A 144,179-nucleotide genomic window follows, 5' to 3' on the forward strand; every position below is an offset into this window, starting at 1 on the left:
CAGTCACGACTACCTAAAGGTACTGCTGCTCAATGCCTGGAGTTCAAATAAAAAAATGCAGTCCTGGAAGCACTCCTCACACTGGAGAATGCAGATGTATGTGTAGTCACAGAAACATGGTTCAGAACAATGGAGAGCACCCCAGATATCAAAGGCTACAATGCCAGTCATACATTTTGATCCCCTTTAGCTCAGGCTAAAATAAAGGAAGGAGGTTTTTCAGTGTTCATAAAGGACAAGTACACTGCTAGACTGGTCCAACAACATGACTCACTTGAGCTGCTACATGCTCATTTAATCATAGGTATGAGCCCCATATCATATCCTTGCTAACTACAGATTTCCTGAGTCTGGAAAATCACACCTCCTACTAAACTGACTGGAATCTCTTAATATTCAGCCTAACATTATATTTATGGATGACTTCAACTATTCCCTTCTTAAACTGGGAGACTTCTACAACCCATAATTCACTTGCTCACAGGATTTTGAACGTCATCAATGCAAACACCCTAGAGAAATTAGTTAGCTTTCTAACCAGAGGTACAAATATCCTAAAAAACAGCTTTTAACTAAGGAATCAGTATATATTTTGAAATTTAATACTCTGTACCCACATGGGTTAAATGAAGAATTAAACTGGAGAATGCTCATTTAATTATTTAATTGTTTAATTGTTAATTGGTTATAGTATTTTAGGCTAGTTTTGTATGATGCTCTTTACTCCTTGAAGGTTATTTTTGGGCTGAGATGTCAGAGACAAAGATTCTACAATAAACCTGTGTTGGATTCACTGGCTGGTTGTATTTTGTACAAATATCATAGACCTGGTACTTATGAACATGGGGGGATGCTGCTTCCTTCCCATGCATTAACACATCCCTGGTAAGATCTGACCACAAAATTATCTCCTTTAGTATTAAATGAACTTAGAACCCCCTTCAAACTCCAAACCTGTTAAAAACTTTGCTAAGGCCAATTACCTGAAACTAAGTGACAACTTATTAAACTTCAAAGCCCCTCTGAACCTGAATGACACTGAGGACTACTCTGGGCTGTACACAAAAGCAAGCACTGTAGAACCACATTCATATCTGTATAGAGGAGGCAGTACCTGTCCAAGTCAAACCTATGATTACTGGCAAAAATAAACCACCATGGTGGACTCCTAGCATAAGTAGGCTATTCAACAAAAGGAAAAAATCCTCTCCAAAGCCAAGAAGGAACAGAGAAAACAGTGCAAAAAGATGCTCACCTATCTAAACAAACAAATTAGAGAGATGGTCAAATCTGCCAAAGCAAACTATGAGTCAAAGATAGCCTTCAAGGTGAAAGATAACCATAAGGCTTTTTTATTATGTTCGTAACCTCAGGGAAAACCCACAGCAATGTGTTGAATTAATCATGAATGGCAATACTTACACCCAGCCAGAAACTATAGCAAACCTGTTGGCTGACAAGTTCAGTTCAAACTTTTCTCCACATCACCTCCTAGCACACCCAAATAAATTCCCACAACCATCCCTGTAATGGTAATTATGAGGGATCATGTCCTTACTGTGCACACTAAAACCAAAAACACAGCTTCCATGGGTCCCTACAACATTCCAGGATGCTTTTTAAATAGCTTAAAACAGAATCTGTCAGGGTCACTAGAAACTCTCTTTAACTACAACCACTGGATGGGCTTTGTCCCAGCAGAATGGTGGACTGAAACAGTTGTCCCTCTGCATAAAGGGGGCCCATCAACTGACCCAAGAACTACACACTCATAAGCTTGACAAGTCATTTTGGAAAGGCCATGGAGAGCATTATCATTTTTGTAATAATTTGGAGCATTTCTCCCTGGTCCTCCACTGAAAATGGGCTTCTACCTAGTCGGACTTTCCATTTATCAAATGTCAATGTATAATTAAATAAAATAATAACTAAATAAATAAATAAAGCATGGACCTGATCAATAATGATATAAGAAATCTCCAAACATTGGGCCAGACCCAATGTGGCTTTGTCAAAGAGAGGTCTTGCCTGCTCAGTCTAGTGGACTTTAAGAAAGTCACCACAGCCATGGATGAGGTAAAATGGTACATACTGCTTATTTAGACATGGCCAGAGATTTCAACACAATTTCCCCACTCAGGGATCATAGATGAACTTCCTGAGTTAGGCATAAACTCCTACATTGCCAGATAATTAGCAAACTGGCTCACTGACAGGACACATGTTTTCTGGATAGGCAAATCCACTTCTGCTAAGAAATCTGTTCCTAGGGGTGTCCCACAGGGCTCATTGTTGGGACCCTTCTGTTTGGTATATACATCTCTGAAGTGAAGGCCAGAGTTGAGAGCCACTGGCTCACCAAGTTCATCGATGACTGTAAGCTAAGAGCAATCACTGAATTCTCAAACAATGTTGACATCCTACAAACAGGCCTAAAATGAGAAACAATTGGCGCTAAAACCATAGTCTGAAATTAAATGCTAAAAAATGTGCAATCATACCCTTTGGTAAATCAGCAAATTATAATATTGATAGCACATGCCTAAAAGTAGACACAGTGGTGAGATACCTAGGAACACAGATAGATAGTAACATAAACTTTCACTACCAGGTAGCTATAGTAGCAAGGAAATCCTTCTGTGTGGCTCAATGTAAAAGTAAAGGCATGGCATCAATAACAAAGGAAGTCATTGTGCCACTGCATTTGGCGCTCATCAGGCCCATAACTGAGTGCAATGCTCCCATCTGCATGTACCTAACCCGACACTTACACCAATTGGAATGGTCCCAGAGGTTTCAAATAAAAGGCATAAGACATATGTCTTGTGTGGACTGACTAAAGGCCCTCTCCATTTACTCCATCTCAAATAATTTATTGAGAGATGACTTATGCCTGACCTAGAAGGCATTCTCTGATCCAGTCCTGATGAGAATGTTATATATTCACAAGAAGAATTATACAAGGATTACACATTTCAAGGACCTAGCCTTATTTTTTAGTCTAACAGAACTTGATGGAGAGGCAGATTCATATCTAATCTCAATATCAAGTAAACCATCCACTAAATGTCCCATCCCTCCAGAATCTACTCCAACCATATCGCACCACCAGACCACTAAGATCCAGCAACAAAAATCACTTGCAGATCACTAAAGCCAATAACTCTGCTGGTGAAGCACTATTCTCTTGCACCATAGCCAAATTATGGAACTCCCTTCCACCCACAATTACCTCCGTACCATCATGCACCCACTTCAAAACTTTACTAAGAGCACACCTAAAAACATACTGGCTATGCCCTTGCAACTCCCACTCTAATATCACCCACCCCATCCAACCACTACCTTTCTTTCCACTCCACTAACTACCTTGATTATAGCAAGCTCAGATGCTCATAAGCCTAGTACTTATTATGCAGCAGGAACTTCTTATTGTAACATTTGTTAATGTCTGTTATGTACTTCACAGATAAAGATTCTAGTTGTCTACTGATGTACTATGTTCTTCATCTGTAAATATGTTGTAAGTAATTGCTATGTTAAATTGTTAATCGCTATGTAATCCAGTGTAACTACTGTCTGTTTATTTTAACTGTGGAGTTTTTCTCCCCGGGCCTTCGCTGAAAATGGATCTACGTCCAGTCAGACACTCCCGGTCAACAAATGTAAATAAATAAATAAATATCCCAAAGGCTACCTCATCTGTGGAATAACCTTTCCAGCTTCACAAAATGTCCCTCATTCTCTTAAAAAAGAATTTGGATAAATGGATGGGGAACCGTAAATTCACTGTCAGGGTACTGCTTGTATCCAGTATAGGCAGATGCAGTCTGTAAAATAACTCAGGTCTCCATATCCCAAAACCCTCTACCCTGGTACTATCCCATCCTATATCTGGGAAATGAAGATATATTATTGTCATATCCTGTGCATTTTTGGCTAGGCTTGTAAAGGATCTTGTGCCATTAGCTTAGTAAACAGCTATGAATCTATGGTTTGGGAGTAAGCTCCACATTCTAGAGCAACATACAGTACATTTCCTATAATGTGTGCACACGTTTTATAGTCTTAGATTTTGTGAATATCTTGCAAAACTCAGTGATCTTCATACATAAAGCTTTCAGTGGCTGTTATTATGATGACGCACACAACGCTTAGCAAACTGACATTGTCTACCTGATGTGAATTTATGTTGCCTTAGAATTTCTGCCCCAATAGCCATGTTGTATTCAATTTTTCTTATCACTGTAAGTCATGCCAGCAATCATTTATCCGCTAACATTAAATTAATTGGTTTCCAGTTCAGTGCATTTGCTTTTCTCCTTTTTCTTTCGGCTTTTTCCCGGTTAGGGGTCGCCACAGCGGATCATCTGTCCGCTCATGATTGGCAGTGGAGTTTTACGGTGTCGAGTTGCCAGCTCAGCGCCCAACCTTCCACAGAAGGCACACACACGCACACACTCATGCTTAGGGCCAATTTAGAGTGTCCAATCCACCTACTGCATGTCTTTGGGATGCAGGAGGAAACCGGAGCATCCGGAGGAAACCCACACAACCACAGGGAGGACATGCAGACTCCGCACAGAAGGCACCCCAGCTGAGGATCAAACCAAAGAACCTCTTGCTGTGAGGCATTTGCTTTTCTCCTACCTTACTGAAATAAAATCATGCCTGTTATCTTCCAGTTTCATGTAGTACCTCATTTTTCCATGATATGTTAAATGGCATGCTTTGATATGTGAGTAGTTCAACAAACATTTTTTTTCATAATTTATTACCATTGAATCTCGTTGTATTGTGTATTTTCAATTTTTATGAGTTCATTCATAATCCTCTCTACTTTTAATGGTGTTAAATCATTCCTATGGAATCCCACGTTTAGAATGATTCTCAGATTCACTTTTGTACCTCCTCCTTCCTTTAAAAAAGTAACATAAATATATTAACTCTACATTCTCTCTGATTACTGTGCAACCCTGCTTTTATAAATTCTTGTATGCTTTCCTTAGATTTTTTAGCTCAGAAATATATTTATAGAAAAGCTTTGATTACCTTTATTAGCAATATTTTCTAAACTTTTGGCTTCTGCTGCCCTGTTTTCTTTGCTTTAATATACATTTTCTGATTCTGTTTTTATTTTCACACACTTCCTGAATAATGCAATTTTCTTCTTAACTGTCACTTTTTTTTTTACTGTTTTGTTTGGCTGCCTTAGCCTTTTATAACTGAACTTATCAGTCTTTAGTACATTGTTAAAGCATATCTGCATCCACTTCTCAAGTGCTTTTTTTCCCTAATTTTAAAATACCTTTGCTTACTTTTAATCTAACCCCAATATTATCACATACAAAGGAAACATTAAGTAGTAAGTGATTCACAAGTAAAATACCTAGGTAGGTCACTGATTCTAGCAATATTCTAGCTATTATGTAGTTACAAACCATGGTATTGTATGCAGTCAGTCTTTTTATATATAGGCTATCACTCAGAAATGTTTTGCTTCACACATTGGACAGAAACCTTGGCTTGGAACTACACTTCTGATTCTGAAAGAACACATTAAATAATTTATTTTTCAAGCTTACCATCCAAATGTGAATTAAGTTGCAAAATAAGCATTCACTAACAATACATTTTAAAGAATATCACTCACATTTTTTGCCAGTTAGGCAGAGAAATAGGAAGTCATACTTGTTTATTGCAACTGGTAGAGAGATAATGCCGTAGTAAAAGTTCTTCTCACCCCCATTGCATTTTTGTGCAGACTAAATTATACAAGGGAGATGAAACTATTCACTGTAAATGAAATCACAAGGCATGGTAACCTCTATAAGGTAATTTTATGGAAGAACAGTTGTTTAATTCCCACAACAGACTTAGATTCATTTTCCAGTGCTGATATTGGAGTACTGCATAGGGCAGGGGTGTTGCACTCCTGGGTATTTTAAACTTCAGATGAGATGTTAAACCAAGGCCCCATCTGCCTGAGGTGGTGGAAGCTGAGGTGGATGTAAAAGATCCCACAGCATCAAAAAGAGTAGAAGTTCCACAATGCCCAGGCCAAATTTGCTTTCATCAGTATGAATACCACCTCAGATCTCCCCCAGAAGGAGGCTGTTGACCTAGTGGTACTAACCTGGTCAGCAATGTGTAAATAGATAGCTAGATAAATAAACTAACAAATAAATAAATAATAAATGATGGATGTAGAGGCATTACTGTCAAAAAAAGATTAAGATATTGTGCAAAAGCATATGTCATCTGATTTTTTTAATCAGGTATCCTTTCAATCATAAATGAGTTTATAAATTGTTTAATGGTTTCACTGACAACTGAGATGAACATGGTAGCTACAAATTTCCAATTTAATAGCATGGTCCATTTCACATGTTTCAGGTTGCAGCAAGAATTTAGCTGATAAGGATAGATTTTAATAACTATAGTTAGTCACTCTATCTTTATTTATGTTAAGTATATACAGTGGATATAAAAAGTGTACATACCCCTGTTAAAATGCCCGTTTTTCGTGATATTAAAAAAAATGAGACCACAATAAATAATTTCAAAACTTTTCTCATCTTTAATGTGACTTATAACATGTATAATTCAATTGAAAAACAAACAAATCTGTTAGGGGAAAAATATAAAAAATAAAAAACGTAAAATAAGCTGGTTGCATAAGTGTGCACACCCTTAAACCAATACTTTGTTAAAGCACCTTTTGATTTAATTACAGCATTCAGTCTTCTTGGGTACACACCTGCCATCAATTAAAGAGACTGATTAACCCTAAACAAAGTTCAGCTGTCCTAGTAGGATGTTCCGGTCATTTGCTCAGTTGCCTGCTACAGCAAAAGCCATGGTTTGCAGAGAGCTTACAAAGCATCAAAGGGATCTCATTGATGAATGGTATCAGTCAGGAGAAGGGTGCATAAAATATCCACAGCACTGGATATACCATGGAACACAGTGAAGGCAGTCATCAAAAGTGGAGAAAATATGGGACAACAGTGATGTTGCAAAGAACTGGATGTTCCTCCAAAATCGATGAAAAGACAAGACAGAAATTGGTCAGGGAGGCCACCAAGAGACCTACAGCAATACTGAAGGAGCTGCAGGAAATTCTGGCAAGTACTGGTTGCGTACTACATGTGACAACAATCTCCCGTAATCTCCATATGTCTGGACTATTGGGTAGGGCTGCAAGACAGAAGCCTTTAATTACACAGAAAAACATCCAGACCCAGCTAAAATTTGCAAAGCAATACATTGTCTCCCAAATGCATGTGGGAAAATGTGTTATGGTCTGATGAGACCAAGGTTGAACTTTTTGACCACGATTCCAAAAGGTACGTTTGGCACAAAAACAACGCTTTGCATTACCAAAAGAAAACCATCCCCACGGTGAAGCATGGGGGTTGCTTTTCTTCAGCTGGAACTGGAGCTTTAGTCAAGGTGGAGGGAATTATGAAGAGTTTCAAATACCAGTCACTTTTGGCCCAAAACCTTCAGGCATCTGCTCGAGAGATGAAGATGATGAAGAATTTCACCTTTTAACATGACAATGACCCCAAACATATATCCAAATCAACAAAAGAATAGCTTCACCAGAAGAAAATGAAAGTTTTGGAATGGCCCAGCCAGAGCCCAGACCTGAATCCAAGAGAAAATTTGTGGGGTGACCTGAAGAGGGCTGTGCACAAGAGATGCCCTAGCAATCTGACAGATTTGGAGTGCTTTTGCAAGGAAGAGTGGGCAAATATTGCCAAGTCAAGATGTGCCATGCTGATAGACTCCTACCCAAGAAGGTGCTTCAACAAAATATTACATTGTGTGTGCACACTTATGTAATCAGCTTATTGTATGTTTTTTATTTTTTATATTTTTTCCCCTAACAGATTTGTTTGTTTTTCAGTTGAATTGTACATACTATAGGTCACATTAAAGGTGGGAAAAGTTTTGAAATGATTTATTGTGGTCTCATTTTTTATATCACAAAAATATGGCATTTGAACAGGGGTGTGTACACTTTTTATATCCACTGCATGTATGTATGCATGTATATATGCATTTCTGTATATATGTATTTGTCTTTTTTATCAATAAGTTTATTGGAAAATGAAGAAAGATAGACACGGAAAGGCACTGGAAAGAAAGGATGTGGGAAAGAAATGGGCAATATTCAAGCTTTGTATGATTCATATAGCAACATTATACATAACCCATATCACTTCTCTAGCTTATCAGTGTGCAATATAATGCACCATTATAGGAGGAGGAGAAGCCATTTAAAATGAAGACATCCAGTTAACACCTAATGTAATTCTGCTTCATCAGGTTGTGTTCCTCTGGAGGTCCAGGGTGGGGAGTGGGGTCTCATTGTTTATACCACCTTGTAATGCATTTTTTCCCAAATGTGAGCACGTACCTGAACATGCATACCAGAGACATAGGGATTTCAAGGGGGAGTGGCATTACAGATAATCTAACTACCACTATCAAAAAAGTATGCCTCCCTGGACAATTGTATACACCTTTTGTTTCACAATACAAAATGGAGGTAATTTAGGACAGGTGGCAAAAATGTGAGGCCAGCTGGACAGCATTAGCATTGATCAGAGCTACTTGGATAAAAATGAGCCATTCTTTGACTGGTCAGGAAGAAGCCATAGAATGTTTTTTATGTAAAGTACCTTAAAAGAGATCTGCTTCCAGACAGTGTTTGTATGTATGAGAGTGTGTTTGTGTGAGAATGTGTGTGTGTGTGCATGTGTGGGCACGCGCACATGTTGGGGAGCACAGAGTAACCAGTTGCTTTCAGACAATAAGCAATCTGTGGGCCTGTAAGACTGATCCATTTCTGCAGGACCCGAAGGACCAGAAAACTTTAAACAGTGTGACAGACTTACCATAACATCCACAATCATTTTATTTAACATTTGTTTACCAGGAAAGTCCAACTGGGACAGATCCCATTTTCAGGAGAGGTCCAGGGAGAAACACTCTAGACACATGTCTTTGGAATGTGGGAAGAAACTGGAGCATCCAGAGGAAATCCACACCAATGCAGGGAGGGCATACAGACACAACACAGAAGGCACCCCAGCTGAGAATTGAACCAGAAAACCTCTTGTTTTGAAGCGACAATGCTAACCACTGCACCACTGCGCTGCTGCTATGGGCCAAAATATGAAACAATGGGATATGTAAGGTGCCATCCAAAGCCTTATGATCATTACAACATTTTCTTAAATAAGTATATACTCTGTTATATAAAAGTCAGGTATTTGTCCTCAAAACTATTTTTGTCCAGGAATCCTGAAAAGGAACATCCTGTCCTCATCAAAAAGTTATGCCCATAGCATGAGGACTTTTAATTTTCAGACATGAACCCAACATACTCTATCTGCTCCAAGAGCACCATTATTCAAGAAGGGCTTACAACACTTAGCCCTTTTCAGGGGGGTATTATGGACTAAATTCATTGAGAGTAGTCCCTTTAATGGTTCTGTCTTGTGCACCTTAGAGTCAAGGACCCAGCTCACAGGGAGTTTCTGTTCATCTATAAGCATCTTATTCAACTCTCAGAGTGCAGATAAGGTAGATATGATACTGTGTTTCCAAATGGCATTCTTATCCCTTGCCATCCAGTGAATTTGACCTGCAGTTTAAAAGCTACCAGATGCGGTCTGAAGTCTGGAAACTGAATCCATCTTCCTGCTTGAACCACATTGCTGTGGAAAATGTTACTGTAGCTCTGATGAGGAGTCAACAATAATAAAACAGTGCTTGCTTGCCTTCATTTCATCAACACATAAGCAAGGGAATACACAGTGGAAGAAACTCGAGGATGAATCCACTTAAGCATCGATGCCCTTTTCACTACAGAGAGCCTCTGGTCCATAGGTTGTCTTCTAGCTAATTTATTGGTGGAGTAATCATTGCTGATCTTCTGTTGTCCATCCTAGTCTATCCCTACATTGGGACATCTTGTAACAAGATCTGTCTTAATGTAACAAATGCTGTCCACTAACCAAGCAACCTAAAGGACAGTCTGACCACCAGGAAGAGGGAGACACCTAATACAAAGAGCATCTGACTCTGCACCATTTATCTTGAAGAAAGTCTCAAATTTCACAAAGAATTTCTGTTGCAGGGTGATGAAGAAAGATTGCAATATCACTGGCAAGTAATCTCAAACCAGGATACCAAGAATATTCCACCCTCCTACCAAAATCCACCACCAAAAAGCCAGGGATTCCATACTTATGGCAAACAGGAAGTGTACATGCGGCAGCCCTGTTGAATGCCATAAAACAATGTTACTTTTGTAAGGTCCAGTACTATAGATGGGGACATCAGCTATACCTCTGCAACTCCATTGGCTGAAGAGAGGTGTATCATATTCTAATAAGACAAGCAGTTCTCACCAAACCTATAGTTCACACAAAATATTTCCATTTTGAACTAGTTCTTAGTATCACAGGAAAATGAGATAAAGCCACTACAGAAAATCTAGAAGGAGAGTCCACATCAGTCATGCCAAGACATTATTTCAGGCATGTACCATAGGTGCCAAACCTTAACGTAAGCCTCTTATAATACCTAGTATATACATGAAACCATTAAATTCACTTGCCCAGATTAGGAAATCCTTTGCTTTATCATGATCATCTCTATAACAAACCCAATTTTTTTCAACCAGAAACCATGAATACAGTTAACATATGACTACTATTAAAGAAATGCTTCAAGTGCGAAGGAGGATCCCATAAGAACCTCTTTCAGAATGAATCTTCTAAATGATTCAACCCTAAGATTCACTGTCTAAATATGTCTACACTCCTTTTCTTTTCACCCATGAAGGAATAGTGGTCTCAGAACTCAAAACCAGATCTGGACATCTTGGCATGTTCTGTGACTTCTAGATTTGCCTTCCACAGTCGAACCTCATCTGAAACATGCTGATAATGAAAGAACATTTATTGAAGCAACAACCATATTACATGGCAACTGGGCTAAAAAAACATTTCCCACACTGGTGTGCATAAGACAGGTATATAAGTCAAAACCTAAAAAGAAAATAATAAATAACACCCCAAAGAGCATGTAGAAATTGGTGACCTCTTGTGGGCCATTGAAAATTTTTGCAAATATGCTGAAAGCCTGACAAGGAGGGGGAATATACATTAACAGTAAAAACAAAAGCTCGCACCTAGTAGCATAAACTGTCATCATTCCATTAGCACTCTTACAGTATCTGACCACATCCTCAGGACACTGCATTAGATACCTTTGAACCACCATCAGAGACCTTAGATCTGTATTATTCCATCCTCATATGCACTAAGTGAATGTTAAGCTTGCACTAGCCAGAGAATTGACCTGTCTGCATTCAGATGTAAAACTGTTGCCAACAATTAAATTCATTTGTGTATCAACCTGCAGAGTAGCCACTGCCCATGCATCCCCTTAAAGTATCCATATAGCCCACCACAAACACAGAAAACAGGCATTACCTATATTTCTGAAACATCCTAGATCTAAAGATTGTCATCAGCTAACCAGCTGCATACAGAAGGAAAGTATCGCTTGCCCCAAAAAATATCCCTCAGTGCTCCAAAATTCCAGACTGACTATTTAAAGAATAAGAAGGAACCTCTTCAATCCCTAAACTATGAATCCCTGTGACAACTATGCTCCTACCCTGCTAGAAAGGCTATTCCAGTTTCAGACTGGAAGAAGGGACGTCACCCAAAACCAATACTGTGCAAAACATTAACAACTTTTTCATCATAAACTGTACCTGTCCATTGAAATGGAGGAACAAAATACATTTGAGAGATGTATGTATGTCAAGAATACTGAGGATGAATTCTCACCTGCACCTTCATCCATTTGCACATGTACACCCCTCACAAAACAACCGTATTGAAGAACAGAAATGTTCAACATTCAATTTTCTCCTGTATTTGAGTATTTGTTTTTTGTAATTCCTGGGCTCACACTTACAAATCTTGGAATAATAATTACAGGGAGCTGACAAAAATAAACACACACACACACACACACACACACACACACACACACACACACACACACACACACACACACACACACACACACACACACACACACACACACACACACACACACACACACACACACACACACACACACACACACACACACACACACACACACACACACACACACACACACATACCCCTATCACTACAAATGTAGAAGTTCTGAAGACTGCATTGACAAAACCATTACCTGTACCTCAAGAAGCCATAAGCTCAGTTAAACAGTAACATCATAAATGTAACATATTACCCTGGTATTCTAAAGATTACAACAAACCACACACACACACACACACACACACACACACACACACACACACACACACACACACACACACACACACACACACACACTCATTCATGCACGAACACACACACACACACACACACACACACACACACACACACACACACACACACACACACACACGCAGACATAATCACCCTAGCGTCATAATAGGGATAGTCCATAACAAAGTGCTTGTGTTAAGTATGAAACAAGCCAGTCAGTAAGGCATACACTGCAATCAGGTAACACTGCCCCCCCCCCCAAAAAAAAAAAAAATCCTAGTGATAAGAACTCCATTTGGCAGAAAACAAATGCATGCCTCGTTACACTTTATATGGAATCTTTGACACAATAGTGTCCACATTTGTCATATCTCATCTAGGTTAAAACGGACTAAAGACAATTATATATGTTCATCACATTGAACACTGCAATAGTAACCTTAGCTATAAGGGATATATTTTGGAAAGGATGTAACAGCTGGCCAGCATCAGGGCACCTTCCATGCACTCAAACTGTCAGGCAGCTCAGGCTTTGCTGACTAAAAGAAAAGTTTGAGTGCCAAGTCATGTAACGTTTTACTGTCTTTGAGCAGTATGTTCCTCTAAGGCTTTTGAGTATCTTCATTCGGCTTGTGCTGTTCCTTTGCTGGGCAGATAAGTTCACTTTTGAGGAAACAGCTTTCATTCAATTATTTTGGTTGAGTATTAATACTTTATTCTTCATGAAAGTTATTTTAAAGTTAAGCCTTTGTGTTTAAATGGACTGTCACAAGACTGTAATGCTGTAATGTACGTTTAAAATAGAACACTTTGTTATTTCCTGTCAGTTTAAAAGTAATTTAGAGTATTAAAAAAAATTGTTCTGTGGAAGAATTTGCAGGTGTTCTAAAGTGTTTTTTAATGTGTTTTTGTGTACTTTACATTTTTACCAGCATTTACTGCTTGTTTTCTCAAGGGAAGAGGCTATATATTTGGCTTGACCTTAGAACAAACTGCTGGTCCCAAGGTCAGTCATTCTTCCAGCCACCAAAGAAAAAGTTAAGCAAATAGCCTTTGCCACCAGAGCAAGCTAGCAATGTGCCTCAGCCACAGGTGGGTGACTCTGCTGTGGCCATTTGTTGTATCTCAGAGCAGCCATCTTTTATCCTGGATCACACTAGTGGAGCACTTACATCCTCTGTGAACTGGAGGTTACCACATCTTCTTCAGCTGTTGTGCTTCCCTTGGCAAGCAAGGGAATGCCACTCTTGTTGATCCAGGAAGAGGCAACAGGGATGGCTTCCTGTTTTGTCATTATATTGTGCCCATCCCTAGTCTAGGGAAGGGGTTTCTGCCTGCTGGCCCCATTTTTTTTCAAGAAGAAGCAGAAAACTCTTCCCAGAGTCACATCTAGCAGTAGATGACTTGAGTAGTTGGATAAGGCTTGTTGGCTTGGGGGACCTGCTGGCCAAAGGGCTGCCACAACATTTAATTTAAACTAATAATAATAAAAAAATGCATTTCTTCTTTGAGGATGCACTCAACATGCTTCTTTACTAGTATCTGTGTCATCGTACTAAAGACACATGCACATTTAAATGTGGGAACTTTGAGTGTGAGTCAAACATGGAGAACCACAGCTGAATCAACAAGAAGAGAGTGTGAGAGAGTGTATGTGTGTGTGTGTGTGTGTGTGTGTGTGTGTGTGTGTGTGTGTGTGTCTGTGTGCTTCTGTGTGTGTGTGTGTGTGTGTGTGTGTGTGTGTGTGTGTGTGTGTGTGTGTGTGTGTGTGTGCGTCTGTGTGTGTGTGTGTGTGTGTGTGTGTGTGTGTGTGTGTGTGTGTGTGTGTGTGTGTGTGTGTGTGTGTGTGTGTGTGTGTGTGTGTGTGTGTGTGTGTGTGTGTGTGTGTGTGTGTGTGTGTGTGTGTGTTTCTGCCCATATTTCTGCCCATAGTAAGCCTGATTCCCCTAAAATGCAGATAGGATGTACAAAGTTCCTCAGTCTTTTTAAGTTTTTATGCACTCTTCCCAAACCTATCCCAGAAGCTATAGCATTATTTTTCCTACAGTTGCTAAACAGTTAGCTAATTCCTATCCCACTCTTTCTGACAAGGATGTGAAACTTACTGATGAGTATGGGAAATGGTGTATACTTCTGCAACTTTGATTTCCAGAATTTTGAATTGTCAGGCTCATATTTTTATGTTTATTTTTTCTAATTCTAAAAGTATGAGGAATGTTTATTCCTGTTTCTTCCTTTGAGGAAGCATCTGCTTTATTTAGGTTCTTCTAACGTACTAGTCACTGTTCTCTATTTACAGTGTGTCTATGATTTAGTTGATAATTCTTCCAGGGCTATGACCTCTGGTACTGGTTTCAGGAGTTCTGGCTAGCTGCATTCTCAGAACCTCTCAGGAAAATGTGAATAATAAGATTTCATTTTCTCTTTTGGATAGAGATTTTCTTTTCCGTTCCTTTGCTGCAGAGGTGATAAAAATAAAAGGGTTAAGTTAAATTAGGGAATTGTTAATATTTTCTCTCACCTTTTTCTAATTTCCTGAAGATTTTCTAACCCCTCATTCAAATGTGGAATAATGGCTAGGGTGTTCCAAAAAGAAGTCAAGACCCCACTAAACCAAGGCAGTCCAACTAGCTAGTTTGACTATTTAAGGGGCTTTGTTCAACACCCCCCCTCCACACATACCCTGGCAGTCTCTTTTCCTTTCCAGAAAGTCTTAATCCCCATTTGTCTCCTTGGCAGCAGATAGTGTCAGACAAATTGGGCTCTAAAGCCCATTCCTCAAAGTTACAGATGGCCGTGAGAGGGTATTCCACGTTGCCAAGAGGTTATTCTTCATCCACTAGACCAGACTTTTTTATTTCCACCTATCCTTTATTATATGCTGTTCCATGGAGTGATGGAACCAGTCCCTCTTTTCCAAGTTGTAGAAAGTTGTTTTGTTCAAGGATGTTTTTAGTGCCAAAGAAGATGCTTGGAAACCAGTTCTGGATCTTTCTTCTTAGACCAGCTTATTATAGTGTCTGACTTCAAAATGATGTGTTGGAGTTTTTCCTTGGCACAGTTAGTAGTACAACAGGTAACCTGCTTGCAATTGATGCAGAAGGATGTGGTTCTATTCCCACAAAAGGTATATCAGTTACTAATACTGCAGTGCATCATAAGGGGGTGCTGCACTCATGAGTGTGTCGTGCTTCAGCTATGATATTAAACTGAGTTCCCAATCTGCTTTAATTGGTAGTAGCTCAGATGGATGTAAAAGATCCCATGGCACCTATCAAAAATTGAGAGGGAAAATCCATAATGTCCTGACCAAGTTTCCCTTAACAGTATAAATATCACCTGTGGTCTCCGCTCAAAAAAAGTTACTAGCCTTGTGGGACTAACCTGGTCGACGAAGGATAAATAACATTTTCTCCCCAGGCCCCCACTAAAAATAGGCTCCTACCCAGTCACACTTTCATGGTAATCAAATGTCAAGAAATAAATAAATGTCATTTCATACTCCATTACGTCTTCTTCCTTATTCAAGTTTCCTGGTAACTCTACATTTAAAAGATGCTCATCATCTCATTCCTTTTCATCCTAACTTCAGGTGTTTCCTAAGGCTTGTGTATCTGGATCACTCCATGGGTTCTCTGCTTTACCCTTTGGACTATCTGCTGTACCAAGAGTTTTCACTAAGTAGTTCATTTATAGCTTGTTGCAAGCTATAGGGTATCCATTTTCTTTTTTCCATATTTAGATGACTTGTTTGTCTTTGCAGAGTCTTTTTCAAAGTGTCAGGAATCTCTCCCTTGGGTGAGATATTTTTTAACAAGCTAGTATTCCAAGAGAGAATTAAAAGTTTTTTTTTGACCCCATCTTACATGATTGTGTTCCTGAGGCATCAGGATGGACACCTCAGTTCAAAGAGCTTTTCTTACACAGGAAAATATAGATCTGTATCTAGATCTATGTCTAAGATTTTCCAGTCAGACTTTGGTCACTGCAAGGGAGTACCTCAAGATTTTGGGTCTTGTGACGTCTATAATTCCATGATAACCCTGGCAAGATTCTGCATGAGAAGAATACAATGGTATCTGAAGGCTCTTTGGTCCCAGAATCAATACCCCTTGTCTTTTCAAATCCCAGTGCTGGGGGTTGTCAATAGAAAAATTGCTTAGTGGAGACAGAAACTATCACTAAATTCAGGTTCCTCCTTATCCCTTCCTGGTTAAAAGCAGTCAGTCCTTTCAGACTTCTCAGACGTTGCTTGGGGAGCAGTTTGAGGAGAGATACTAGTGTAAGGAGTATAGGGCATCTAGGACAGATGTAAGCACATACATATGAAAGAGATGCTTACCTTGATCAAGGCAGTCAGCTTTCTCAATCATCTTTGATCCCCAGGGAAGTCTACAGCCATATGGTATATTAACAAGCAAGGGGTAACCAGGTTGTACCCCCTTTGCAGACTAGCCATTTTAGCTTGGGATATAGCTTCAAAGCACAGTTTCATTCTACAGGCATCCTACATTCTCTCAGAGCAATACTGTGTGGCAGACATGCTGAGCAGGACAAGACAGACCCTCACATATGCAAAAGAGATCAGAAGGTCTCCTAAGATTTGATCCATGTGAGGGGAGGTCCTCTCATCAACTCATTTACCTTCTGTCTAAATAATCAGCTGGAAATATTCTGTTTCAGGACTCCATACCAGAAAGCCTGGAAGACAGATACCTTTTTTCTTTTCCTTTGACAGGAATGTTGCTGTATGCTTTTCCATCCTTTCCACTAATATCCAGGGTACTTCTAAAGCTTCAGAAGGAATCCCTCAAGATTGTTGTGGTGACTCACTTCTGGCTAAAGCAGCAGTGGTTCTCCCTTGTTTTGGAAGTGGCTAGAGGAAATTACCACAAGATTCCTCCCAGAATGGATCTACTCATACAAAACGTCAGGGAGGTTTGATACACCTTGACTCAAATCAATGTCAGCTGACCGTCTGGATGATAGGGTCTTATTTTCCTTTAGGTACCTGTTTGCTGAGGACATGCAAGAGCTACTAACTGAGGCAGGTAAGTCTGCTACTAGAAAATCATATACTAGAAAATGGAAAATGTTTTCTCGTTGATTTCAACAACAACACAACCAGCACCCATTTAGTTCTAGTTATTCTTTTTTTTAGAATATTTCTGTAAGTTACTTTCATATAGCCTTTGTTACCATCAAGGTTCATTTATTGACCATTTCATCATGTCTGCCTATGGATTCTCTTATTTCAAGGCCTTCTCATGCCAAAATGTTTTTGCAAGGGGTTTTAGTTAAGAGGCTTCCAAGAAAACCAGTGGCCTCTTCATGAGATCTTAATTTTGTGTTAGAGAAGTTAATACTTCTTCCATCTGAACTACCTAATCTAACCGATTTGTGGTTCTTAACAAGGAAAGCAGTTTTACTATTTTTTCTGACCTCTGGAAGAAGAGTATCTGGGTTGCAAGCTCTTATTGTGAGTAAACTCTGCCTCATTTTCCACATAGACAGGGTTTCTTTGAGAGGTAATATTAATGCCTAAAGTGTTGTCTGAGTTTACTTTAAGCCAAGGTATCCATTCCCTAATTTTCACTACTGATCTTAAAATGACGGAGAAAGGATGTTCCATACCTTGGATGTCCACTGACAACTCAGGTACTTTCTTGACAAGAACTAAGTCTTTCTGACCTTCAGATCTGCTGCTTTTTCTTTTTTTTGTTTTGTGAAGGTAAGAAGGGACAACCTGTGTCATTACAGACTATTTCCAAATGTTTGTCTAAGGATATTACCTTTTTATATACTCATCACAACAAGATTTTTCCATGCAGGGTCAAGTTCCACTCTACCGGGGCCTTGACTTCACCTATGGCTTTTTGAAAAGGGTTGCATTCTAGAAGTATTCTAGATGCTGCAACTTGGTCCTCTGCATACTTTTACAAAATACTGTAAGCTTGATTCCATCTATAAGTCTAGATCAGGCTTTGCAAGGACCATTGTCCAGGGGTCCTCCACTCTTCTCCTTTCCCCTCCCAAATGCAGTAAGCTAGCATAATCTGCCAGTATAGCTAAGGCTACTGCCGTGGGGATCAATGTGATGAACATAGTATAGTTGTGTGAGCAAACGTAAAATAACAGTAGATGTTCAAATGACCACTGCTGCAATAGCCGCTCTCTCCCTCCACCCCTTATTTATTGGTGTGTTGTTTATACCAGATTGTGATTGTTATTTATTTATTTTTTTGTTCTTCCTAGTACTGTCCTTTTAGGGCTTGGCTTCAGTCTCTCTGGAAAGCCCTGATGTGCTTGGCAACCAACCTTGACTTTTAGTCAACTCAGCTGGAACTGCCTGGCAGTTTGGGCACATGTGATGGTGCCCTGAAGCTCTGGAAGCTGGACAGTTGTTATCCTTGGCAGCATATAACTCCATCATACCTTTCTACCTCTTAGGGTAAGAAATATGGAAAAAGCCTAAAATAATGGGGGACAGTAAGCTAAAAATAGGGACATATTTAAATATTGCTCTTATAAACATAGTAAATTGCTAGGATAAAAGGATTTGAGGTAGCATGCATTTTCTTATGGATATGAAGTCTGAAACTCAAATGTATGGCATTATTCAGTGACTTCAATCCTCAGTGGTTTGGCAGAAAATCCCAAATTTTATGAGGAGTAGACCAAAAATATGAGGCAAGAAATCTGGACAATCTGAGAAAATGTGGACAGTTGAGTGGTATGAACCCCATATAGCTAATGTAGAAAGAAGGGAATAATTAGCATCAGGAATAGATGGATCATTTATTTTATGTATGTATGTATGTATGTATGTATGTATGTGCTTATTTATTTATTTATTGACATTTGTTTACCAGGAAAGTTCGACTAGGTAGGAACCCATTTTCATCAGAGACCCAGGAGAAAAGCTTCAAAGTATTATAAAACATTTTAAGAACAATAATTTTATAGTCTTTAAAAATAATACAAAAATATAGTTTAAATAATTATACCAAATTAGAAATAATAGGAAAACATCAGCTAAGAATATATGCCAGTCATAGGACAACAATTTAATAGTTAGAGAAATTGTAGCCAGTTTATAGAGAAATTAAAGGAGAGTTCATATAATACAGACATGAACTGCAATATGAAGTTAGATATAAGCAGGCTTATGTTATATTTAGAGAAGGAGCCAGGAAGAGAAATTGAAGAAGGAAGAGTAAGATGTAAGGTATGAATAGATATTTATTCACATTTAGGGATATAGTTTATCCAGGCGTTGAGCAAGAACAGAGCCAGCTTTTGGCTAGAAGGTCTTTCCGAATGGTTTTGAAGGATGGGTGGGAGCATACTGACCTGATTAATACAGGTAAGGAGTTTCAGGCCTTAGCAACATGGTACAAGTACAGAAAATGCCCTGCAAATCTGACAGGTTTGTGGACAAATAGAAGATTTTGGTCATTGAATCATATTGACCGGCTAGGAAAATAGTCATGTAGAATGTTATTTAGTGCTGTATAAGCAAATTAATTCTGGATAACTTTATAGGTGGTAAAAAGCTGTGTATAGGTTAGTTGATGGAGTTGTTCTAATCAATTGAGTCATGTTAGTGTTATATAGTGGTGGATTCTGAAATGATTATTTGCTGCAAATTTAGCAGCTTTGTTACAGCATTGTTCAAATTTTAATTTTTGTGATGCCTGAAGGTCAGTAATGATGGGAGCACCATAAAATAGTCTGGGGAAGAGATAAGTAGTAATGAGTGTAGTTTTAGTGGCATCAGTGAGAATGTTTTTGGCTCTGTAAAGTAGCCCTAGTTTTTGATGAGTTTTTCTTATGCAATTTTATATACGGAGGTCAAAATTAAGATTATCATCCACTTTTATCTTGAATAATTTGCTATGAGAATTAACTTCACTGGTTGTATTATCAACAGAGAGAAATTTAAATTTTGTTTTTTTCATGAGAGAGGGAGTTGGGGGAAAAGTAGTAGTTTGTTTTGTTAGCACCGAGCATGAGTTGTGAGTAAAGTTTACCGAGTAACTTTTTGTTTGGATTCGGTTATAGATATTATAAAGAGATGAGTGAAAATGAGAAATTATATTCTATAAAATATTAAACATATGGCCAGAGAAAGGAATAATGGAAGAAAGGATTTGTAGTGGAATAATTAAGTTTATATGGAAAAAAGATGAAAGAAAAGATAAAGAATGGAGACATAACAGAGAAATATCAAAAAATAGCTATATGCGTGTAAAGCCACAATAAAGGCAATGTATAATTAGCGCTTTCATCCACTTTTATTAAACACGTGAACTTCTTCAGAAAAGACAAAAGCCCTCCCAAACTTTTGCCTTTTAAATGAATTATACAGGAAATGATGTCAAAAACATTTTCACTTCATCAATTGACAAATGAATGGTATCACACTTCATAACCTCAGAAATTAATTTCACATAAATAAACCTGCAGTGTAAATATGAATGTTCATGCTGTCGTTTTAAATTTGTTTTATATAAAACTATACCTTACATAAATTCTCTTGCTATATAAATATTTATAAAAAGCTTTTGCTTACTAAACTTAATCTATATAACAAAACATATTTACATAAAAATACATATATTCAATGACTAAATTGATACCTAAAAATATATAAAAACTGTAGATGAAAACATTCATTTAAAAATGTCTAGTATCTATTTAAAAATTATATATATATATGGATTCAATGAATACCATTTGCTGTAACCTATTTATCAAAACTGCTCTTCATCAAACAGCAAATTTTCACTAGGGCAAGCAAGCAGATGTCCAACCGAGCGACCACAAAAAAAAAAAAAAAAAAAACACAGAATTTAAAACTTACCAAGGTGGGGGATACACCCCCACACCCCTCCTAACTAAATATACCAACTCCAAGATCACACTACAGTGGGGAAGAGGGCAAAAGATGGTGGAAAACTGCTGGTTTGCCCTAGTGAAAATTCGCCATTTCTATAAAGAGCATTTTCAATAAATAGGTGTTCAACTAATGGGTATTTGCTGAATAGCCATTTGACAAACTGATATAGACCCCAAGCCCTGTAGTATCATTGGTGTAACTAGGGCACTTTATAGATTAACTCTGGTGCCATCCCTGTGCCCCTTGATACTACTCAACCAATCAAAACATATGCACTAGTAATCCAAAACTGTGCTGGATCTGAGTCAACAAACTGTTAAATCCAGGAAAAGCTACACAACCAATGCCAACTACACAGAAACAAAATGATGCCATAGCCAACCAATTCAATAATCACTTTATTCAGACAGTACATTCATTAACCAGTGAGGTGATTAATCAAGCTCTTGAGGTTCCTACTCATTCAGATAACCTCATTCAGAATTTCTCCTTCCAACCAATTTCCACAGATACCATAAAACCCCCCCTCAAAAAGTCTACTCAAGGCTTCTGAAAATCTATCTGATGAACATCTTAAACAGCAGCTGACACTATTACATATGCAGTTTCAATTTGGATAAATCAGTCCATATCTGAAAATAAAGCCCCCCCATTATGAAAACCAGTCAGTATTCCACTTTGTCGAATCAATACAGATCTTTCAAACAATAGGCCAAGTGCCATTTTATCTCCCCTATTAACAATATTATAAAAATGTATTCATGATCAGCTTAGAAACTATTTGTCTTCAATCCAACATGGCTACTGCCCTCATCAAATCACAACTACTGCTTTATTGAATTTTGTTAATACTGTCAACACCCACAGAAATCCCAGAAACTTAGCCTCTACCATCTTTCTAGATGTATCAAATGCTTTTAACAGTGTGTCCCTCCAGAAGCTTTTACACAAACACTTATCCTTGGGGTCACCAACTCTTCACTGCAGTGGTTGCATAATTACCTCTCAAACAGAGCACAAGAAGTGAAATAGAAATATGATTTCTACAAGGACCTATACTTGGCCCCATACTTTTCAGCATATTTATCGATGACCTACATACTGTTAGAAAAAACGCTGCCCAGTTAAATACTTTAATATGTTCATCGATATCTTTCCCTAAATTCCAAGACCTTACATGTTTCTTATTAATTGAAACATGGCTAAATGATTCACAACTGCTACTAAATTAAAAAGAGAAAAAACTAAATTACCACTCTTGAAAACACATCTCTACCAAAAACCACAGTTTTTGCAATGAGTTGATTTTGTTATGTTGGTAGATAGAACAAGTAAACTAAACAAAATGGGTGGACACCCCAGACACATGGTTGTACAGAGTTTCTGGGAGCAATTCAGCATAGGCTGCTATGTTTTCTAGGTTTGCACTGAATTTTGACAAACCGTGACTTAATAAAAGGTAATTTGCTTTAGAATAGTTTTTAACTGTTACTGGTTTTAATGGGATTACAGGGTTTACTTTAATTTCAAAGGAGACAGCTTTATTGTCGGACCTTACCAGGGAAATTGAGACACTGGGGGAAGGTGCAGCATTCTCCCATATTTTTGAGCATGAGGTCCAGCATGTTGGAAACTCTAGTGGGTTTACTCACTCTTTGGTCAAGGGGGGTTATATTTATGGAGTCCAGAAATATCTGTGCCTGTAAATTTGAGGATATGTAGGATTTCCTGTCTATGGAGAAGAAATTAAAGTATCTCATGAGTAAAGTGTTAGGTTGGATGTTAAATGTCTTTAGCAGGTCCAAGTATGCATTGAGAACTTCTAGGGGCATGGAGGGTGACCCATGGCTGGCCAAGATATGGTATGGGATTTTGTCTTTGGTAATTTGCACTTAAGAACTCCAACACATCATCCCGTTTGACCACCCTAGTGGTATGCTTGTTATTGATGTATATTGAGACACCCACATTTAGCCATTCTGCACAGCTACCAGTCTAAAAGTGTGGAAGGCACTATCATGTATGAATAGCTGCATAGATATCTATGTTCTTGGGTGTGAAGAGGGCTTGGAGGGAATGTATTTTTTTTTTTATTAAGGCTCCTGGCACTGAGCAGTAACACCTTGATGTTTAGTTGAGTTGATTTTGTTATGTTGGTAGAGTTGTCAATTTGGCATTGCCTAAAAAAGGCAATATGGAGGTGGATAAAGATTTAGCTAATATTCAAAAGCCTAGAGGGAAAGGTGCAGACCATCCCTGACAAAGCAGTGTGGTCTGTTATCCATGTCATTCCAAGTTGACAACTATTGGATTCCCTTAACATGACACCAGAAAGACAGGTAGTTGTTGAAATCAATACTTTTTTGTTCATATTGTGGGATCATTCTTGGTGATGGTAATATGCTGCTCAATGCATTGTGACATTATCCTCAGTGATAAACTGTATCATTGTATCATTGCTTCATTGTATCATTCTCAGTCATGGTAATATGCTGCTCATTGCTAGGCTCATACCAGCCTGAGACACATCATCTGAAATCTCCATAATGTCTCTCTTCATAGAGTCCAGGGAGGTGCATCTCAGGTTGTTTATACTTACATGGATTACAATGGCATAATACTTGTACCTGTGGTGTAATGACTTGAGATTCTGTGTGCTTTTGTGGATCCTGGCTCAAGATAAGCAACTGACAAGTTTTCTTCTCCTTGTTCAGGCTGGTTAGAGGGGCATCAGCATATCTTACAATGGAGTCCGCTATGACAAGACTCTTGCAAAGTATGTTTGCTTGCCTTAAGGTCTTAATGTTTGGGGCTACACTGAGAGTGACAGTATGTTTGTTGTTAGGAGTTGTTTTTTTCAGAGTGCCTTTGGGCTTACTGAGGCATAGCTTTGACAACAGGTGGTCTAGGCCATCTTTGTTGTTTAGGAAGTTTGCTTTTAACTACCTCGGCATGCATTAGTCTATTTGTGTGTTGTGTGCTGTGTGAGGTGGGTGTTGTGTGGGCAGTTTTGACAATCTAATGTATACTTCTATGCGAGAGTGTAGCCTCCGGTGTCATTGTTTACGTACACTTCTCACATACTGTGTCTGCTTCTTTATGGATTAAGTGCCTGTTAGTAAATATTGCTACATTGTCTCAAGATGACCATACCCACCAAGATGGCTATAGAGAAGTTAGGAAATTGCACATCCATGTTGTCCAGTCTTTGACTGGTGCACTAAAAGGGCTGGTGTACTGGAGTTAGAAGACTATTAAGGATGCTTTGTTGGTGCAGTCTAATAAGGGTGCTTTATTGGGGCAGATCATGATAAAAACTACTAACTTCTACTAACTTTAATATTTATGCAACACTGAATTCTACTAAATCTTTAGATATTGCCACTTGTTGTCCAATACACTGCTCTAAGCTTGTCAATGAATTGGCTTTATATTGCTGCTTTGCAGGTTATAGTTTTATGGACCATTCTACAAGAAAAATTTACTTTCTAGATGTTTGTTACTGTCCAGGGCACTGCTAACCCATGCAAATGAGCAAAATGTATATCAGCACACACAAAAAAAGATTAACTAATGAGTCCTCTGGTCAATAAACTGACTACACCATGAGTCTTTTTGTGTATTTCCCAACTCATATAGACCAGACAAACACCTTCTGCCACAAGATGAATTAACCCAGTCCTCCTAATGTAAAAACACAATAAAAGAGAACCACAAGTGCAATGCTACCACAAACCAATTAAACGGCTAGCTGGAAATCACTTGCTTAAGGCGATTTCAAGACAGTCTTACAGTATTATAAATGAGAGGAAGAGCAATTGTTTTAATAAAAAAATACAGTGAAATTCACACATAAAAACAGGAAACAGTAGCAATCACCCAAAATAACTTGAATAAGTACAATTTAGCAATTGAATGTACTTACCTTTGCCTGGGTGGCACTGGATACAAATAAAATACTTCTAAAACACAGGCTACAACTCCAAACTTTGCTGAGCTCTAACCAAATGAGCATGATATAACATGTAATAAAGGAGGTTTACTCAAGGTCGATATTGACTTGCTGAGTGGGCACTCAGCATCATGGATCTATGGAACATAATGAGTGGGAATGTTGAGAAATAGCTTATACAACAGAGAATAACAATGAAAGAGGGGAGAGAGGCACTTTGGAAATCAGATTACCATAAGGGGAATAGGCCACAGACACAACCTTAGATGACTACCACAGCAAAATGGTGGGAGGGCTAGGAAACCATTTCAAGGAACAAGCATTCTAGCTAGAGAGGCATCCAGTCAAACAAAGCCAATCCTGGAGCTCTTTCAGAAAATTTATATTCGTGTGTTAGCAGGGGATGGGGCAGATACAGAATGCAACTTTATGCAATGACATGATAGACTATAAAAGCACTAAATCACAAACTGGAGCAGAGAAAATTCTGTCACAATTGAACTTCTACTACAGTTTAAGCTACCAGACTGTACAGACATTTACCAGTAACACTTCTTATGGAAAAATGCAGTAATAAATGACTAAGGCACAAATCTGGCAGTAGTGCACAACACTGACGCAACTGTGAATTAAACTACAAGACTATGGCCCAGCAGGGCTTACAATACAAATGGATATCTTTTACAAGTAGTTCTGCTTGTAGAAATATAGGTTCAGAATAATGTAGCTACACAGTCTTCCTGCAACTGCAAATCTGCAAATTAAAACACAAGACTAAGGTCCCATAACAAACTAAAAATGCAATGAAATATCTTTTTTGGCTAAAACATAGGAAAAAAGCAGAAAAGTACAAAGTACAAACTAAGTATCCACATTTATAATCAAATACCAAAAACAAAGACCAAAATGTAACTGGTCACACTCTTCCCTCTGTAATATATCAATTCAAAAAATTAGCGGAGATATTTACCCAACCTAGATCACACTGTTCATAAAACCATCACTTCCATCCTTACAATAAATCAGTCACCTAATACATCTCAACAAAAAAATAGAACCCAAACTCACCTTACTAAATATGATCCTAAGAAGTATGTGCAATAAAATCCATGACATACATTCATATCTTGCCACATCCACACTCCTGATGTAATCATACCTACTGACACCTGGTTAAAAAAGAAATAAAGGATAATGAGACCCCCCCCCAACGCCACTACAATATACTCATGCATGACAGACAAAACAAGCACGCAGGTGGTGTAGCAATGTTGTTGTTGTGTCTTTCTGCTTTTCCTTGTTTAAGGGTCGCCACAGCAGAACTCCGGTCCGCTAATGATTGGTAGTTGATTTTTATGTGCCGAGTTATCAGCCGTGATGCACAACCTTCAATGAAGGTACGCCCATTCACGTATGTCTCCACGCAGAAGACGCTCTAGCTGAGAATCGAACCGGACAGCGTCTTACTGTGAGGCGACAACGCTAGTGGTGTAGCAATCATCTATCAAAATTCTCAAACCATCAAACCTTATTTCCAGAGGAAATTGCCAAATTTAACAATGCTGGACTTTTAATAACACTCTTGAAAATCAACAATAGTAAAACTATATGTTTAACAGCAATTTTTACCACCAGGGAATAATGCTGATACTGCTGAAGCATCTTGTATTGGATATCACAGCAAATTAACCATAAAACTATAATACTTGGAGACTTAAATATAGACTGACAACTCATATATTCCACTACCCCCACTGAATCTATGAACTTGTACAACTTCAGGCAATTTATAACCACACCTAGTAGAATCAATAAACCTTCTGGGAGACACTCAACATTTGATTGGATTCTTACAAACAAAGCAGACAAACTGACAAAAGTAGCCTGCCTCTTAGATAGCATAAGTGACCACATACCAGCATATGCCATTAGAGCTGGTCTACTTCAGAAACCTGAAAAGTCACTTCCCCAACTTCCAAAAATGCCGAGACAATAAGGCCAATTACCGCACAACACTGATGTCTCAGAACACCAACCTTCCACTCCAGGTAGGTAACCGCTTGGTCATCCTGACAAAAAAGTAAAACCAAAGGAAAGCAAACCCACCCATATGGGGGGTTGTGCCCCCCATACTCCCCATAACTAAATATACCAACTCCGAGATCGCACTAACATGGGGGTAAGGGGCAAAGTTCAACAGGATGGCCAAGTGCTTACTTACCTGGAGTGGAAAGTCAGTGCTCTAGGATGTCAGTGTTGTACGTTTGTCAGCCTTTTCATCTCAGTGTTTTGGAAGTCGGGTAAATGAGTGTTCAGGTTTCTGAAGGGCACCCATTAGAACCACCATAACCTAGATAAACGTTTTATCTTTAATCAAATATGAAATACAACCTATTTCAGCAAATATATTTTCAACAAAACACTAAAACAATATAACTGGAATGTTCTTAGAACAATTCCACTAGATACTGCTGTAGAACACTTCAATAACATACTCTTACATACTGGAGTGTTGTGATAAACTTCAGCAAATGCAATAAATAAAATTCTTGTATTCCACTTCCTTGAGGTTGTAACAGGTGTATCAGCAATACTGAAAGTCCTCACGACAAAATAATGAACAAAGTAGTAAAATGAAACTCTTTATTCCACAAAAACGAACTCCAACACAAGCGCTTTCACCCGTTTATAACGGGCTTTTTCAAGTGTAATTCATGTGTACCACAGCTATTCTTTATATATGCTGGGTTAATGAGTTGATTAGTTGTGTGATTGATTAATTAAATTAATCAACCGTCCTTTCTTGATTTAAAAATATATATACATTTAAAAACTCTTTGAACATGTGCTTTTTATCACAGTGGTAATAAATATTAACAAATAAAAATCGTTACATTACATTCTGTTATCCTTAATAGTATCCAACCAAAAAACTTAATAGTGTTACTTCCTTTTTGATGTTTGAGTGTGACAACTGCATCAAATATTTCTTTCATGTAAACACTAGCTTTTAAACAAAAAGTAATTGTGTTTACAGTTGTGCATAACACTTACTAAATAACTACTTTAATTTTGCTTCCTACTGTGGTGTGAAGCATGATTAATATTACACTAAATAAAAATAAAAATAAAAATAATTACATTGTCTGATGTTTACCCTGTGTAAATCGTTAAAGCACACGAATATTAAAAACAAGTTATAAAATTCATTTTATAATGAATTTCTTTGCAAATAAGCATTGTAATTTGAAAAATCACAACATACATACTTGCATACCGTGGTGCAAAACATGCAAAAAATGCACAAAATGTGAAAATATTTGTGTGTAGGAGTACATGAAAATTCAGTTGATACATAACTTATAATTTACTATGCCTATCCTTCAAAATACAAGCCAAACTAATTCCATCATTTAAACCAGGGCTTCTTGTAGCGTCAAGCCTCAACTGCCAAATTAACTCTTTAATATTTAGAGCGTTCTTCCAATCACCACCTCTCTTGTCGTGAACTACCCTGTCCACTACAAAAAAACGAATAGATACATTGGCACATTGTTCTGAGTGCTTAACAAAAGCACTAGTCTCCTTTTTTGTTTTAATATCATTCATGTGCTCGTATATCCTACGTCTAAGTTCCCGTTCTGTTTTGCCAATATAAAATGATAAACAAGTCTGACAAACTCCCACATACACTACTTTAGTTGAATAACAGGAGAAATGTTCTTTAGATGTTATAGTAGTACGTCTAGAGGGAATAGTAATTTTCTCAATATTTGCAATATACTTGCATTGATTGCACATGCCACATGCATAAGTACCCCTTTGTTTGGGTACCATGTTAATATGCAAGTTTTTGTTAAAGCTAATTTTGGTTTCAAAGATGCCCTTCAAATTAATACCTCTTTTTCTAATGAACGAAATTTTGTTAGAAAACATATTTTCAAATTCATCTTGCATATGAACAATAGGCCAAAAATTACTTGCTGTACTTTCAATAAAAAGTGCATCCTGTGAGTAAGTATATGTGAAATTACTGCCAAAGTTGTCTTCCGCCTTGTTCTGCCTCGTAGGAATAATGCATTTAACCCCTAAGAGCGGTGGAAAATGTGCATCCCTTTTTCTTATAACTTCACCAAGAATGTCCTGAAACAGTTCTTCAGGATATCCTCTGTCTAAAAAGGAGCTTCTAAGAAATTCTGTCTCTTCTAAAAATAAATCCTGTGTGCTACAAATTCTGGATGCACGCACCAGTTGTCCCTTAATAATACCCCTTTTGACATGTAAAGGGTGCCCACTACTAAAATGCAAGAAGGAATTACTGTGTGTCTTTTTTCTGTATATTTGAGAAACAAAGCCAACGTTGTCAGTTTTTTTAGTTAATTTGATGTCCAAATAATGCAAACTACTTCGATTAATTTCGTAAGTAAAACGTAAAAAACTGGTAGTTTGAGTTAAGTATTTTATAAAGTCCTGAAAGTCACTTTCAGAGCCCACCCAAAACATGCAAATGTCATCCAAGAATCTCCTGTAGAAGCTAATATGTTTGCTCCATTGGGTTGAATGAATAAATTCTGTTTCCCATTTACTCAAAACTATGTTCGCATACGAGGTGGCACATGGGGCCCCCATGGCCACCCCACTAATTTGCTTGAAGAACTCCCCATTAAAGAATATAAAGTTATTATTTAAAATTATTCTCATAAATTCCAATATGGTGTTAATCATACAGTTGCTAAGGCCAGATTCCTTACCAATTGCCTCCCCAAACCAATCTAAACCCTGTTCGTGAAGGATACTGGGGAATAGGTCAACAATGTCTATGGTGACCATATATAACCTGGAATTGTCCATATTTTGATCCAAACTACTTAAAAATTCCCAGGAGTCCTTGCAAAGATGTTTTAGTTTTGCTACATAGTTTTTAAGTTGAAAGTCAACAAATTTACTAAGTGGTTCTGTAATTCCACCTGCTCCAGAGACTATTGGACGAAATTTTAATGGGTTAAGCCCCTTATGGACTTTGGGGATGCCAAATAAAGTTGGAGTTTTGGGATTGGAAACAGTTAAAAAGTTGTATGTTTTTTCATCAATGAACCCTTGCATTAACAAATCATACAGGTAATCCTTGATTTGCACAAGTGCAATATTAAGTTCATTTAAAGAAATAGCCTGATATGTTTTCGTATCTTGTAATATGTTCCACATACAATCATCATATTCTAACTGTTTCATCAAAACAATGCCACCCCCTTTATCAGGCTTCATTACCCTGATGTTGTGATCCTTAATTTTGTCTACAATAACCTGCAAACTCGACGGAAAGTTAGTGGAATACCTGCTGTTTTTGTTTCTATCTCTAAAATAGTCCCTGAAACTTTTTTCAATGACTTCTTCAAACAGCTGCAGTTTAGGATGAGTAGGAGGGTTGAAAGTGCTGTTTCTACAAAGTGAACGCTCTCCTAAAGGTTGATTTTTAAAAAAGACCCTTAAATTGAGGTTTCTTATAAATAATTTTAATTCAATAAGTAATTTTGGCAAATAACTTGCCCTATGCGGAACAAATTGCAGCCCCTTGGTAAAAAGGTCAAAGAATGCTTCGGTAACCTGAATGTCCGTGTAATTATATACTTTGAAACCAATTAAACAGCAAGTGTTACAAGTTCCTTCCTCATGCGTTGTTAGTGAGTTTGCAGTGTAATTATGTTCAAAAGATTTGTTACACACTATCGTCTTTTCCCCCAGGCATTTTGTTGAAATTGGTTGGATTTCACCCGTGACCTGCCCTGGGGTATCTGAAAACCCTGTTGGTTGTAGTTGTTTCCCTTTTGAGCTAATCTTTCACTCCTTCTAGGCATGCCAGAATACTCCTGTCCCTCATTTGGCACCTGGTTAAACCTAGTGTTTGTTTCCTCTGAGTTCACATTTCTTTTAAACCCTGGTGCTGGGTAGGCCCTGTTTTCTCTATATTCAATCAAATCCCTTTCCATTTTCTTTGCTTTTCTATCCAACACCTTGAAACAATGTTCATCCACCTCTTTAAATGTGTCATTATATTTCTTTTTAAAGCTAATAAATTTGTCATCCTTGATAGTGTTGTCATGCAAGGTGTTAAGTTCATTTAAAATGACATTTCCTTTAAATGCATAATCATCAACCATGAGCTTTAATATTTCGACACCAGTTCTATTAAACAGTTCTGTTAGTTTTGAGTGCAGAACCGAACCTGCACAAGCGTTGTTCGGATATCTGTAACACCTTAGCCCTTTGGGCACACGTTCCACTTGAATACATTCATTTAGATAGTTAATTTCGAGCTGAGTATTTTTGTACGAATATAACTTATTTTTAAACAGCTCAAATTTACTTTCGGTAATGTAACGATTTTTATTTGTTAATATTTATTACCACTGTGACAAAAAGCACATGTCTAAAGAGTTTTTAAATGCATATATTTTTAAATTAAGAAAGGATGGTTGATTAATTTAATTAATCAATTATATAATTAATTAACTCATTAACCCAGCATATATATAGAATAGCTGTGGTACACATGAATTACACTTGAAAAAGCCCGTTATAAACGGGTGAAAGCGCTTGTGTTGGAGTCCGTTTTTGTGGAATAAAGAGTTTTATTTTACTACTTTGTTCATTATTTTGTCGTGAGGACTTTCAGAATTGCTGATACACCTGTTACAACCTTAAGGAAGTGGAATACAAGAATTTTATTCATTGCATTTGCTGAAGTTTTTATAACACTCCAGGGTGAGGATTTTTGGTCTACACGCTTTTTGCTGTTTCTTCGTTGTGGTTTGCTGCATTTCCTGAGTGATCGATACTCTTACATACCTTAAACAGTCTAGCACCAGTACATAATAAAAGAGTAAAATTCAACCCACACCATGGCTGAGAAAAGAAAGAACAAAATTGTAATAAAAAAAGGATGAAGCCTAGAAAAATTGTATAAAGATAGAACTCAAAATACCTTCCAGCAATTTATACATCTTAGAAACCTTGCAAAACTCCATGTCAAACAGGATAAGCAAACATACTATACTAACCTACAAGACAAATATTAAAACAGCCCAAAACATTTTTGGTCATGGCTAAGTAAACGGCTCCAAACTGGCAAGACCAGCATTCCCTTTCCAAAGACAGACAATACAACAGACTCTATTTCCACACAGTTTAATTCCTACTTTATACAATCAATTATCTCTCTTAGACAGTAACACATCTGCACCCTTCTCTCTACCCCTGTCCAACCAAAACCAGCCACAGCTCCTTAACTTTAGTCCAATACCCACCTCACTCATAATGACATTGCTCCTTAAACTGAAAACTACTTCCATAGCTGTAGACCAACTACCACTAGACTACCTACCAAATGGCTGCAGAAGTCTTAGCCTTCCTTGTTGCTGTTGTGTCTTTCGGCTTTTTCCCGGTTAGGGGTCACCACAGTGGAACTCCAGTCTGCTAATGATTGGCAGTAGATTTTTACATGCTGAGTTGCCAGCCCTGATGCACAACCTTCAATGAAGGTATGCCCATTCACGGATGTCTCTAGACAGAAGACGCTCTAGCTGAGAATCGAATGGGACAACGTCTTACTGTGAGGTGACAGCGCTACCGCAGCACCACCACCACAGTATATGTCCATAATAATTAATAGGTCCATAACAGAAAGGCATGCTCTATCACTGGAAAAATCCTACTTCATACCACTGCACAAAGGTGGCACATTTACAGAGTTTAATAACCACAGACTAATAGCAGTTCTCTCCCCCTTCTCCAAAATATTACAGAAATGCACCTGTGATGCCCCTGCACTGGTCAGTAATCAAGAAGCCTCAATCCTCACCACTGGCAACAGCTAGGGGACATATGCATTGGGAGGATGACAAGTACACACACAGTAAAGTGCAATTCCCCTTAAGAGCACACTTAGATCACAGTCAGTCTGGGGGTGGTTTCTCCCTCTTTCTCCAGATCCCCAATAAGAATCCCCACTGGCACAGCTATAAGGTTAAGATATCAGTTGAGGATCCAAGCAAAGAGCTCCAGCACCCTCTCTGTCCAACCAGTGCTTCGTGTCCATGCCTAAGTAGCTGACACATACACACTTTGAGATTTGATTTATATACGAACACACACACACACACACACACACACACACACACACACACACACACACACACACACACACCTGGGGAAGGCTGGCACAAGTTTACTACCTATGCCCCCTTCTGCCCAGACTATAAGGTAGTTTCCACTGCCGCCAACCCCCACTTATCAGCTACTATAAGGCCCTTACAAAGGGTGCCCAATCCTAGTATGTAATGTTACTATTAATTCAAATGGTAGTCTGGCCAAGACTTGCAAGGTTATTTAGGAGTGACCAGTACAGTCACCAACTACATATGCAAGTACTCTAACAGATTAAATATGTCTCACAAATATCAGCCACAAAGATAGGTTTAAATATATTTAATAATAAATAATAAAAGAACAAGACAATACTCAGTCAATCAACACACTAACTTCAGAGTTCAAAATCACAGGAAATATTTTAAAACAACATTGCAGGACAGTTTCAAATAAATACAGAAAACATTAACTAATCTTTACTATATTCCTATCTATGTCTTAGATAGGTACTATGCCCTGAATCTTACCTACAGACAGGCAAGTATAGATGATGATGATGATGATGATGATGAGTGGATGCTCTTGCTAGGTCCAAAATAAAATACAAAATGCACTGTCTCTCTCTCTCTCTCTCTCTCTGAGAGAGTTCTTAAATTAATATCAAATATTACTGCTGGGTTAGCTTGGCTGACATCACTCTTTGTCACCTGAATTCAGTTCTCAGGCTAAACAGAAACTTAATAGAATTTCACATCTCTGTGTTAAAAATGCATATCTTTCAGATGTTTGGCAGATCTTGGAAGTTGTAAAACAATAAAATACTTTACATTTTAAATCTAGTACTTTTCTTTCAAGACAATAAAAAACTTCTAGCTGTAGACATTTTGTCTGCTTCTGCATTGAAACTGAGAGATAACATCCGTTGTTTATGGCCCAGCTATAAAATAACTTAACCTCAACTATTCTTACATTTTCCACATTAATCGTGTATGTTCCAGCAGGGTATGCTGTGGTTACATTCTTGAAGCTCAGTACATAACGTACAGTTCTGTATAAATCATATCAATATTCACAAATGACATAGAATTATTTACAAAATTCCAGATAGCTGGGCTGGCAGTGTGACAGCAGCCATATGTAGATGATGCAATACCTAACCTCAAATAACCTGCTGTCAGAAACACAACATGGCTTTAGACACCAGCACAGCACCACTAGTGCTCTACTACATTTTGCCAATATAATAAACTGAAAAAGAAACAATGTTCTGCTTGTGTCCACCATGTTCTTAGACTTGCCAAAGGCATTTGATACTGTCTCACACCAGCAACTGCTTGTTTAACTCTCCTCAGTAGGACTTTCACAATAGTCCTTGTTATGGTCTCTTAATTACCTATCTGGAAGGCAACAAGCTGTTAAATAGGAAGAAACCTACTCATCCTTTCAATCAGTTATTACAGGTGTCCCTCAGGACTAAATCCTGGGTCTCTTCCTACTTAATATATTTATTAATGACCTCCACATTTCCACTCACCATGCTAGTTTAGCTCAGTATGCAGATGACTCAAAATGAATATGTACAGCCTCAACAATAAATACGATCCCAGACTCTACCCCCAAATTTTTCTGCTCTGTAGAAACCTGGCTCAAAGAATCAAACCTCCTACTCAACCCCAAGAAATCTGTTAATGCTTTTTACCTCAAAAAGTTGACAAAAGCAAAGGCAATCTTTTACCATAAAGTCAGCAAATAATACTGTCATTGAAACTGTAACTCACAGTAAACTCGTAGACATTATAATAGATGACAGTCTCAGCTATGACCAGCATATACTGCACATCATGAAATCTTCCTCCTCATGTTTCAGCTGCTCTCATTAGGGGTCACCAGAGAGGATCATCAGTCCACAGAATGACTGGCAGTGGAGCTTTTACGGTGTTCGAGTTTCCACCCTGGCACCCAACCTTCACAGAATGCATGCATTCACACCTAGGGCTAATTTAGAGTGTCAAATATACTTGCAACATGTCATTTGAATGTGGGAGGAAACTGGAGCACCTAGAAGAAACCTAAACCTAAAAAGCACTGGGGGTGCCTAATGTATGAGCATTGCAGGTACTTCACAAGGGGTGCAGGAGGTCAGTGTACAAATGTAATGTTTGTGGGACATTGTGTGTGTCATATTTAGCTATAGAGTTGGATAATAACATCACAGATTCATATGCCACAACTTAAGGACAAGGGCATCCATGAGGTAGATGTTAGTACAAATGTAGGATTGCCCATTTCACAATTCTTCAGCTGGCATTCAGTCGAAGTAAACTCATTACAAGAATGTACAGGGAGTAATAATGCTGCAGGTTGAAATGTTGCTGTAATGCACAGGTTATTGCTGCAGGGAGTAATAATGCTGCAGGTTCAGATGCTGCTGTAATGCACAGGTTATTGCTGCAGGGAGTAATAATGCTGCAGGTTCAGGTGTTGCTGTAATGCACAGGTTATTGCTACAGGGAGTAATAATGCTGCAGGTTCAGATGCTGCTGTAATGCACAGGTTATTGCTGCAGGGAGTAATAATACTGCAGGTTCAGATGCTGCTGTAATGCACAGGTTATTGCTGCAGGGAGTAATAATGCTGCAGGTTCAGATGATGCTGTAATGCACAGGTTATTGCTGCAGGGAGTAATAATGCTATGGGTTCAGATGCTGCTGTAATTCACAGGTTATTGCTACAGGGAGTAATAATGCTGCAGGTTCAGATGCTGCTGTAATGCACAGGTTATTGCTGCAGGGAGTAATAATGCTGCAGGTTCAGATGCTACTGTAATGCACAGGTTATTGCTGCAGGGAGTAATAATGCTGCAGGTTCAGATGCTGCTGTAATGCACAGGTTATTGCTGCAGGGAGTAATAATGCTGCAGGTTCAGATGATGCTGTAATGCACAGGTTATTGCTGCAGGGAGTAATAATGCTGCAGGTTCAGATGCTGCTGTAATTCACAGGTTATTGCTACAGGGAGTAATAATGCTGCAGGTTCAGATGCTGCTGTAATTCACAGGTTATTGCTGCAGGGAGTAATAATGCTGCAGGTTCAGATGCTACTGTAATGCACAGGTTATTGCTGCAGGGAGTAATAATGCTGCAGGTTCAGATGCTGCTGTAATACACAGGTTATTGCTGCAGGCATAAATGCAGCAGCTGCTGCCTATGCTGATTAGAAAACTGCATACAACACACCAAAGGCTTGATGCACTGACAATACCACACCGTTTTAAATAATAGCACTGTCCATGCAGATATTAGAAAATTACTAGTACATTTAAAAAAACATAGTCAATATACAATGGAGTTTGCGACAAATCTTGAAGAGAATACATTGGAGTACTGTCAAATGATAACAGCCATGTGGCTGTTGCTACGTTGGCTGTTTTGGACCAAATTCATTGTAGATATATTTGTAATAAGCAATGGTAAACCTAGTACTGCTGCTTGTACTGAGCTGACATATGAATATTAACTACTTCAAAGTTTTTTTACAACCTATGAAATGCCTTCCCAAAATTACCTTCAAATGCAATAACTAAATATATTGCATGACTAAGTCAATCAAATGAAGACACTTTTTATTACAATGGAATTAGGGGTTCTGCTATGAAACTTCAACTTTATAAAAACTGACATTCCAGAAAAATGAAAAAAGTGCCCAAAAACGAAAAGGGCAAAAAGTCCAGTTTTCTTTTTTTGTTTTTTGTTTTTTTGCATGTGTGTGTGTGTGTGTGTGTGTGTGTGTGTGTGTGTGTGTGTGTGTGTGTGTGTGTGTGTGTCTGTGTGTGTGAGGTGGGAGGGGGGCACATTCTTCAAATTTATATTTAGCAGCTGCATGACTGCACCAACTTGAAGAAGGAAGAATTGAATCATTGTCAGCACACAATTAGAAATCCCACAACTATGGAGAAAAGCATTCAGCCTTCAGCCATGCTCCCATTTTATTATTTGTTACTGATGCTTGAACAATTTCACCTTGAGCATGTGTAGGGAAGCCAAAGTCAGCATGTGAATTAAATGTCGCCATTACTGCTGCAGCTTTTACTGAACCACCGATAAACCATCAAAAATCAGCAATATTATCTCAAACGTAGAACCGCAAAACCACTCTGCAATATTTGGTAAAGATGAAGAGTGAAAGGAAGGTATTCAGTGATGAGAAGACAGTCGTCAATATATTTAAGCACACTGCTACATCTGAAATATATCACTCTGCCACAAAAGTCTGCATTTTTGTGATGCGGCCTATGACAAAAAATCATGGGTACCTTTATAGCTTGATCTGCTGCAAACATTTAAACTGTAGCATTACATCTACCACACATCTGTTTAGGAAATGTTGTCAATCCCTTCAGGAGATACACAGCGTAACACATTTATTACAAAAAAAACAAATGCTTAAAATCAATTCAGAGAAATGCATCAGACTATGTAAAAGGTAGATCAGATAGCAAGGAGCAGCAGTGGCAGATTTAGTGGGCTCAGATGGTGAGGCAGTTAAATGGAGTGTTGGAAAAATCATAATGCAATGATCTAAGAAAGGTAAGCATTTCACATATTTTACAGTCTGAATACACTATATAAACATAACACTAGAATACAACGTATATATACTGTGCAGACAGCAATTGCATACAACCTTGTCAGAAACAATTCTACCTGTATGAAAATGTTTCTACAATGCACAAAAGTAGGGATATATGGGCTTACTTTCACTCATTTATGTCAACATGGCAATAGTTAATTCTATTTGACTGTCATTTAAGATGAAAGATAGTTAATGTTCATGGAAAGATCACAACACTGTGTGATAAGGAAGTGTCCTTTACTCCAAGGTCGTGTAAACTGTGAGCTATTGCATTTGGACTTGAAGGGTTGTGGGAGCACAGCCTACTATGTGAGGGTATTGAGTGGGTTGTCTTTCATGCACAAATGCATCTATTGTACTTTTGTGAAAGCTGACATTATTTGTTGTTGAATTTATTTTTTTCATGACTTTAGAGAGCAATACAACTCCTTATATGGAAGTGCTATCAACTATCTAAAATGTATTATACTACATTGCTGATACTAACTTCATAATTCTTTGTAGAATGCAAAGCACACATGCTCTTCTTGTTTGTTGTCATATGGATTTCATAATTTCAACTTGTCTATAAGCATGTAACATACATAATATAATGTGTACTCAGTGGTATCCAAAATATTAAAGACATTACCGTGATGTAAGTTTTCGGACTGACTGCTGAATCACGGATCCTGTCAGTTTCAGTACCTATCCAGATTTCATGGAATACTTCAGCATGAAATAAGATTCATGGCACCTAAAATACTTCAAAAAGTTTCTTCAGCAAGACTCAAGCAATGTAAATTCCTTACTGATAGTCACCCTACAGACATTGATAGATCAGTGGTTCACTGAAAAGCAACTGCATGGTGCATTTACAATGAAAACTGCTTCCAGGGCTACACCATCATGGGCACACACACACACACACACACACACACACACACACACACACACACACACACACACACACACACACACACACACACGCGTGCACTTCAGAACTACACTGTCATCTGTTCATTAAAACTATTAATTCACAATTATAATACTGTGCCATTTTCTTAATTTGTTTCCCCTGGTCTCTGCTCATTAAAGGAAGGAAGCCAGTTTCTCAAAGTTCATTTTCATCCGGTTTCTTAATATAAAATATGAGAACTTGTGAAATTGTTACATGCTCAGAACTTACAGCAGGATAGTATGCTGTCAGTGAGCTTAATTAATCCATTTTGACAGAGCTCTCTGATCCCTGCAGTCAACACCAAATTCAACAAACACTAAGCCCAGGATTATTGTATGATGACTGCTCGGTTATTAGGACAAAATTGTTCTCAAGCTGCATGGTAACAGTTTCCTCTAAACTGGCAGCTCCAAGTCAGTCATTTGAAAATAATTTTGATAATGACTTTGTGACAAACTCTGGAAAATAGACAATTGTTTTTGCCTCTTTTAATGCTATTAAAGATCAAGAATTCAGGAATAAGATCTAGGCAGCCCCAGTATATCTAGTAAAGCTGCAAGTGATAGTACAGGATAAAGCTAAGCTTTTGGTATCAGTCTGGGAGGAAGCAAGGTATTTACAAGAAAAAAATAATGTTGCTAATAAAGCAGATGCTTCTGAGTTGAAAGGATCAAATGGTTCTAGCATGCCAATAGATTGCTGGCTCATAGTGCAATGACCAAGGGCAATAAAGGGGCATTCATCATGCATGTGGAATTTGCTTTTTGTCCACCAAGCCCATTCTCAGAAAAAAGAGACATAGGGAACTTCTGCATTTATGTGGAGTTTCATTGCAATAATATCAGAGAAGCTGACATACCTCTCTTCCAATGTTGTTGTTGTTGTTGTCTTTCGGTATACCTCTGTTCCAATATTTTATTAATTTCCACACAAAAAGTTTAACTAGATTGAGCATGATTGTACATTATTAAACTAGGAGATGACTTAATTAATTTTCATATAATATTGTCTTTTCAACCTCCCTTTCCCACCCTGTACACCTTCAGGGGGAAAGCTCATAACTGTAATTGTCTTCATAAACATAATCTGATTATGGGATAATCACAACTTTCTTAAAGCAAAATCTGTTACAAGATCAAAATGTTGGTTCCATACCACATAAATCAGTTTTTTGGTTACTTGACTTACAAGCTGTATCACTTTGTTTTTCTATAAATAAAAAAATAGTTTAAACACACACACATACACACTCACATAAAACAAATAACAGGTATGCAAGGGATTTTTGTATCTATTAATTTTTTAGTTAACTCACAGGGTAAATTCTAGGAGAGGAGCATCACACATGATACTAAGTTCCTAGTGGTTCAGCTATGCAGCATAATTCCATGAATATTTCCATCCCATAATGGAAGGCATTCTATTAAACTATTTTGCTGGATTGTTTAGTTTTGAAAAGTACAAATGAAAATATATGCTTTTCAGAGTTTACAAAACTAATGAAGTGAATAAAACAGTCAGTTATTTTCTCCATTCAGAAAAAAACTTTCATAACAGTTACATTATAATAATTTCTTTTTAATTTTAATAGCTTAGGTATTGCTTTTTCTCCTAAAAATGTGTGAGCATTCTTGCTGAATATGTGAAAAATAGGAAATATGCTTGTTAATTCTTTTTTTATAATGTTTAGTTTAAAAGGATTTGAGAAATTTGTAATTGAAATGAATTTATCTAAATTAAAAGGGGAATGGATAGGAGAAAGGAACTGATCTTGTGAAAAGTGCATATTGTCAATGGATAGCTTTCCTAGTCTACTAGATAACCAGGAAGACCATGTCATAGAATACCTAGGAAAATTTATCAGAAAAATGAAACTAGAAAATTTGTTAATAAGATATAAATAATTTGTAAATGAAAGTCAGTAGTTTTCCTCAGCATCAATATACCAAATATGTAGATGATCAAAGTCACCAAACTGCTTTAATAAATTTAAATTTATATGTAATGAAGTACTCATCCATCTTATTAGATTTATTAGCATCTTGAGAAAAGCAGAATGTTCAGGATATTTTTTATACTATAATTGTAAATTGATTTAGGTAAAATTACTCTCTCTCTCTTTCCCATGGAATTCCATGGATTCCACCCTCACTAAAATAATTTTAGACAAATTATTTTGTTGTAGTGATCTTTACAAGAAAGGAAAATTCAGTTCTCAAACAAAGAAAGTTCATTCGAAAACAAAATTAAAACAAAAAGATTAATCCTACTGGCAAATGAGAACTTATGGTTTTCCCATTTCTTAGCAAAGATTCCCATTTTTTTTTATGTAGCTTTTGTTGTATGATAATTGTTATTTGAGTAAATCCAGCCTAAAAAGTTTAATTATTAAACTACTGATATTGGGCAACAGACAATAAAAGGGGTTGGTAGAAATAGCAATTTTGGTTTATTAACGTTGATATTATATCTTGTGTGAATTTTTTATATACTGAAAAGTTTATAACATTATATAACAAGGGTATTAAATTAGCTAATATTAATGACAGATCATCAGACTATGCCATTATTCTATAGACTGTTTATTAATTATCAATGGGCTTATTCACATGTGTTTCTCCATTACTTTTTTGATATAGTTAAGAGCAAGTAAAATGAGGGTTGGCAATAATGAAAAAGCTTAATTTTTAAATTTTTAGGTTTACATGAGAAGTCTAAGTCATCAACAAGAAATAGGTGTTTTTCTCCAAGTTGTTGCAAAACATTATCAGGTATTGGCAGAAGTATTTTTTTCTGGATAAAATAAGTATAAATTGAACCAAGAGGAAAATAAAAATATCAAAACTTAATGTTAATAAACAAACTTCTATATTCTCATCGTGAAAGAAGTTTAAAACATCATAATCTTCAGACATAAATATAATAGCTACACATTCAGCATTGTTTTCCCATGAATTAGTAAGAACTGATTAAAGAGAAAACTAGTTGTACAGGAATGACTGCTCTCGATTATTGACATATGAATTAGTAAAATGGGCAATTGTTCCAATGTTTTATGTAAGATCTATGTCAAAGATCACTTTACATTCTTATCAAAAATGAGAAAAAAAGATTCAAGCTGGCATTGCTTCCTTAAACCATGGTTTATGAAATTAAAACAAGAGATGAATGCTTTTGATATTGGCAAACTTTCTTAAAGGGTTTTTCTTCATGTAACAAACTTTGTTTAGAAGGAACAAGATGTATTTCCTGTAAACAAATCAAATCACCTTTACAATGAAGAAGCATTTTTTAATTTAGATTGGTAGTTAATGCCCATAATATTCAATGAAATTATCTTCATATATGACATATTTGTTGGAAATATTCATGAAATCCAAAAGTGAAGGTGGAACCATCTTCTACCTCCAAAAAAACATAGTCCATGTGGCATTTGCTCACTGATCATTCCCATCTTCTATGGAGATCAAGACAAAATATTAAACATGTCAAGTTCTTTCTGGGCATCTTTAGGTGTTGCAAAAAAGTGATAAACTGTTATAACTAAGTATTAAAGTCTCTGGAAAATTAACTTTGTTGACAAGCGTTTTTTCCAAGTTGTTTCTTTAAACTTGAAAAAGCTCTTATTTTCTTAATGTTTTCCACAGGATAGTCTTTAAAGATATTAACTAGGAATTGATTAAACATAAAATTTCTGTATTTTAAGGCAGTAAAATAAATTGAGTTTCTCTCACAGAGAAATAAAATTTTGGTAAGTAGTACTCTATTACTACTGTGATTTGAGGGGCTACTTTTGTGAGTTACATCTGGTCTAATAGTTGCAAAATAATTTTGTTTATTCAAATCACCCAAACTTTAAAAAAATGCTTGCAAATTTGTAGAAAGTAAAGTGTTATTTAAATGTTCAGAGATACCAATTAAGTGAAGATTAAATTGGCATGTTCTCATTTGCATTTTGAAAAGTCGCTCCTGATCATTATGAAAAACACATTTTAGAGATGTGTGTGATCGATAGATAACTATTCATATTTGTTTGCTAACTCATCTAAATCATGTTCCAGACTTCCTTGTTTGTTAGCTATGTTTTAAACTCATCTCATTGAGAAGAAATTAAAGTCTTATTTAATTTTTTTTCTTTTAGGGATGAAAGTGAATGCACTCCTGTATTAAAGTAACCTATTTTAGTATGTAATGAATTAGTCCAAGAAAGAATGTTTCCACTTACTTCGGGTCGAGTTAATAAAGACATTGGCAGTTTCTGAGGTAAATTACATCCAAAAACATAGTCTTCATATTACTTACATTGGGTCCATATCAGAATCATGAAAGCTATCTTTCGCAAATACATGTTCATCGACACATAAATGTTGAAGAATGAGAAAAGCAAAATACCAAAAGAGCAAAATGGAGAAAGCCAAATGGATTTCCTTGGCCAGCAGGGTGATCATGGGGATGGGGAAATGAATAATTTTCCCCATTGTAGTGTGGTCTCAGAGTTGGTATATATAAGTAGGGGGGTGTGGGGTGCAGCCCCCCCCTGCAAAAATGTTTGAAAAAGTGTTTTAGGTAAGGTTTGTACAGTTAGGGTTACCTTACTTGTATGGCACTGTTACTTCTGGGAATGCATTCGACGTTCTCCATTTTGCTCTTTTGGTACTTTGCTGTTCTCGGTCTTCGATGTTTATGTGTCGATGAACATGTATTCGTGAAAGACAGCTTTCATGATTATACTGTAGACCCACTTAAATTATATTAGTCAAGTTCTGAAGCATATTTGTAAAGTTGCAAATGGTTTTGCAAAAAAAGAAAAGTAATGTATGTTCTATTTTTAGTTTCATCATTTACTCAGTTATTTTCAGTAGCCACACCTATAATAATGATGTCATGGTAGGTATTGGAAAGTTACTTACGTAGAACTGCAAGGTATTATGGGTAATATTAAAAACTTACGTTTTCAAAACAACAGTTTCTTTTTTACATCTTGACCTCTCAATTGTGCCTGTTTTGGGTGAACATTTCTATTTTCAGGCCTGATTTATCCCTACATATGATACATCTAGTTTGAGCTTGATTTACCCCTTCAGAAATATTTTGAATCCCCTTCATCACACATGACTTTTGAAGCTGTCTAGTACTCAGAAAACAACACTACATGACTAACATTACTAATGGTACAAATCAGTTAACTGAAAATATGTCAATATGGTTTATTTTCATTTATATAAATGTATGATTGCCTATATTATAAGTGACAATTCAAAAAATGTTTTTTGTTTAAAATATAATTTGAAGAAAGAGGTCACACATCTTTTTCCTCCCTTTTTCAGAAGCAAAATACATGCTTTTATATGACAAAGTTTTGAAATACAGTTCAATAAATTCTACTGATTTTACACAATCTGTTTGAAAATGTTCTTATATTTCTCCATCATTGTTGTCACTCTGTGTTTTTAAACATGTGACTGAGTTATCCCACATTCCTATTGGAAGTGGGAAGAGTTATGTGCTATTTGCTAGTTAAATATTATGCTAATTAGCAGTCCAGATATTTGGCTATATGCACTAGCTTTTCAAGGGCCTTTGTACCTGATTTCAATGTGTGCAGGTTTGGAGGTATGTGCTTCATTTCTATGAGAGTGACAGTGTGTCTGGCCAGGCAGAACCTTTTCTCTTTTTGTTAGGGCTGAAGATCTTCCATAGAAATGCATACAATCAGGGAATTTGGCTGTTATTTTGAGATGGATATTTAGTGTATTCAAATATCTTGATAGTTTAGAGTAACAGTGGATAAAGAAACTGTGTGAAAATCCATATATGTTTTAAGGGGTCTACTTTGATTCACTGAAAACTCACTTCACAGAATTTTAAAACACTCACACCAAATCGCTGAAAGCTCAAATCACTAAAAACTCATTTCAGTGAATCACATTTCACTGAATGCAAGTACTGTTGGGCAAATAAAACATATATGCCCTTCCCCACTGTAGTGTGATCCTGGAGTTAGTATATATAGTTAGGGTGGGTGTGGGGGCATAGCCCCTACCTAATTTTGTTTTTATATTGTTAGCTTTCAGTGAAATGAGATGCACAAATATACAAGCTAAGTAGGTGGGGGGTTAAGCCCACCCCACACACTTCCCTAACTATATATACTAACTCCAGGATAGCACTAGAGTTAGTATAATAAACCATAAATAAGTAATATAATATCAAATACAATATAATAGAATTATAAATAATGTGATGAATTCTTATGAAACACAAAACAAAATTAACTATGTACAATATTTACAAAGGCATGAAAACTTGAAAGTAAAGCTGCAACATTTTTCTATTTTTCATTATCAATTTCAGTCATTACTAACAGGATTCTTCAAGTACAAATGAATAAGAGAAATCACTTTAATCTAAGGATTGTTTATGAATAAATTAGGATGAATTCTTACTTCTTTGACTTTAGTTTCCCCTGAGTGCTGTTTCCTTTAAGAACAAAAGAAAGTTTAAAAATAATGGAGGAGTAGATATTTTCATTTCTTTGTAAAGCTTTTCCTAGCTACCACCAGGATGGACTAAAAAGATTATAGTTAACATTCATCAAATCATTTTTGTTATTTATATTAAATGATATTATAAACTTTCATTAAGAAAAATTATCAGAAAATAAAGCTTGTAGAAATTATTGTATCTTAGCCCAAAATAAAGGCAAGGAGGAACATTCATAAAATATATTAATCCAATCAGCTTTACATTCTTGTTAACATGGTACTGTTTCCATTTATTTTGAAAACTCTATTTGGGGCTAAAAAAGTTTGTGCAGAAATTTCCAGTTAAAATACGGCAGAACTGAGACCAAGAACTGTGCCTAATAGATGATAACAATTGAAATTTACTATGAGAAGTAAGCTGAGATACATTTTAGATTTAAATTTGTTTTGTATTCAATAAATATTTTATAAAGTTTTGAAATTAAATTATCAGTTTTCATTCTTATATATAGTTTCATATATTAAATAAAAAAAGTTTAGTTTTTTTTATAATGTGAATTGGAGATGGATATACATAATTTATTTGCATGAGTTTTCAGATTATGTAAAAATAACCAAGCTTTAGTGTTTAAATTAAATTCCAAAATAATAGTTTTAAAATCTCTAATACAATGGAACCAACATCAAAACCCCTTGGTTTCCCCAAATTCCAGTGTATGACTACTAATTGTATTGAAAAAAACATAATAATAAATGGAATACGATACTCTTACCAGATTTTCATGAGAGTATTAGAAAGAAATCATATTTTAAAAAGGTTTTAGTATAAGATTTAAGTATTCTGAATCCGTATGATCTAACGGATCCCATTTGTATTGCCAAAATTACATTAGTCTGAAACTCAGTTTGCTGAGACCAGTTCTCTGAAACTCCAGTAGTCTGAAATGGCACTTTGCCAAATGCCATTTCTGCAAAACATTTGCTGTCATGGTTTCTAGTGCACGATACCAGTTATGTAGGTAGGTGCAGTGCTATTTAAGTTGTGGAAAACAAAAAGTGTACAATACTTCTATATTTTAAATGGAGATCGCACTACAGTATGGATGGATAAATATACCCTTGTTATCACTGTAGTGCAATGTCAGTGTATGGGGGTGCAGGGGGCCTTGGCCCCTGTAAAAAAATTAGAGAAGAATTAGAGAATGTGTTTTACTGTGTGTTGCAGTTTTTAGTGAATGAGTTGTCAGTGTTTTGTGTTTCAGTAATGTGCTGTTTTGGACTACTGGAGTTTTGGAGAACTGGTCTCAGCAAAGTGAGTTTCGGACTAAATTAATTTTGGCAGTACAAGTGGGATCTGATCTAATACTTTGTATTGTGTTAGATTACAAAGATAATGCCAAAATAAATTATTTGAATTAGATGGAATATATTTGCAAAAAATGTTATTATTATCAAGAATAGTTAAATGTAAGGTTTTCCAATTTGAAATGTAATTAGGATCAATCCAATATAATATTAGGATCAATCCAATATAATATAATTTTAAATACTGAAGATCATGCCTTTTAAACTTGGTTGACTTTTTTGAAACAGTCACCAAAGCCATTGATGAAGGAAAGGCAGTCCATACAGCCTACCTCGATCTGGCGAAGGCCTTCGATACAATACCCCACTCGGGTATCATTGAAAAACTCATCAACTTAAATGTTAACCCATACATCACAAGATGGGTTGCAAACTGGCTGAGTGACAGAACCCAGAGGGTCAGAGTTGCTGGCGCCATGTCAGACTCAAAGCCTGTCACAAGTGGTGTCCCACAGGGCTCAGTCCTGGGCCCACTCTTGTTTGGCATCTACTTTTCCAAAGTACAAGCAAACACAGGAGGGTTATGGCTGACAAAGTTTGCAGATGACTGCAAACTGGCGCCATAGTAGAAAACACATCTGACACAGATATCCTTCAGAAGGGTCTCACAGAAACGGATAACTGGTGCCAGAGCCATGGCCTAAAGTTAAATGCCAAAACATGCATAGTCATACCCTTCGCGAAAAACAAGGTTACCCCTAGCTACCAAATAGGTGGCAATCCACTGAGCACAGAAGAAGTTATCAGGGACCTGGGGACCCAGGTTGATAGTAGTCTGTCATTCGATACCCATGTAGCTAAAGTAGTTAGGAAGACCTTCTACATTGCCCACCTTATCATGAAGGGATTCTCATCTAGATCAAGGGAGGTCATGGTCTCCCTTTACTCATCACTCATCAGACCAATGATTGAGTACAATGCCCCATTCCGAATGTATCTGACCCGACACTTGCAGCAGCTGGAGAGGCCACAAAAGTTCCTCACCAAAAGGATAAAGGGTCTGAAAAATCTGTCCTATGCTGCCCGACTGAAAGAACTCCAGCTCTATTCAGTCACTTACCGCTTGCTCAGAGGTGACCTTTGCCTAACATACAAGGCCATGTCAAACCCAGATTTGATGAATATGCTTCACCTCAAAAATCTAGATCCATCAGAGCCACAAGGGCGGAGACTTAAACCTCGACACGCTATAAATAGGACGTGCTGGAGGATAGATTCATCACCCAAAGACTCCCTATGCTGTGGAACAAAATCCCGGTATATGTGAGGCAGAGCACCTCGCTGGCTTTGTTCAAGAGAAATCTTGACCAATGGATGGGAGATCGCAGATATACCCCAGGGATTACCTCAGTGTCACTGCTCGACAGAGGCACAGCAAAATAATGGGTATAGTTCCCCATACTAAAGGGGTGGCGTAAGCCACAAAACGATGGGCTAGGCTTGTAAATGCCCTCGGGCAGATAGCCTAGTATGAACCTATGAACCTATGAACCTATAATCTATATCTGGAAAATTAATTTCCCCCAGATTCCAAGGTCTTATGTGATGTAAAAGAGCAATTCTAGATTTATGAGGGAACCAAAGGACATTTAAAAGGATATTATTTATTTTCCCTATTATGTTGTTTATTTGGAAAAAGAGACAAGGCTTGAATTATGCATAATACTTTAGGAAAAATAATATTTTTTATTAATTGAAGTCTATCCTTAAATGAAATGATAAATGTATTCTATTTATAAATAAGATGTTTTTATTATATTTATAATATTATCATAATTTACAGTTCTTTTTTCATCTATGGAAGATAGTAATTTGATGCCTAGATATTTAATTGAGGTAACCTGTGAACCAATAATATGATTTATATAAATAGATGAGTTCTTCTTTCTATTTATTATTATAAATTTGGACTGAATTTAGTTAAAATTAAATCCAGAAATTGATTGAAAGATTTCTATTGTAGACTCACATTCAAGAAGAGTTGTTTCTGAATTGGAAAGAGTTGATAAAATATCATCAGCATTCAGCATGATTTTAGAAAAATAAGTATTAGATATTGTTGTACCATTAATATTTTGATTTTACCAAATTACAATGGCAAGAACTTCAATTGCCAATACAAATAAATTTGGAGAAAGATGACAACCTTGTTTGGTGCCTTTAGTCAAAGAAATATATTCAGAAATAAAAGGACCTATTTTTACATATGCTAGATTTTTTTTATAAATATACTTTAATAGTGAAATAAAATTTAAAGGAAAATCAAATGATTCTAGAATTTTAAATAAGTAATCCCAATTTACAAAACCAAAAGCTTTTTCAGTATTCATACTAATTAATAAGGCTTCTTTATTTTTCATATTTAGAAAACCTATAAGAATTAAAATACATCTAATATTAACATGAGCTTGTCTTTGATATATAAAACCTGCTTGATCCAAATTCATTACTTGTGCTATGGATTCCTGTAGTCTATCAGTAATGATAGCATTGAAAATCTTATAATAGTTATTCAAAAGTGAAATGGGTCTATAAGATGAACAGGTTAGGGAATTTTTATCTGCTTATATTGGTTTTATTAAAGAATATTTCCATAAGGGAAGAATATTTTCATTTGATTGAATTTCAGTAAGTCTTTTGTGAAAAAAGGCTAGGATATGAGAAGGAAAAAGGTTATATATTTCTGAGATTATCCCATATATTCTTGGGAGCTTTACTAGATTGTAATTTTTTTAATCTTATCTACTATTTCCTTATAAGTGATGATTTTGTTTATATTGTCTTTTAATTTTGAAGATATTTTCTTAATATTAAATTTGTCAAAATTAAATGCAGAACTAGATGAATGAATGAATATCTGTAATAGTATTTAAATTAGTGCAATGAAATCTAAAAGCATCAAGGATTTCCACTATATCAGTGGTATGTTTTTATTTATTTCATTTTTGATCTCTAGAATATTATTGAATTTTGATTGAATCTTGGCTGTTCTAGGGATATTATGCTAATGTTTAGGAGATAATGAATAAGAGTTCAGTTTTAATCTTTCTAACACCAAGTTTGCTTTGTGAGTTAAAATGTCAAATTTTTTTTTATTTAAAATTTCTATTTCTTGTATATTAGTTTTATTATTTTTAATGTCCTTAGATTTGGCTACAAGAAGTCGATTTTAAATGTTTTGAAGTTCAGAGTCCTAATCTTTCATTTTATTTTTATACCAAGTCAACATTTTTCCAAAAATATATGCTTTTAATGAACCCACATCATAACAATATCTATGACTGAAGTATTATTGGCTTTCAGAAATGAATTCAGTTCTGAGATAATCCAAGATTGAAATTCCTAAAGTTTATATATATATATATATATATATATATATATATATGTGTGTGTGTGAATTCTGGTTATTAGTGACAGTCTTTTAGAATTAGTTTGAAAATTTAGATTGAGAGCTTCATGATCAGAAATAAGGCAGGTTATAGTGAAATATGATATACTGGAGGTTAAATCATGTGAGATTAGTATTCGATCTATTTTGGTCTGTGTGCCATACCTTTCGTCCTGATAGAGAATGGTGAACTAGAGTCTTTCATAATAAAAGTATATTTTAAATTAAGAGATTATATCCATTTTATTAATACTTTAGCTGTAGAGCTTAATTTTTATTTCCTTTTTTATGCAGTTAAAATCCCCACCTACAATTAAACTACCTTTATATTTATCAAGAATTATATCTAAATGTCTCTTAGCAAGATTTGGGCCTAAACCTGGAAACCAACAGAGATTATATATATAAGAGTGAATTCTGGTTATTAGTGACAGTCTTTTAGAATTAGTTTGAAAATTTAGATTGAGAGCTTCATGATCAGAAATAAGGCAGGTTATAGTGAAATATGATATACTGGAGGTTAAATCATGTGAGATTAGTATTCAATCTATTTTGGTCTGTGTGCCATACCTTTAGTCCTGATAGAGAATGGTGAACTAGAGTCTTTCATAATAAAAGTATATTTTAAATTAAGAGATTATATCCATTTTATTAATACTTTAGCTGTAGAGCTTAATTTGTATTTCCTTTTTTTTGTAGTTAAAATCCCCACTTACAATTAAACTATCTTTATATTTATCAAGAATTATATCTAAATGTCTCTTAGCAAGATTTGGGCCTAAACCTGGAAACCAACAGAGATTAACTAAAGTCCATAGTCTGTTATTAAAGTTAAAGATTATGAAAGCTAAAAGACCTTCCTGATCTTGATATTTATATGTAATTTGGGGAGATCCATAAAATCATGACACCTCTTTTTCTACTTGAAATTCAATTGAGCTATAATAGTGAATTTCCCTGAATTCCAAATGTCTTTTTCTGTATGTTTGATGTGAGTCTCTTGAAGTAAAACTATTTGATTTTTATTTATATTTAAATAGTGTACTAAGTTTGATCTTTTCCTTGGATTAATTATTTTGTTGATGTTTAAAGAAAATATAGATGTATCCATGTATGTGAATTGTACTTGTTTATGAGTTAGTGATAACAATAGAAGTAAAAAACAACAAGATGTTACATATGATTGTGATACTCTTATAATTTAGGAGCAAAAGATAAAAAAATCAGGCCATAAAGAAAAAAAAAAGAGATTAAAAATAAAATAAGTAATACAGTTGTAAATAATATGAATTAACAACAAAGATGGAATTATCACAATTCCTAGCCCAATAGCTAACCAAACCAACTATTAGACTATCCAACCCTATCCAACAAAACAATATATATCAATTAAAAGAGCTCTGCAATAATATAAAACTAATAGAGACATTATATGATTTAATAAAAATATTATATAATATGATATATGATGCTATTTGTTATAGTATAAATAGATTAACTACAGATGTGTTTGATGAAATTATTGTATACATAGTTAAATAATTCCATCTGTGTAATCATATAGTTGCATCCTATTTATGCATATCATTCATGTATAAAATAAGACTCCCTATTATTCGAATGTTTTAAAGTTCGAATGTCATATGGTTGACACCATATGATCGAACTTGAAAATATTTGAAGGTGAAATGCAAAGGCTCTGTATGGCAGAGAATGGGAAAATGTCCCTTTTCTTCACTGAAGTACAATCTTAGAGTTGGTATATTTAAGCAGAGGGGGTGTGGGGGGCAGAGGGAGGCTTGCCCCCTGCTCAGACCGTTGAGGTAAGTTTTTTTTAAATTTTTTATTATATTTTTTATGTTTCGAACTTTGCTCATATGTTGTCGAACATATGAGGTTCAAAGTTTTGAAACTTTATATAATATAGACCCTACAATAATAACATACTCATGAAGTTTCTTCCAATTTACTTATGCTTATTCCAAATTTATATAAGTGAAATCACAAGTGCATTCCTCTTAAGACCAACAATGTAAATAAAAAGTATCCAAAACAGAGTTACTTTCATGATCATTTCTTCTGTCCGTCACTAAACATATAAATATTCATATTTGTATACCTATACTTATAAACTCTTTAGTAAAGAGTGTATTATAAATAGTCAACTAATAAAAAAATGATTAAAGTAACAACAATAACATAAGATCAAAGACTTTCAGCGTCAGCACATTATCATGTATGCACTAAGAAACATCTTCTCCAAGTGGAAAACCAAAATAAAACAAATAATGTCCCCTTTCTTCAAGGCAGCAAGTCCATAACTAAATACTGACTCCAAAAATCTCACAAACATTGTCTGCAACACAGAATATAGTGCAAATAACAACAATAGTTTATCATTTTAGACTGCACCTGCCTTTTTTTTTTTTTTTTGCATGTGGGTTATTTCATGTAATGGTGAGTGTGGAAGATAGGTGAAGAAGAGAGTACACGCAGGAGGAGTGGGTGGAGAAGAGTGTCAGGAGTGATTTGTGACAGACGAGTACCAGCAAGAGTAAAAGGGAAGGTCTACAAGAGGGTAGAGAGACCAGCTATGTTATATGAGTTGGAGACAGTGGCATTGACAAAAAGGCAGGAGTCAGAGCTGGACGTGGCAGAGTTAAAGATGTTAAGATTTGCACTGGGTGTGACGAGGGTGGACAGGATTAGGAATAAGTATATTAGAGGGTCATCCCAGGTTGGAAGGTTTGGAGACAAAGCCAGAGAGGCAAGATTACATTGGTTTGGACATGTGCTGAGGAGGGATGCAGAGTATATTGGGGAAAAGATGCTAAGGATGAAGCTGCCAGGTAACAGGAAAAGAGGAAGGCCTAAGATAAGGTTTATGGATGTGGTGAGAGAAGACATGCAGGTGTTTGGTGTAACAGAGCAAGATGCAGAGGACAGGAAGAAATGGAAACAGATGATCCGCTGTGGCGACCCCTAACGGAAGCAGCCGAAAGAAGAATAAGTAGAAGTTATTTCATTGTATCTGATGTACTAGTCTCTTACCTCCAAACCCATGTCATGTCTTTGAAAGAAAAACTCTGAACCAGTATACTGTGTGTGTGTGTGTGGGGGGGTACCGCAAGTTCTTCTCTTTTGATTTGATTTCACTTAACACCCATAACTCCTTCTGGCATCACAATAATAGTTGGAACTGGCTACCTTAACCAACTTACCTAGTAAAGATGGAGAACAGTAGGGTTTATGAGATTTTGTAGCTAATATATTACTGAAAGGGGCACAATACACATGACAGCACAGGCTGAATAATTTGTTGTCTTAGACAGATGAGGTCTTTGTGAGGCATTCATTAGTTACCATGTGTAGTTGCCAGAAAGGAAACAATAATTTTTTATTTGACCATACTAGCTTAATTGCCCTGCTTGGCCTCCATGAGGCCTAGAAACATCCAGTAATATTGAGGTTGGTGACCTTCTACATTAAATTTTCAGTTTCAGGACTGGCTGGGCACCAAGTTACTGCACTTTTGGGATTTAAATGAGGTGCAGAATGCTTGCCCTTCTGGTAAATTAGATGCTTATAAGTGTTTTTTGCATGAAGAACTGAAGATCTAGGCTAAGCATCTATGCGATGGACAAATAACTGGCTGAATATACAGGTGTCATCAAGGTCATTTCTTGTCCTGGTCTTAGTGCAAGGATGGGGTAGGGAAAATTGACCTTTAAGTCAGCTGCAATGCTTGAATGCATGCAGGAAAGTTATTAAATGTTATAGCTATGCCACAAAATACTAACTGGCTGCCAATGAAGGTGAAGAGTCAGGAAACACCAATAGAATTTCAGCTCTTAGATGTTCCACTCAGAGAAAGTGGTTCAATTCTACAGAGAATTGTTGTGTGCTATCATATGCTTTTGGGTTTCTGAGGTGGCATGAACCTTGTCACTGGGAAAATGATGGCAGATTATCTGTTAAGAGACCTATAATCCTCCCATCAACTGCATAGATGGTGGGCTGAATTTAAAGAGCTTTTAGCAATGTAGAATTGGATGAAACATTTAAATCCCTTAAAACTCCGAAGGCCTGTGATAAGGATGGAATACCAGTGGAGCTATATAGGAGCATATGGGATAAGATATAGGTAAAATTACAGGAAGTATTGAGATTTCATAACGTAGGCCATAACGGCTTCTCTTTGAAGGTACTTGTTGATTGCTATGAGCATGAAACCTGATATGTATCAGATGCCAAGCTCAAATTATAGACTTGTATCATTGTTGAATGCTTCCTATATGATATATATGACAGTATGTTTTACGTACATCATGTGGATAATAGCTTCTCTGATCATTTGGAACAAGGCAAGTTTTACATTTGGGAAGTAAGTTAAGGACAAAATATGAAAGACTTGGATACATCTACCTTCTAAGGTCCTTTGATGCAACAACAAAAGGCACGAGTGATCATTGTCACAAAATGTGCAGCTACAGATGGACCTCTTGCCTTTATGGTTAGGCAGTAATGAGGTCCTGAAGTATAATGGCATGGAAGTAGATTCAATACACTTATATGCAGATGATACATCTCTATTTCCACTTATGGGGTGCACATTCCTATAGTACTGGTGCTGTTGTGAAATTTTGGGAAGGTGGCAAATGGAAAATCAACATTGACACTTTATGTGGGGGAAGGTGGCAGCTCATGTTAGAAAGATATTTTGAATACCTGAGTGTTACCACTGCTGGATTAATGGGGAAGGTGCTGACCTTCATGAAGCAGGAATAAGACATGTAATAGACAACTCTGTTGATCAATGGACAGGACCATAATAGATAGTATCAGCATCACTGTTTTCATCAACACCTTATTCCCATTTTTACATGGGGTTGGGTATCACATCAACTGCTGCCACCTCTCTCAATTCAAAGAAACTCTTCTACCTTCAACAGTCATGCCCGACTCTCACAGGTTCTTCAAACACATTATCCATCTGACTCAAGACTGGATGTGCTTGTTTTTCTCAAATCTGCTTTAACAAATTATCTTCTGCTTTCCTGCACATATGACTGAACCTCACCAATCTAGGCTCCTTTACTTTTTTGTTATTGCTGTGATGTCCTCATTTCTTTGCCTATATCACAGTGAGTATCCCACTACCTATCTCAGGCATTTCACCATCACCTCTTCAAGCTTCTCTGCTGGGGTTTGTATAACACAGAGAAGCACTGGTTACACTATTGTAACAGTATAATAACAGCTATAAAGGAAAATGTGTGCTGTGATGTAATTCATATATACTTAACTTCAGCATCTCACAGTCATGCACAAAACACCAAACAATAGATTAGAACAACCAGATATTGATGTAATCTTCATAAGATGGATAGATACATGGCTTACAAGTAGAACATGGCAAATATCATACAGTAATTGGACAGGTGAAATTCTAGGTTACAGTCAGGGTGTCCCACAGGGCTCTGTCCTAGGCCCATACTTGTTTAAGTTGTATCTTTCAGACCTGTCTTTTTTCATCTGAAATGTTCTACAGCATATATCCAGATGACCTGAAAATGGGTAAACTGATTACATGTGCTACAGACAGGGCATTTCTGCAAAAGAACTTGACTAAACTGAGCATTTGGGCACAAAAGAATAATATGCTGATAATACACCAAACTAAGCATATGAGATTTGAGATACATGGATTGAAAGTTGAGTATTTAATATAGAACACAATGATTGAAACTGTACATTCATTTAAGGACCTGGTTATATGGGTAGATCCAGCTCTGAATTTTTCTAATCATATCAGCAGTAGGATTTGGCATAATGGTTAAGATCTTTACCTCCCCTCTACAGGCTTGTAATAGTCAGCAGACTAACAGCCTGATATTTACTAATCAGAGAACTGGTTAATGATAGTTATAGAACTATAGGTTGCATAAGAATATATACATTCCAATCTACATTAGGCAGAGCCCTCATTAACAGTCTTCAAGAGAAACATTGACGGGTGGATGAGAAACAGAAAATTTACCCCAGGGATCACTGCAGTGGCTCTGTTGGACAGAGGCACAGGGAACTAATAGCTCTGCTGGACAGAAGCACAGGGAACTAATCTAAGGGGGCGGCAAAAGCCAACACATTCTGGTTAGTCTTATAGATGCCCTCAGACAGATAGCCTAGTACTTACCTATGAACCTATGAATCTATGGTTGTGGAAATTAGAAATGATGAAATCATTGTTTGTTAGTTACATTAAAACCAGGCTTGAGTATGGAATAACAATATGGACACCTTATAAGAAAACTAGCATGAATCAATTGGAAAAAGTGCAGCAGAACCAAGGCCATCCATGGATGTATTGTTCTGTATACCTTATATTTCAGCTTCCTTCACGTTCTTTATTCAAACACTACCCCTGACATTTTCTGCCATTTGAATGCAGTATCGCTGATTCTAGCTTGGACCTCCTTATTCATATTTCAATTCTCTTTGGCAACACCTTCAAGATACTTGAATCCTTTAATCTGTTCCACTATTTTTCTTCAATCTCAGTTTTCTCGTTCTTCTGATTTCCCCATTTGCTACCATGACCGCTGTCTTTTCTGCACTCTGTTTTATCCCATGTGTTTTCCAATTTGCATGTTGGTCCCCTGTCATTGGCTATATTCTTGTTCAGTCTGCTTGTAATGTCACATTATCTGCATACAGTATCTTTGTTGATCTATCTTCTCTGAATTGTTTGATAATACAGTCCGTCACCCATATGCATAGCAGTGGGATCAGAGCTGAACTCTGATACATACTCCCTCCACCTGGAAACCCTTCAGTGAGTCCAAATACCATTTGTACTTGTATCTTTGGGTCCTTGTACATAGCCTGCACTAATTCCAGTGTTTCTGGGATTTCATAGCATTGCAGGACTGCCCAAATTAGCTTTCTTGAGACCTTTTTGTATGCTTTCTCCAAGTTTAGGAATGCTCAAATAGACTTTTTTTTCAAATTTGGCTTCTTTTCCAGTGTTTCACTGCAAATATCAGGCCTATTGCGCTGCATCCTGATTTGAAACCAAACTGTTCCTCTCCCTTCTTTCTTTTAACTACACTATGTATTCATTTATTAATTACCATCTCTACCACTTTCTCATGGTATAACAGGAGTCAGATACTTCTCTACTGACCTCACATGTGAATCTTTCTATTATTCTTATATATTGGCACTAAAATGCTAATTTTCCAGTCATGTTGGATACACATTTCTTTCTATTCTGTGATAAATACTCTCAGGAGCTATTTCTTCCCAGCTCACTAGACACCTTGATCATATCTGCAATGATTTCATCTGAGTCTGTCACTTTACCTGACTCCAATTTCCTGAGTTGTTGTGTCTTTTGGCTTTTCCCAGTTAGGGGTCACCACAGCGGAACTCCGGTCCGCTAATGATTGGCAGTAAATTTTTACATGCCGAGTTGCCAGCCCTGATGCATAACCTTCAACGAAGGTACGCCCATTCACGCATGTCTCCACACAGAAGATGCTCTAGCTGAGAATCGAACAGGACAACATCTTACTGTGAGGCGATAATGCTACTGCAGCACCACCACCGCAGTACACAGAACCCTTTATATTTCTTGCAACACAGGTTCTCATTTCTCTTTCAAGGCACTGGTATTCTCAGGATCAAATATTTGGATATGCTAAAATAAGTGCTCTTCCCAACAGATTTCTGTTTGATGACTCTTTTTCAGGGCAAAGAAAGAACAAATGTTTTCTTTATAAATGGGCTGCACTGATGAGAGAGACACAGAAGCTTTTTGCTATTGGGAGCAGACATGAAGGGGAGGTCCATGACTGACAGCTATGATTTCACTCATATTACTTGTAAGTACTTAAAAATGCTTTGCCTTCTTAGATAATAACATCATTTTAAACTTTATAAAAAAATCTAAAACCTGTTTTTGAAAAATCCACTCAATCTGCCCTTAATTCAAGTCCATAGATGGAAATTGAAATTGATTCCAGGTAAGCTTCAAAATAATGTCTAATATTAACTTGGAGGATGTTTACATTTCCCAAACTGATAACTAAAAAACGTATACCACAAACGCAAATGAAGCAATCGAGAATGACCCATTGCAACTGCATACATTTCTCAAACCTTAACATTTACATCTTGGCTTCATATTTAGTTGACTTGGCACAGCATACTGATCCATCTTTTGAAGCACATTTGAAGAATTTAGAAACAGCACAATGGGAAGTGCAGAACAGCACTCACTGAGGACTACCTCAGCTCTTTTCAATGGCACTTCCACAAGATTTTACAAGTCATTTTGGAAGTGTATGAACCTATGAACCTTTGAACCTATGTACTTTAACCAGGCAAACAGCTGAATAAGTTAATGCCTGTTTGCTGAAGCAGTACATAAAGCAGTTTTGTCTACCTGCTTTTGTTGGGAACAAGGTCTGGTGTGAAACAATGAGCTAATTTATCAAGGTAATGCATTCACCCTTCTAGAGGCCGACTTACAATTTGTGATAGAACAAGAAGATTGAACAGGCTATGGAGGCCTACTTTTTATACTGAAACATTGATGGAAAGACGTAAAGATAACAGGTCTCAAGGAAAGTTTATATAGACTGGTCACTGTCTCAGATGTGGGTCTCATTACTTTCAGGATCAGCTTCTCAGAAAAACTTGTTTCTAGTATTATATAACTGAAGCAGGTATTTGCTCCAAAAATTCTCCATACATCAATTCACATCCTACAGAGATTAGCTAGGATTTTTCCTTGGGCATAATTATCAGTATTAGAGATGCACACATTTAGCCCATGAGGACAAAGTCCATATATTAGTGCTCTGCCCAGCTTTTATTTCCTTTTGGTCAGAAATTGAAAGGGTGGTGCACTGTATTGGGATAAGGTCATAAGTCTTATGTTTTTATTGAATCGTTGGGGTATCTCAATGCATAACCAAATTCTCTAGCTCCAGGTAAAGATTTTATGGGGAAAACTAAACTTAACATGTAAGTATATAATCAAAAACACAAAACAGACCGATATTTTGTTAAACCTGAGCAACAATCACTTCATGGAATTTTTTTTGATAGACTTGTAAACTTATGGGGCACACATAATGTAAAGATGATCATGTTATTATCCAATTTACTTGCATCTTGATAAAACTGGTGATGAATTTAATTCATGTAGCCTGGACATGATCATCCTTTTCTCACAGTAGGCAGAAGGTTCACTGTTTCATTAGGTATTATGAAAAAAAAAAATTATCGGAGATAAAAATGAATGAATGGGTTCTTTGAATTTATCTAAATATTTTCCTGTATAGAGTACTTGATTTATAACTAGATATGTAAGTGACATGCTTTTACTAATATTTTACTGTACTTTATTTATTACTAATATGTTTTTTACTTGATTTATGTAATATGTATGTGTAAGTACATGCCCACCTGCTGCACGTCTTTTCCTTTCTTTACTTGTGTAAACCCTTCCTTTGTCCATCTCAGTCCTCATGAACTTTTTGAAAAGATGTGATAAAATGTTCAAAACATGCACAGTTCTAAAGACTATTTTCTTGATTCAATGGAAAGAAATACTTTTGCTGTTTCAGTTTATGACATGCTGTAGAAAAAAAAAAATGTTTTTCCCTTGCAGACAATTAGTTTTAAATTAATGAACTCTGTTTTTAATTACTTTCAGTTTTGCATCTACAGTCCATGGCCATTACAACTTATGAAACTGTTACAGATTAACTAACTTTCTTTTAACATCCTTCTCAGATGCACTTGCAAAACTGAATAGAGTTGCATTGCAGCTGAATTTCTCAATTACACTTGCAAAACTGGCAAAACCTTCAGATGATCATATCTCCACCCCCTTAAAGGTACAACATTGATCTCACTCTTTATTTTCTGTTTTATTTTATTTTACTTTATGTTTCTTAACAGGGTGAATGGGCTCATAGATGGCCCTTTTCAGCCACTGCCAAAATCATGACACAAAGACATCAGCTGATAAATTTGCCATAATGGTTAAGGTATTTACTTCATAGACACAAGGTGCAGGGTTTGATTCTGACATCAAGTTATTGATTAGGCTTAAAATGGCCCTTCAGGGCAATTTACCTACTATTCACTTATTAAAGTGCAGAAAATTTAAATATTATTAGTCAAATAAAGCTGAATAGTGTACAGTAAGAATGAATACCAACTTGTCAAACAATGTTATGCTTTATATAAGTAAATTACACATTTTAATAGAAGTGAATGCATAGTTGTCTGTATTTAAAAGCACTTTGCAAGACTTCTTGTATCTCAAAAGAGAATATGCAGTGCATGCACAGTGCATAAGATCTAACCTAAAAGGAATGATTCAGAATCTGTTATTAATGGCAGTGTTACTAAGCATTACTAACTAGTGATACAAGAAACAGATTAGTTGTCAATGACAATATTTATTGAAAGTAGGGTGCTAAGAGCTTCAGGTAGACATCTGTCGAACCTGCCTTTCTTGAAAAAGTTACATTTAAATATTTTGTTTAGTTTGAGACTTGTGGAAGTGCAAAGATAGTAAATAGTGTTATAAATGTATGAAGTGTTTTTTAGAGGTGGACAAGATCTTTCACTAAGCAATTTAAACACAAGACTGTTATGTATGTACACGGCTCTAGCAGTAACCTGCAAGACACCTTAACTTTTGTGTGGACAGGGAGCAAAAGTCTGTAGATTTGGCAAAACCTTAAAATCTTGTTTAGTATTGACTGAAACAGGACTGGTCTGACAGGGGACTATGATGGGTAAATAATATTAATTTCAGGGAATTAAGATGGTGGCTATGGCCTTATGTGTTTTCGAGTGGGAGTATGTGGGTGATACTGTAGGCTGCCTCGAGCTGATATGAAAGTCTACAAGTAATCTGTCCAGTATGATTTTAAAGAGAGACAGAATTATGCTTAAAACAGCTTGGTATTTTTGCTGACTAGTACAGGGAATTAATATTCCTGCTTTATCAGAAATGCATGGAACTGAGATGCCCACTACAATTATTACTAAATTGTTCTGAACTTATAGACAGTTTCACACTGATGAAAGAAGCAACTTGCTTGTGCGAAAGTTAAAATCTTTCTGTAAGACATAGATGTAATACTTCAAAAAAAGCCACATGACTCCTGGAGAACATACTCAATACTCAATGTAGTCCACTCCCTCTGGGATATATTTTCAAATATACTAAGTGCACATATGAGACATATCGACCCACTTTGTTTTCATTTTGAGAAACTTCATGCCATTTCAAGATTTATACATTGTATTTGCTGATCTTGGCATGTTGCAACATATAAGGTTCCAAATTAATGAACATTTTATGATGTATTCAATGCAATAGTTACTTGAAGGATAAATTCTTACACATACCTTCTCTTAATTGCAAAACTTCTTTTATATCTGAAATCCTTGAGCACATAAAACAATCATCAGTAATGTAATATCAGTTATTCTCCATTTCAAACATGCTTGCTATCATTTTAATTAATACATTAATTTGAACATTAAGAGAAAAAATGAATTTTTTGGTTTGGTTTGGTTTGGTTCCATAATCTTGGCTGGTCTGCATACAGAAAGCGGGAAAATTACTTTATTTACTAATTTATGTATTTTACTTTGTTAACCAAGTAAATGGCTTTGTCCAGGGACATTTGCAACCACAGCCTGAACCTTTTTAGTAGTAATAAGGCGTATAAGCAGTATTCATAAGGTGAGCTTTTGGAACGTACATATTAAGGTATTGTTACAGCACATTATTAAAACATATTTATAGAAAAGATTTATGTTTATGTAAGTGAAGTGCACATTTTTACAGCGTACATATTAATAATGACATATATGTACTAGGTGTGTACAGTGTGTTTACGGAATGCATATTTGCGCAGTATAAACACACTGTGTATACATAGCTGATAAGTGCCTAACAGTGAGCAACATTCTACAGTGGTTGAACATGTTTTTTGCTGCTTATTGCTGTTGTCCAATGAGGTACAGTTATAGTCTTACCTTAGATGATCAAGTAGGTTTTCCTTGAAAACCAATTGCTAAAGGAATATCATTAGGGTCTAGAGAGGTAATCATTCCCCTTACTCAGCATTGAACAGACCAATTATTGAGTACTATGTCCCTTTGAGATGTACCTCACTAAACTTACCAAATGATAAGAAGAACTTCAAGGGTTCCTAACTAAAGAGATTTCTGGCTGAAAGTCCTTGAGCAACCGAGAGAGGTTGGAGGCATTATCCCTTTATACAGTGTTGTACACGTTTGAGGGGCGATCTCTCTTTTGCATACTGTGACATTAGAGACCCTATTGTCCTGGACTTCCTGTTTTACCACAAGTGCAATATTTTCACCAGTACTAGAATCAGGGAGCTAAATCATTGCCAGCAGATAAATAAAACACAGTGGAGAGACAGTTTTATAACCCAGCACCTCCCAAAGCTCTGGAATAAACTTCCCCTACCTGGTAAGCAATGCGTCTCTCTGGCTTCTTTTAAACATAAATAAGATGACTGTATGGGTACTAATGAGTACCTACAAATTTACTTTGGAATTGACTGGTATGGCCATCCTAGAGAAAGTATGCGTGCCCTGACTGAGGGTACTGGCAAGGTGTCATGAGACTCAGTGGCCTTGGAATATCTAACAATCTAGAACTCCTTTCATCTGAATGTTGTGTAATATCTGACTTATCTGATATCCTAAAGAAATGAGTTCCATACTGCAGATGCAGCCTTGGCAAAAAAGTTCTCACATGAGGCTTTGTTAAAATGTAGTTTCTATACAGTGGGGCCTACCACTGCTGCTGGAATGGGGCATTGCTGTGGTCTGCATGTAAGCCTAGAGCTAAGGAGAGAGCAGTAACAACAGTAAAACAACTTAAAGATTAGGGAATTCAAATGGAGGCAGGCATTTGCTGTAATGGGTCTTTTACAATGTTGCATACTGCTTGTCCATAAGAACATGAATTAGGAGAATTTGTTACTGCAGTGTGTAAGATATTTGTATTGTGGGCAGAGTTTATTGTTAAAATAAAAAGGTAGCATTGTAACTTGGGCATTGGCATCTGGATTCCAGTGGCAATTCATTTTCCTACTGTCAGGAGGTAGGTATAGCTGTAGGCAAATGTGAGTTAGTTTGTTCCGGTATGTGCTCTACTTGGAGGGTTAATATTAGCTTTTCGTAAAATAGCAGGCTCAGCTATCTTTGATGAGTTACTACAGGGATAACAGTGGATCTCTTATTTCAATACTATAATTATGTTAATGTCTTTGCTGTGTGCCATATAGCATCACTGTGGATATGTAAACTTTAATAACTAAGTCCCTGTCTTTCAGTCATTTCCAGATGTGACTGAAGTCATTGATCTGATGTTTGATAGGAGAGGAGTTTGACCTGAATATAATGATACCATCAGGAATGAGTGCAGGTTCAGCTGCTTAGAGAATGTAGGGGAGTTTATTTCTAAATGCTAACAATAATAAGAGCCTCAGAATTGAACCTGGAGAGACTTCTGCCTTAAATATACCATTATCAGAAGCTGTGTTTCAGTGAATTACTCTAAATGTCCTGCTAATTAGGAAAGATGAGAATGACAGTAATGCCGAGTCACTGATACTGTCAGGGCATTAATTGCATAAGGTTTTTAGTGGGTAAGTTTCAAAGGCAAATTAATAATTGACATTGATGTGTAGCGCTACTGTAAGCTTGCCTTTTTCCATTGATTCAAAAATATGATTTGTAACTGTGGAGATTACTGTTAGCTTGTTCTAGCCTAGTCTGAAGACATGTCATTTGTTTAAGAGTAGATCATGATTTGATATGTTTCCTATTATCTGGTTATTTAGCAGTTTTGTGTATGTTTTTTTTTTTTGAGTAGCTTAGCTAAAGTTCATATCATAGCTATTGCTCTTTAATCAGAGGCTGATTCTGGCCAGATGGGGTTTTAAATTGTTGCTATAGTGACATCAAATGATGTCATAGTAGGTAATTAAATGCTTCATAAGTATTCCATGGTCAGCCATGTAAAAACCTAGAGTGGTATCCAGAAAGACCAAAACTTAATAAACTTGTTAATCTTGTTTCATGAGAAGACCACCAAAGAGCATGGAAAGGGATGCATCAGTGCTCGAAACCAGAGCAGAAGGGATCATAGAATTAATAGTAATTAATCGACTCAGTACTACATATGCAAATTTATTAAACTACTTCTGATCACAGGTTTTATTAAAACTCCAAATAAAATATTACCTTCATGGGTTAAATCTGTACAGATGCAGGCTGACAGTGCTAAGCTTCATCCTTTATAGTGTCTTTTATTGTAGCATCATCTTTCTATTTCACTCAGCTACCTCCTGCCATCAAGCATCTAGTTATGGACTCTAGAGAACTTATTAGGGAATATGGTCTAGAAATGGATTTAACCTCTTCTACTGTTTCTTAATAATCCAGATACTGAAATTAACAACAAACCTTTTTTATATTTTAACTTTCCATTTCTGCATGACATTGAATTATTCGCTGGAGAATATATGAAAAATGAGTCCCCTAATTTCCCTTCCTTAACTTTAGTATATACACCTGTGGCTAAATTAATATGGTAAAGCTATACAAACCAAGAGGATCTGAACATTGTTTCATTCTTTGTTTTTTAAATGATGTGGTCTTAATACATTTCAAATATTTACAAGCAGATGTATTGAGGTATAAGAATGCTTTCCTGAAGGAGGAAATATAATAAGAGGCTAACAGTGCCTCAGAAAGGGGCTTTAGAGTTATTGGCTTTATCAGAATGTACTACTCAACAACTCATGACATTGCATAATGGAGGTATTTCACCATGTAAACAGCCAGCCTTTTTTAAAAATGCTCATTTTTCCAACATGTATTTGTTTAAACAAAACAGTGAACTCTTGTCATATATTTTGGTAATGTTCTACAATAAGACCTATCTAGGCCTTGCTGTACCTCAGCGTTAAGAATATAGGCTTTCTAACTCAAGATTGGACATGGTTTAATTATTTTCTTATTTTGTATTTTAATGTGCTTATACCCGTTTTTAAGTATGTGTGCACACACATATTCTGATCTATATTGTCTCAGCGTGGGACAGATTTCATATTGATAAACACTGGACTGAAAACAAGCAATGTTAGTTAACTTATTGAAGACCTATATCACTAAATCTTTGAATTCATGGAAATTCTAACATAAACATATAAAATATACCAATATGGTGAAAAAAATTGCCAAATTAAGTTGAAATATATGCTGTGCATGTGAATTGTCTTAACAACTTATTATTTTTTCTGTAATGAATCCTGTTAGCACCTTGTTATGTACATGACCCTGTATGTCAGGCTGTACATGCAGTCTTTTTGTGCATTTAGTAGTATAAGCTTCCATATTTTATTACTGCATACTATATTTATTCACAATTTCGTAAGCTGCATTCTGCATAAGGTTTGCTTATTTAATTTCCTCACCAAAGGTTTTAGAATGTTTTTGTATAGTTACATTGTATATATATTAGGCTTGCTGCACTGTTGTTCAAACTATAATAAAATGGTATTGACTAAATAAAAAATGATTCAGTTGGTCATTAAGTACTATCCAAAGAATGTAAGAATAAAAGGCATTGAGAATAGGACAGTAACTCTCAAGCACATCAAGGTCCAAAGAAGACTTGTTCAGAATTGAGATCAATAAGGCCTCCTTGAGATAGGATGAAAAAGCTCCCGACTCCACAAAAAACAGAGGATCTTGTAGAAGACAAGAACTGAGACCTTTGTTTGGTAAGTACTATAATGCTCATTCAGCCTATACTTATATGCTACCAGCTGGGAACAGTAATAGTAGCACTCTATTCTTCACCAAGCTATACAAAGTTGCAGTTCTAGTCAACCAAGCTTCAAAAGCTATTAAATGGATTTGATGAAAACAATATGGTGCAAAGACATCCAGAAAGACATTTAAGACCAGATTAGAAGCAGAAACCCCTAGCTTGTTAGGGTCTTGTGTACTGATCCCTACAAGGAACTGAGGCAATGTAAGACAAACCACCTCAAAGGCAGCATAGTTTTAATTTCTTCTTTGCAGAAGTCCAGGACCTGCATGAGCCATGCAGGAGAGTTTAACAAAGGTGTAGCATCAGTAGTTAAACCCACCCCCAGATTGACAGCTGGAACTCTAAAATGGAAAACTATGTCCAGAGTTTAACCAACTTCATAGGGAGCAGAAGTGTTTATCTGAGCAAACCTGAATCCCTTCATATTACAAAGGAATTATTTTACAACAATCATGATGTCTTCATTGACCTAGATACTAGTCACCCCAAATTAACCTATTTGGGTTAATCAAAACTAAAATTATGAAGAAGTCTCCAAACTCCTGAAGAAATGCCCTTATACAAGAGGATGGAAATATGCTGTAACTACTTTTGCATAAATAAACAATAAAATGAAGTTAAAAGGTTCCAGGATTCTTTGTGATCACCAGCTTCTCTTTTACTCTTTGTGTGCTCTGCTTTATACTTGAATATGATTTTAAAGGTTTCTTCATATTCAGCCTTGAATTTCTAAACACCTTAACTTTTTCAGTTCTGTTTTCCAATGACAAGTCCGCGGTGGAGGAAAAAAAACTCATTATGCATGGCTGAGGCCGAGTCAAGAGAATGTGGGTTCCCAAGGTAGTTATGGTAGAGTAGTCCTTGTTATCACATATAAGGGAGTGCATGAGTGGACTGATGGGCATAGATGGCTTTCACACTGATGCAAGTGCTCAAATCAGAATGGTGTGTGTGTGTGTGTGTGTTGCGGGTAGGAGGTTCATAAATTAAATAAAAGGCTCTCAATGACAGCAAGTCAGCAACAGCACAAAATACCCCAATGACTGATACAATCAACAGTGTAACTAGTAACCAGATTTACAAAATCCATTAATATATATTAAGGTTTAAAATTAATGCAAGTTGAAAGGATGAAAATTAGCTCCAACAAAATACTTGTATGACATTATAAGGCATTACCAAATAAACCATTCAAACTTAAAATTTTTGTAATGAATCATACAATGTCAGTTGAAAAGCTGGAAACAGAATTGTGTTTGCAAACATTATATGCAGGACACATCAAATTGACTAGATATTCAGCTGCATTATGATAAAATTAATTCTACTATTTTGCAATATGTCAAAGTGAATGAGCCTTTAAGCATAATAAGATGAGTTTACACAGCTAAAGGCAAACAATTAATTGTAGCTGTACAGTGAAGCACATGCAAGCTAAATATGAGCTTCAAAAGTAATCACACACCTAACACAGTCTGCAGGTATAAAAGGAAAAAGAAATGTAGAAATTAAACAGATCTTATGACTGTAGATATGATCAGGGTGATAAGTAAGTTCTAAGGCAGGCATTGTACCGACATTACTTCACTCACCGAACACTGTGTGGTGTGAGCCTGAAGTTAAAATGTCTTACAAGTCACTTAGGATTGTGATTATATTTGTTCAGTGCATACCACTGTTTGCCTTGCTTTGTGCACAGAATAGGCGTCTGTGTTTTTTGAGAACAAAGCAGACATTCAATGTAGCTATATTTAGAACTCAAAAAGTATAAACATGAATGTGTAACTATGCTTGTTACATACTAATTATTGGAGAATTCCACCCTCCCATTTCTTTTTTTGTAAAACAAGCATTGTGTGTGAACAAAAAGTCTGTCGGGAGTCATATTTCTAATTTCATAATAATGTAAATACAGTAAACTCTCAGTTAATCGGCACCCATGGGGATTGGTAGATCCAGGATAATTGTAGTTTCTGGTTGCTTGAGAGTTACTATTAAAAATAGGCCTGACTAATACTATACCCTGTACTACTTGTTTGGTTTGACTTTTTCTCAGTTGGGGAGATAGGGAATTTATTTCTATCTTCCTATTTAAAACTCTAAAACTCTAAAAATGTAAGGTGTGTTTCTGCCGGGTGGGGGGTGGGGGTCAGAAAGTGCAACACATGAAAATTGTACTGTATTTCTTCAATATTTTTTGCCAGTTGCTTGACAGTGCCAGTTGCTTGAGTTCCAGTTAACTGAGAGTTCACTGTAAACATTAAAAAATCATATTAATACTGGATTTTGCTGTAAAATAGTTTGTTCTTCCACCACATGGTAGAAAGTCAGTTGAAAAGGTAGTGAAAGCAATACAGCACTTGGATATATTCTAAGTATGAAGTGCAGCTTTTATATGAATTGCTGAAATGAGAAAGGGGGAATTGTTTAGGTGTATATGGAGTTTTACTAATTCAGAAACCAATTGTAAATTCTGACATGGAACTTGGTAAAAGTTTTCTGGAAACTGAATGCTTACTTAACCCTGACTGCTATGTCAAAAATCTAGGTAGTAACCCTCAGATATGCTCTGAGCTAGTGCAAAATGGCAAAAAATACACTGAACCAACTGACATTGCCAACATCCTGACTGACAAGTTCAGTGCAAACTTTACCCCTCCTCACCCCAAAAAGGGCCTGTGTCCATCCCAGAAGAATGCAGAGCCCCAGACATCATGGACACGCAGGTAAAAACAGCCTTCTCCAAAGCTAAGAACAATGGGACCGGATCGTGTCCCAGGTTGCGTCTTACACGAACTCCAAAAGGAGCTGAACCCTCACCTAAATTCACTGTTCAGACTCAGACTTACCACAGGCTATGTACCCAAAGAATGGAGTACAGCAACAGTCATCCCACTCCACAAAGGTGATGCCACAGCAGAACCTGGGAACTATTGTCCTATAAGCCTGACTAGCCTGGTCTGCAAAACTATGGAGCGAATCATCATGGAACTCATAAACAGAGACATTGGGAACCTCCAGACAATGGACCCTACCGAATTCGGCTTTGTTAAAGGCAGATCCTGCCTCCTAAACCTAGTGGACTTCTTTGAAACAGTTACCAAGGTCATAGATGAAGGAAAGATAGTCCACACAGCCTACCTGGACCTTGCTAAGGCCTTCAACACAATTCCTCACTTTGGCATCATAGATAAGCTCACCAGCTTGAACATTAACCCCTATGTTACGAGATGGGTGGCCAACTGGCTCACAGATAGAACACACATGGTCAGAGTCACGGGTGCCATGTCTGACTCTAAACCAGTTACAAGTGGCGTCCCACAGAGCCATAGTGCTGTATTGCTTTCACTACCTTTTCAACTGACCTGGGACCCCTCCTGTTCGGCATATACTTCTCTGAGGTACAGGCAAGCACGGGAGGACTATTGCAGACCAAGTTCGCAGATGACTGCAAACAGGGGGCCATAATCGACTCACCGGCTGACACAGACACCCTCCAGAAGGGTCTCACAGAGACAGATACCTGGTGTCAAAACCATGGCCTCAAGCTGAATGCCAAAAAATGCATAGTCATCCCCTTTGGAAAAAACAAAGTTCCCACGAATTATCACATAGGTGGTAATCCACTAAATACGGAGGATGTAATTAGGGACCTGGGGACCTAGGTAGATAGCAACCTCTCCTTCGATAATCACATTGCCAAAGTGGTTAGAAATTCCTTCTATGTAGCCCACCTAATCACAAAAGGGTTCACCTCTAGATCAAGAGAGGTCATTGTGTCCCTCTACTCATCACTCATTAGGCCCATAATAGAGTAGAATGCCCTATTTGAAATGTACCTTACTTGACACCTGCAACAGCTGGAAAGACCACAGAAGTACCTCACCAAGAGGATCATGGGCCTCAAAGAGATGCTCTATGCAGCTCGTCTAAACAAACTCCAGCTTTACTCGGTTGCTTACCACCTGCTCAGAGGTGATCTCTGCCTGACGTATAAGGCCATGTCCAACCCAGAATTAATGGACATGCTCCACCTCAAGAAAACCAAATCTCTTAGAGCCACACGCTCCAGTGAACTAAACCTCAGCACAACAATTAACAGGACATGCTGGAGGGATAGATTCCTGTCTCAGAGACTTCCCTCGCTCCAGAATAGAATCCCAATTTATGTTAGGCAGAGCCCCTCGCTAAATCTCTTCAAGACAAATCTTGACGAGTGGATGGGAAATAGTAGGTTTACCCCTGGGATCAGTTCAGTGGCCCTGCTAGACAGAGGCCCGGGAAACTAAATTAAAGGGGAGGCGAAAGCCAACACATTCTGGCTAGGCTTATAAATGCCCTTGGGCAGATAGCCTAGTACCTACCTATGAACCTATGAACCTATGAACAAATACATTAAAATCCACTGTGTCCTAAAGACATAGGTAAATACTAGGTAAGTGCTTTAAACTTATCCAGTAATACAAGATCAGAATCAAACCCTGTACCTTGTGTCTATGAGATTAACACATTAATTATTATGACAAATCCACCTGTTTATATTTTAATTTTTATAACTGGCATTAGTGTTTCACTGTTTAAGAGCATACAGCAAATGCGTAGAAAAAAGTTTATTTAACCACCTGTCTTATTGCACATCTAAAACAACATAATTTCACTTATAAAATGTTGCACAGCATAATGCATCAAATCTAAGATCACCTGAAAGTAACATACAATAAGTAAAAGACTAAAATAATTTAAAACTTTATGATAATTACTGCTTTTGTGAGTTCTTCGTGAGCTTAGAGGCTGCCCTGAATAAATAAAGTCATACTGGACAGAGCTCATGTTCAGTGGAGGCCCAGGGAGAAACACTCAGGATACATGTCTTTGTAATGTGGGGGGAAACAGAAGCACCAAGAGAAAATCCATGCAAATGCAGGGCGGATATGCAGACTCTGCAAAGAAGGTACCCCAACTGAGAACTGAACCGGAGAACCCCTTGTTGTGAGGTGACAATGTTAACTGCTGCACCACTGTGGTGTCCAAAGTGTCTATATTACAAGATCGAATGCTTAGATGATCGAACATCTAAACATTGAACTTGTAATATCAAACCCAAAAACATTGAATGGCACAGGAAAACACATCGGTTGGCCACGGGAAAAAAAACTTTACATCCAAACTAAGTGAGGGGCTACACCCCCCACACCCCCAACGTGGGGTCTGTACCCTCCACCCCCCTAACTAAATATACCAACTTTGAGATCAAGCTACAGTAGACAAAATGGCAAAATCCAGCAAACGGCCAGTGGAAATCTTTCCCTGCACTAAATTGGCCACTCGCTGTTTTTTGCTTTCGGTATTACAAGTTCGATGTTTAGGTGTTCAATCACCTAAGCATTTGATCTTGTAATACAGACCCATGTCCAAAGTATGAATAATTGCGTCTTGACAAATGTGCATATGGCTTTATAGCCATCTCAGCCTGGACACTGGTTTGTGGGTAACATGGCCCTATGTAGGGAGATGAAAGGCACCTTTCTCATGCTGCACCTTTTAAGGAGATATGAAGGCTGACATTTGACAGGCATCTGCTCACCTTCTGCCTTACTCACACCTGGGAAGATCTGGGCATAATTAAGTTCCAGCAATGGACAGGCATCTGCAGTACTGGAAAACATGCGCATGTCCAGTATGATAACTCTCATGGGAAAGTGGAAGCTAGAGGCAGCAGAGGTCTGACCTCACAATAGTAAGTATGAACATGATGTGGATTGTTTTATCTGCTTCTGCTAAGTCACTATGCAGATTGAATCCACAATGTTTTGTATCTCTGCAGGGTGATGTACTTTTCATGGGAGTAAGTTCTCAGAAGTACAAACAGTAGCTTTGTAGTACACCTTGAAGGTGACAGGGAGTAGTGCACAGTCATTGCATATAATACATCACACTGACATAGTACTGCAACCATTTTTACCTTTTTTTTTACATTTTTATCTAAATCATATTATTATGTATGAAGTTTTGTTTGTGTAGGATGTGATAGAAATTTAATGTTGGCATTTTAAGTTAATTTTAGATAAAATTGGTAAAGTAATGTGATTGGTCAATGCATACTAATTGGTTTACCTATTTTGGTATATAAGACAAGTGTTTTTATGTATGGTCATTCTGAAGAAGTTCCATAAGTAAAGTGAACAAAAGTGCTAAATTACTTTGGTCTCCTGTGATTTTTGTCTGCAGTGGACTGGTCCTTTAGGTTGCTATTGTTTTCTGTGTTTTCTACCCAGTTTCTGCTTATTCAGTGTTCCAGTGTTTTATGGAAGGGATTGTCTGGTTGCAGTTACTTTCTGTACTACTTGAACCAAAGAATTTCCTTTGGCTTTTGCTACGATGGATCTTGATGTGAGTGTTTATCCTTTACCTGTTGAAATTAGTAGCCTTACCCAATCCCTTGAGGAGGTTGTGGGAAAAGCTAATGAAGTTTTAACCAGGGTTTACAAACAAGTGAGGACAGAGTCAGCAACTTCCATAAGCGACGGTTCCTCAGATGAAAGTACCCTGGTTGATGTGAGTTACATTTATATACACAAAAAAGGTATAACTGAACTGTTTGAAAGTCATTTGGAAAATCCTTTTTCTAATTTCAAATTCAGTAACAATTATGTTCCTACTAGAGCTGAACTTAATTTTGTGGACTGTCTATCTTTGGTTTTTCAACTTGAAAAAAAATTCTCAAATATAAGTCTTTAGAAATTGAGAACTTTTATCTGACAAGTTGTTTGGAACGAGAAATCGTTCCATTTGGTTTACGGGTGTATGCCTTTCCTAATGGCACTAGTTATGCTGATGAAATCTACAAGAATATCAATGCCATTTATAACAAAGCTGAGTTCGATGTGTTAAATGTTCTTAAGAATTTCAATGTTAAACAAATGAACATTTATAAAGAGAGAATACAACAACTTGGCCAACAAGTGAGGAAACACCCTTCCTTTGTACTTGTCAGAACATTATATACAAACATTTTTACAAAGGCTGACAAGCATGTTGCTACGTTGATTTTGAGAAAGAAAAAGAAACTAAATTGAGACTTGGTGTATTCAAATGAAAAACCTTACATTATCAAAGGGACTATTACAGAGGATGAACACAAGTCTCAAAGTAAAATGAATTTCAAAACGGAGGGCTATCAAGAGATTAGACCAATTAGACTCTTTTTCTGGTGATGATGTCATCAATTGTGGTGAAAAGGAAGTTCAAGTCTACATGCATTTTTCTGAGGCTAACATTGTGGAAGCACCTGTTGTCAGTAGTGTACAAGAACTTATTTCTGACGAATGAAGGGATGCAAGGGATAACAATTCGTTTTTTTCTCCCAAAGAGGAGAGGAACACAAGGGGGAGGAATCATATCAAAACGAGGAACTGGTAATGGCGACCTGGTGAATTTTCAATTTAAGTAAAGAAAGACTTGCACCAGACGAACAAAAGGTACTATCAAAAGGTTTTACCTTTATACCATCTAATCATACTTCCTTGTCAAATGTGTTAATTGACTTCAAACAGTTTAGTTGCAAGTTAAATCTAAAGTATTTATTTCAGAAAATTAACTGTGGACATAAAAAGAAAAGTACTATTAATCCACCTTTGACTGGGACATTGAATGTGTTTAACCATTTATGTGAAGATGCTTTTTATAAAATGTTTGAGAACAATAGAAATGTGCCTTATAACAAATTGCATTTTAATTTAAGGTATAATGAAAGACCTGCATTAAATGGGTTACATCCTAAAAATCATCTGGCTGATAAGGGGAATGGCCTTGTTATTATGTCAAAAGAAGATTATGTAAAAAGTATGTTAATACTTGTGGGTGACATAAAAATTATTGAAAGGTAGATTTGACATTACTTGATTTATTACAACAAAATTGCCTTTCTTTAGATATGTATAACTTTTGTACTGTAGAACACCCACTGTTGGGGGTACTTTTTGGTATCTTCAAAATACACAAAGATGAGGGGACTCCACCTTTCAGACTGATAGTGTCCTCACCAAGAAACAAAACAGTGAATATTTCTATTCTTTTAGATAAAATAGTTAACCCAGTAGTACAACAAAGTCAATTTTTGAAGGATCCCTGGGCTTTTGTTTGAACTTACTTAAGGAATATCAATTTAATGGCAGTGAACAGTTTTGTGCACAGTGGATGTAAATTCATTATATACATTGATAGACCAATAATAAGGGATTGAATTTGTAGAACTATATCTTAGTAAATTTACAGAAGGTTTGTGTATTGACGTTAAAACCATAGGTGTATTATTTGATTTAATTTTAAACAACAATTTTTTTGTATTTGACACCAACATTTACCAGAAGATTTCTGGTATGGCAATGGGGGCCCGTGTGGCCCCTTCATTTGTCAGCTTAGTTATGTGTTGGTGGAATCAGCATTTTTTCACTAAACTTCCATCCTTCAAGTCAATGGTTTTCTATAGGGGGTACATTGATGACTTGTTTTTTTATTTAAAAAGATAGAAGAGAAGATTTCAACATTTTTGTCAGTGAAATTAATCAGAGTGTTGGATGGTTAAAATTTGAAATCAGTAGTTTTGGCACTACACTTAATTTTTTGGATGTGCTTCTAACTATGGATGTGAAAGAAAAAAGATTTAATAGTAATCTTTACAGAAAGGCAACTTTTAGTAATAGTTATCTACATTACACTAGCTTCCATCCCGCATTTATGAAGCAAAATGTGTTTAAAGGACAGCTAATTAAGTTGGATGGTAAGTAATGATGATGCTTTTCTTAATGAAGTTCAAAATCTCACTGATTTGTTTTTGGCAAGAGGCTACCCGCTAGTAAAGTAAGTAGATATAGCCAACCAGGTTATAAATAGAAGGAATAGTGATTTCCCTTCCATTCTTGAGTCTGGTAAATGCTTAAAAGCAGGATACCATTAATAGATGACACAACACTTTAGCTTTCTCCATTCCCATGAGTTTTGAGGGTGAAAATATTAGAAACATTATTAAAGAAAATTGGAAAGTGATTTTAGGGAACAAAGATCTTAGTGAGGCTGTGGGAGAACAACCCCAATTCATTTTTAAGAAAACGTGAAACAAAAGGTTTATTAGAAAAAGTTTCTAGGCTAGGGGAGTGTGATGGGTTAGGTCCCTTGGGGACGTTCCCTTGTCAGAGATGTAAACAGTGTAGGCTCCTTTATCCAGGAAGCAACTATGTTTTCAAGCACACTAATTTTGAATTTATACTTAAGTATAGGCATACATGTCAGAGTAAGGGATTCATTTATTTAGCCACATGTAGGTCTTGCGACTGTTTTTATGTAGGCAAGACAACCAGGACTTTGGGTTGTCATATTAGTGAACACATTAGAGCTATTTAATAGTCAGATTATAGCAATACATTAGCTAACATAGTAAGGATTGTACTTCATTCAAAACATTTTATTTTTTGGTACTTCAAAGAGTTAACACAAAATTGTTTCTGCAAGATTATAATAATTATCTAGAATTTTTAGAATTAAAATGGCAAATTTTCCTGAGGGATGATTACCTTCCAGGGATTAATAAGACCATTTCTATCAAAAGTTATTTAAGATATTATTATGTATGAAGTTTTGTTTGTGTAGGATGTGATAGAAATTTTACACTGGCATTTTAAGCTAATTTTAGATAAAATTGGTAAAGTAATGTGATTGGTCAATGCATACTAATTGTTTTACCTGTTTTGGTATATAAGACAAGCGTTTTTATGGATGGTCATTCTGAAGAAGTTTCATAAGTAAAGTGAACGAAAACGCTACATTACTTTGGTCTCCTGTGATTTTTTTCTGCAATGGACTGGTCCTTTGGGTTGCCAGTATTTTAAATGTGCCTGTAGTGGACCAATTATGGCTGTGCATATTGAAGCTATGTACATTTATCCTGCTTGAATATTGTTTCTGCATATCTATGTGGCTTTATATGCAGTATGCATTGTATAACAGTGTCTGATGTAAATTATGGTATTACAACCTAGATAAATATTCTCTGTAAGCTCCTGCAGAATGATTGGAGAATGCACAGACTTATACAATAAAGGTGCTGCATTTAGCACCTCCAAAGGATGAGTACAGATATATTTTAAGTCTTTGCTTAAACTGTGTCTATTCCTTTTAGTCATAGGTAATGCTAGATCAAATGACACTGTATTCTGTAGGTGTCACACAGTTTAAAGACGTGTCAGCTGTGACAACAGTAAAATGACAAAGGAGGCCACATTTTCATGAATCATCTCCTCTGTCATCCAGCATGTCAAGAGATATGTGATAGCAATTGTCTACAGCCCTACAGGTGGCAGTACATGCAAAACTCCTGATATAGCACCTACACACCTATTCATACACCACAAATATATTTTTAATTGTGTAAAGTCATAAGTAGTTATAGTCAGATGTGTAATAAAATACAGTATCTCCTTTACATGACACACAAAACATGAGACACAAAACATCATAACTGAAACTTCAAAACCAAATAATATCACTGCTTTAACACCTCACACTAGAAAACACCTTAAAATAGTACAATACAATAATTTTTGAAAGACTGTTACACCCCCCACATCATCCAGTGTTGGGGCTCCACTCCCACATGAGTTCTCTTTGTATTCCCTGAGGACACAAATACTCTAAGAAAAAGCAAAATATGTTAAAAAATAACATTAAACATACCTTTCCCTCTTCTCTGTGTCATGAAACATCTGATGTATTAAGACATTAGCAACATAAGAATATGATTTTAGGAGAATGACTTTTAAGTTTAACAAAATAGGACACAATAAACAGTGGTGTTCCCTTTTCAGTTATCATCAGAGTTACGGATGGCGCAGTGGTGCAGCAGCAACATTGTCACTTCACAGCAGGAGGTTCTCCAGTTCGTATCTCAGCTGGGGTGCCTTCTGTGTGAAGTCTGCATGTCCTTTCTGTTTTCGTGTGGGTTTCCTCTTGGTGCTCTGGTTTCCTCCCACATTGTAAAGACCTACATCTGGAGTGTTTCTCTCTGTGCCTCTGCTGAAAATTGATCTTGTTCCAAGTTGGGCTTTCCTGGTAAACAAATGTTAAATAAATAAATAAAACTTAATGCAGTCACTAAGCATATTATTTCCATCCAGATTAGCAGCATCATAGATCTGATTTTGAGATGGTTCATTCTGTATGATATGCTATAGACTTGAAAACTCTAGATTTATGACCAGACACTTACAATGAAGTCTTCAAAGAAGAGTCTAACATAACCTTTTTGGAGTCCCAGTTTTGCAGGAAAACATTTATCTGTCCATCTTAAAATCTAGGCACGTGCCTACTGTTTCTGATATAGATTTGCATTTGCATAGCAAGGTCTAGGTAAAATAAATTATCCTAGCATGCTGGCTTTTATTTCTAAAACTAGATTTTCCTGTTAGTTTTTTACTTATCTTTGCTCTTTCAACTTTCTACATTTCTTTAAAGCAAAAAGGCAGTTTGCTGTTTTGCCATAGTAGAATTTGTAGACCATTGGAAGATGCAACTTATTTAAATTATTCAATGCCTTGCAAAGACAGACTTCAGGACAGTAATCCCAGACTGACTGATAGTATCACGTAACTGCTCTACTTTGGACAATTTGAAATAACAGTTCCAATATAAGAGAAATGCAGATTTTATACTGAAACAAGCTACTCCAACATTAACCTGTGTCAATGAGGGAATGTCAAAAGTTATACATTTCTTTTTCTTATTTTGTTGCTTAAACATACCATAGAATTTACAGTTTTGACCAAATTGCTCTATCTGGATAGTTATATTGGGAATACATGACATTTCATGCTATTTCTTTACCATTATTTATGTCAGGATGTGATGCATGTATCTTAGGCTGCACACTTTTATATTAGCCAATACAAATGACTCTGCAACCCTTAAAGAACAAACCTTGAATACACAACATATCATCTTAAAATAGAAAATATTACTTGATGACAGGATGTAGTAATTACATACCAATTGTCTGCTCTATGACAATGATATCTCTATGCAACTAAAGCTTGAAGATGTCTTATACAAAAGTTTATCTCATGTAGTTTCTTTGTTGACATTAGCAGCTGTGAGTATCTTGAACACTTGTAGGTCTTTGCACCTATTTATATATGCTTTTCTTAAGGTATCAGAGATGGAAATGATGTTAACACATCTACACAGTATTTGCAAACCATATTTCTGTAAAGATAATTGTATTGTCTGTAATGGTCCATGAACTTTATGCAATAGCTTTCTGAAGAATCTTTGATGTGGCTTGAGATCTGATTCCACTGTGATGCTCTTGCCATAAATCAAGGCATCTCTGACAATAAAACCCATGGCAAACAGCTATCTTCAATCTATACATAACACATTTGTGAATCTGACAATACACATGATACATAATTTATAGATCTACGCACCTCTAAAATTAGTGTACCAGGATCTTTTTCACTGATGCTTACTTGCAAAATACTAGGTGTGTTCACATTGTAGAACCTGAGAGTTGGTGCTGTAGTAATTCAGTGTTTTAGCTACTCAAAACTCTTATATTGTTCTGCTCATCAGCACCACACTGCATAGTGCTCTAGTAAATTTCTTACTGCTATTGTGACATCTCGCAAGCGAAGAATAACTTAATCAGTTACTGCACCATGCATAAGAAATGCATAAGAGACAACTTTTCAGTAGGTTTTGCCATGTTAATAGTTAATAGTTTTGACCTTATCACGATCTGGTTGTAGTATATTTGCAGTTAGGACATATTTCATGTTTTTCAGAAAAGTCATGCAAATTTGGAATTTGCCTCTGTTATGCCTTAAACCTTGAGACTTCAGTACCTTTGTTAGATGTATGTCACACTTCTTTGTAGAGTTTCGAAACTAGAATGTCATCAACTATTTTGGCAACCCCACCAAGATCTACAACAATATTTGTTACTGTCATCTGGAAAACTTATAAAATCCATGAGATCCCAAAATGCAGCCTTAAGAACCTGTATTACCCAAATAATGCTACAAAACTGAAATAGTCTGGAAATGGGGTAATCTAGCCTGATTTGCCAAAACCCTAGTTTTTATGAATTATAGTAAGGAATGCAGCATTTGACATAGTCAGCAATATCTTTTCAATAGTTTAAAGAAGATAATATTCCTTTCTGTTCCAGTTGTTTAATTATTTTCATTTTTTTTAATTTTTGGGTATCAGTCCAAATAATAACCGTCATGCTATTCTCTGATTCTGCCTTTTCTCTCTTCTTGACTATAATGACCATTAAATGACCATTACACCCATGCAATTCAGCTCCTGCTTTAACCTGGCTCTGAGTTCTATTAGGACTCATCTTGGAGTATGAACCACAGGCTCTGTCTCAGGTGGTACATTCAGGGATGTGGAAGACAGTAGAGAAGGGGGTATGAAACACATAGATATCAATCTGAAGTAATTGAAGATAAGAAAGTTAAAAAAGCATGATGGGGTAGTACAGAATTATAACACGATATATCAGCCATAAGCAGTTATGACAGCAGCAGAATTTGACCACTGCACTTTCTCTATGATGCAAATGACATAAAATGAGCACCTGACTGTAACAATGATGTTCCTCTATACAACATTGAGGTGATTTGAATACTCATGTCTCAAGTCTCTTCACCTGAAATCTACAAAGCACTTCAATTTCAGGCAGAGCAATAGAAGGAGTCTCCTTAAATATGTCAGTGAAGCACATAGATGGTGATTGTTGCAGACTTTCAGAAAGAAAGAAGAAAGGACATGCAAACCTGAGAGATGAACTCCCAACCTTGTCCACTTCACAAAGCACTTCATTTAAAGGCTGTGCTATGGAAGTAGGTATAGTAAACCTGCTAGTTAAGCACATAGACATAGCAGATGATTGCTCCACACTTGCAGAATGACAGAATAAAAGAAAGATAGAAAAAGCATTCAGTCCTGAGGAGACTTGAACTGTCAAACCTCTGTACTTCCACTCCATTTCCAGGGTGAGCTATGGAAGCAGGTGCACTAAAGCTGGCAGTGAAGCACTTAGCAGGTGATTGTCACACATTTATAGAATAACAGAATAAAAGACACAAAGAAAAGCATTCATCTCTAGGGGGACTTGAAACATCAACCCTCATCACTTACACTCTACCAAGCGCATCCTTTACAGGGTGAGCTATAGAAGCAGTGGCAATAGAGGCAGCAGTGAAGCAAATAGCAGGTGATTTTTAGTGTTACGCACTTGCAGAATAACAAAATAGATGACATAAAAAGCATTCAACCCTGAGAAGACTTGAACCCTCAACATGTAACATACTACAAACCACTTCAATTACATGCAGAACTATGTAAATAGGCATGCTAAAACCATCAGTTCTTTCCTATTTTGGACATGCAGAATGCTGTCCAAAGATGCTCAGCTCATTTGTGCACCTGATGGCAGCTGAGGCCAATACATGTAGTGCATGATAGTAATTGTAGTTAATCAGTTTTATACAATGACCAATGCCTGCACTTTGTGACCTGTCAATCACACAATGATCACAGAAGATAATTGATCTGAAAGCCCTACATGAGCACATATGAGATGTGTTTATCTAATCTTTGATCAACATAATGGATGGGAATGGGAGTACAGAAACCAGATGAAAAGGGGAAGCAAGCAGAGGGTACAGCAGATGGAGATGGGGAAGATGGGAAGATGGGGTCATGTTTTTGTCAGACAGTTGCCCATTTTTCATGCATAAAGAGAAGAAATGGCAGGGAAGGAAGTAAGAGATTTAAGAAGGAGGTAAGAGGATTAGGATAAGTAACTAGGGAAGATAGACGTGACTGACAGGGTGGGTGATAACACAATGATGAAGGAGTCATGTGACAGACAGATGGAACACAGTGGTGAGGGAAGGAATAAACAACCAACAGGTGTGGGCATGGGCACAAAAGGGAGGCTAACACCATCTTGGAGGAGAGGATGGGGTGTACACTGCTGCTGCAGTCTCTGACACCTGAAACCCACTGGAAGATTGCTTGCCACTTTGGGTACCATCATCACTAGGACCTGCCTCAGATGGTGAAGACAGCGCTGGACAGTGATGAACTCAACAAGTCACTGGTGGAAATTCTTCATTTGGCATATTATGGCACCCAACCTACTGTCAAGAATTTCCCCCACAATATGTGCTAGCTTCTGATGAATGGCAAAGATGTCACCTCCAATAGCACTGGTACAGGAGGGTACAATAGTACTATCATCTGGTACAGGACTACCTGAAGTGGGTGATGCAGGTAAGGCAGGAGGTGTGGGGTCAGCTGTTGGAGACTATGACCCACATCGGCTGGGGGCTTCTAGAGGTGGGAGCTGCTGCAACCTGTGTTTGGCTGACAGGTCCTGCCAGTGGGGTGGGCAGAGGTCATTGTGCTGCTGCATAGAATGTGAAAATAAACATAGACAAACAAAACAATAAATAAATAAATGTGTGGAAGATAAAGAGTACAGATAATGAGGGTGGAGAAGAGAGAAGTACAACTACAATGAAACACTGAAGCACATGTACATATATATATATATATATATATATATATATATATATATATATATATATATGTTGATTATGATACACTTAAACATAATATATCTGATGGACCAAAAAACACTTCAAAATTAAAAAAAAAACAGCAAAACAGAATTGAAACAATCCCACAAGTGTATGAAGTCACAAAAAGCAGGAAACGGCTGTAAATTCCAAAAAGTCCACTTTAATATGCACATGTATAAGTGCTTTCATCCTAAAAGTGCTTAATCAGGTACTTCATCAGATACAAAGTTAAAACAGGAAAGATAACATTAAATAGACCTAGAAACAGTGACATCACTTCCTCTATCACATTTAAAAAGACATTACATTCTAAAACCCAAATTCTTGTAAAAAAAGATGAAAAATACTGCAAGCAGAAATAATACAAGTCCATAAAAACATATCAAAAGAATATTCAGCTATACCCCAACAAACCATAGCATGAAACATGCCACAAAACAATCCAGTATGTGTGAATACAATATCATTTTCTTAGATAATAAATGAACCATAAACAACCTCTACAAATAGTGATGCTGTTTAACTATAAAGTTCATATAATACTGTATAAATGAACAAAATATTTAAAAATGCATAAAAATATACTTATATTTAACTGCATATAAAATGCATGTAGAGTAGTACATAAAAATTCATAGTCACTAAAGTGTGTTAAACTGTTATACAGTAAATTCATAAAATAAATTAAGAAGCCTGACTGTCTCTTTAATCTTTTTAATTTCAGGAAGCTACTAATAGATACGCTACCATTTAGGCCTGGCCAATGTAAGACATCAAGCCATAATTGCCAGACTAATTCAGCCTTTCCTAATAAGTAAGGCAATGCAGCCCCCCTCTCCATAGGTTTCTGAACCTCCAAAATAATAAATTTGAAACAATGTCCGTTATTCCCCTTAATGTGTTTAGCTAATACATTAACATCATGCTTATCCCTTATAATCTAATGTGCTCACCGATCCTGTTTTTAAGCTTGCGTTCTGTCTTGCTGACATAAAAACAGGAACAGATGGAGCAGATTGCACAATAAACAACTCATTCAGTGAGACAGTAACATCTCCCTGGTGTCTTAACTCTGATATTATTAATAACATATTCATTCACCACCAAAATGTAGGGGCAAAATTTACAAACTCCACATTTGTACATATACCCACTCACTGGTGGGGTGTCAGAGTGTTCAAATAAGTTCTTTAAATTGTAACCCCTTCTAAAAATGCAAACTGGTTTTTCAACTAAGATGTTAATAAATTCATTTTCACCACTTAACAGGTTCCAGTTTTTAAACAAAATATCCTTAACCAGTGGAGCATCAGATGAAAAAGTTGTAGAAAAACTTCATCAGTAGAAAGAAAAAGGAGGGTTAGACTGCAAACATGTAGAGTGTTCACCCTCAATATGCCCTAAAGCCATAGGGGTGAAATTACGTGAAATATTACAACAGTACTCTGGGGTCTCAACCAATAAGGAGGAATCAAAATAAGCTTTGGTGGTCATTTGTCCTCCCAAAATGGGTGAAAAATGCCCATCACATCTTTTGTTCATAACCTCATTCTTAATTTTGTTAATCAACCTGAGGGGCTACCCTCTCATAGAAAACATCTCCTTATGTTTTGAACATTCGATAACAAAAGCTTCCCATAAAGTAACCATGCATGCGGCACAGACAAATTGCCCTTTGATAACCGCACGCTTCTGTGAAAAAGGATGGCAGCTATCAAAGTGAAGGAAGCTATTGGAGTAAGTTTCCTCACGGAAGATCTCAGCTACAAATCTCTGATGCTCCAGATCCTTAATCAGGAGAATATCTAAATAAGCAATGCCATTTATTTAGTACTATAGGTAAATTTAAGGAATGATGTTGTGTTGATATAATCAAAGAATGGAGTCACTTGCTCTCTTGACCGCTTCCACAAAATAAAAAATATCATCCAAATAACATACATAAGTATAACAAAAGCTAAAAAAATGTGATGTTCTAAGGTACCGTTTCTCCCATTCAAGCATAACAATATTTGCATACAGACCCCCGCAAGCAGAACCCATTGCTGGTAGTAGTTGTTGTCAAATAAGATTAAATTACTCTTAAGTCCCATGTCAAGAATCTGTTCCTACATGTTAATTCTCTCTTGGGGGACCCCTTTGGACAAAAGGTAATTACAAAACCACTCCTCCCCCCAATTTATGTGGAATTACAGAGTATAAATTGACCATGTCAATTGTAATAAATAAAAAATTCACTATCCAAGGCAATGCTGTTGATTTTCCTAAGAAAATCCCATGAGTCGATACATAGGTGACATTCATTAAGGAGATACTTTTTCATCTCAATGTCCAAGTATTTTGCCAGAGGGTGTGTAATTGAACCTCTAGCATCAACAATCGGATGCATGGAGGGGGGATTGTTCAACACTCTTTTGGATCTTGGGCAACCAGAAAATAATTGGGGTTGTGGGAAATTCAACAGATAAATAGTGTAATTCTTGAATGGTAATAGGCTTGTCTATAAATAAATCCTGTAAAAAGCTTTTGATTTTACAATAAATACTATTTATTTCACTCAAGGAACTCTTACTGTAAGTTGTAGTCTCTAAAATTGCTTTCATTTTACAAATATAATCATAACAACCCCACCCCCCTTATCTGGTTTCATGATACTAATTCCTGAAATCTGTTTCAAAAATTGCAATTAAAGTCTTCATCCCTACATAGATTTTGATTGGGATTCGACCTCATATGTCTTTTGTTCATTGTACTTAAAGATCTAATATCCAGCTCACACACCCTTTCAAAAGTAGCTAACACAGGATGAATTGGGGGGTTATAGTTACTAGAGATAGTAAAGGGGTCATGAACATGTCCAACCCCCCAGAAAAGAACATTCAACTTAAGTTTTCTAACAAACAGTTTTAGATCAAGAAGTGTATGTACAAGATTCATATGCTTACTATGAATAAAAATAAAACCTTTCGCTAGTAAGTCACAAATAATAACATTCAGTGAAATATTAGAAAAATGTAAAACTTTAAATTCCTTGGTACTATTCAGCTCAATACAGACAGGTGGAAGAATTATACAAGAGGTATCATCAGATGACCCTGTAGGAGTTCAGCCCATGGGAAGAAGTCCAGAAGAGGTCACCTTCTCCCTCTCCAGGAATGGTTGTTCTTCCCTCTGTTGCCATGGCCCATACCCCTCTGTGAGGGGAGATATTGTTGTCTCCCCTGAGTGTCATTGACCCCCCGTTGATTCATGATCCATTCTGCATGTCTGAGTTGTGGAAAGTTCTCTTCGCCTAAAAAATTACCATCCAACTCTTGGTCATAATAGTCATCAGTCCCATGATTCTCCATGCTAGACTGATGAGAAGTCTTATTAAAATGTCATTCCTGAGATGGGGGTGGGAGGATAGGCCACATTGTTGTTATAGTCCCTTTCATCTCACGTCAGTTTTTTCATCTTCCTGTTTTCAATAACAAGTTGCTTTTCTTTTTAATGAAAAATGCGTCAATAATCAAATTTATTGTTAATAAAACTGGGATAGAGTGTGATAAACCTATCCAAATTAGTGTATTCTTGGTTTAGCTTATCATTTTCAGCATGATTATGCTTAACAACCATGTCCATGTATTCCAAGCCAAACCTATCAAATAGGCTTAAAAGTTCCTTGTGAAAATTCAAATTGTCAGTAAGACTAATTGGATAACACCAAATGCGATGGCCCTTAGGCACTAGCTTCAGCCTAATGCATTCCCTAAAATAGGCATTATCAATTTGCAACTTTTTAATTTTCAGTAAAATAAGATCAAGCTCTGAAAGCCAGTCATTGAAAGTTATAGAATTAACTGCTGCATTTTGGCCAAAATTAAAATTACTTTTGAGCCAGTCAGTCAATAAAGTTGTAACAACATTGACATTTATCTCAGAATCACTAGTGTAGTATCGGGCAGGTAATGTTGTTATTGTGCTGTAGGGGCGCTGTGGGGGATTAACAACATGTAGTGTTGTATTCTCTGGTCACTTGTTGGTTCCGGTGTACGTATGGCTATGGAGAAGTTGTGAACATGTAACATGGGTGCGCACCTGGAGGTTCTTATTAAAGAAAGGCCTTACAACTCCAGAACCGTGTGGTCTCCGTATTTATCAGGATATAACATATTGGCGACGAGGATGGGATGCCTCAGAGTCCGCTGAGAGTGAAAACAGCGGGGTGCAGTTAATGTCAGACGACGAAGAGACTGGGGCTGCCGGAGTTATGTCTGTTTCCATGTTAGGGTCGCTGGTTGCATACGACTGTCGGACACAGACCTGGGAGGAGTATTGTGAAGTGTTGGAACATTTTTTTGAAGCAAACCAGATAATGGACGCGGGCGGAGCGAGCCATATTGCTGAGCTCGGTGGGCAGCAAGACGTACAGTCTGATGAGGAATTTATTGAGTCCTGATAAACCGGGGGATAAATCGTTCACGGAGTTGACGAGCTTGCTTCAGTCACATTATAACCCGAAGCCGAGTGAAATAGTCCAAAGGTTCAAGTTAAATTCAAGGACTAGAATGGCCAATGAAACGGTAACGGAGTATGTTGCGGTGCTGAGGGAGCTGGCGCAACACTGTAATTATGGTGACAGACTGACAGAAATGCTACGTGATAGGCTCGTATGTGGCATTGCAGATGACCGCATACAACGCAGATTGTTAGCGGAGCCTGAGTTGTCGTTTGAAAAGGCCTTGAAGCTGGCACAGGCCATCGAGACAGCGAATAAAGACATTCGTGATTTACAACCAAGAACAATCGAGGGGGTTGGGAGCAGGAGTGCTACCCCACTGCCAGTGCATAAGGTGGTCATGGAACATAAATCACAAGGGAAGTCTGGTCAGTATGCCTGTTACAGGTGTGGCGGTGAACACGGAACTGTCGTTTCTTAAATGAAAAATGTCATGCTTGCGGAAAAAAGGGCCATGTGAAGAAAATGTGCAGGTCAACGCCCTCTAGGGACCAGCAGAGAAAGGGGGAGGAAAAGAGCAGCATAATGGACAGAAAGGGAAACCGGAAAATAAAACAGCAGTATGCACACCACATGCGTGAAGGTACAGATCAACAAACCAGGGAAGAAGAGGAAGTGTTTACTATGTTTAACATGAAAGAGGCAAGGATGGAAAGAGTCGATCCCATTACAACCCAGTTGGACTTAAATGGTAAAATGGTGCAGTTTGAAGTGGATACTGGATGTAGTGTGACAGTTCTGTCAAAGGCTGAGTATGGGAAGTTATGGCTAAAAGAAGCTCAGGAGCTGCAGGACTGTTCAGTGACTTTGAAAACATATACAGGTGAAACAGTTCCCACACTAGGGATGGCAAAAGTAACTGTAACACATAAAGACAAAGTCAAACAGTTGCCAATCATGGTGGTGGCAGGTAATGGACCAAACCTGTTAGGGCGTGGCTAAAGGAGCTGGAAATGGGCTGTCTACAGCTCCATAAAGTAGAACAGCATTTGCTGACCTTGCCAGATGTGCTGGAGAACAACGAAGAAGTGTTCAAAGAGGAACTGGGTACCTGGAGGGGTCCACCAGCAAAGATACATGTCAAAGAAAACGCAACGCCAAGATTTTACAAACCAAGACCCGTACCATACGCAATGAAGAAGAAAGTGGAGACTGAGTTGGAGCGACTCACCAAGCAAGGTATAATTGAACCAGTAAAGTTTTCGGAATGGGCGGCACCCATTGTTCCAGTATTAAAGCCAGATGATACTGTACGCATATGTGGTGACTACAAGCTAACAGTGAACCAAGTTTTGAAACTGGAGCAGTATCCAATACCAAAGGTGGAGGATGTATTTGAAAAGCTGTCGGGAGGTGAAAAGTTTAGCAAACTGGACCTCAGTCATGCATATCAACAAGTCGTTCTGGAGGAAGGGTCAAAGTCATATGTCACCCTTAACACACACAAAGGTTTGTTCCAAGTAAATCATTTACCCTTTGGTGTTTCCTCTAGTCCAGCTATTTTCCAGAGAATAATGGAGGGACTGGTGGCAGGAATTCCGAAGGTGGCTGTTTATTTGGACGACATCCTGTTGACGGGTAGGAACAATCGCGAGCATCTGGAGACTCTGAACGAGGTGCTGAGGCGACTGCGAGAGGCTGGTCTGTGGGTGAAGCGGAGTAAATGTGCTTTCATGGAAAAGGAAGCAGAGTTCCTGGGTTACAAGGTGGATGCATCGGGCCTACACCCCCTGCCAAACAAGGTAAAAGCCATCCAACAGGCACCTGCACCCACAAATGTTACAGAGCTGAAGGCCTACTTAGGCTTACTCAACTATTATAACAGGTTCCTACCAAATCTGTCAACGCTGTTAGCTCCTTTACATAAACTATTAAGGAAGGAGACCCTGTGGACATGGCAGGAGGAACAGGACAGAGCGTTTGAGCAGTCCAAGGAACTAATGCAGTCCTCAGAGGTTTTGGTGCACTACGATAGTCACAAGGACTTAATTCTGTCATGTGATGCCTCACCTTATGGGTTAAAGGCCGTGTTGGCACACCGTATGCCAGATGGACAAGAAAGACCCATCGGGTTCATGTCACGAACCTTAACACCAGCGGAGTCAAACTATTCCCAGCTAGACAAAGAGGGTTTGGCTGTAATTTTTGGAATTAAGCGGTTCCATAAATACCTCTATGGCAGGAAGTTTACTGTTTGCACCGATCATAAGCCCTTGTTGTCACTGTTCAACGAGATGAAAGCCGTGCCTCAGATGGTTTCTCCCCGCATTCAGAGATGGGCTGTAACATTGAGAGCTTATGAATATGAGATTGTTTATAAGCCCGGGAAACACCATAGCAATGCAGACACGCTGAGCCGTCTGCTGCTACCGGGGCATCTCAAGGAAGAGGAAACGGAGGACCGAGTTTTGATGATGGAGGACATCACGTTGGTGTCAGCGAGGGAACTGAGCGAATGGACACGAAAAGACCCGGTGCTGGCTCGAGTGTTTCAGTGGGTCCAGCAAGGCTGGACAACACAACAAACTGATCCAGTTTTTTGGCCCTATGAGGTGAGGAAAACAGAGCTGAGTGTGCAAGCTGGATGCGTGTTGTGGGGGGCACGAGTGATAATTCCGCCCCCAGGAAGACGGGCACTGTTAAAACAGCTGCACCAGGGTCATGTGGGCATCACCCGAATGAAGGCCTTAGCACGAAGTTATTTCTGGTGGCCCAAGTTGGACCACAACATTGAAGTCGCTGTGAAAGAGTGTAACACCTGTCAACAACATCGCAACTCACCTGTGGCGGCACCACTACACCCATGGGAGTGGCCGAGTAGACCTTGGCAGAGACTTCATATAGACTATGCAGGGCCTTTTATGGGGGCAATGTTTTTGATAATAATGGATGCTCATTCAAAATGGATGGATGCCTACCCAGTCAAAACAACCACTTCCACCACTACCATTGAATGCCTGAGGAGGAGTTTCAGTAGCCAAGGACTACCAGAGACTATTGTATCAGATAATGCTTCATGTTTCATGAGTGGAGAGTTCAAGGGTTTTCTGGAAAAAAATGGCATCGTACACGTCACATCAGCACCATACCATGCGGCTTCAAATGGCTGTGCTGAAAGGGCTGTCCAGACCTTTAAAGCAATGATGACAAAGGCCGGAGACGGAAGTATGGCAGCAAAAGTGTCAAGGGTGTTATTCAACTATCGTATTACACCCCAGTCTACGACCGGATTGTCACCTGCTGAGATGTTGCAAGGACGGAGATTAAGGTCAACATTGGATCTGGTGCATCCAAACATCCGAGCTAAGGTAGAGAGGACACAGTGGAGGCAAAAAGAACATCATGATCGACGACGGAGAGAGAGAAGTTTCCTGGCGGGAGATGCAGTGATGACTCGAAACTTCAGCTATGGACCTAAATGGATTCTAGGGTTCATTGTCAAGAGCACAGGTCCACTGTCGTACCAGGTGAGGTTGAATGGAGGTTTCTTGGTGAGGAGACATGTGGACCAGATTCTGCGGAGTGAACAGAAGAAGGACTTCATGGAACTGCAAGCCCCGGAAATACCGTTAGTTTCGGGAGAAGGGCTCGCAGCGGCAGGAGGATCTGGATGTCACAGCAGGCTGAGGCTGAGCAGAACAGCACACTAACTAATTCTATGGCTACAGATGGGATTTTTGCAGTTAAATGACTCCTTGGGTGAGCTTACTATGCTGATTCAACAACTTACACAATGCGTGGACCGCTTGGAACAAGTTTCTCTATCAAAGATGTCTTTACACCCTACTCCTGGGATGTCTACTCAAAATCCGGTCTCTGACAACAATTCTCATGATGCTGGTGTGGCTTATTCAGCATCCAAACTGATTTCTAGATTGGCGCTTTGCCCCAGTGAGGTTAGTAATAATGCTAGTGGTTCTGAGATAAATGTCAATGTTGTTACACCTTTATTGACTGACTGGCTCAAACATAATCTTAATTTCGGCCAAAATGCAGCAGTTAATGCTGTAACTTTCAATGACCGGCTTTCAGAGCTCGATCATGTTTTACTGAAAATTAAAAAGTTGCAAATGGATAATGCCTATTTTAGGGAATGCATTAGGCTGAAGCTAGTGCCTAAGGGCCTTCGTGTTTGGTGTTATCTAACCGGTCTTACTGCCAATTCGAATTTTCACAAGGAACTTTTAAGCCTATTTGATAGGTTTAGCTTGGACTACATGGACATGTTTGTTAAGCATAATGATGCTGAAATTGATAAGCTAAACCAGGAAGCCACTAATTTGGATAAGCTTATCACACTCGATCCTAGTTTTATTAACAATAAATTTGATTATTGCTGCATTTTTTGTTCAATTGAAGGGCAACTTGTTGTTATTAAAACAGGAAGATGAAAAAACTGGCGAGGGATGAAAGGGACTATAAGAACAATGTGGCCTATCCCCCCAGCCCCATCTCAGGAATGGCATTTTAATAAGACTTCTCATCAGTCTAGCACGGAGAATCATGGGACTGATGACTATTATGACCAAGAGCTGGATGGAAATGTTTTAGGCAAAGAGAACTTTCTACAACTCAGACATTCAGAATGGAGCATGAATCAATGGGGGGTAAACAACACTCAAGGGAGACAACAGTACCTCCCCCCACAGAGGGGTATGGGCCATAGCAACAGAGGGAAGAACAACCATTCCTAGAGCAGGAAAAGGTGACCTCTTCTGCACTTCTTCCCATGGGATCATCTCCTACAGGGTCATCTGATGATGCCCCTGGTGTGATTCTTCCACCTGTCTGTATTGAGCTGAATAGTACCAAGGACTTTAAAGTTTTTAATTTTTCTAATATTTCACTGAATGTTATTATTTGTGACTTACTAACAAAACATTTTACTTTTATTCCTAGTAAGCATATGAATCTTGCACATACACTCCTTGATCTAAAATTGTTTGTTAGAAAACTTAAGTTGCATGTTCTTTTCCAGGGGTCGGACATGTTTGTGACCCCTTTACTATTTCCAGTACCTATAACCCCCCCCAATTCACCCTGTGTTAGCTACTTTTGACAGGGTGTGTGAGCTGGATATTAGATCTGTAAGTATAATGAACAAAAGAAATATGAGGTTGAATCCCAATAGAAATCTAAGTAGGGATGAAGAGCTGGAACTGTAATTTTTGAAACAGACTTCAGGAATTAGGATCATGAAACCAGATAAGGGGGTGGGGTTGTTATCATGAACACTTCTGATTATATCAGTAAAATGAAAGCAACTTTAGAGACTACAACTTACAGTAAGAGTTCCTTAAATTAAATGAATGGTACTTATTGTAAAATAAAAAGCTTTTTACAGGATTTATTTTTAGACGGGCTTATTACCATTCAAGAATTACACTATTTATATGTTGAATTTCCCACAACCCTTATTATTTTCGGGTTGCCCAAGATCCACAAGAGTGCTGAACAATCCCCCATGCATCTAATTGTTGATGCCAGAGGTTCAGTTACACACCCTCTGGCAAAATTCTTGGACATTGAGCTGAAAAAGTATCTCCTTGATGAATGTCACTATGTATCGACTCATGAGATTTTCTTAGGAAAATCAACAACATTGCCTTGGATAGTGAATTTTTATTTATTACAATTGACATGGTCAATTTATACTCTGTAATTCCACATGAATTGGGGGAGGAGTGGTTTTGCAATTACCTTTTGTCCAAAGGGGTCCCCCAAGAGAAAATTAACATGTAGGAACAGATTCTTAACATGGTACTTAGTAATTTCATCTTATTTGACGACAACTACTACCTGCAAAAGCAGGGTGTAGCAATGGGTTCTGCTTGCGGGGGTCTGTATGCAAATATTGTTATGCTTGAATGGGAGAAATGGTACCTTAGAACATCACAATTTTTTAGCTTTTGTCATACTTATGTACGTTATTTGGATGATATTTTTATTTTATGGAAGGGGTCAAGAGAGCAAGTGACTCCATTCTTTGATTATATCAACACAACATCATTCCTTAAATTTACCTATAGTACTAAAGTAAATGACATTGCTTATTTAGATATTCTCCTAATTAAAGATCTGGAGCATCAGAGATTTGTAGCTGAGATCTTCCGTGAGGAAACTTACTCCAATAGCTTCCTTCACTTTGATAGCTGCCATCCTTTTTCACAGAAGCGTGCGGTTATCAAAGGACAATTTGTCTGTGCCGCACGCATGGTTACTTTATGGGAAGCTTTTGTTGTTGAATGTACAAAACTTAAGGGGATGTTTTCTATGAGAGGGTACCCCCTCAAGTTGATTAACAAAATTATGAATGAGGTTATGAACAAAAGACGTGATGGGCATTTGTCACCCATTTGGGAGGACAAATAACCACCAAAACTTATTTTGGATCCTCCTTATTGGTTGAGACCCCAAAGTATTGTTGTAACAATTCACTTAATTTCACCCCTAGGACCTTAGGGCGTATTAAGGGTGAACACTCTACAGGTTTGTAGTCTAACAGTCCTTTTTCTTTCTACCAATGTAGTTTTTCTACAACTTTTTCATCTGATGCCCCGTTGGTTAAGAATATTTTGTTTAAAAACTGGAACCTGTTAGGGGGTGAAAATGAATTTATTAACATCTTAGGTGAAAAACCAGTCTGCATTTTTAGAAAGGGTTACAATCTGAAGAACTTATTTGAACACTCTGACACCCCACTGGTGAGTGGGTATATGTACAAATGTGGAGCTTGTAAATTTTGCCACTACATTTTGGAGGTGAATGAATATGTTATTAATAACATCAGAGTTAAGACACCAGGGAGATATTGCTGTCTCACTGAACGAGTTGTTTATTGTGCAATCTGCTCCATCGGTTCCTGTTTTTATGTCAGCAAGACAGAACGCAAGCTTAAAAAGAGGATCGGTGAGCACATTAGAAGTATAAGGGATAAGTGTGAAGTTAATGCATTAGCTAAACACATTAAGGGGAATAATGGACATTGTTTCAAATTTATTATTTTGGAGGTTCAGAAACCTATGGAGAGGGGAACTGCATGGCCTAATTTATTAGGAAAGGCTGAATTAGTCTGGCAATTAAGGCTTGATGTCTTACATTGGCCAGGCCTAAATGATAGCGTATCTATTAGTAGCTCTCTGAAATTAAAAGCACTAAAGAGAAAGTCAAGATTCTTAGTTTATTTTATGAATTTATGAATTTACTGTATAACAGTTTAACACACTTTAGTGACTGTATGAATTTTTATGTACTACTCTACATGCATTTTATATGCAGTTAAATATTTATAAGTATATTTTTATACATTTTTAAATATTTTTTTCATTTATACAGTGTTATATGAACTTTATAGTTAAACAGCATCACTATTGGTAGAGGTTGTTTATGGTTCATTTATTATCTAAGAAAATGATGATATTGTATTCACACATACTGGATTGTTTTGTGGCATGTTTCATGCTATGGTTTGTTGGGGTGTAGATGAATACTCTTTTGATATGTTTTTATGGACTTGTGTTATTTCTGCTTGCAGCATTTTTCATCTTAAAAATTTTGACAAGAATTTTGGTTTTAGAATGTAATGTCTTTTTAAATGTGATAGAGGAAGTGATGTCACTGTTTCTTGGTCTATTTAATGTTATCTTTCCTGTTTTAACTTTGAATGTGATGAAGTTCCTGATTAAGCACTTTTGGGATGTAAGAGCTTATACCTGTGCATATTAAAATGGACTTTTTGGATTTTACAGCCATTTCCTGTTTTTTGTGACTTCATACACTTCTAAATTTTACAAGGCTGTAAGTACACAACAAAGAGGGGAACCTAAAGTAATAGCTGTCATCCACTGTATTCCAACAGACAGCAGATTTACACAAGGAAGTACTTAGGCTAACTTAACAGGTTTCACTAGTCTGAGATTCAGTAATAAAGTCTTGAGACAAATGCACACATACAAAGAAAACATACAATCAGACCTAACTTTTTACTCACAGGTTATACTTAAAGGAAACAACTATACTGACAAACACATCTGCCCAACCAGTAATGGTGATCATTCTTATTTACTCAATCTAATGCTGCATCTATTATAATGAGACAGAAAAAAACTTAAATATTTCATGATAACACATTCAGAGGGACTGAACCCACAGGCATCGGCACGAAGGTTTATTTGTCTGGGGGGTACAGGGTTAATGGCATGAACCACTTGTCCACATCTACAACAAGATGCACAAACACCTTTGAAGAGGCATAAGGCTAGCATTGAGCCATGGCAGCCAAGACAGAAGTGGTACTGGTGTGTGAGAAGTATACATTTTTACAACGAATCTCTGCTGCTGTTAATATTAAAAGCAAAACAGACTGTAGCAAGTATACTCACCCCGGTGCTCTCTTCAATGCTCCAGTCCCCTCCTGTGCAGGTCTCTATACACATTGATATCTTTAGCAGATATAGTCATGAAAAGATCACTGTGTAATATTTGTGGATGGCATGCAGTGCCAGTTTAAATACATAGCTAAAATAACTTCTACTTAAAGTTCATCAGTAGAACCTGCTCTTTAACTTTATCCATCCATCGGCCAAGGAGGTTAGGACTGCAGTGGCTTGTGACTCTATAATTGTGACAGGACTGCTCCCCATGCATAGGATGCCAGTTGTACAGGTGATAGCCTTAGCTAAACTATTACTGGCTTGAGTCTTATACTGAGGCCCTTTACATCCCCCCTGTAGGAGCCTCTAGCTGTAATCCTGATGGAGGATATTTATACCTCCTTCACTCATCACCTTTGAGCTCTAAAGTTAGCACTACCTTCTTCTTCTCCAGCCATGATATCTCACCATGAAGAATTTCAGGATAAAATGGCAGAGAATTTGTGCCCAAATCAATTCTTGTGTGTTTCGTCCTCTGTGCACTGACAGGCATATCATTTGTACAAAGCATGGCAACCTCAGAAAATATAGATACTGTATTATTATGGCTCACAATGGCAATTTAAGGTGTGAAACATGGCAATAACTACACCCTCTGTATACTGATAAAAAGTCAGGTATTATAGTGACTCGAAGGAAAAAAGGCCTGGACCATGTAAGTGCACTGCTGCACCCAGGGACTCAGGTGTGTGCTCAGCATCAGGTAGACTTCTCCTGATGATTATGAAGCATGAGGGGTGCTTGTGCTCACCATGCTCATTTAGTGATCCAGAAATAATAGAGTTTTGAGTCCTAATTAGCAGAATCATCACAGCGAGTGAAGTAAATTTGCATGACATCTGCACAACGAAACATAAAGAACCTCATCTTGTTATTTTAAGAAAACGTTGGAGCTCATAGTTTGAAACTTACAAAAGGGGATTTGCTAAAGAAAACAGTACTTAATCTAAAATATAACTGCTTGTATAAGATAAGTGCTACTTCTTACAAGTCTATCCATTTGTATTATGGCTACTTTTAACTGCTATTCAACCTTTTGGCAATTGGATATACGTTTATTAATACTTTTAAGTGTGTTGAGAAGGTGTATTGAGAGTGGGATTGCACGGGTATAGCAATTACTTAGATGAAGAAATGTTAAGCCTGATGGCAGATGCATGCACATACTCTGGGCACTGTTCAATACATTTTACTGTAGTATACATTGCACATATGTCAGTTGCCACATTATTTGTAACAGTGATAGGAAAAGTCACATGACAGTTTTGTCAAAGATATGTATTTAACAAAGCTAGGTAACTAACATTACATAAAGTATGGATACAGATACATAACTATCAGGCATAAAAACAGCATGTCATATGGCCAAGGAGGACATTAGAGGTGTTATGACTTATATGGGCATGCAGGAACAAGGATGGTAATTCCACTGTTTTCCATACCAGCAGAGAAATGCCTAAAAACAGGCCAAGCAGAAACACAGTAATGCATTGTTGGAATGTCATCTGCATGCTGACATGCTGGAGGGATAGATTCCTGTCCCAGAGACTTCCTATACTCTGGAACAAGCTACCCATCTATGTCAAGCAAAGTTCTTCATTAGCACCCTTCAAGAAAAATCTTGATGAGTGGATGGGAAATAGGAAATACACCCCGGGGATCACTTCTGTGTCTCTGCTTGACAGTGGCACAGGAAAATAACTTTCTTGGGTGGCATAAGCCATGGAACCTTGCTGGCTAGGCTTACATAGGCCCTTGATCTGATAGCCTAGTACCTACCTATGAACCTATGAACCTATGTAAGCCTAAGTTCTCAGATGCAGTAAATGTGGTGCTGCTCCTAGCCAGCTCCATCCCATGGCCAATGGCTCTTTGACCAGCATGCAGCTGACCAGGACTACTGTAACCATGCCTGGAAACATTGTTACCAATGTAAATGCATTTGGTGGACATGACTGTGGTTACAAAAGAGTGTGCTACAGTGCCGTTAATATGATATGAGGGGCTTAGCAAAAGGCACATCTTGAAGCATGGGAACATAGAGCAACCGGTAGCAGGGCCATTAAGTGTGCCACCTCTCATGGACCTCTCTAAGGAAGTGACACCTCTACAGAGTCCTACAGTGTGGTGCTGAAGTACTGTATAAGTCTGAAAATGCCAAATCCTGAGACTGTATGTTTGTGCACTTCCAAATTTTCCAGGTAGTGTGCTTCTCCATAGGTTGCCAAGCTTGCATTCCTAGAGTCCCATATTTCAGGAGATGTAATTCCAGGCCTTTTCCATGGTAGGACTCCAACAATGTCCTTCAGGATAGTCAAACTTGTATCAGCCTGTCAGGCCCACCCTTCCCTGGCTGATTCATCTCATGTCTAGAGCATTAAAAGATTCCAAGTCACCTGGACCACAGTCCGAGGCAAAGCCCCTATATGCTTGAGCTGTATCTCCATGTCACATTCTTGTATCCAAAAATACTGTCTTCCAGCTATAGCCAAAATATAATTATTCTGGTTTTCCATATTTTTAATTCAACATTTTACCTCCTCAGTTCAGCCAGCCAATATTTATTCCTCAGATAATTTAAAACCAGTCTTGAAATTGTCATTGCAAATACCCTGCTGCCAGTTTGGTCTTGTTTTCTTTTGCACTGAACCACTGTTACAAAAGAAAATGAATAAAATCAGTCAAAGTTAATTGTGCATCAAAAACACTTTAATCCTTTTATTCAGTTCTTCAAATTCTAGCCAAAGCCAAGGGAAGCCTTTTTAACAATGCAGTCTGTTAACTAAAGACCCAGTATTTACGCCAGCATGATCTGATAAAGAAGACCAGATTTTCCCTTCAAATTTCATAGTCAGATTTTTTAAGACTGAATATTATTAATTAATTAAAATATGATAAATGTTACATTCATTGATTCCATTACTACTGTAGAATCTCTTTAAGCGGAGGGCATCTCTGGCCTGTTTTGAAATGTGGTTGGTGTTGATGGCTTGAGATAAATCCTATGAAACATCATTTATCATAGTCAAATGAGCCAGTCAATGATATCTCAAAGTCGCTGCCCTCTCTTTCTCTGAGATGTAGTGCCCTAAGAGTTAATTATAATTAAGGGGAAGAGGGGCTTTCTATCGTTTTTGTGTTTAAATTACCTGTTTAACTGTTGTAGGCCACACACTCAAGTGTGATATCCATTTCTGTGCCTTTAAAGTGCTTTTCTGATTGTATCTGCTTTATTTTCTGAAAAAAAAAAAAAAAAAATATATATATATATATATATATATATATATATATATATATACTTGTTTTCCTGCCTTTCTAAGCTAGTTTAGTACAGATGTCCTTCATGGTTCACATGGTTCATAATACCTATCCGGTTTGACCGGAGCAGGGGGAAAAGAATCAGGAGAGAGAGAAGCTTCCGAAAAAACATCATCTACAATGTCCAATACAGGGGGAATAGCCAGAGGCCTATGCTGTGGGAGAAGAAGAAAATCCCTAAGCCTTTTTTTGGATTCAGAGAATTCCTGCTCTTCCCAGTGAAAATGCACCCTCATATCATGCAAAGTTTCACCAAAAGAATAATCCTCAGGAGGAGAAGCTGAAGGAAAGGAATCTTCAGCATCAGAATCCTCATAAGGAGGAAAAGAGTAATCCTGCTCAAGGGAAGAAGCAGAAGAAACAGAAATTTGGTCTGAAGAATCATAATCGGACTGTAATCTAGGCTTCTTGTCAGGAGGGGGATGTGAACCCTGATCATAGTTAAGAGATCATCAGCCATCCTAAGCATCTGCCTCTGAGGCCTAGAACCCTGATCAAAAGGTGCCTGTGCTTGCCATTTCACTTTAGCTGGAGCCTTAGACTTTGTCTTTGAATGTAAAACTGAATCCACATTTACAGGAAGCTGTGAAGGCCTGAGAACTCCCTCAGAAGCCGGTACCTGCCTACCGGCTCCGGACCCAACTGAGGGAGCAGTATCCAAAGGTCCAGTCCCTGGCAATTCTGAAGACCCCATCAGCTCCACACCAGAGTTGGTACAGGCAATTGGTTCAAAAGAGGCGGACAACAGGGGCTGCAAAGGCACCTCACTGATGACCGACGAACCAGCAACTGGCAATAACTGAGTAACATCCTTTGCTGTGGACCTCGGAGGCCTGTCTGCATCCTTGCTCCTCTTACACACCCCAGCAGCTGGAAAAGAATCCAAAGACATGTTATAATTAAACCTTTTTCCAAAATAGTAAAAGGCAAAGTTACATCTACGCCTAATAATATGCTGATTAAATCTAGCACAAAACGCACAATTAGCAACGTCGTGGTCAGGACCCAGGCAGGGAATACACTAAGAGTGAAAATCCCTATGAGGTATTTGCTTCCCACAAGAAATACAATTATTAACTTTTTCTGACATCTGACTGGAGCAAGAAAAAGACCTACCCAACGGGGTACTTATCTTATAAAACAAAAATCCTGGGATTAAATCCAAAAACAAACAGGAGCAGGCCAACCAGCATCAGTGAACTGCAAAGGGCACTGCACGGCAAGAAAGACTGGGGAAATGGCGTCAGCTGAGGTCTTTATACCTTCTGGCGCATTGACGTCAGGATAAAAGCGACCTCAGCTGACACCTGATCCAGACTTTGGGACTCTGGCCGATCGGGGGCTGCTGCTGGCAGGAAGAACCCTACAGTCATGACTGCAACAGTGAACACACTCGAACATCTACATTTATGGTAAGGGTACACAACTGTACTTTTTCAGGTTAGTGCTGAATTCAGGGCTGTGTTACAAGTTTCTGTGTTTGCCCATACCTTACTTGGATAGAAGGAAGTTTCTCTATTCACTGTGAGAGAGGGAGCTTTGATCAGCCTATCTGTCCGTGGAGGAGTGGTTTCATCCCAGAAATTAGTAGTTTATTGGCCATTTTGGGCTAATTTCTATCTCTTTCATTTCCCTGCTATAAAACCTGCATTTGCAAGGTTTTTGTACTAGTATACAGCTCAACAAGCTCCTGCCTGGTGCCCTGCAAAGTTCTACAGCAGCAGAGAGACAAAAGAGAGACTTTGGAGTGATTAAGTATAATTTTCTTGCTGCTTTTAGCGAATTCTGCCTAAAATGCCAATTTTCTAGAGTTTCTGTGATTTAAAAAGCTTGTTTCAGCTACATATTGTACTTATTTTACTGCCTGCCCTTTAACAAAGTCGTTTTTGGGTTTAAATTACATGTTTAACTGTTGTAGGCTACACACTTAATTGTGATAGCCATTTCTGTGCATTTAAAGTGTTTTTTTGATTGTATCTGCTTTATTTTCTGAAAAAAAAAAAATACTTGTTTTCCCGCCTTTCTAAGCTAGCTTAGTCCAGTTTTCAGGTTAGTGCGGAATTCAGGGCTGTGTTACAAGTTTCTGTATTGCCCATACCTTACTTGGATAGAAGGAAGTTTCTCTGTTCACCTGTGAGAGAGGGAGTATTGAGCAGCCTCTCTGTCCCTGAAGGAGTGGTTTCAGCCCAGAAATTAGTAGTTTATTGGCCATTTTGGGCTAATTTCTATCTCTTTCATTTCCCTGCTATAAAACCCACATTTGCAAGGTTTTTGTACTAGTATACAGCTCAGCAAGCTCCTGTCTGGTGCCCTGCAGAGTTCTACAGCAGCAGAGAGATAAAAGAGAGACTTTGGAGTGATTAGGTATCATTTTTCTGCATTTTCTTGCTGCCTTTAGCTAATTCCGCCTAAAACGCCGATTTTCTAGAGTTTCTGTGATTTAAAAAGCATGTTTCAGCTACATATTGTACTTATTTTACTGCCTGCACATTAACAAAGTTGTTTTTGTGTTTAAATTACCTGTTTAACTGTTGTAGGCTACACACTCAAGCGTGATAGCCATTTCTGTACATTTAGTGTTTTTTGATTGTATCTGCTTTATTTTCTGAAAAAAACAAAAAAACAAAAAAAATCTTGTTTTTTCGCCTTTCTATGCTAGTTTAGTCCAGTTTTCAGGTTAGTGCCGAATTTAGGGCTGTGTTACGAGTTTCTGTTTTTGCCCATACCTTACTTGGATAGAAGGAAGTTTCTCTGTTCACTGTAAGAGAGTGAGCTTTGAGCAGCCTATCTGTCCCTGGAGGAGTGGTTTCAGCCCAGAAATTACTAGTTTATTGGCTATTTTGGGATAATTTCTCTCTCTTTCATTTCCCTGCTATAAAACCTGCATTTGCACGGTTTTGCACGCCGGTTAGCTGGGGTATAACTATTCCCAGCTCCACAAAGTCTACTCTTCAATTTTTCCCTTGGAACTAGACACACTTTCAACTTAAGCACTCAATTCATTCACTTCTCATCCCGGCACTTGCCCAAAACGCATAGCAAGCACTAATAAACCTTAGCACTAGACCCCCCCCCCCATACTGTAGAGAAGGACAAGGCTCTCTATTCGACCTTACCAGCCAATCAGTAAAACAGTTCACTGTACCTATCCAGGCATGTCCAAAGGGCAGCTTCAGGTGTACTTTCTAGTCCAACTGGTGAATCTGGGCATTTTGAAGCAATGTTACAATTGCCTCATGTGCACAGACAACCCTCTCCTCCTTCCACCAAACACTAAATACAGGTATACAGCCAAAATGGAGGCTAAGCTCTCTCAACCCAAGACTGGACCAGGCAGTCAAGAGGAGAAGGGAATTACTTGCATCACACCACCAGTCTCACATAGACCTATGAAACCAGCACCGGCAAAAAACACACACAAAAACATACTCGGAGACTCTAAATAAAAATCTGCAAAAGTAACAGAGACCTCCAAAGCAGACATCCAAGCAACCTCCACCCCCCAACACAAACCATGAAACACATACTTCACAAAACCAGTGTGCCACACAATCACAGCCCTTAAGGCAAAATAACATACCCAACATACTAGTAATAGGTGTCTCTATAGTCAGGCACACTGATGTCCCACTCACTAGGCTGAACAAGGAGAAGGTTACTGTTGGCTGCCTGTCGGGTGCCAGGATCCACCACATAACACAAGCACTCAGGTCACTCCAGAACAAGTACAAATATGACTCTGTCATTGTCCATCTTGGTGTGAATGACCTGAGCCATACCTCCCTGGACTGCATGAAAAGAGACATGGAAGAACTCTCTGATCACTTAGCCCAGGCCGATATGACCCTGACCCTGAGTAGCATCCTGCCATCACCAAGAATGATACCACGGTATAGAAAAAAAAATATCAATTTCAACAACTGGCTAAGCTTCTGGTGTCATTCAAAGGGGATCCAGTGTCTGTCAGCCTGGAATGACATGCTCAACAAGCCATGTTGCTTCACTAGAGATGGCTTGCACCTGTCACCCTTAGGCTTTCGAATACTGGCCAAAGCTCTTGCCACCCCCATAGTGCCTTTTTTAGGCAAGGCTCAAAAGACAGACCCACCGCTGTAAATAACACAAGTAACAAAAAATTGAGGATAATGCTGCTCAATGCCAGAAGTCTAAACCTCAAAATGTATGCACTCGAGGCACTCCTCTGTGTGGAGAAAATCAATATATGTGCAGTAACAGAAACCTGGTTTAAGGCTCCAGAGAGCACCCCAGCACTACCAGGCTACAACTCATACTATACATTTCGGTCACAAAACCTGGACCGAAATACAAAAGGCGGGGTAGTATCCATATTCATCAAGGATAACCACACCTCCAGGTTAGAAGCACAGCACGATGCTTCAGAGATCACCCACATGCAACTAACAACAGGCAAAACTGCTATTCAAATTATAGTTTGCTACAGATCACCCACCATGCCCCAGGACCCCCACTCTGCATTCCTGGAAACACTAGGAAACATAAAGGTCCATAAAGATTTCAATTACCCAAACATTAACTGGGAAAACTACTCAAGTATGAACTCCCTTGCCCAACATTTCTTAGAATTTATAAACTCAAATGCCCTGGATCAACTAGACAACACCTGCACCAGAGGTGACAACATATTGGACCTGGTCATCACCAACATGGGCGACCGGTATTCCACACCGGAGGTCAACCCCTCACTGGTTAGATCTGACCATAAACTAATCACTCTGGATATGCACATTCCGTCAGCACCCCCCCCGGTTGTGAAAAACTTTTCAAAAGCAAACTTCACGTTACTTAAGACCGAGGTGGGAAGTTTCAAAGCCCCCATGCTAAAGGATAATGCTTTCCAAGCTCAAAATCCTTTACTAATGCACTCTACGGGCACCTACAAGAATGCATGGATCATGCTATCCCAAACAAAACCAAGACTCACTCCTCCAAGAAAAGGAAACCAGTCTGGTGGACCCCTGCCATAAACAAGCTATACAATAGAAGGAGGAAACTAGTACAGAAAAGAGTAAAATTCCAAGAAGGGAAGACATCCCTGATCAGCATCAGCAAGAAACTACATTCCCTCATAAAATCATCCAAGGCGAGCTTTGAAAGAAAAATTGCCATTGACTCCATATATAACCACAAGGCATTCTTTAGCTATGTCAAGAATCTAAGTGGCAATTCTCAGATCTGTTAGTGCAGAATGCCACAAAATACACTGAACTGACCAATATAGCCAACATCCTGGCAGACAGGTTCAGTACAAACTTCACCCCCCCTCTCACCCCCAAAAGGGCCCATAACTGTACCAGAAGAATGTAGTGCCCCTGAAATCACAGACAGGTTAAAACAGCCCTCTCCAAAGCCAAAAACACAGCATCAATGGGACCAGATGGTGTCCCAGGCTGTGTCCTGCATGAGCTCAAAGATGAACTAACCCCTCACCTAAACACACTGTTTAAATTCAGCCTCTCCACAGGCTACATGCCCATTGAGTGGTGCACAGCAACGGTTATTCCACTCCACAAAGGTGGAGCCACAACGGACCCCGGGAACTATCACCCTATAAGCCTGACTAGCTTGGTCTGCAAATCTATGGAGTGCATCATCATGCATCTCATTAACAGAGACATTGGAAACCTCCAAACACTGAACCCTACCCAGTTTGGCTTTGTTAAAGGGAGATCATGCCTCCTAAACCTGGTGGACTTCTTTGAGACAGTGACCTAGGGTATAGACGAGGGAAAGGTGGTCCACACAGCCTACCTAGACCTTGCGAAGGCCTTTGACACCATTTCCCACTCAGGTATTATAGACAAGCTCACCAGCCTGAACATAAACCCCTATGTCACGAGATGGGTTGCAACTGCCTCACGGACAGAACCCACATGGTAAGAGCTGTGGGAGCTAGGTCTGACACTAAACTGGTTACAAGTGGCGTTCCCCATGGCTAAGTCCTAGGACCCCTCCTGTTTGGCATATACTTCTCAGAGGTACAGGAAAGCACAAGAGGACTATGGCTGACCAAGTTCACAGACGACTGCAATCTAGCGGCTATAATTGACTCTCCAGCTGACACAGACATCCTCCAAAAGGGTCTCACTGAGACAGATACCTGGTGTCAAAACCATGGCATTGAGCTAAATGCCAAAAAATGCATAGTCATCCCTTTTGGAAAAAACACAGTACCCGCAAACTACCACATAGGTGGTAGCCCCCTAAATACGGAAGACGTAATAAGGGATCTGGGGACCCAAGTAGATGGTAACCTCTCCTTTGATAATCACATTGCCAAAGTGGTTAGAAAATCCTTCTATGTGGCCCACATAATCACAAAAGGGTTTCCATCCAGATCGAAAGAGGTCACTGGCCCCTCTACGCATCACTCATCAGACCCATCATAGAGTGCAATGCCCCATTTGGGATGTACCTTACACAACACCTGCAACAACTGGAAAGACCACAGAAGTTCCTCACCAAGAGGATCACTGGCCTCAAGCAGATGCCCTATGCAGCTCGACTGAAGAAACTCCAGCTGTACCTGGTTGCTCTCTTTCTCTTCTGAGTCAGGCAGAATTTTTTTTCCTGCCCTCCCACCCAGTCATAGTTGTCTTGTTAAATACCACTGTCTTTCTACTTGCCTGCCTCTTATGTTAATCTGACCATATAACTCATTTCCTCTCTACTTTCAGTGGCTTGTGTGAGTAATCACTAAATCAAACCCCCCTCCCCTTCAACTATTTAAATTTATTGGCCATCCTACTGTATTCCATAGTACCAGAATACAAAAGTGACCACCCCTTTCAACCCATCTTGCTGTTTTAAAAATAGTAACTCTCCACTAAACCTTAACTTTTTAAACAGGTAAAACTTAAGTTACCTACTTTCACGTCTACCTTCTCTAGTGCACACTGCAGTGTGCATTTTTTTTCATCTTACTTTTAAGCATCCCTTTGACTTGCACTTTCTCTAATACCTGCTGGAAAGCACTAGGAAGCCTTAAACTGATACAAGCACTCAACTCTCCTTGTTAATAAGGAAAAATTAATAGTAGGCACTAAACAGCCTATAATTGCAAAGTACCTTGCTAAGGTAAGGGAAAACAGCTCCTGTACTTTACAAAAAAAAAAAAAAAAGCATCAAACCAGGCATGTCCAAGGGTCAGCTTCCGGTGATTTCTCCTGTCCGCCTAGTGAATCTGGGCATACTGGGGCAATGCAGCAATTGCCTCATGTACACAGACAACTCTCTCCTCCTACCACCCAACACTACAACTTGTGAGAAATGCACTTACATAGCCAAAATGGAAGCAAAGCTCTCTCCACCCAAGATTGTGCTAGACAGTCAAGAGGAGAAGGTTAACACCCACACTACACCTCAAGCAACACATAGCCCTTCTAAACCCACACCACCAACACCCACATATAGCAACACTAAATCCACATATGCAGAGGCCCTTAACTATAACCTGCCCAAGCAACAAGGACCTCTGAAGCTGAAACACAAACAAACACCAATCACAACCAAAGTGTCACATAGTTCAAAACACCTGTGTGCCACCCAGCAACAGCCCCTAAGGGAAGACAATGTACCTAACACTTTAGTCATAGGTGACTCTATAGTCCGGCACACTGATGTCCCTCTCACCAGGTTGAACAAGGGGAAAATTACAGTCAGCTGCCTGTCGGGTGCCAGGATCCACCACATAACGCATGCACTCAGGTCACTCCACAACAAGTACAAATATGACTCTGTCATTGTCCATGTTGGAGTGAATGACTTGAGACATACCTCCCTCAACTACATGAAAAGAGACATGGAAGAGCTCTCGGATCATGTGGCCCAGGCAGGTATGACCCTAGCCCTGAGTAGCATCCTGCCTTCGCCCAGAATGATACCACAATATAAGGACAAAATGATTGACTTCAACAATTGGCTAAGCTTCTGGTGTCATTCAAAGGGGATCCAGTATCTGTCTGCCTGGGACGACATGATTGACAGACCACGATGCTTTGCCATAGATGGTCTGCACCTGTCGCCTCTGGGATTCAGGTTACTGGCTAAGGCTCTTGCCACCCCTATAGTGCCTTTTTTAGGCAAAGTTCAAAGAACAAAACCACCACCGTAACAGGTACAAGCATGCAAAATCTGAAAGTAATGCTACTCAATGCTAGAAGTCTAAACCTCAAAATGCACTCTCTCGAGGCACTCCTAAAAATGGAAAACATCAATATCTGTGCAGTAACTGTGACCTGGTTCAAGGCTCCAGAGAGCACCCCTGCAATACCAGGCTACAACTCTTACCACACTTTTTGGCCACCAAAGCAGGACCGAAACACTAAAGGTGGAGGAGTGTCAATATTCACCAAGGATATTCACACCACTAGGCTAGTTGCCCAACACAGTGCGTCTGTAATTCTCCAGGTGCAACTAACACTAGGTAAGACTGCAATCCAAATTGTAGCTTGCTACATATCCCCCACCATACCCTAAGATTCTCACTACACCTTTCTAAACATACTGGAAAATATTAAGATAGAACCAAACACCCTAATACTGGGTGATTTTAACTACCCTACCATTAACTGGGAGAGCTACTCATGTACCAACACCTTTGCCCAGCGGTTCTTGGAATTCATAAATTCCAACGCCCTGGATCAACTAATCCATAGTCCCACCAGGTGCTCCAATATCCTAGACCTGGTCATTACCAACATGGGAAATTGATGCTCCACACCTATGGTCACCCCCTCGTTAGTCACGCCTGACCATAAGCTAATCACCCTTAACATCCACATCCCACCCCCACCCCCCAGTAAGGAAACCTCCATAAAAAAACTTCTTCAAAGCCAACTTCATGCTAATCAAGTCAGAAGTGACAAACTTCATGACACTCATGCAGATGGGAGCTGAAAGTTCAACTGCTGAATCCTACAATAAGGCACTGTACGAGCACATCCACTCATGCATAAATCGTGCCATCCCAAATAGAACCAAGATGCTCTCATCCAAAAAAAAGAAGGCAATCTGGTGGTCCCCTGGCATAAACAAACTTTACAACAAAAGGAAGAAACTGTTGTAGAAAAGAGGAAAATCCCAGGATGCAAAAAACTTCCTTACCAGCCTCAGTAAGAAACTGAGATCCCTCATAAAATCCTCCAAAGCTAGTTACAAAAATAAAATTGCCAAAGATTCCAAAGACAACAACAAGGTATTCTATAACTATGTCAAGAATCTAAATGGCATTGCTCAGATCTGCTCTGAGCTAAAACAGAATGGCATTAAATATACTGATCCCAAGGATATTGCCAATATCCTGGCAGACCGATTCAGTGCCAACTTCACCCCCCTCTCACCCCCTGAAGGGCCCATCTCAATACCAGAAGATTGCCAAATTCTGATAATAATGGCCACACAGGTAAAAAACGCACTCTCCAAAGCTAAGAATACAGCATCCATGGGACCAGATGACATCACGGGCTGTGTACTTCATGAACTACAATATGAACTGGCACCTCACCTAAGTGTCATGTTTAATCATAGCCTCACCTCAGGTTTCGTGCCCACTGAGTGGCGCACAGCTACAGTTATCCCACTCTACAAGGGGGGATCCACCTTGGATCCCAGAAACTACCATCCCATCAGTCTGACAAGCCTTATCTGCAAGGCCATGGAGCATATTATCATGGAACTTATAAACAAAGACATTGGCAACCTTCAAACACTGGACCCCACCCAGTTTGGGTTCGTGAAGGGCCGATCTTGTCTCCTGAACTTGATTGAATTCTTCAAATCAGTCTCCAGAGCCATGGACAAGGGTAAGGTGGTCCACACAGCCTATCTAGACCTTGTCAAGGCCTTTGACACCATCCCCCACTCTGGAATCATAGATAAACTTACTAAGCTGGGAATGAATCCCTACGTCACCCAATGGGTTGCTAACTGGCTTATTGATAGAACCCACACTGTAAAAGTAGCCGACTCCAAATCCAGCTCCAGACAAGTGACAAGTGGAGTACCTCAGGGTTCAGTCCTGGGACCGCTCTTGTTTGGCATCTACTTCTCTGAAGTACAGGCCAACACTAAGGGACTCTGGATAACAAAGTTTGCAGATGACTGCAAACTTGGAGCCATTATTGAATCCCCAAATGATGTGGATACTCTACAGAAGGGCCTTACAGAAACAGATGCTTGGTGCCAGAGCCATGGGCTCAAGCTCAATGCCAAGAAATGTATAGTTATCCCCTTTGGGAAAAAACATGTATCCATGAATTACCATATAGGTGGCAGTACACTAAACACCGAAAGCTTGATAAGAGACTTAGGGACACAGGTGGACAATGGTCTCACCTTCAATAACCACATCACCACAATAGTCAGGAAATCCTTCTATGTGGCACACCTCATCACTAAGGGCTTTTCATCCAGAAAAAAGGAGGTCATTGTCCCACTGTACTCATCCCTCATTAGACCCATTGTAGAATACAATGCCCTGTTTGGTATGTACCTCTCAAGACATCTGCAACAACTGGAAATGCCACAGAAATACCGCACTAAAAGAATCACAGGCCTAAAGCGGATGCCCTATGCTGACCGCCTTAAAAAACTCCAGCTATACTCTGTCGCATATCGTCTACTCAGAGGCGATCTTTGCTTAACATACAAGGCCATGTCAAACCCAGAGTTGTTGGACATGCTACACTTAAATAAATCCCAATCCCTCAGAGCCACATGCTCCAGGGATCTAAACCTTGTCATCACAATAAACAAAACATGCTGGAGGGATAGGTTCCTGACCCAGAGACTCCCCAGACTCTGGAATAGCTTGCCCATACATGTCAAGCAGAGTGCCTCTTTGGTCCTCTTCAAAAGGAACCTTGACGATTGGATGGGAGAAAGGAAATTCACCCCGGGGATCACGTCAGTCGCCCTGCTAGACAGGGGTCCAGGGAAGTAAATAGCGTGGGAAGAAATAGCCAGGGAATTGTTATGGCTAGGCTTGTATAGGCCCTAGGGCTGATAGCCTAGTACCATCCTATGAACCTATGCATACCGCCTACTCAGAGGTGATCTCTGCCTGATATACAAGGCCATGTCCAACCCTGTATTGATGGACATGCTTCACCTAAAGAAAACTATATCCCCTCAAGCCACATGCTCCAGGGATCTAAACCTCACCACAACAATAAATAGGACATGCTGGAGGGATAAATTACTGTCCCAGGGACTTCCCATGCTCTGGAACAAGATTCTAATCTACATTAGGCTGAGCTCCTCGCTAACCCTCTTCAAGAGAAACCTTGACGAGTGGATGGGAAACAATGTTTACCCCAGGGATCACTTCAATGGCTCTGCTGTACAGAGGTACAAGGAACTAATCTAAGGGGGCGGCGAAAGCCAACACATTCCAGATAGGCTTATAAATGCCTTTGGGCAGATGGCCTAGTACCTATCTATGAACCTATGAACCTATGAACCTATGAACCTATGAACCTATGAACCTATCTGCATGGGAGTGAGAAGAATAGCTCGTCACCCACTTGCAGAGCACCATGGTTCACAATGGTGACCTTTGCACTCAGTCTTCATGAAACTAACAAATATCGCTGGAATTATTGAGATCACTACTAAATCCCAAATACTTACAATACCAAAGACCGGAATCCCGAGACCAGATACCCGAAAGACAAGAAGACCTGAAGACCAGAAGCACGAAATTTAAAATCCCTAACACTACACTAAACATACATCACACACATACACATATACACACCTTCACCCAAAACACAAACACACAAGCCTACACTACATAAAAGCAGGGGGCAAGCCCCCCTACACTCCCACACCCCCTACTTAAACACACATAAACACCACCACACACCTACCTTCCCCGCACACACACATACCACAGTCACAACACACACTTACACACACACTAAAGCCCCTAATCAACACAACCAAACATAGATACTTACCTAACCTCCTGACAATTCTGTACTTTTGTGATTTTGAAATTCGTGCTTCTGGACTTCCGGTCTTCTCATCTTTTGGGTATCTGGTCTCGGGATTCTGGTCTTCAGTACTGTAACTATTCGGGATTTAGTAGTGATCCCGAATTATTACAGTACTGAAATTCGTTCTCAAATTATCAATTTTCTTGTAGACAGAAAAGGATGAATGAACTCTTCTCATTGGTCTCTAACTGTGGTCATTTTTTAATTTGTGTGAGTGTTTAATTTAATTTTTAATTTGTATAATTTTTACTATTGTTGAAAAGGTGATTGGAAGGATGGTTATCTAAAAACTGCTTCTTTTTTTAAATAATGACAGATACATTGAATATGATATTAATGCTTACCTAAGAAAGAGCTAATTAGACCTCTTTAAGATGTTTGCAAACCACCTCCATTCACACAGGGCTACACCTACCATGACAGCATGAGTGTTCCAATAAAATTAACCCTCCCTTCACATGCCCCTTATGATATCATGGATGGCAATAACCCTGGGCCCACCCACTGTTTGTGTTATAAAAAGCTCTGCCAAAACAGGGTGTACTCAGACAGCTAAGCAGCACTCATCTGCCAATAAAGAATCTTCCACTCAAAAGAAACCAAGTACTTGCCTTTTTTTCAACCAGATTAATTAGGAGGAATGAGAAATTTTACTGTCCAAAGTGGGTAACAGCTATCCCAGGACATTAAACGAAGACAGCAGTAAACACAAGAGTGTCACTCCCAGGAAGACTTCCCAACTACAAGGCAAGTTACCTGTGTTTTTATGGCTGTTTATAAATTCCCAGAACTAGGGAAACTAGGGAAAAGGTAGCATTCTCTTCACCTAATGGAGTCTTCCACTATAGAATCCTTCCTTTTAGGATCCACAGAACACAAGCATCATTTCAGAGGGTGAAGGACAAGATTCCATGGCCCTAGAGCAGATATGCAGCAGCATACCTGAATGACATTGACATCTTCTCCAAAGATTAGTAAAGTATTTTTAAAGTTCATGCCATTCTGAAGTCCCTACACAAGATGGATTTACAGCAAACTCAGTCCATGCTAAGTGTAGAAGAGGCCTTCTACCGCAACAAAATAAGAGGCAGAAGTATAGTGAAACCCGAAGCTAAAAAGGTAAATGCAGTTCAGAACTATCTTGCAAAAATGCAGGAGGTCAAGCCAGATTTGCTAATGAATGTGTATTGAAGAACATACTAAATAATAAATCAAAGAACGCCAAGGCAACACAATATCCTTCAGGTCCAGAAAGAACAGTCAGCATAAGCAATAATACGTCCTTTATTAGACTACAGCTCACCAACAAACAAAACAGGAGTGTAACTCAGAAAAGAATTAAACGCTTTCATCCACCATCATGTGGACTGCTTCAGAATCAATTAAACAATTATTAACACACTATTTAAATCCATTTTGGTGCCAATTCAAATTGATTTCTTTAAAGAGACGAAAGTAAAATAATAATTAAAAACATCATTTAAAAATGCTTTTAACCACAACAGTATATATATTAAACTGTATTTAACTAAAATACTTGCTTAAAATCTACTATGCATACTTCATATTGTTTACATCTTGTACATAGCATTTTAAATATAAACAATCTAGTATTTCACTTCATTTTTGTATTCATTTCCTTTCTATGTATGCGTATGATTCACCCAACCCTATGATCTGTGATTAATAAAGTCTATAAATAATACTAAATAAAAAATATTAAGCAATTATATATATATGTATGCTTATGTAATGTTAAAAACATTTTAAGATTTTTTAAAAAAGATTGAAACTATCTGTGAACACAAAAACATGGGACAATGCAACTATCACTGTTACCTAAGTCCATATGTCATTCAATGTATGAAACACAATGGTGCCAAAATCTTGCCAAAGCCTAAATATATGTAAACATTAATGTTAATTGCCCAAATAAATATCAAAATATAACAATATATAGCAATAAGCAGCATTGCAAAATAAATTAGTAACTATAAATACTATATACAATAAATGGTCCTAGGCCATACTATATTATAAAAATGGTTTTAATGAAATATAATCATTACATCCAGGAAAATTTGATGCATCTATTAATATTTGCCACTTGGCCTCCCTCTCAATTAATAATGCCTTCATATTGCCCCCTCTCATGTTCATCGTAACAGTCTCCAATATAGCAAATCTAAAGTAATGTGTGTTGTCTGTATTGTGTATATGCCTTACTAAAGCATTGGTCTTATCTCCCTTCTTTATAGCATAAAGATGTTCATATATCCTTTTCTTTAACTTACGTTCAGTTTTCCCTATGTAGAAACATGGGCATATGCCACATTTTGCCATGTATACTACATTCTTTGTATTACAATTTCCTTTTTTAAACATTACTTTAGTTCTATTTATATTTTCCAAGACTAGTCCATCACTTTCATAAATTACAGGACAGTATACACATCTGCCGCATTTACGTGTGCCCCCCTTGATATAAGGTTATCTTTTTCACTCTTTGAGGTCATTCCAATATTTGCTTTAGATTCATACCCGTTTTATACACAAATTTAGGAGTATCTCCAACTATTTCCCTCAAATTCTGGTCCATGGTAAAAATATTCCAATATTTTGTCAATATGTCCTGAATATGAGTAATTTGAGGTGAAAATTCCATGATACAAGCTCTTTTATAATCATTCCCTTCCTCTATTAATACATCTTTCTTCATTGGCCTACCCAGAACAGGTATCTATTTCTTCCCCCATTCATTTATTACATAACTTTTTACTTCCTGTATTAGGCTGGGAGAGTATCCTCTATTCAAAAATAACCTACTGATAAATTCAATTTCTTCTAACATGGCACTGTAATTTGATGTCATTCTCGCTGCTCGAATGCACTGTCCTTTGAAAATGCTTTTCTTTGTTTTAAATGGATGGTTACTTGTAAATTCCAAGTAATTATTGGAGAAGGTATTTTTTCTATATATACGTGATTCAAAGCTATTCATATTACTAGATATGTATGTATCCAGGTATGACAGTCCTTTGTCATGAAACTGATATGTAAATTTCAAAAACTGACTGGTATTGTTTAAATACTGTATAAATTCATCAATCATATCTACTTGTCCTTCCCAGGGTATAAAAATATCGTCAAGGAATCTAGAATAAAGTCTAATATATTTGTAATACTGACTTTTGAAGACTTTTTCCATTTCCCAGTCTAGCATCACGGGATTTGCATATATTGGGGCACATGCTGTTCCCATAGCAACTCCTTGTGTTTGTCTATAAAATCCCCCTTCAAAGAATATATAATTATAATCTAATATGATGCTCATTAGCTCCATCACCACTAATGATTGTTCCCAGTCCAGGTCTGAAAATTGTTTAATGCTATTATAGAAGCTGTCCATACCCTGTTCTTTGGGGATACATGAAAATAAATCAGTAGCATCTATTGTTATATAGATTAAATTTTCCTTCCATACCTCAGAAGTTAAATTCCCTAAGAACATCCATGAATCCTTGACTAAATGAGGGATTTTGCTATAAATGTGTTTTAACCAAGTGTCGATAACTACACTCATGGGAAATGTTTTAGAATGACTCCCTGCTATAATGGGTCTAAAAGGGGGGGGGGGTCCAAATGATTTTTATGTATTTTAGGCACTCCTATTATGGTAGCTAGAGTAGGGTTTTTCACTACCATGTAATAATATAAGTCCATATTTATTCTCCCTTCTAACAGCATGTCTTCTAAAAACATGTCTATTCTTCTGTACCCTATATTTATTTCGTTCATGGATACCGTAATGTAATTGCCTGAATCTACTAATATATTATACATTTTGTTGACATAATCTTCTTGATCATATATAACAATCCCTCCTCCCTTGTCAGGTTTCATTATTCGTATTGATTGATCAGATGTTATTCGTTGCAAAAGATCTATCTCTTCCTTGTTCAAATTGTTAGTGTATGTCATACATTTTTTATTTTTAACTTGATTACCCTTTCCCCTTACATCATTCTTTAATGCATACAGGTCTCGAGTCACCAATTTCTCATATAAATTCACATGTGGGTTACTAGGAGGAATAAATTTACTTTTTTTCTTCGACTTATTCGTTTCTTTCGTCATTGGTGTGTTTTTAAAATAAATAGCTAAATTCAATTTCCTGAGATATTTCTTCAACTCAATAATACTATCTACTATTCTGAAGTTTTTACTGGGGACAAATTGCATACCCTTCGAGAATAGTGTAAAAAATTCATTACTGATTTCCATTTCAGTATAATTATAAATATTAAATTCATTTTTTTCGTGTATAATTCCATCAGTAATAACTTCTTTTGAATAACCTATGTAGTCGATAACACGTTCTTCTTTATTATCACTATTATCACTAGATAGTGTTGCTATTAATAATTGTTCATTGTAACCATTGTGTTTCATACATTGGATGACATATGGACTTAGGTAACAGTGATAGTTGCATTGTCCCACGTTTTTGTGTTCACAGATAGTTTCAATCTTTTTTAAAAAATCTTAAAATGTTTTTAACATTACATAAGCATACATATATATATAATTGCGTAATATTTTTTATTTAGTATTATTTATAGACTTTATTAATCACAGATCATAGGGTTGGGTGAATCATACGCATACATAGAAAGGAAATGAATACAAAAATGAAGTGAAATACTAGATTGTTTATATTTAAAATGCTATGTACAAGATGTAAACAATATGAAGTATGCATAGTAGATTTTAAGCAAGTATTTTAGTTAAATACAGTTTAATATATATACTGTTGTGGTTAAAAGCATTTTTAAATGATGTTTTTAATTATTATTTTACTTTCGTCTCTTTTAAGAAATCAATTTGAATTGGCGACAAAATGGATTTAAATAGTGTGTTAATAATTGTTTAATTGATTCTGAAGCAGTCCACATGATGGTGGATGAAAGCGCTTAATTCTTTTCTGAGTTACACTCCTGTTTTGTTTGTTGGTGAGCTGTAGTCTAATAAAGGACGTATTATTGCTTCTGCTGACTGTTCTTTCTGGACCTGAAGGATATTGTATTGAAGAACATGCCTACCACATTGTTTGTGCTTTCTAGTCACTCAGAAAGATTACACGAAGTGTAAATGCATTCTACACTTTGTGGTAACCTTTGTGAATCCACATCAGTATTTAAAGCTGCAAGAATATCAGTAGGAAAACTAAAATTAGGAGGAAGAAGGTGTGAGTTATGCTTGTGTTGTCTGTTCACTCATAACATTGTAAACTTAGTGTGCACTTACTATAAGTGTTAATGAATTCCAGGGCTGTTTTAAATCCTCAAAGCTATTATTTCAAGTTAATCCTGGACTTTACAGCCATCACCTGCCTCTTGACCAAACCAAAGATTAGGTTCCACTGAAATTTCAATGTATGGTAGAAGCTTAACAGGCTTATAAAAAAACACAAAGACTGTTGTATTCAGAACTCGGTCTGTCAGCATCTGACTTCTTCAAACAGTTCCTCATCCATGCCAATGACTCTGAAGTAGACATTAGTACAGTTCATAGGTGTTTACTAGGCTAATGACCACAAGGGCCTTTTTAAGCCTAGCCATGCATCCCAAATCTCTGACAAGTTCTGGTACCCTTGGTAAGTGTAAGCATGGGCCTGGGACATGAACCATTTACAGGTTACATAGGTGCCAAACCAGGGACATATCTCCTGTTTCCTATACAACTAGCCAAGTTACACTTTCATTGGGTTAAGGAGGAACTCTGCTTCACATGTGTGGGGAGCCTGTTCCAGAAACAAGGTAGTCTCTGGGATGCATACCTGTCTCACAGTAGGTCCTATTTATATAACAGGCAAGGTTTAAATCTTTCAAATGGGTAATTCTGGTGCTGTTTGTGTTTTATGAATATGCAGGAGGTTCATTAGACATGGGTCTGACAATTCCCTAAATGTCAGGCATAGATTTTCCCTCAACAGCCTGTAGGAGACAGAACAAAGGGACAGGGCCTTGAGGAAGTCTGCAAAGGACATGTTACTTATGTCCTGTATTCTTTTAGAGAGGAACCTCTGTGGATGTTCCAATTGTTGGATATGCCTCGTTAGGTACACACCAAAGGGGGTAGTGTATTCAAGGATATGTCTGGTGAATGTCAAATATAGTGGAACAATGACCTCCTTGAACATATATGCCATACCTTTGTTTATATGTTGCGCAACATAGAATGATTTCCTCACCTCTGTAGACATGTGATGGTCAAAGGCTTGATTACTGTTTATCTGTGTCCCTAAGTCCCTGACTACTAGGTCAAGGGGTGTGTTGTCAAAATTATAGTTACCAGGGGTGGATGACTTTCCAAAGGATACTGTTATGCATTTCTTAGCATTTAATTTTAGCCCACAGCTCTGACATCAGTTGTTTGCCATTGTCAGCTCTTCCTGAAGAACATTTGTGCCAGTGTGGGATTCAGCGAAAGCTCCTAATTTGCAATCATCTGCAAATTTAGTCAGCCAGAGAACATTGACATTGGCCTTAACTTCAGAGAAATAAATGCCAAAAAGGAGTGGTCCCAGGACTGGTACCTGAGAGACTCCACTTGTAACTGGCCTCTTTGTGGAGGTGGACTCTTCAATTCTAACTTCCTGGGTCCTGTCTGTGAGCCAGTTGGCTATCCACTGGGTGACATAAGGGTTTGTACATAACCTCTTGAGTTTCTCAACAATGTCTGAGTGGGGTACATGGTGTCAAATGTCAAGGTAGGCAGTGTGAACAATTTTGCTCTCATCCATTGCTTTGGTGACATTCTCAAAGACATCCACCAGGTTGAGTAGGCATGATCAGTCCTTGATGAAACCAAACTGGGTTGGATACAGTGTCTGGAGGTTTACTATATCATTATTGATCATTTTAATGGTAATTTTTTCCATGACTTTGCATATGAGACTAGAGAGACTTGTGTGTCTGTAGTGTCTGCAGTTTCCAGGGTCTGTAGATGGTCCACTTTTGGCAGAGGGATGACTGTTGCTGTTCTCCATTCATGAGACATGAAGCCTATTTGGAAGCTACAATTAAATAGCAATTCCAGCAGCCTTGATAGGTCATGTTTCATGCTATTTAGAAGGCATCCTGAGATATTGTCTCTGCCCATTGATGTGGTGTTATTGGTCTTAGAGAGGGCATTAAGGACCTGTTCCATAGTGATAACAGGGGCAGTTATATTTGATGGTATTTCCTGAGGTAAGGTTAAGGGGGAGAGAGGGGTAAAGGTGGGGCTAAATTTGTCTGCTGGTAGGTTTGTTGTATCTTCTGGCGCAGTATAGGTCACTCCATTTACAATGAGCTCTCCACACAATTGTGTATTACCTTTGAGGTTGTGGACATAGCTAAAGAATACCTTGTGGTTGTCCTTGACCTGGGAGTCCGATTTTACCTTAGATTTGGCTTTAGTACACTACATTTGTCTTCTGAGTTGTTTGTTTATTTTGAAGAGCGCTTTTGTCCTGCTGGGTGCTGCAACTCCTAATTTTTGCCATGATTCTCTTCCTTCTGTTATACAGCCTATTTTTGTGATCCCACCAGGGGGGCTTGTTTTTTGAGTTAGTTCTGTACTTATTCCTGGTGGGTACAGCTGCCTCTATGCAGCTATTAACATGCTTGCATAGGGTTTCTGTGATCAGTTCTGTATAGGCAGCAGTGTTCTTGTGGTTTACAGGGGCTTGAAATGTTGCCACGTTATCACTTATTAGCAGGAAGTTAGCCTTAGAGAAGTTCCTCAATATTCCAGGGTTAGCTGAGGGTCCAGGTTTTATTTTACTTCAAAGGAGACCATTTTGTGGTCTGACTTTACCAGGGAAGCCATTACACTAGGTGTTATGCAGCACTCTTCCATATTAGTGAGGACCAGACCTGGTATGGTTGCACCCCTGGTGGACAATATGGTCCAGGGAGTTTGTTTTCAATATCCAAGAATCTCTATGCCTGCATGTTTGGTATCATATAGGATCCCCAGTTAATAGTGGGGTAATTAAAGTTGCTCATGAATATGGTATTGGGTTGGATGGTGAGTGTTTCCAATAAGTTTGAATACATGGTGTGGTTTTCCTGGGTCATAGAGGGGGATCTATAGCTTGCAAGGAAGTGGTACTAGATTTTGCCTATGGTTATTTGAACATGGAGAAGCTCAAGTACATTTTTTTTGATCAGCCTTGAGGTATATCTATTTTTGATGTAAATCAAGACACCTCCACCTTTAATTCCTGTCTGTGTAGGAGCTGCTCTAAATGTGTGGAAGGCAGTATAACATTGCACTGTTGGTGTGCTCTCTGCAACTTTAAACCATGTCTCCATAACAGCACAGACATCAGCATTCTCTAGGGTGAAGAGAGCTTCTAGGGAGTAGAGTTTTTTGTTTAGACTCCTAGCATTGAGCAGTAATACCTTTAGATTTTCCTGGTTTTGATTTGCAATCTTGGAAGTACTTTCAGTATGGCATTGCCTAAAAAAGGCACTATGGGGGAAGACAATGTTTTAGCTAATATTCGAAAGCCTAGAGGGGAGAGGTGCAGACCATCCCTGGCAGAGCAGTGTGGTCTGCTATCTCCTTCCATTTTGACAAATATTGTACCCCCTTAGAATGACACCAGAAACTAAGTCAATTATTAAAGAAAGTCGAAAGTCATCTTTTGTTCGTATTGTGGCATCATCCTTGGAGAAGGTAGAATGCTACTCAATGCTAGGCTCATCTGAGCTTGGGACACATATTCCAAGAGCTCCATGATGTCTCTCTTCATATAGTCTAGGGAGGTATGTCTCAAATCAATTACACCTGCATGGACAATGACTGAGTCATTCTGGTACTTGTGGTCCAATGACCAGAGTGTCTGCGTAATGAGGAGGACTGTAGCCCCTGAAAAGCAACTGACAGTGTCCTTCTCCTTACTCAGCCTGCTGAAAGGGCCATCAGTGTGTCTCACAATGGAGTCTCTGATGACTAGAATGTTGGACTGTGTGCTGGCTTCCCTTATGAGCTTACAAGCAGAGGTTCAATGAGACGTGGCTGTATGTGTTGATGTGGGTGTTGTTTTTAAAGAGTGCATTTGGGGCTGCTGATTGTAATTGTTATTTGCATTTCATCTAGAAAGTCTTTGTGGTTTAGGAAAGTTACATTTAAGTGCATTGACATATGTGGGTCTATATATCTGCTTTGAATTGTATGTGATGGGTGCAGGGTGTGTATTACTGACAAACTGAATGACATTAGGATTACTTTTATGTGAGAGCTTTGCCTCCAGTCACATTGTGTAAATACATCTCTCACATACCATATCAATTTGTTTGAGAATGAACTGGTTGTCAGTAAACATGAGGCAAATTCTACATTGCTTCATGGTATCCATATCCTCCAACCTGGTAACAGAGATTGTGGGAAAGTTCATATCCATGGCAACAGGCCCTTTTTTATTGATTAGACATTTTGAGTAAGAATATCAATCAATGTCAGGAGTATCCGGTTTGCAGCTCTGGGGGCAGTGCTTGCCATGAAAAACTAGTTGCCCTGTGTGCAACTAGGTATTTGTGAAATTTCATTTGTGCTTTTACAGGAAAAAAATGTCACTCTAGCTGTCTTTGTCTATACAGGGCACAGCCAAACACTTGAGGGGAAACTAATAATAGACCCTGATGATTTATGGATAAAGTATTTAGTCAGATTTTCTGAAGTTAGAAACAAATCTTACTGAACTTGCTTACTGAAAATAAAGCATTAGCTTGTCAAGAATGATGAAAAGAAGAGAGTTGAGTGAATGACTACTGCCGGCCTACTGCTAGTGTTTGTCTCACCACAGCTTCACAGTGCTTGGATACAATACTTCTTTGCTTCTTCTCTCACTAGAAGCAAAACACTAGCACCAGTCCCAAGAAGAGAAGCAGGCACCAGCCTGTTTGTTGATCCATAGTCTTGTCACAGATGATCCAAGGCTCACTAGGCTTATTGTAGCCTTTTCCTGGTAGATGCCATGAATAGCAACCAGACCAATCAGGAATGTCAGGTACAGACACTAACTGCCCCCTCCAGAAACAGTCAGAAACCAATGCACTCTGCTCCTTCTGTCACCAGGAGCAAAATATATAAGCAGGAGCAAAAAATATAAGCAGAACTTCAAAGGTAGCACCTAAGAAGCAGTTATTAGCTTTCCAGTGATCAGCAGTGCCCAGGAAATAATTCCCCTGTATTCCTTCACTCACCAGAAACAAAACAGAAACACTAGTCCCAAGATGACTATCAAGAGGGAGAATGTGGGCTCTCCAATAATTGGTGATCTTGGAGTAGATGTTGCAGATTTTAAAAGTAAGATGGAAAAATGAGTTAATATCCTAGGAGCTGCAGTGCTCACTAAGCAGTTAGATATGAAAGGGGGGGGGTTAACTAAGCTTTAGGTATCTAAGTGGAGAGCCACTAATTTTAAAATAGCAAGATAGAATGGAATGAGGTGGGCACTTTGTATTCTGTTTCTATGGAATACAGTGGGATGGCCAATATATTTAAATAGCTGAAGTGGAGTGATTTCACAAAATGATAATTTTGTGCTTACTCACAACAGTTAATGAAAGGGGAGAGGTAATGAGATATGTGGTCAAATTATTATAATGGGCAGGTGACTAGAAAGACAGTTGAGTTTAAAAACACAACAGCATCAGAGTGAGAGGGTGGGGAAATTTTTATTTGATGTGTAACTCACAAGAGAGACAGCTGTGGTCTCTTTCTTAGCTTAAATATGCAATTATAAACAGAATACAAGTAAAACACAGTGTAAAGTAAACAAATCGCAAAAGTCCCGGGGATTACTTCCGTGTCACTATTAGACAGAGGCACAGTAAACTAAACTTTAAAAAGGGCACAGTATACTCAAATCAAGGGGTGGCGTAAGCCAAACACAATCGGGCTAGGCTTATAAATGCCCCAGGGCAGATAGCCTAGTATGAACCTATGAACCTATGAAGCTATGAAGAAAGCAGGGAAGTAATACAAAATACAAGGAAGCAAAAGCAAACTAACCTTTCCCTCACAGAAAGTTGTGGCAGACCCTGGGTGAGGTTTCCCAGTAAAGGCTTCAAATCTTTTATTTTACCCCTTAAATATAAAGTTTAGTTCCCAGCTCCACCCTCAATTCACAGATAATTAACCTTAACTAATCTCTTCTATTTTTTGTGTGGCACACAAGAGACACAGCTGTAGTCTCTTTCCCATCTGTTTCCCCAGATGGTAGAAAAGGAGGAACATGCCATCTTTTAGCTGAAAGCTCAGCAAAACTGAAAAAGGACATCTGACAAGAGAAAGGGGATGTCTGTCAATGAAGTGGACCCTCACCTCTCATAAATACTATTTACTAGGAAGAAAATATATACTTATGACAGACAAGCTCCCCTTGAGTGTATCTCACTCCACCTGCTGCTCAAAACTGGGGTCCCACTAATCTGTCAGGCTGAGACCCTGCCTGTGTGGAGTTTCTAAGCTAAACTCTTCACTTTGCAGATAGTTTGTTATTTTAATTGTTGTTTAATTTCTTCCTCACTAATCCCCCTTTTTTACATTCATCCTTTGTGATCTTATTGTTTTGTTTTGTGAAATTTGCCATATTTAGATATTTTATATGGATTTCTCTTCCGATATCTTTGGAGCTGCTCTTTTTGCATTGATTACTTTGGCTTTATCCTTTACATAAGTATCATACCATTTCATATCTCCTTTTCTTTCCAACGTCCTGTTTTTTTATACTTTTTAAAAAACTCTGTTTTTGTTATTTATCTTTTTTCACATCTTTTGCCACTTAACTTTCTAGATGACCCAATGTTTCTTAATCTACATAATGTTTTCCTTGATGTATTGCATTAAGGAGTTTAAGTTTTCATCTGGGGCTTTTGTCAGTTTATCTTGTGTAAATATTTTCTGTCCTCTAATTTCTCTGTTACTCTTGCTATATGTCCTCTGTCTGGAAATTTTCTGCTCCTTGTGTAATAGTAATACATAATTTCTTCCATATACTTAACAGTCCACTTTATTGTCTCGATGTCTCTTGCTTGCCCTGTCAGTTTTTATGGACTACTTTTTCCTTCTACCATGGAGCGGGGGAGGGCATCCTTTCCCCTGAGCATGGCCTAACCCTGCAGTGGGGCTATCTCTATTTTCTGAGGATTCTACACCCCCTTTTTTTCTAGTCCTGGCACTCATACTTACAGCAGTAATGGTGTAATTTTTTATCCTTTGGACTGGTGCACCCACACTTCATTTTTAATTTTTGGACCTACCATTGTCCATAACAAATAAAATAGAGTAGATATATCAGTTTGGCCTTGGTGTGATTTTGTAAAAAATAAAGTCCACCACGCGTAAGTACTCACCTAGACCTGACGATGAATTTAGTTCTAACAATACGACTCTTCTTTTCTTGTTGATTTCATATCTTTTTTGGGCCCCACTCAGGCTGTTTGAAAGTGCACGTGAATGACTCAGTGAGTACAGTAATGCTAAAGGTCAGTTGGATTACTGACTATATAACTGTATTGTTAAATCCTGCAGATTTCAGAAACAAGGTCTCAGAATTATTGTTGTTTTGTTTGTTTCCTGTCCCCCTGTGATCTCATAGTGATGGGAAAACTAGTTGCTGGGCATCATCTACTTTCATGGACAGAAACTCATGCTCGTGTGAGAGATGGTGGTAGGTAACATGGAAAGCAAGAGTACTACATGGGAACCAGTTTAAATCAATGACCTTCTAAGGTTCATGTCTCATAGAGGACTAGGAAGTCTAAGAAATACTTAGCAGGCACATTTGTGGTGGCTTCCTGGTGTGGCTGTGTGGTTAAATACAGGGCCCACATCAAAATGTATTTTATTTATAAACAACAGCGATATCGTGAATGTGTAGAGATAGAAAGGAATCCCAGTGAGGATAACCAATAGAAAGTGAAGATGCAAGTCTTCATATTTAACATAAAGCTTGTCTTTACAATAACCTGATTTAAAAGGGTAGCCTGTGTTGCATAATCATGTTAAGTTACTCTTATGTAATCAAAACAATATTCAGATAGAGGCTGTAGAAATGAATTCTATCCATCCGCAATACAATAAGATTTTGATGATTAGACGAGCCTCTAAAATATGCTAGTGCAGATAAATTAAGATTTAACAGGCAGCTTATACACCCAATATGATTTATGTAATGCCAAACAATGCATAAATCATAGCCTTTGTTATCATCTACAAAATGAGACCCAATACTACACAAAGATAGTAAAGTCTTTATTGCACAGCCTCATTCAGAGAACTTGTTGGCATGCAGGAAAATATGTATTTTTGCAAGGATGGTATGCCATAGGCTGTGAATGAAAAGTACACATATGCAATGCACTAGTCATGTTTTGATACTTCCCGCAACAGAGAAATTAAAAATAACTCTTGGGTGTGAGGTGTTCAACAGATGTTTAATAGATGTTTAAATGTCAAACTGTAAAATGATGCTGTTTTGTTCATGACAATTATTTGAAAACATGGTCTAAAAAGAACACGCTGTACTCAATATCAGAGTCTGTATTAATCTGAATTTCTGTATTTGTAAGAATGCAAAGAGTAAATGTTTGTCAGTTAACACAAAATGTATATGCTTAGTCATTTTTAGAATGTGTAGACTTATTTATCACACGATGACACAAAAAAAGCTGTAGTTCTTAAGTAGTTACTTCCTGTGTCGGTAGAAAGAAAAACATGGTGACAAGTTCTGGAAATTCTTTAATGTGATAAAATGATTTTAAAAAGAAATTCACAAAATGTGGGATCTGATACATGCTGAACAAGTAAACATGATGTGACCTTGTCTGAAAGAAAATTTCATGGACCACCCGTCCACCTTCTAAACAGCAGCAACAATCTCACAACATGGATATGGAAAACTAGTTACCTGTATGTCTTGCTTCTGGTTTAGTGAGAGTGTGAGACTGTACAGGATAAATGAAGGTGTTAGTGCCACCTTGTGGCTGTAATTGATACAACACCATAGTTCCTGATAATCCCATGTAGGACTGATACTTTACGGCTAACTAGTATTTGTTTGACTGTTAGTTTCTTAGTTAACTGGGTAACTGAACTGTTATGTCTTGGACCCCTTTCAGCAGCCATGACTTGTGGGTGTGGATATTTGTGTGTGTGTCTGTGCATATTTCAAGGAGGACATCAGTAAATATATAGGCCGCTCTGTAAGGTGTAGGTGTGTATTTGGTTGGACGTGTTCTGAAATTCCTAAGATAATGGAAATATGCCTGCAAATGAATTTATTGGCAATAGCCCCTCCATGTGTGTTTCAGGAGTCAAAACTGTGTTTTAGTATGGGTATAAGACAAACATTATAGATTTCCTCAAATGAATAATGAAAAACAACACAGATAAAGGTGGAACAGAAATAAACAGACAAAGACTTAGTTTTACAGTAATCTAGGTGGGGTGATACTATGATTATGTGTCTGAGATATATGTAAATGATAATGATAAGACCAAGGAGGTTAGCCAAATGCAAAGAGCTTAATAAAGAACATGAATGAGAAACATTTATGCATTGTTTATTTATCCTTTGTTCATCAATTTAGTCCCACTAGGCTAATGGCCTCTTTATAAGGGAGACCAGAAGTGGTATTTATATTACTAGGGGAAACTCGGTCAAGGCATTGAAGAGCTTCTAATACTCTTTCTGATAAATGCCATGGAATCTTTTGCATCCACCTGAGCTATCTCTGACTCAAGCAGATGGGATCTCATTTTTACATCGCATTCAAGGGATGGCACATGTAAGCGTCCAGCACTTCTCCTCTCCCATGTGACACTGTAGCATCAGTGATTTGAAAATGTATCCCATCACCTGGAGTGGGAATAAAACCCATAGCCTTCTGCTCTTACAGCACTAAAGTTGAGCCACTGACAACTAGTAATAATCTGATTAGATACTATTAGTGTGTGGTCTGGAGGAAGAATGAGAAGCTGAAGGCTATAAAACAGACAAAAGTGAGGGAGTTGGGTAGCGGCTATGAAATAAAACGAACAAGGGCAAGCGGAATACAACGAGTAGCAAAAAGCTTTATATATTTGATTTGTTAACCGGGTTAGTCTGACTGGGTGGAAGCCCTTTTTCAGTGGAGACCCAAGGAGAAAAGCTCCAATGGTACAGTACTTAAACATTCTATAACACAGACAATTGTTACAAGAGAAACACAAGTATATAAGAACTAACAGTAAATAACAAGGTCAATTGTTAAAGGTGAGCAAACTATATATAAAATAAACACAGTACAAATACGTTAGAAGGAATCAGAGACAAAACAGCATAGTGGGCAACTATATGGATCTACTTCACATGGATGAAATGTCAAAATACTGAATTTCCTTTCACTGAGACCACAATACCTAATTTTCAAAATACTGGAAACTCATTTGACTGTCTCATTATGCCAAAAGTTTACAATGCTGAATTTCAAAATACTGAATTTTAAGCCATAGAGGTGGTGTGTTTCCTTTCACCTGTGACTTGCTTGTGATAAAACACATTACTGTAACTTAAAATGTCAACTGTCAGAATACTGATAGTAGCACAGAAAGTAGTGTTATAGTGTTTCTAAATGTGGGTATTTCTCTTTACATTTTTATGGGAAGTATCTAAAGTAATATGGTGGACTTTTCAAGCGCTCCCGCAGTAGTGGCAGTGTGTACAGTACTGTAAGGTAAATAAAAGGTATAGCCGTTTTCCCCACTAAGGTGTGTACCAAGAGTTAGCATATATAGTTGGCGGGTGGGAGGCATAGCTCCCCAGATTGGGGAATGTGGGGGGCATAGCTCCCCACTAAGTTTGGTTTTATATAATCTGTTTTCTGTTAAGAGGGTAAGTAAGTAGTTTTTAAGTTTTGGAAAGAGTTAGTCATTGGTGTTGTAACTGTGCATGTTAATGGCTTAAAATTCAGTATTTTGAAATTCAGCATTGTAAGCTTTCAGCATAATGAGACTCAGTCAAATGAATTTTCAGTATTTTCAAAATTAGGCTTTGTGGTCTCATTCAAATGAAATTCAGTATTTTGCGTTTTCAGTCATGCGAAGTAAATATATATATATATACATATATATATATATATATATATATATATATATATATATATATATATGTACATACACATATATTTTATATATATATATATATATCTTACAAAATTAAAATCATTGGTATACATATAGACATATAGGTTGGTCCAGCTGGGACAGAGTCCTTTTTCAGTGGACACCCGGGGAGAAAAGCTCCGCAGTAAATTGTTTCCTAAGTTGATTATAGCTGCATTAGCAGGATTTTGCTACAAAGAATTAATTAAATATGGATACCTCAAAAAAAAAAAAAAAACAGAAACAGCAAAACAAACCTAAATGAATAAAAATGCTGGCAGGCAGAGTTTCACAGGCACAAATCACTCAGGTGATGATAAACCAAAGGTGTATTTAATGCTAAAAATCCAGAAAAAAACAAACAAATATTTGATTTGTGCCTGTGAAACTCTGCCTGCCAGCATTTTTATTCATTAAATATGGATACCTATTTGCACAGAACTACTAATGATAGCGTATTTCAAACCATAATCGATTTACTTACTCATGAATTCTCACAGAGAGGATATAAGAAGTATGAAATGTCAATCAATTTTGTATTAAAGCAACGTAGAGCTGAGCTTGATACATATCTGTCTTATATATATATATATATATATATATATATATATTTAACATTTGTTGGCCAGGCTGGTCCAGCTGGGACAGAGCCCTTTTTCAGTGGAGACCCGGGGAGAAAAGCTCCATAGTAAATACATACAATAAAGTTGACTTAGTTTTCAATTAATAAAACAAGAAAGATACATAGAATAACTAAAGCAGGTTAAAAATACATGGAAATAAGAATCAATGTTATAGCATGTGTAGGTACAATGCGAAGTACAAGAATACGTACGGTTATAATTAGAGAGCAAACACGACTGATAAGAGTGTAGGTACAAATAAGAAAGGATTACTAAGCTTATTCATTTGACTGGTTAAAAATCATATACCAGAGACAAGATAAACTGGCATAGTATGAAAGAAGAAAAGGTTAAGTAACAAATAGAATGCTAAAAGAGAACAGATGGAAAGAGAAAGGAAAGATGATTTAGAAATTAAAGAAAAAGAGTGTTAAGAAGAAAATAGAGTTGTAAAGATTTAGGAAAAAAGGAGAGACTCGGAGCAGCTAAGAGATGTGAGCTAATCAGGTGGGATGGCACTGACATTGTTTAGTTTTGTTTAAGTGATTTTTTTACTGTCTTTCTGAATTGGAGTTTCGGTCTAAAGAGATGGATGTCTAGTGGTAATTTATTGCAGTTCACAGCAGGCAGATAGCTACAAAATTAATCATGGGTTTGTAAATGGACAGGAGATGTTGTTCAGAGCACCGGAGTGTTCTTGCAGGGTGTAGTGGGAGATTATAAAGGAGATGATGGGGTATAAAAAGTCAAATAAATAAATAAATAAATAAATAAATAAGAGCCACTGAGGTTCATTTTAAAAATAAACAGAACTTGAAATAGCAGTTGTGCTTTTCCGACGTCGATTCAATCAATACATCAGAAAAAGGTGGGTAAATTTTGCTGTATGAAATGTAATTATTTTAAGTATATATCTGAACATCCGTTCATCCTCTACCCCTTTTTCCTATATTTGTACATTGGTTCAGGGTGTCACTTCAACAGTGATAATCACCTTGAGCCATGGTTTACACTGCCAGGTGGCTAACCCTGCCATGGTAGTTCATCTGTACCACTCAGTCACAACTGCAGGCAATTTAGAGAGTCCAGTGCATGTGTTTGGAATGTGGGAGGAAACCCACATAACCACAGTGATGATATGCAAACTCCACACAGAAGGCACCCAGCCAAGAATCATACCAGAGAACCTCTTGTTGTGAGGCAAGAACGCTTACCGCTGTACCACTGCGGCCACCACCAACATCTAGTATGGAAAAATAAATTGAAATTAAAATCTCTTGCTGATTGTCAAACAATGCATGTTGTTTATTTAGCAAGTGTGAATTATCCACCACCTTTTATGTAGGCAAACCTTATAGAAAACTGAAAGAAAGAATTATGCAATATATTTATGATGTCAGGAAACAGTCAAACATGTCAAGTGCATCAGCAAAACATGTGAATGAAAAGAGAAGTGCTTATCAAAAGTAAGTTTCTTGTCCTGCAAGTTGTTGAACCAAGTAATAGAAGGGCTGACTTGAAGGATTGAATACAGTGGATATGAATGGATAACTAGGTTTAATGCTGCAATGTAGCTAGGGTTAAATGAAATGTGCCCTTTAAAACCAGTATTAAAATCAAGTGGATTGTATCACTTATCATATGTCTGATTTATAATTTTTTAGTTCTTCAGGATAGAGGGAATTTTAGTACTCAATAAAGTGTTGGTAAATATGAAAGGTTGTATTTATCATTTTATTGTTTTATTAAAAATGTATATATCACAAACTTGGCTGTTTTCATTTATTAAGCAAAAACAGGATTAAACAAGGGAAAACATCATTGTAAACATTGAACCCAGCCACAATGGATACACAGGCCAGCGCATTTCTTCGTGCCGGTCTCAAGCCTGGATAAATGGGGAGGGTTACATCAGGAAGGGTATCCGGTGTAAAACTTTTGCCAAATGACATGTGGACAACAATACAAATTTCCACACTAGATCGGTCAAGACCCAAGTTAACAATAATCACCACCAGTACTGTTAGCCCACAGGATATTGGTGGAAATTGGGCTAATGTTGGCCAAAAGAGAAGGAGAAGAGGGGGAAGGCATGCCCAAAGGCAGGAAAAGAGGAGGAAGTTTAGGACTGTGGTAGAACTTTGAATGTTGGCAGTATGACTGGTATAGGGAGAGAGCTAGCTGATATGATGGAGAGAAGAAAGGTTGATATATTGTGAGTGCAAGAGACCAGATGGATGGGGAGTAAGGCCAGGTTTATCAGAGGTGGGTTCAAATTGTTCTATCATGGTAGAGATGGGAGGAGAAATGGGGTAGGGGTTATCCTGAAGGAAGAGTATGTCAAGAGTGTTTTGGAGGTGAAAAGAGTGTCAGAGTAATGTTTATGAAGCTGGAAGTTGATGGTGTGATGATGAATGTTGTTAGTGCACATGGTCTTCAAGTTGGGTATGTGATGGATGAGAAAGAACAATTTTGGAGTGAGTTGGATGAAATGGTGGTGAGTGTACCCAAGGGTGAGAGGGAGTGGTTATTTGAGTGGATTTCAATGGGCATTTTGGTGAAGGGAACATAGGGGATGAGGAAGTGATGAGTAGGTATGGTATTAAGGCGAGGACTGCAGAAGTTTGGATGGTAGTGGCTTTTTTCATAAAGGATGGACATGGCTGTGGTGAATACATATTTTAAGAATAGTGATGAGCATAGGGTGATGTACAAGAGTAGAAGAAGAAGGGGCATTATTTCCTTTGTAGGAGGACCAGTCTGAAGGAGATTGGAGACTGTAATGTGGTGACAGGGGATAGTGTAGTTAGGCTGCATATGTTGGTGGTCTGTAGGATGACACTGGTGATCAAGAAGAGGAGGAGGAGTGTAAGGGCAGTGCCAAGGATCAAATGGTGGAAGATGAAAAAGGGTGATTGTAAGGTGGAGTTCAGGGAAGAGTTAAGACAGGCACTGGGTGGCAGTGAAGAGTTACCAAATAGCTGGGTAACTACAGCAGAGCTAGTAAGGGAGATGGCTAGAAAGGTGCTTGGTGTGACATCTGGACAGAGGAAGGAGGACAAGGAGATATGGTGGTGGAATGAGGAAGTACAGGAGAGTATACACAGAAAGAGGATGGCAAAGAAGAAGTGGGATTGTCAGAGAGATGAAGAAAGTAGATGGGAGTATATGGAGATGAGGTGTATGGTGAAGAGAGAGGTGGCAAAGGTTAAGGATAAGGTGTATGGTGAGTTGTATGAAAGTTTGGACACAAAGGAGGGAGGAAAGGACCTGCACCAATTAGCTAGACAGAGGGACAGAGCTGGGAAAGATGTGCAGCAGGTTAGGGTGATAAAAGACAATGAGGGAAACGTACTCACAAGTTAGTAGAGTGTGTTGAGCAGATGGGAAGAGTACTTTGAGGGGCTGATGAATGAAGAGAATGAGAGAGAGAGAGAAGGTTGGATTATGTGGGGATAGTGAATTAGGAAGTGCAATGGATTAGCAAGGAGAATGTAAGGACAGCTATGAAGAGGATTAAGAATGGAAATGCTGTTGGCCCAGATGACATACCTGTGGAAGCATGAATATCAATAAGAGAGATGGCAATGGAGTTTTAACTAGATTGTCAGACATCTACAAATAGAAACCGGATGTAATTAGTTATCATAATTAAATTTATTTATTTATTTTTTAATTTACGCTTGAGCGGCACGGTGACCAGCAAAGCTGAACGGAGCTCATACGTACATGGCCAACACCTGACAGACATCTAAAAATAGAAACAAGATGTAATTAATTATTTAATTATGAAGAAATTATGAAAAGAAAACCCACTGGAGCCACCACGACCGGATAAAGCTTTATTTAAAACACAGATAAGGACTTTCAAGCATTATCTCTTCATCAGATTTAAAAAACAGTTAAAATCATCCATATTTAAACAAATAGAAACCAATCAGAATCAATAGCAGAACATATGCCCCTTCAATATGAGGTTTTAAAGGCATACAACCATTTAACCCAGGTGTATGGTTAGCTTGCAGCTCAGCTATCCATCTTAACTCAGCTAATTCAGTACTATGTACATTGTCCCCTCCCCTCATGCTCTCTTGTTGAATGTATAACACTATAAACTGAAATGTATGCTCTTTGTTTATTTCTATATGCTGATATAAACATAATCTGATGTCACTCATATGTTGTAGTATATGCTGTTTTAACATTCTATTAGTTTTCCCAACATAGAATGTTTGGAATTATATACACTCAGCTAGGTACACCACATTTTTAGTTCTGCAGTCTGCATGTAATCTAGGTATATACTTCCTACCTGACACAGGGTGTATAAAAAATGTATTTTCTTTATTTCTTTAACATATTGACATGCTTTGCATCTTCTACATTTAAAAGTTCCCAACTTCTTCCTTTGTGAATTAGACTTGTTAGGAAGTATGTTCTTACATAAAATCTGTTTCAGATTCTGGCTGTTAGTATAAGCAAATCTGAGGTGGGGGTCTACTAGTGCTTTCAGCTTATCATCAGTACGTAAAATCTTCCAATTCTTTTTTATCACCTGGGAAGTGCCATCAATATCACTAATATAGTGTAAATTTATTCTCACAAATGGGTTGTTATTCAATTTATGTTCATTAGCAATAATCCCATTGTCAGAACTACCCATATTACGTTCAAACCAAGGCTTGCCTTTATTCCTTCTCCAACCTTTAGTCCTGGCTATTTTTCTCTTAACTCTTTGTGCTGGATAGCCACAACTAGAAAACATATGCTGCATATTATCTACCTCACTTTCATATATATTGTCTTCAGTGCACAATCTAGAGACTCTTAAACCCTGCCCACTCATTACATTATCAAAAATGTGCCTTGAGTGCATACTGTCATACATTAACATATTATTTCTCCATCAGCTTTTCCTATACACTCTGATTTGTAATTTGCCAGTCAAGTCTATATAAATGTTCACATCTAGAAAATCTATTGATTCAGCAGAGTGATTAACAGTAAAGTGTAAAAATATCTGTTGTGTTTTCCAAATATCTAACAAATGACAATAATTCTTCAATTGTACCACTCCACAAAATAAATATATTATCCACAAATCGATGGAACACTTTCAAACTTGCCTTTCAAGGACAAGTATTAGATAAAACATGGGTAGCCTCCCACTGTACCAACACCAAGTTGGCATAAGTGCTGGCACAGGGGGTACCCATAGCTACACCATTTCTCTTCCAATAGTATTGATCATAAAACATGAATAAATTATTGTCCCATATCAATTCAAGAAAAGAACATATCTGTGTAACTTTCTTTTCATCAAATATTGCATGAGGTGAAATAAAATCTTTAACAGCTGTGATTCCATAAAAAATCCAGAATCAAAGTAAATAAATTATTTACATCTAAGTTCACAAATAAATAACTTTCATAACCAATTATAGATTCATAATTGCCGCAGTGGTACGGCGGTAGCATTGTTACCTCACAGCAAGAGGTTCTTCAGTTCGATTCTCTGCGTGGCTTGGGAGTGCCTTCTGTGTGGAGTCTGCGCAGTTGGGTAGCGTTTGAAAGACATGCATGCGTAAATGGGCATGCCTTCATTGAAGGTTGGGCATCGGGCTGGCACCTCGGCGTTTCGTAAAAATCTACTGCCAATCGTTAGTGGACCGGAGTTCCGCTGTGGCATCCGCTTACCGAGATAAAGCCGAAAAGACAAACAACAACAGCATGAATCACTTAAAGATCTTAAAAAAAACAAGAAGTGTCATTAAACACTGTTGATGCATAGGATAACATTACTTTAAGTTTCTTTTCCACCCGTAAGGAGAGGAACTCAGTAGCCCAGCTTCTGCTGGATACTATTGGTCAAGTGAGTGATTTTATTGCACATGTAAAGCATACTTCAGATGATTCATGCCAATCTAATGTTATAACTAAAGACATATATAGGTTTGTGATTGTTGAGCAACCTATTATACCCATATTTAAAGGTCTACCTAAGATCCATAAGGATCCCCTCAAACCCCCATACAGACCAATAGTATCCAGCAACATAAATTTCAGTTTATGGTGAGCATGAGGGGAAGGGACATTGTACATAGTACTGAATTAGCTGAGTTGAGATGAATAGATGAGCTGCAAGCTAACCATACACCTGGGTTAAATGGTTGTATGCCTTTAAAACCCCTATTGAAGGGGCATAGGTTCTGCCATTGATTGTCATTGGTTGTTATTTGCTTAAATATGTCTGGTTTTAACTGTTTTTTAGATTTGATGAAGAGCTACTGCTCAAAAGCTCTTATCTGTGTTTTAAATAAATCTTTAACTGGTCATGGTGGCTCCAGTGGGTTTTCTTTTCATCATTTATGGTATATTTTACCACTGTGGACTTGTACTTCTTCCTTGGCTGCTGTGGATTTTTATTGCTATAATTATTTAATTATAGTTGTTTAAGAGTGTTTGCCTGGCATGGCGCAGTGCCCAGCAATGCTAACAGGTAGTCTAGTAGTATATGTGAAGGTACAGTAGTTTTTATAGCATCCTCCTAGCTACATGGATAGAGTTATAGTCTTATATATAGGAGGTCCTGGGTCCAAGTCTATAGCAGACAGAATATGTCTGTAAATTAATGTCCTATTTTTATTTAATTTAATTAAACTATTGTGACTTTTGACACAAATGTGCTCTGCTAAGCACTGCTCAATCATGCTAAGCAGTGCAGAAACATGCTAACAGCTACCAATGTTTGTGAGGTGCTAAGCCTCACTAAAACCACAGTTCTGCAAGTTTTCACACTGCTTGACTTCACTTAACTAGTCTGTGTACTGCTAAGCAATGCAGCACTTTTTGAGTGTAGCTGAATGATGTGCAAGGGCAGGAAAACAGCCTATATTAAGCCCAATAGGAAGAAATTCTGCAACAGACATTGGTGTACAATCAACTGTTGGTATGTCTGGTGGTGTTGGCAAAGGTGTGCACTTTCAGGTGCAGAGGTGGGCATTCAGAAGTCTAGGGTCATGGTCAGTCTCCTTGTTAAAAACCATGAACTCTGCCTGATGCAGGGTGGATTCCAGAGTTCAAAGTATAAGGTGGACGCCTGGGACCATTTGGCCAGGGAACTCACCAGTGTTACTGGTATCCCCCCCACAAGTGAGCAGTGTCATCATCATTTTGATGACCTGAAAAGGAGAAAGAGGGGAACCCTGAACACCTGGGTCCAGGAAGCTCGACCTGGGAATGCTCCAAAGTATGTAAGTATGTCTTCCTTTGTCTAACCAAAATGCAAGCTGAATGTCTGCAAAACTGGTATGCATAATGGTGCTCTTCTCTTCCAACAGCTGCAGCTGAAAAGGCTCGCAATGTCAAGTCCCATGCCGGGCACCTAGCCAGGTTGCTCTGTGAGCGTGGTAAGTAAGGATTTCGTATGCCAACTGTTGTGCAATAAGCAAGAAAGAGTAAAACATTTAATGCAATAAAGCATACATAAGAAAAACTGTAGTGCAATAAATAGGCATCTGGAACTGTAGTGCAATAAATGAACAATAATAACTCAATTTCAATAAAGCATTAGCAATGCCAATAACAGTAAGCAAAGTGCTGTTCAGCAGGATCGTGTTGTCAAAACCATTGCAGTTGAGCTGTATGCATTGATTGTCTATGGTAAGGTTGGTGCAGTCAAGTGTAACACTAATAGCTATAGCCAGCATATCTAATGGCCTGCGCACTCTACTGCTTAAGTCATAGTAATGTCCAAAGCTGTCTTCAGGCCAATATCACATAATGCTCTCTCTTCCTCAGACATCAAGTAATAAAGGTATATGGATGAGGTAGCCCAATCCATGGGAAAATATTGTGTGCGGACTTCACAGATACTTCATAACAATAACATGTATTCACTAGTATTGTTGATTCTAAACTACAACTTTTTTCATATATGGATTATGGTTGTATTCTATGCATGTGTATTCTACTGTCACTGCAGTCTAGTGTAACACTGCAATAGTACTAGAATGCCAGAGGAATGTCATGAGACTTGTATTGCTCAATTCATAGTATAGTTCCAGGTGATTTCAAAACAAGTATCACTCAATAATCAGCAGTGACTCAGTAGCTCAGTCTGTTAAATGCTTTGTATACAGTACATTTTGCCACACACAATCCTGGGTTTGAATTCAGTTGTATGTAGCACTAAATTTTCAATATCAATTACTAATGCTCACATTTTCTTTCTCACCAGGAACAGAACAAATATATGGGTGAGTTAGCCCATATTATGAGCAGATATTGTGTTTAGATTTCACAGAATGTTAACATCAGTACCAAGAATGTGTTCACCGGCATTATTGTGTCATAAATAAAGCTGTGTAATCCCAGTATGGCTGTATCCCTTGCATGTCTGTACTAAGTTACTGCAGTCAATTACTACATTATTTGCAGTTGTCTCCTGCAGGCACAGCTGTTGAGTTCTACTCCCATGCCTGCCAACTAAGGCATGATGACTGTCTAGTTTACTTATTGTACACAAACCCACCTCTAAAGTGTCACAGCTTCTCATAATGCAATTAAAACTGCCTAATCCATCTGTCACATGATTAGCAGACAAATTATTACCTGGAATACAATGCAGTAACAAATCCATTTACAGAACACCTGGGTAATTATATAAGTCCACATTATATGAAACTGCTCTGGGTAGTGGTGTACCTGCATTTGTTACTACTTGGCCCATACTGACCCATGCTAACAACTTGAGAGGCATGCATGTGCTACCTCAGTTATAGGAGAACTGTAGTCACTGTACTCAAACCTGACACTGCATACCTGTAAGTTATATATTTCAGTGTTTTCAGGGATATGATATGCAATGCCAGTAATCAAATGTTTCTCTGTCTCTCCCCAACCCTTGTCTTCATTTATTTACTACTGTTATGTATTATTATGATTTAACATTAACATAGTTTGTTAAACTAACTATAATTTGGAAAACTTTGTTTCATTATTGATATGTTTTAATATGATTTAATAATAGCATATTTTGTTAAACTAACTATATATTGGAAAATGTGGTTGATTACTGTATGTTTTATTATGATGAAATATTAATGTATTTGTTAAACTAACTGTTTTGTTGGCCCTATGGTTTACTTTGTACTGGCATGCTATTACCACGCTGACTGTTATGTTACTTAATGTTGTGTTGCACATAATATACATTAATATGTATTTGGATGAATAAATATGATGTTTGATTCTGTTAATGCTAACATTGGTTTGGTTATTACTAACTGTTGCTTATTGCTATACCTCATTTACCATAGCACATCAAGGTAGGCCAGTTCTGGCTGATCCCCCTACCTTGCATCAACCGGCCATGGTACCGAGTCCCAGCACATTTGGGACCCATACTGGTGGTGCCCCTTCTGCAGCTCCTGCACTACCTGTGGCAACAGGAAGTACCATCCCAGGTGATGAGGCCTGGCCCTCAGCTGGGAGAGGTGGTGGTAGGGTATTGTCACCCATGTGGAGATGATGGTCTTGGTGTGCAGGATAGTCCACTGTGGATATGACAGCTGCTTGCATCAGATTAAGGATATGCTAGCAACCCTGGTGGGGCAGTCTTGCCATGGTGCACAGCCTCCAGCACAACCACCCCCAAGGCAGGGATGGAACAGTGTCAACAGTCCAATGGGTGGGGACATGAGTCACACTGCTGCTGTCTGGAGGCACATGGGACTCAGATTCCAAAACACCCTCCCTATCCAAGGTGTTCACCCCCCTCATTTGTCACACACCACCACTGTTTGCTGTCTTTTCTGTCTTGTCTGTTTGCAAATGCATCCTCTCCTACCCAACTTACCCCCATACTTACCTATAACCCTTCCCCATATTCCACTATCATCTTACAAAAAAATTAGTACTTGTCCCAAAAACAAAATATCGTCCCATACATTGCTCTCCATTTCACACACATGTCCACTGGACACACATAATTCAGTCCAATTGGCTTGACAATGCAGTCATGTTGCCCTCATCCCTCTCTCTGGTGTTTGAGAATCCAAATTCATCTACAAATTCTGTCAAAGTGCACAGTTGTTGCTGTACAAGAAATGGATAGTTATGGTACTTTCCTGCACCCTTCATGCACATCACTCCCTGCCTTTCCCTATGTTTTCCCCTCTGCTTGCCCCTATTTCACCACTTTCCTATCTCCCCTTTTTTCTTTTCTTCATATTTTTTAGTATGGAACTGTGCAATGCACCTTATCATGCAGCTTTGCTAAACTTAGCTAAATAGAGCCAGAATTACTATATGTGTTTCAAAAATTGTAAGACACATGTAAAAATATACACCTCTGCCATGTTTCAAACCCAAGCCCATCACACCTGCAGCACACTGCATTAACCTACCACACCATGCAACTCTTACTTAAAACAGGTGGTTTAAACAAAACATAGTACTTGCTAATTACAGTCATTAGGCATGTTTTAGTGGAGCTGCATGCTGCACCACACCACACAAACTGGAATAAAAAGTAATGGAATAAATGGGAGTGTACCTTGGACTCTGATGCAATAATACACCACTAGACAGCCAAAGACATGATAATGGATGTACCTGAGGCCTGTGAGAGCAGGCAAATGTGCCCTTTTATCAGCAACATGTAAAAGGTCACCTGCTAAGGCATTCATGCAAAATACATATTCAACTGGGACTCTGGCAAAATACATATTCAACTGGGACTCTGGAGCAGAAATACATCCATATAAAGCCATGCACATACTGATGGATATAGTAAATCTATGTCACAGCCTGTATGTGTCCGCATATATCTTGCAAATACACTGACTGCAAAATTTTGACTCAGTCGCTCAGTCTGTTAAATGCCTTGCATACAGTACATTTATTTATTTATTTTACATTTGTTGACCGGGCTTGTCTAACTGGATATATGTCCATTTTCAGTAGACGACTGGGGAGAAAAGCTCCAAGCATGAACAGTGACAAAGTTAACAATATATAAAAAGACATGTAAAATCACAATACAGAGGAAGCATTGGTTAAAAGAAAAATTATAATAATAAAATTATAAACTATAAAAATTATACTAAACATTATACTAAAAAAATATACTAAACACAATAGCAGGTATAAGCAAAACCCAAATAAGAGAGAAAAGCCCTTATATTTTATCCTCTTACTATGAAGAAAAGAGTAGTAACTAGATTTGGGGGCAGAGGTTAGAGGAGTAGGGAAAGGGGTGAGAGCAGGAAAGGGAAAGAGATATCAGTCTGGGTTAGCACATGGACAAAGCCAATGAGTTTTAAGATGTTCTTTAAGATGTTTTTTAAATATAGAAGTAGAAGCAAGGGTTGATAATTCAGAAGGAAGCTGATTCCAGTTTTTACCTGCTGTGTTCAAGAAAAGTGAGTCACCAGCTTTGTTATTAGATTTAATTGAGGAAACTAGGAGCTTATTAGCAGAGCATAGTGTAGCTAGATTTTTATATGATGTAATCAGATTAGTGAGGATAGGGGTGTTGGGGTGGTATAGGATCTTTTGAGTGATAAGTAATTGTTGACAGAATATATGGTTCTGCAGTTCTAGCCATTCAAGTTGTTTGAGTTCGAGGCAGTGGTGAGTTTTAAAGGGGGAGCATGTGATGAATCTAGCTATGCTATTATAACAGGTGGAAAGTTTGGAAAGGTTGTTTTTAAATAGGTTAGTATATATAGCAGAGGCATAGAAAAGGGTAGAAATGAGGTGGGTCTGGGCAATAGTTTTCCTGGCAGAAGGGGTAAGGAAGGGTTTAATTCTATAGAGGGTACCAAGTTTTTTGTTAACAGACTTTATGGTAGAGTTGATGTGGTCATCGTAGTTGAGACGATTATCAATTGTTACACCTAGTAGGCGGGTTGTAGTATCTGGGGTTATGTTGGTAGCATTGTTAGAGGTTACAGAGAAAAATGGATTAGGTGATTTATGAGTTGGAGTAAAAAGCAGTAGTTTTGTTTTTTGGATTTAGGAGGAGGCAGTGTTGCATAAACCAGTTTTCAACATTATGAAAAACAGTTTGGGTGAGGGACTGGAGAGAGGCTATATTCTTAGCTCTACAGATTAAGGTGGAGTCATCTGCATATGGAATGCAGGTGGCTTGAGGCATGTTCATGTGTAGATTGTTAATAAATAAGGAAAAAAAAGGGGACCTAAGATAGAGCCTTGAGGTACTCCAATATTTACTGGAAGTAATGAAGACAGATTGTTATCCCATAGTACTGCTTGCTGTCTATTTTCCAGATAAGACCTAAACTATTGTAATGCTTGTGGATCAAGAGAATGGGCCTTTAGTTTGTCTAGAAGTAAATAATGGTTAACCATATCAAAGGCTTTTGACAGGTCAATAAATAGTACAGAGGAAAAAGAGTTATTGTTACGATTTTTATTTATAGAGTCGGTGAAGGATAATAGGGCAGTTGTTGTGCTATGGAATGGTCTGAAGCCATGTTGGCAGTTTGCTAGTAGGTTATTTTGTAGTAGGTGGTTAAGTACTTGTTTGTGAATACATTTGTCCAATATCTTAGCTAATAGGGAGAGTAAGGCAATAGGCTGAAAGTTAGAAAGCTCAATAGAAGATTCAACTTTATGTAGAGGGATGATGTGGGATACTTTCCATTTGGTAGGGATTTTGCCTTCTGAGATAGTTCTGTTAATAAGGATAGAGATGGGATAACAGAAATAAAGCCAGCTGCAGAGTTAAGTACCCTCAGTTAAACAAAATCCAAATGTATAGAAAACAACAATGAAGGGTACACCCAAAAGCTGCAATAATCACCGTAACTCCAGTCTTCACTTCAGAGTTTTTATTGAAAAAACAGATCCAAAAGTAAGGGCTTTCACGTTCTACCAAACGTTTCATCAGACTTCAATGAATCAATGTTCAGGTCTAACCTTTATATAGTGTGATGTTCTTCAATTAACTAATTGATTAAACAATCAAAGTGAACAATTGATGCTTAAAATTTAAAATACTAGTACAAGCATATACTGAGCAAATGTTCTAAAACATTTTAAAACACTTTGTATATACTTGATTGAATATTATTCTAAATCTAAACTGTGTTAAAAATATATGTGTATATATCATAAACATACACCTACAAGAATATATATCCATATATGCATAAAAATATATATATAAATATATAAAAATATATATATATCTATACAGATATATGCAATGAATAAAATATATATAAAAATATATAAAAAACATATACATATATATTGCCATATTTGTTCAACGACAATCAATCTGTCATAAAATTATAGTTGTTGAATATATATATATATATATTTTCGTAATTAAACTTCTTATAATTTATTAGTCATTGAACAAATATGGCAATATATATGTATACATTTTTTATATGTTTTTTATATATATTTTTATATATTTTATATATATTTTATTCATTGCATATATCTGTATAGATATATATATATATTTTTATATATTTTTTCATATATTTTTTATATATTTATATATATATTTTTATGCATATATGGATATATATTCTTGTAGGTGTATGTTTATGATATATACACATATATTTTTAACACAGTTTAGATTTAGAATAGATTTAGAATAATATTCAATCAGGTATATACAAAGTGTTTTAAAATGTTTTAGAGCATTTGCTCAGTATATGCTTGTACTAGTATTTTAAATTTTAAGCATCAGTTGTTCACTTTGATTGTTTAATCAATTAGTTAATTGAAGAACATCACACTATATAAAGGTTAGACCTGAACATTGATTCATTGAAGTCTGATGAAACGTTTGGTAGAACGTGAAAGCCCTTACTTTTGGATCTGTTTTTTCAATAAAAACTTTGAAGTGAAGACTGGAGTTACGGTGATTATTGCAGCTTTTGGGTGTACCCTTCATTGTTGTTTTCTATATATAGAGATGGGATAGACTATGGCTTTTGTGGCAGTTTGTAGGTATTCAGATGGGAGATGGTCAGCAGAAGGGGCGCAAGGTTTCAGTTTTTGAAGTAGCTTACAGATGAGAGATGTAGGTACATGTTGTATTTGAAAGGTAGGAGATGAAGTCTTGGAGGTATTTAATGGGGAAGCAGTAAAAGGAGGTAAAGAATTGGCTAGGGTTTGAATGGCTTCTGTAAAGTAGTTATTAAAGGCATCAGAGATCTAGTTGGAGTTATTATGGTTGAAACCTGCTGGGGCAGGAGTAGTAGAGTGACCTGGCTGAAGAAGTTTGTTTATCCCTGACCAAAATTTTTTGGAGTTTGTTGACTGGCTTGTTGGAGGCGAAGGTAGAAGTCTTTTTTGCCTCTAAGAATATCCTTCTTGGTGGCATTTCTTAACTGTTTAAAGTGGAGGTGATCTGATGGACATTTGGTAGCTCTCCATTTAGCCCAGACTTTATTTCTGAGGAGCATCTTTTGCCTAGTTTGTTTTGTGAGCCATGGGGCAGATTTGGTTCTTATTCTAGTAGAACGATAAGGTGCATGGGAGTCTAGGATTTGAAGAAAGTTAGTGTTAAAGTCGGTTACAGCCTCATCAAGTTCAAGATGTGTCAGCGGTGACCAGTCACATGCCTGCAGTTCATTTAGGAAGCTGTCTGGATTAAAGAATTTTTTTTGAGCAGAAGGTTTTGAGATTCTGAATAGTTGGGATATGGACTTTTTGTCTAATAATGTAGGTAAGCATAATGTCGCTGATATCGTCGGGAAGGGTTCCTGGAGTATAAGTTTCAGGGTGGCTATTAATAAGGATCCAGTCAAGAGTAGTTTCCTTACTGATAGGTTTGTGGATTCTAGTAGGAGTGGTTATTAATTGTGAGAATCCAAAGAGATTTATGTAGTTAGATTGGTTAGGGGAACTGCAGGTGGAACAGTTGATGTTAAAGTCACCTAGTACAATGGTCTCCTGGGGTAGTTGGGTAGAGAGGTAACTAAGTAAGTTTTGAAGAGTATTGGTATTGTTACCTGGGGGGAGATACATGCAAATTAGATAGATAGATTTGGAGTTGTTGATTTGGAGTTTGGTAGTCAGGATTTCAGATTTGGTGTCTATTGATGGAAGCACATTAAAGGGGGACATTTGGAGATTAGATTTATAGAGAATGGCTATACCTCCACCTTTTTTGGTTTTACAGTCACATCTAAGGATATTATAGCCGGGAGGGCTAATTTCCTGGTCTAGAGTAAATGGTTTTAGCCAAGTCTCTGTAAGACATAGAATATCAAATGAGTGCACATCAAGGAGTGCATGCAGGTGGGAAATTGTATTGTTAATACTTCTAATGTTAAGGTGAGCTATCAGGAGGGAATTAGGTGGTTTAGTTAATGTAGAAATCATAGGTAATGTTAAATTATCAAGGTTATTGGTATAGTCAGTATTGGGGCCAGGGTTTGGATGAATATCACCATCTAGGAGGGGATGTTGCTGGGGATATTGTAGAAATTTAAGGATTTTGTAGAAATTATTAACATTTTTTTTGGTAGTGAAGTAAGTAACATGGGTTGTTCTGTGATATTTTGGTAGTATATAGTTAGAGGTACAGGTTGTGTTACTGTGGTTAAGGGAGTAGATGAAAGAAGATGGTAAAGTTTGTTGGAAGTAATGTTTTTGTTCATGTAGAGAAAGATTTTCAAAGAAGGTGAATGAGTAAGGTATGGTAAGAGAGGCTATTGTGGTAGTTAAGAGTAATATGTTTGTGAAAATAATTTTGTGTGTTGGGCCATAGTAATAAGTAGATATGAGTTGAGAGTAGTTTGTGTGAGTAGGTGTAGTAGAAAATAGGAGAGAGTGTTTCAAGATATTGAGCAGGGTTTAAATTATGCAAATAAGAAATTAGTGGCGGTTGTATAGGAGGTAGATTTGGGAAGTAGTTAGTGCAGTGAATGGTTAGGAAAGGTGAGGGAGTAGTTCAAAAGAGAGTTAATTAGTACTAATTAGGAAAGAAAGAGATAGGGGAGTGGTCTGGTGATGAGGAGGTTTGTGATAGGATGAGAAAAAGCGGAGGAGTGGTTAGTGAAGTATAAGTTTAGGATCACTGAGGGTGTGTGGGAATTGGGGTTAGGGTAGGGGAGCAGAGTGAGCCCACAGGGCGAACAGAGCAGGGCAGACCCAAGGAAGGTAAAAGCAGTGAGAAAAACAATCAGTAAGGTAGAAGGTAAGAACAGGAGAAGGTAAGTAAAAAGGCAGAGGTTGTGAGTGTAAAGAAGGGGGAAAGAAAATGAGGGAAACCAGGGGGATAAAGGGTTAAAATAGGACTAGGGGTTGGAGAAAGGAGGGCTAGTTAAAGGGTTTAAATAGACTATGGAAGAGGATAGTAAAGGAGAAAAGTGCAACAAGAGAATAAAGTTTAAAGTAAGTGGTAGGAAGAGAAATAAAGTGAAATTAAAGGTGGGTAAAGACTGCCATCTAGTGGCCAAAGCCTGTAAGTACACTGTGAGGAGATTGCAAAAGCTGGTTGTAAGTAAAAAAAAATAAAAGTAATGGGGAAGGGAGAGGTTTAAGGGGGTTACAGAATACAGGGTGGGGGCTGCAATATCTTAGAGACAGGAACAGTGGAGTACAACAGGAGTAGGCAGGGGGGGTATGGCTGCTGGCAGATATGGCAGTTTAACTAGTACACCTAGCAGGTGTAATGGACTAGTATATACATATAGTAGATGAAAAATAATTTGCGACATACAATCTTAGTTAATCTGGCTTTCAATCCAAGGGTACTTTGATTACCCAGGTGAGGAAATACACAGGCAGGTTTAGGTAGGTGAATATAGCTGGTCTTTGGAGTCCAGTAGGGCACAGCCAGGAGTGGAAAAAGTAAGTATATTAAGTTTGCACAGTTGGAGAGAAATAAAAATAAAGTGAGGAGAAGGTTATAATTAACACTAGGTAAAGCAAGAAAGACGTTACTTTAGCAGTACAAAATTAACAGAAACTAAAATACTTGTTCAAATACTAAACATCAGCACCAGGTGTAGAAAACATCAAATACTAAATCAAAAGCACAGGAGCGATCACCTAATTGTATTATAACTCAAATAGCTGGATCACAGCAGCTGTAATTAGATATTGAAATAGGACAAAACAATGTAAAGGATGAAATATAAGCTAGAAACAAAACCTTTTAACTAAGAGTGGAACCATTACAGTTAAAACATGGTAGCCAGAATTAAATGAACAGTAAAAACAATCAGCCATGTTTCAGCAGATACAGACAACTTGTTTGTAGTAGAGTTAAGTGAACAGTAAAGAAAACTTATTAG

This window comes from Protopterus annectens, chromosome 11.part0, assembly GCF_019279795.1.
Source record: "Protopterus annectens isolate FY-2018-M chromosome 11.part0, PAN1.0, whole genome shotgun sequence".
In the NCBI taxonomy this organism is placed as follows: Eukaryota; Metazoa; Chordata; order Ceratodontiformes; family Protopteridae; genus Protopterus; species Protopterus annectens.